At 40.6% G+C, this 133672-nt stretch overlaps 1 protein-coding gene across 7 annotated transcripts; it reads left to right on the top strand.

Annotated features, from left to right (window-relative positions):
• Positions 1-18597: 18597 nt before the first annotated feature.
• Positions 18598-128621, top strand: LOC140312418 (epidermal growth factor receptor substrate 15-like 1). Of its 7 annotated transcripts, none has more exons than XM_072390250.1 (26): positions 18598-18662; positions 19263-19304; positions 19382-19471; positions 21954-22001; positions 22341-22436; positions 22619-22684; positions 28031-28156; positions 39142-39201; positions 62638-62880; positions 63613-63770; positions 65084-65240; positions 68367-68432; positions 79096-79181; positions 81102-81134; positions 82082-82154; positions 83541-83702; positions 85636-85833; positions 88106-88285; positions 97243-97348; positions 100546-100682; positions 102309-102372; positions 103191-103339; positions 105323-105416; positions 110157-110318; positions 122891-122907; positions 123613-128621. In XM_072390250.1, exons 1-26 carry the CDS (start codon positions 18636-18638, stop codon positions 123757-123759), a joined length of 2787 nt encoding a protein of 928 aa, XP_072246351.1. In that variant the 5' UTR covers positions 18598-18635; the 3' UTR covers positions 123760-128621. The 7 variants fall into 7 exon arrangements, with proteins under 7 accessions (XP_072246351.1, XP_072246350.1, XP_072246349.1 ...); XM_072390249.1 differs by having other exon boundaries at positions 22616-22684; positions 68370-68432; XM_072390248.1 differs by having other exon boundaries at positions 22616-22684.
• The last annotated feature ends 5051 nt before the right edge of the window (positions 128622-133672 follow it).

Here is a 133672-nt window from a genome sequence, read left to right as displayed (position 1 = left end):
TCAGGTTTTTCTTTTGTCAGTTACGTTTTTTTGTATTCTTTGCCGCGCTTTATGTTACAGCTCTGTGGAATAAATCAAGTTTTATATAGCTGCATAGGGGTTCTCTCTTCATCACCACCACACCTTGTCTGACAGAAGGATCTGAACAGAACAGGGACCCGGCGGATATTAATTTGCCTCTGGGAATTGGTAGGGGCCCTTTGTGACTGCTTGGGACGGGGAGCTGGCCCTTGGGAGAAACTGGGGGTGACTGATGAGCTTTTGGACTTTTTTCTGCAGAAGCCTGTCCATATGTTGCTTGGATTGGCGGAGAAATGGGAGGCAAAAAGGGTCCATCATGCAGCGGTGGTGGACATTTTTGGACTGGAGCCTGCACAGGTAGCTGCCATGTACACTTCCTCCCTCGTCCCTCCATTTGCCTCTCCAACCTTGGTTCCAGGTTCCTCGTTGCTGGACATCTGGCCGTCCACTAGATCGGCTCCAGCTCCCTCGTCGCTGGTCATCTGGTCATCCGCCTGACCAGCTCCTGCGCCTGGTTTCACATCGCCGGATGTCTGGCCTCCTGCCAGATCATTGCTGATTCCAGGTTGCCCACCAAAGTACTCAGCAATTTTAGACCCGGGCCCTCACTCCCCTTGTGATGAAAGCTATGGAGAGAATTGTTAAACAGCATGTAATCCGAGAAACAAATTCTCTGATCAGTCCTCTCCAATTTGCATATTGCACAAGTAGAGGCGTTGACGATGCCAAAATATTCATCCTGAACACTATACACAGACACCTGGAACAACCTAACTCCTTAGCAGTGAAGGCCCTATTGTATCTGAAGACGTTATTCTTTTTCTTTTTAGGGTACGAGCTGCAAGGCAGCGAAGCCATATTGTATCTGAAGGAGATATTATTCTTATTCTTTGCGCTAGTTGCTCGAAAACTCACGAAACTCACCAGTTGTGGGGGGAAGCGGTGCAATTTGGTGTTCGCGAGCATTTGCGTCGCAAAATGGCTCTGTAGCGCCACCTAGAACATTGCAAAAACGCCTAACAAATGGGATAATTTTGCCATACCCTGACAAAAGTCGGTACACACTTTTGTCATGCCCAGATGCACAAAAAAGCCTACAGACACCATGGTGTCAGCTCCACAGGAAGTTGGCCATTTTGAGTGGAAGATGCGTTTCGGCACCATTTTTGCCTGTTTCCACACCTCAGATGATGGAATTCCTCCTCCAGATTTAATTGTAACAACTTTAAACTTGGCCAGGTTACTTTTCAGCCATGGGGAACTAAAAGTTAGGAGAATCTTTTCCAAAGTCTGAAGTCTGGCCGTGGCAGACCCTCAAATTCGCTACCGCTCACCACAAAACACAAAGTCACTTAAAACTTGTGCATACATTGTCCGATCTTCACCAAACTTCATAGGGTTGCTCACGACTCTGCCCTGACTGTGTACATATGCGCATACTGACACTCAGCGCCATCTGCTGGTGCTCGGAAACGTCACTTTATTTCCACACCTTGCATGTGATCGAACTCCTCTTACAGATTTTATGGTGCCATTTTCAAACTTGGTCAGGTTACTCTTCAGCCATGGGGGATGAAAAGTTAGGAGAATCCTTTCCAAAGTCTGAAGGGTGTGGCCGTGGCGGGTCGTCCAAGGTTGTGTGATGGCGTTTGAGGGTTGAAAGCCATATTATCATTGCAAGGTCATGAAACTTGTCACACATGTCCACGCTGACGACCTCATACGTATGTTAGGAATATCATGTGTGGCCGGATCAAAATGGCTCTGTAGCGCACCCCTACAATTTTTCAAAATACCCCTGCCATTGGATTTACTTTTGCGTAGGAGGACAAAATTCGGTACACGCCTTCGTCATGCCCAGTCACACAAAAAAGCCTGGGACGTCATGGTGCCAGGTCCACAGGAAGTCGCCCATTTTAAGTGGAAGATGCAAATTGGTGCCGTTTTGCCTATTTCCACACCTCGCATATGATCGAACTCCTCCTACAGATTTAATGTTACCGGCTTCAAACTTCTTGATCTTACTGTTCAGCCATGGGCGATTAAACGTTAGGAGAATCTTTTTCAAAGTCTGAAGGTTGTGTCTGTGGCAGACCCTCAAACTTTGATGACTCGCTACTGCTCACTAGAAAACACAGTCGTTCATAACTTCTGGATACATTGTCCGATCTTCACCAAACTTCATAGGCTTGCTCAGGACTCTGCCCTGACTGCGTACATATGCGCATACTGACACGTACCTATAGCGCCACCTGCTGGTGGTTGCAAACCATATCATCATCGCAAGGTCATGCCACTTGGCACACAAGTCCACGCTGACAAGCTTGTACGTATGTAAAGAATATCGTCTATGGCTGGAGATAAATGGCTCAGGTTACGCATTTTCAAGAACCCTGCTGATGATTTCTTATGAGATTCTCACTGCCTGCTCTACACTTGAGGGGCAGCTGTGCTGTGTGATGCGCATCGGCCAGCGTCCAAAACATCTACCCCAACGTGTGAACGTGCTCGGGCCCGATAAACACTGCTTGCAGCTTTAATGTTTATATTTATGCATTTAGCAGATGCTTTTATCCAAAGCGACTTACAAATGAGGATATAATATTACAGCTAACATCAAAGATTACAATAAGCTACATAGAAGGAAAACCACTACAGTGTAGAAACAGAGTTCAGGCATAGAGAGAAGTACAAAAAGAGAAAGTTCGGTAGGGGGGTAGGGAAGTAGAGGGTAAGTGCAAGGGGAGGAGATGCTCTCTGAAGAGCTGGATTCTTGAAGATAGGTAGTGTTATCGAGGAACGACAAGAAGAGGATTAAAAATAATAAGGAATTACAGTAGTCCAATCTTGAAGGAACAGATGCACGGAGTAGTTTCTCTGCATCACCCTGAGACAGGATGTTCCTGATTTTAGCAATATTACGAAGGTGAAAGAAGGCAGTCCTAGAAACCAGTTTTATATGTGCGTCAAATGATAAATTCTGGTCAAAAAAACTCCAAGGTTCCTCACTGTAGAACTAGAAGCCAAGGAAATACCATCTAGAGAAACTATATAACTAGACAATTTCTCCCTGAAGCGCTCAGGTCCAAAGAGAACAACTTCAGTTTTGTCTGAATTTAAAAGCAGACAGTTCTGAGTCATCCAGGTCTTTATGTCTTTAAGACAGGCTTGTAGTCTGACCAACCTATTGGTTTCATCTGGTTTCATAGATAAGTACAGCTGAGTATCATCAGCATAACAATGGAAATTTATGCCATGCTGTCTAATAATGTTACCTAATGGAAGCATGTATAGAGTAAAAAGAATTGGTCCAAGGACAGAACCCTGAGGAACTCCATGACTTACTCTGGTGTGTGAGGACGATTCTTCATTTACAAGAACAAACTGAAATCTATCAGATAGATATGACTTAAACCAGCCTAATGCAGTTCCTTTAATCCCAATAACATGTTCAAGTCTCTGTAACAGAATGCTGTGATCGATCATATCAAATGCAGCACTGAGATCCAACAGGACAAGCACAGAAACAAGTCCGCTCCTTGAACAGTCTGGTTGGGATTGGGTCTAAAATACAAGTTGATGGTTTAGAAGAAACTATTGCTGTTGTTAGCTGTGATGGTAAAATTTCTGTCTCAGGACTGACAGACTCTCCAATCCACACTAACCATTTGTATCACCCAGACACGCTAATTGTTTTGAACTATTTACTTCTTAATTAACACTCAGACAAGATAATTGTTTTATCATCAAGACTGCATCCTACCCCCCCTGGAGGTGTGGTTACACACCTCAAGAACAAAGCCCACCTCCCCAGGTATAAATCCTTTGTGTTCCTTTTGTCTGTATCTTTTCATACCATTGCTGCTGAATGGTGTGGACTGATCTTTTTCCTTGCAACGAAGAATAAAAACTTAGCCGGCCGGCAGAAAAAGTAAGTTTCTCTATTTCATTGCTCATCAGAAGTATTAGGAAGGAAGCGATTAAAAACTTCCACAACAGTTATTGTGATGGTAAAATTTCTGTCTCAGGACTGACAGACTCTCCAATCCACACTAACCATTTGTATCACCCAGACACGCTAATTGTTTTGAACTATTTACTTCTTAATTAACACTCAGACAAGATAATTGTTTTATCATCAAGACTGCATCCTACCCCCCCTGGAGGTGTGGTTACACACCTCAAGAACAAAGCCCACCTCCCCAGGTATAAATCCTTTGTGTTCCTTTTGTCTGTATCTTTTCATACCATTGCTGCTGAATGGTGTGGACTGATCTTTTTCCTTGCAACGAAGAATAAAAACTTAGCCGGCCGGCAGAAAAAGTAAGTTTCTCTATTTCATTGCTCATCAGAAGTATTAGGAAGGAAGCGATTAAAAACTTCCACAACAGTTTGGCGTTGTTGGCAGGACCCCGTGAGCAGCCGTTCAGGACGAGGCACGGAAAGCGACAGGCCATCCTGGAGAAAAAGATCATTTCCAGCCTCCGAACCTCGATTAATTTGTGAGACGGGAGGGCTAACCGGTAACACGTCCTGAGTCGCTGCCACCGGGGTTCCAAGAACAGAGTTCAGTGAAACTCGTCTGGTGAGTGTTGAAATATTGACTTATTGCATTTTCTTTCAAATTTGGATTTTAATTAGACAACAATTTCATTTCTCATAGTCTTCACAGTTGGCCAGCTATTTATCTGTTTTTAGCAATCAAAACAGTTAGCTTTATTCGCCATTTGAAGCTGAAATCGAAATGTCGCTATTTATCTGTTTATAGCAATGGAAACAGTTAGCTTTATTCGCCATTTGAAGCTGAAATCGAAATGTCGCTATTTATCTGTTTATAGCAATGGAAACAGTTAGCTTTATTCGCCATTTGAAGCTGAAATCGAAATGTCGCTATTTATCTGTTTTTAGCAATCAAAACAGTTAGCTTTGTTTGTCATTTGAAGCAGAAATCGAAATGTCGCTATTTATCTGTTTTTAGCAATCAAAACAGTTAGCTTTATTCGCCATTTGAAGCTGAAATCGAAATGTCGCTATTTATCTGTTTATAGCAATGGAAACAGTTAGCTTTATTTGTCATTTGAAGCTGAAATCGAAATGTCGCTTTTGCCAGTTGTAGCATAACTAATTGGCTCTCGTCGTACGACCTCTTCATTCAGAATGGGGAGTAAATTTTCCGTAGAAGCGGTCCAGTCTGCGGAGGGGCCAATTGTGGAAATTATGAAAAAGAGATTTGGGGATAAAAGGTTAAAATATTAAAATTTATGGACAAATGAGCTCAGATTCCCAATAGGGGGGTCCCTTAGTTTAAAAGAGAAAAAAAAAAAAAACAAAGAAAAACGGAAAAACTAGAAGAGAAACTGATTTTTAAAAAAAATAATAAAAATGTTGCTTTCTAAAATCTGTCCCAGTAACCTGACAGACAGGAACTGGATGTGTAAATGATAATCCCAACACCAGTTGTCCTCCACACCTCGAACATGACATATGCATCTGCAACCACTAACAACCTTCCCTGAGTTTGTTTCAGCAAAAAACATCATTTCAACAGACTTCATGACCAAAGAGGACCTGCAGTGTACCTCCCATCTGTCACCAGAATCTGACGAATCGTACGAGGAAAGCTGGTTAAGGGAGAGGTTTGACAAACTAACACTGACACACATTTCTTTGGACAGAACATAAATGCACTGTGTCAGTCTCTCTCACACCAGCTCAACGTAACATGTACACCATGGACTACTCAGTCCCACACATCCCACTAGAAAAACACACATCGGATAGCTGGGAAGATTTGAGCCCAGTTATGAAATTGTGTAAGCCTACAGCCGAAAGGCAACAAACATCTGATAGATCTATTATTTTTTCACCTTCACTGACATCTTTTGTGCACACACAAAGAACAGTCAACAGAAAGTATGTTAACCTTGTCAAAAATTGTGAAAATGTTGTCATCATTCTAAAATCAGACTTTAAACCTTGCAAGGCTCAATACTCACTTAAACAAAAAGCCATTGATAATATACCACCATTCTTTGAGTCTCTTAAGGCAGCAGGAGTAATTGTTCCACGTAACGATTCTCCAATACACACGCCTTTGTTTAAAATCAGAGGCAAAGATCAACCAACAGACTGGCGCTATATTCAGGATCTGCAAGCAGGTGATGCAACCAACTAATGCAAAATTCTTTTCAGTGGTCAACCTTTCAGACACCTCCAGTGTTCCAGGTCACCCAGGAAGCTAATTCTGGTTTGCTTTCAAATTCAATAGGAGGAGCTACACATTCACACGTCTGTGCCAAGGATACTGTGAAAGTCCCACCATTTGCATTGAAGCTCTCAGACAGTCTTGAACCCTTTGTTCTTTCCCCAGACACTGCTTTGTTACAGTATGTGGATGACCTCATGATCTGCAGTCCGACTAAAGAGCAGTGTGAAGCCAACACAGTCACACTCTTGAAACATCTGGCACAAACTGGTCACAAAGCCAGCTTGACAAAACTCCAATTTGTCCAGGAAAGGGTTGTCTTCTTAGGTCATGTCATCACTTCTGAAGGTAAAACTCTTTCACCAAAAAGAGTGGATGCAATTCAGAACCTTCCAAAACCCATCACAAAGAAGCAGATGATGTCATTTCTTGGTATGTACTCTTACTGTCGACAATTCATTTCTAACTATGCCATTCTTGAAGCTCCACTCGCCTCCCTCATTCATGGCAAGGGCCTGCAAGCAAAACATGAGATCAAATGGACTCCTGAAGCAGAACAATCTTTCACAGAACTAAAACTTGCTTTACAAAGCACTCCAACTTTGGGCCTGCCTGACCCTACCAGACCGTTCATTCAAACAGTAGATGAAAAAGATGGATGTATGACTTCTGTTTTGTTGCAGGATCATGGAAATAAGCTGCGGCCTGTAGCTTATTTTTCTTCAAAACTGGACCCCGTGGCTGCAGGTCTCCCAAGATATATTCAGATATGTGGCGGCAGCTGAAAAGGCAGTTATGGCCTCCAGTGATATTGTGGCCTATTCTGATGTAGCTCTCCTGGTCCCACATGCTGTGTCCATGATTTTACTTGAACAAAAGACTTCTCACCTCTCCACAGCACGCTGGCTACGATACAACACAGTACTTTTAGAAATGTCTAACATTACTGTCGAACGCTGTAATGTGTTAAACCCTGCCACTCTGCTCCCCACACCAGACGATGGAGAACAGCATAACTGTGTTGCTGTCCTCCAACAGGCTTGCTCACCAAGGCCTGATCTACAAGAAACACCATTAACAAATCCTGATTTGGTTCTCTTTGCAGATGGATCAGCTTCACGTGACCCACAAACGGGTCACAACAGAGTTGGTTTTACTGTTGTCACTAACCATGAAACTCTTCTCCCCAGCTCACTCCCTCCTCACCATTCTGCACAGGTGGCAGAACTGATAGCAATGACAGAGGCATGCAGACTAGCTAACAACAAAGCAGTAACCATCTAATCTGATTCCAGACACATGTTTGGGTTGTCCAAGATTTTGACACTCTGTGGAAACACAGACAATTCCTAAAATCTAACGGCAAACCCATTCTCCATCATGACAAAGTCACAGCTACTCCAAAAAGTCAATCTCTGTTTGTAAATGCTTTACTCACACTAACAACACAGGTCCTGTCTCTCAAGGAAATGCAAGAGTGGATGCTGCTGAAAAAGAAGCTACACTCCTACCCACTATAATTGATCCCTGTCACTATTTCCACCTCTTTCACAACGGTGCAGTCTTTTGCCACACCACAGGAAGATGTGTGGCGAGGAACCGATAATAAGCCTTGTCTACCTAAACATTTTTTCCCTCATTTCGCGAAATTGACACATGGTTTGGACCATGTGTCAAAAGGGGGGATGATGGATGCCATAACCCAGCACTGATTCACCAAAGAATTTTCAGTTCATGCAGCAGAAGATCAGTCACCCGCGTATGGTTTGTGCAACGCATAACAGGTAAAACCAAAGCAGTCACACACATCGCTCACCCATCACCAGACAGACCATTCGAACACTTAATGATGGATTTCATAGAACTGTCACCAGCAGAAGGAAAGAAACGCTGCTTAGTAATAGTTGACGTGGTCAAAATAGATTGAAGTATTTCCAGCAAAACACCAGAGTAGCCAAGTGGTAGCAAAGGCTCTGCTAACAGAGAGTACTCCCCATCTGGGAACTACAACTACACCAAAACTGAGCAGCAATAATGGCTCTCACTTTGTCAATTCTGCAATAACCCAAATTAGTAAATTTCTTACCATTAACCTCAGACAACATTGTGTATAACACCCTGCCAGTAGAGACGTTGACAAACGAGAAAATGGCACTCTGAAATCAAAATTTCAATTTTGGCAGACCTCCATCTCTGGGAGTAAAACCTGTAACCAGGCCACTCCCCTCCACTGGCCTATGTGAGGATATATGCTACAATATTGCAAAAAACTTATTCTCTCTCTCTCTCTGCAGACTTCCAACCTGGGTGGTGAGAAACGACTTCAGAAAGGAGCACTGGAATTCCAAACGGTGACCAGATCCATTCTGACAACGCGGAGATAGCTGAGAGGGCAACGTGGGTGCACGCCAGCCACTGCAGGAAGATCCCCGAGCAAACGGAGGAGCCCAGCTGCCAACCTGATCGACGCGAGGACGGACGGTGACGGACGACACGAGGACGGACGGTGACGGACGACACGAGGACGAGCAGAGGCCAAAGACGACGGACGGTGCAAGGACGCACAGACGCCAAAGAGGACGACCCGTGGAATTGGCCCTGTGGATTCAACAAACACCAACTACACGTGTTCCACCAAACTCTACCATGCATCACCTGATTCTGATGCTGTCATGTTTGGCACAGCTGATGGAGGCTTACACCTACAAACCTGCCAGGACTGTCACTTTGACAGAAGGTCAAAGTGCAACATTCACCTGCCTCGTTTACCCTGAAATTTGGCGATCAGGACGGGTTCAGGCATATTATGCCAAGTATGACAAATACCTATGCAGAGACCCCTGCGGCCCACACGATTGGCACTTGATCGTTGCCACCACTGACAAAACCTTTGCTCCAAACAGAAATCCCCGCTTCACAATAACAAAACTTCCAAATTCCAACGGAGCCCAGATTACCATTTCTGATGTCAAACCCACTGATGCAGGCACGTATTGGTGTGGAATTGAATATCCAAGCTCGGATATGTACAGACAACTCACAGTCATAGTCAATGGGCCACCAGACCCACATGACGCCCTACTTAACATGCTGTCAGATGTTAACACGGTCATGTTGACCTCTGGAATTGAAGACAACCACTCCGACGATTATGAGAACATTACCAACATTATCAAACACATGAAAGATGCCATTCAACTCCCTCCTGTAATAAATGACTCAGGGTTCCCTTGGCTGGAATCTTTGGGCCAAGGATGGCCAGCATGGTTTTTAACAATGATAATCCCTTATGTAGTGATTTTCTTTTTGCTCTGCACCCTCATTCCATGCATATGGAAATGCCTGTCTAATGTGCTCATGAAAGGAATGACTCCTTCCTCCACATATGTTCATGCCGATGCCAATTATGCTGATCAAAATTCAACCTCTCTTCATATTCCTGACCCTGATCATTACCCCAGCTCAGACTCTGACTCTGATGTTGACATTCTGTAAATTTTATTTTATTTTGGTTGCTTTGTTTGTTTTGTTTTGATCTCCTCTAAACAACTGCCATGATGATACATTTTGAAATCTGCGTGAATTAGCGTATCGGATACTAAGTTGTGACTATTTCTTTTATTTTATTTTATTTGTTTATTTATTTTATTTTATTTTTTATTTTATTTTATTTATTTTTTTTTACTCCCATTTCATTTAGCTTTCTTCATTTATTTTATTTTTCTTCAGTTTGCTTTCTGATAATGATTAATTAATAATCAAAAGGGAGAATTGTGATGGTAAAATTTCTGTCTCAGGACTGACAGACTCTCCAATCCACACTAACCATTTGTATCACCCAGACACGCTAATTGTTTTGAACTATTTACTTCTTAATTAACACTCAGACAAGATAATTGTTTTATCATCAAGACTGCATCCTACCCCCCCTGGAGGTGTGGTTACACACCTCAAGAACAAAGCCCACCTCCCCAGGTATAAATCCTTTGTGTTCCTTTTGTCTGTATCTTTTCATACCATTGCTGCTGAATGGTGTGGACTGATCTTTTTCCTTGCAACGAAGAATAAAAACTTAGCCGGCCGGCAGAAAAAGTAAGTTTCTCTATTTCATTGCTCATCAGAAGTATTAGGAAGGAAGCGATTAAAAACTTCCACAACATAGCTCAGAGAGCTTTATACACACGTGGACAAAATTTGTTGGTACCCCTCAGTTAAAGAAGGAAAAACCCACAATTCTCACTAAAAGCACTTGAAACCTACAAAAGTAACAATAAATAAAAATTAATTGAAAATGAAATAATCAAAATTATCCATTACTTTTGAAATGTTGATTAACATAATTATTTAAAAAAAAACCCGAATGAAATAGGGCTGGACAAAAATGATGGTACCTCTATAAAAGATTGAAAACTATTTGACCAGAGTGACATGATTAACTCAGGTGTGTCCTTTAATTGACATCACAGGTGTTTTCAAACTCATAATCAGTCAGTCTGCCTATTTAAAGGGAGACAAGTAGTCACTCTGCTGTTTGGTGAAAAGGTGTGTACCACACTGAACATGGACAACAGAAAGCGGAGGAGAGAATTGTCCCAGGACATCCGAAAAAAAATTATAGACAAACATCTTAAAGGTTATAGGCTATAAGACCATCTCTAAACAGCTTGAAGTTCCTGTGACAACAGTGGCTCATATTATTCAGAAGTTCAAGACCCACGGGACAGTAGCCAACCTCCCTGGACGTGGCCGCAAGAGGAAAATTGATGACAGATTGAAGAGACAGATCGTTTAAATTGTATCCAAAGAGCCCAGGACAACCTCCAAAGAAATGAAAGGTGAACTCCAAGGCCAAGGAACATCGGTGTCAGATCGCACCATTCGTCGTTGTTTGGGCCAAAGTGGACTTCATGGGAGACGACCAAGGAGGACACCACTGCTGAAAAAAAATCATAAAAAAGCGAGACTGGAATTTGCAAAAATGCATGTTGACAAGTCACAAAGCTTCTGGGAGAATGTCCTTTGGACAGATGAGACCAAACTGGAGCTTTTTGGTAAGGCACATCAACTCTATGTTCATAGACTCAAAAACCAAGCATACGAAGAAAAGAAAACTGTCCCTACGGTGAAACATGGAGGCTCAGCAATGTTTTGAGGCTGCTTTGCTGCATCTGGCACAGGGTGTCTTGAATGTGTGCAAGGTAAAATGAAATCTGACGACTATCAAGGCATTCTGGAGAGAAATGTGCTGCCTAGTGTCAGAAAGCTTGGTCTCAGTCGCAGGTCATGGGTCTTCCAACAGGACAACGATCCAAAACATACAACCAAAAACACCCAAGAATGGCTGAGAGAAAAGCGTTGGACTATTCTAAAGTGGCCTTCCATGAGCCCAGATCTGAATCCCATTAAACATCTGTGGAAGGAGCTGAAACATGCCATTTGGAGAAGACACCCATCAAACCTGAGACAACTGGAGCAGTTTGCTCATGAGGAGTGGGCCAAAATACCTGTTGACTGCTGCAGAACGCTCACTGACAAATACAGAAATCGTTTAATTGCAGTGATTGCCTCAAAAGGTTGTGCAACAAAATATTAAGTTATGGGTACCATCATTTTTGTCCAGCCCTATTTCATTAGTTTTTTAAAAAAAAAAAAAAATTATGTTAATCAACATTTCAAAAGTAATGGCTGATTTTGATTATTTCATTTTCAATGAATTTTTATTTATTGTTACTTTTGTAGGTTTCAAGTGCTTTCAGTGAGAATTGTGGTTTTTTTCCTTCTTTAACTGAGGGGTACCAACAATTTTGTCCACGTGTGTAAATGTAAAGCTCCCCTTGATGCCCATCAACTGCCCATTTATAGAAACCTGGGATTATTCTTATTCTCTTCTATCAATGATGAATAATAAGCAGTTCTAGCTTTACGAAGGGCTTTCTTATACGTTATTAAACTATCTTTCCAGACTAATTGAGACTCTTCTAAATTAGAGGAACGCCACTGTTCACTTCAAAGAAAAGTGTTATATAATTCAGTACACCAGTGGAGGGAATTTAGAGAGAAAAAAACAAAACAAAACATAGCGGACCGGACCGGCCCACTTTGGGTCAACTGCCCATCGGGACAATGCAGGTGTAGGTTTTCTAACAAACCTATCGGTTTCCACCGGAGTTTATGGCTGACGCGTGTTGTCCAAAGCGAAACCAAGGAAGAAGTGTGTCCTCCACGATGATTGATTTTACAGGTTTATTCGCCAAAGTACAAAAAATAAAAAGCACAAGTTTTCCACGGACACTGTAACCAATTATATATACACACTTCAAAACACGTCTTCTACGTTTTCTAGCACGATATCAACTAAAGTATCAACACGGTCAGAAAAAACGTGTGCTCCTGTCACTCTCTTGTGGTCCACACAGCCCAGTGCCTAATCACGATGCCTTGAACTGCTACCTTCTTAAAGATACAGGTGCTTACTGTCATCTGCTTCACTGAAATGATGAGAGTTTATGTACAAATGATAAGTAAATAATAATCATGACTTCAATTAACTTATCTTTAAATTCAGTTAAATCATTAAACTGCCATGAAATCCAAATACATTCTCCATAATGAACTAAAATGTACTATGATTTATATCAATCATATGGCACCTACAGCCGGTATGCCAGATGGCCAGTCCACCCCTTGTGATGTTCTACATATCTGCTTAAAAGGTTAACAATTAAGTACAGGTTGAAATAGTACTGTGACACAGTGAAGAATCAGACATGAACACTGTCAGTTTACTGGCTGCTGTGTACACTTTGAAGCTGATCTATAATCAAGATCACATCTTCTGAGTCTTTGTTGTTGGGAGCCTGAACGTTATTGTGTTTTTAACTCACAGCAGATAAAACAGCACCAGGAGCGTTTTGTGCAGATGTTGAATGAGCCACACAGGAGGTGAGGGGGTGGAAGCCCTGGGGTCACAGCACCTGCATCCAGGTCATGCCACAGGAGAAGGCCACCGAGAGGGTCAGTGTCCAACCTGCAGTGCTTTCCCAATAACCACAAAAGCTGCACTAAAAGACGCACTCATTGGCTGTGAGCCACAGTACACAGACCCATCATGTTATATTTATTTTTCTTTTCAGTGTGATGTAGACTGAACCAAAGTATTCTGAGAACAAGCTGATGTAGCAGAAGGAAGCATTAACAGCAAAAAGATCATGTTGGCTTAGTCCCTCAAAATATTAACTGACTTTTCCTGTTCATCCAGTCTTATAGTAACATAGAAAGACAAATATTCAAAGCATAGACAGACTGGAGTGGAACACAGCTGTGGTCTGTCTTGCACTGATCCCTGTGTCTGTTAACCCTAGTTTATAGGCTACGTTGTCAATGTGGACCCCTATGCGGTAGCCTGACGTACACCTCCAAAAAATCCTAACGATGCGTCAAGTTGTCACGGAACGCAAGGGCTGTGATTGGTCCACTCAGAATGTCATTTCTGGCAAAGAAGCTCGACAAATCGGCCCGTTGACATTTGAAAGTATTAAAAGTGCATTTGTTCATCCAGGTCCCTCAGTAGGTGAACCAGTGTTGTAAATTCACCCGTTCCCAGCCTCGACTGGTCGTACAGACCACCCCTGCAAATGTCTTCTCTGTTGCCTGCATTTCAACATTTGCAATATAAGCATTTGTTCTTCAATATTGATGAGCTCCAACTGCAAATACAGCTGCTCCACCTTGGTTGCCATTGGTTACTGTTGTTAACTGTGACCAGAAGAAGAAGCAAAGATTCGGCTGTAACCCCTGAAACTACACAAACATACAGCCACACCTCCCTACCTGGTGAATTGCAGAGCAATGTGTTCCCTCGATGCAGAACTTCAAATGCTCAATGACGGCGTCACGACCTACGCCATGACGTGATGCAGAAGCCTAAACTAGGGAAGATGTTTGTAAGAGCTGTTGTGATTGTGTGTATGTAATGCAAACATGTTGATTGTCTTTCAGTTAAAAGCACTGGATTTCCCTGAAGGCTTAGAATAGAATAGAATAGAATAGAATAGAATAGAAAAATACTAAATTCAAAATTAGTTAAGTAGCTCAAAATTTTTTCTTATTAGAATTTTTTTTTTTACCATGATTGTATATCAAAACAATAACAATAATAATAAATGATAGATAATGTTAAGATGACCGATAGCAGCTGGTTCACAGAGGAGGCAGAGAGTCAGTGCAGACCAACCGGGTTTTTATTCACCAACAGACATTGAAATGACACGAGCCCGTGCATTACCACCCTCTGCAGGGCATGTAGCCCAGGATCATGGCAGCCTAATCCTCCTGATCTTAACTGACTGCCTTTTAAAGCCTCCCACTAATTCATGTCCAGGCTCTACCATCTAAAAACAACAGTCCATTTGTTACAAAGACAAGAAAACACACCAAATCATAGCAAACAAATATCTTAGAAAAAAACATTTGACAATCAAAAAGGTTTTAACACAACTGCATAATATGCTTTGCACTCTAAAATCTTACTAACTTTATCTCAAACATGTTATCCCCCCTACTGCACATGAGGTGCATTCCCACTGTAGGAACCGTTTGCAGTTCCTATAACCTGTCATGTCATGTTCTGAGTTTTGTTTTTGTCATGTCTTCTTTTCAGGTTTTAGGTTTAATTCTTCTCATGTTTTTTCCCTCGTCACATTAGGTTCACTCAAGCCACCTCTCATTGTCATCGACTGACAGACTCCCCAATCCACATTAATCATTTGTATCACCCAGACACGCTAATTGTTTTAAATTATTTACCTCGTAATTAACACTCAGACAAGGTAATTGTTTTTAACCTCCTGTCTATCATCAAGACTGCATCCTGCCCCCCCGGAGGTGTGGTTACACATCCCAAGAACGAAGCCCCCTCCTCAGGTATAAATGCTCTGGGTTCCTTTTGTCTGCATCTTTTTCATACCATTGCCGCTGAATGGTGTGGACTGATCTTATTCCTTCCAACGAAGAATAAAAACTTAGCCGGCCAGCAGAAAAAGTAAGTTTCTCTATTTCATTGCTCAGAGGTATTATAGGAAGGAAGCGATTGAAAACTTCCATAACAACAGCTGCACCCCATCACCAATCACCTCCCCACAGTATTTAGTTTTGTCACGGCCTCAGTACACAGGACACAAATGCAGGGTCAGTTCAGATTCAAAGAGGTTTATTTTCAACACAGCAAGGCAGGTTGAGGATCTCCCAGCAGAACAAAAGAACAGGGCTGTGAAAAACCTAAGCGCTCTCCTCAATAATTAAGGCTGAGGACGAGCGCAGCTATGAAAACAGAAAAGTTATGAACGTTAACAAAATAAACTTTAATGCTCTGCTAATGAGGCGGACTTAAACGAAATACGCACTCTTAAAAAACAGAGGCACTATGAAACTTTAACTGTAATCTTAAACAAACCTTTAACGGTGGTGAACAGGATCTCAAGAACAAAAACACAAAATCGCTCCTAAACGGAGGAACAAAACCAGCTATGAAACTTACTGTTGTAAACTAGTGCTAGAGAATAAATGATTAAACACAAAGGATATGCTCTGCGGGAGGAACACTCACTGCAGGCTCGTGGAATCAAGGGACGTGGAAGACAGAGGAATTAAAAGGCTGGTAATGAAGGTCATAACAGAAACAACATACTGGCACAAGACAAGGGAGACGCAGACTATCTGAACACATGAGGGACCAAGGGGAACAGGTGGAAACACTTTGGAATCAGGGAAGACAATGAGACGCCTGACAAGGGAGGAAGGGCAAGATACCTGAAACGAGAGGAGAAGGTCAGTGCTTTTTCAAAGTAAAACAGGAAATGACGAGACAAGATTTGAAACAGAACGTAAATGGTGACAAATTTCCAGGTTTCCCTGAGTTCAATGCAAAATGCTCACCTCCCTTCATGCATCAAGTTCACGTTTTTTCAGGTTTGGTCAGGTCAGGTTTTTGCTGTGCACAGACACACTTTTTGTTCTTGCCTCTGTTTAAATAAATCAAGTTTTTCTTTTTGAAATTCTGCATCTGGGTCCTCCCTCCACACCACGTTCTGACATAACCTTTTCAGGAATAGAAACGTTTTTTCGCACATTTGGACATACAGGAACTGAGGACCACGGCCCTCAGTTACTGGAACCATTTTAGCTCCTTCTCTGAGGTGTTTTCTGGGTTCCACAGGAACATGACGTAGGTGTTTGGTGGCTGTAGCTCCGCCCCTTGTCTGAAATGTTTCCTCATACGACACGGACACAACCGGCGCCTGTTTAATAAGTTAAACTTGGACGTCGTCTCCTTTGTCTGCGGCGCTCTGTTCTCCTTCTTTCCTCCATGAAACGAAGAAGTATCGCCTGCTGCTGGATTCTTCGTCTCCTGACTCTCGCTGTGCGCTCTTCCAGCCTCCATCTTAGACGCCTGATGTGATCGTCCATGATTAATATCACCGTCATGCAGACCATGAACACGGTGGCCTCCTCGCTCTCCATGGTAGCTTCTCGGTGGTGTTGTTTTCTTCTCTCCTTACTTTTCCCGGGTTTTGTTTTGTTGTTGAGTGGCGCTAAAGTAACACGTCTGTCGCCATGATGATTAAAGCCCCTGACCGTTTGGTCAAATCTATCTGCTGTAGGCAAGGAGTAACGAGTGACAACAGTGAAACAGTCCCATGCTTTACTCACTAGTTCTGAACATTACATGTGCACCTCCTTTGCAGAAAAAGGGGATGGACTCACCCAGAGGCAGCACTTGGATGGGGTTTGAATCATCATCAGGTCTTTCTCTGCACTTGCTTTGTTATGTCACAAATGAAACATTTTGAGCTTTGTGAGCTACACGTTTGACTGATGAATCAAATCTCGTTTTTCTTGCAGACAATCTCTTTGTCCCGTCTCACCACATCGTCTATGCATCTTGCGACTGAGAGAGGTTGAGTCCTTTTAAGCCTTATGGTGAAAGACCTGAACATGTTACATGCATAATTCACTGTAGGGTATCTCAGGATTGGTAATGATGATTACATGTTGATACACAATTCTTTTTCTCAAAGGGAATTAGAACAAATGCTAAAGTGAGAACAGGGAATCAGTTTCAGGATGTGCTTTGCATTTTCTGTGTTTGAAATGGAACTGACTGACTGTTTTGAATTATCATGTAAAAAGGAGATTACAGACTGAGGGGAGATGGTAGCCTACTTTATTGTGACTGTTACTGCGGTTGAGTTGTGAGGACTTGTCTGTTGCATGAGATTATCATTTGGAGCATGGCAGTTTCTGAGAGAAAGGAGAGACTGTCCATGTGTCTTTCAGTCATCCCTTCTGTCCTGTTTGGGTTGATTTAAGAATGACTAACAACCTCAAATAAACGCATTTAGTTGTGAAAACATTTTATTCAACCAATGTGTAAACTAAACAGCTTTTACAAAATGAGTGAGATTAGCTGAGTGATTTTCCTTCACACATTCTTCAGCTTTAAGTGATTTGAGTCGTCAGCTAGGCCGTCTGGGTTTTTCTAGTTCCAACAATATATAGCTAGCTAAAACCAGTGGTGTAAAAAGATATTTTTACAAGGTTTGTAAAGCGCATCATGCAGAAGCAGAAGACAGACGGATCACGTCAGGAGCTTTTCTGCCACAGAGTTGATTCTCAAGTCAAGCGCGTGCTCAATGAAGAATGCAAAATAAAAGTTCAAAAAAGCTGTCAGGTGTCCAGTTCAGGAAAAGAAGGAAATAAGAAGAAAAGGACAAAAGATAAAGGTATGCACTATGCCAGTGTCATGTCAGTGTCTCTGAGTATTATGCATACAATGAAACAGATAGCAACAGCCTAATGTGAATTAGTGTGTTTATTAGCCTCTTGCTAATAATAGCTACAAGTAGCAACATTAGCTATGTTATGCTACTACATTAATACATTAATGTAATTGTTAAGCCATAATAAAGGCAGTGTGTGGTCAAAAACTATTGGCTTTATTCCATTAGTTCCACTATGAGCTAACTGTTTACATTAAAACTTTAAAACTATTGAAATTTTAAATGTAATCGATAAAAAGAGTGCCCCTGTTTCTACCTTGCTCTCAGAATTGGTCTGACCCTTCCTGTAAGTGTAGCTGAGGCAAAAAGGAGTTTTTCGAAGCTGAAGCTAATTAAAACTTAGCTGCGGTACCATGTCATGAGAACCTCTGACTGGCCTTAACATCATCAGCATCCCAGGGCCCACATCAAGCCAGGACCGCCACTGAGTTACTGCCCCACTTCCACGCGCCTGCGCCGGACACGAGGACTGGTACCGTTGGACTGACGAGCTCACTGTAACGCCGCGTGATGTCCACCAAGGGGCGTGTATCCTGGAGAGGGTGGAGCGCGTTCCCGCAGCAACAGGGAAGATGGCAGCCATCGCATCTCTCACCCAGGTAAAGAGACAGCATTTATCTCTATCCACCTCCGTGAGAGGCGACGATCAACACCGGTGTGATCCGGCATGGTTCGCTGATGAGGTTCTTGCTGAGCTGAACTCGAACCCTCACAGGAGCTCCCTGTGAGGGACAGGTGGTCCTTCGAGGCCTGTTACAGTACCGTTCGCTGGCGGTTAGCATCAGCTGGTTGTAGTTAGTAGTGTAGCTGCTGCCTCCCGTCATATCAAACAACGAAGCTGCTAATTTAACAGAAAAACCCGCGACGAGTGGTGGACAGCACACTGAGGCGGAGGCGGGTTGGTGGAGGACGGCGGTACCTCAGAAGCTAGCAGTACTCAGTTAGCCTAGCATTGTGCTCTGTACCGTGAGGATGGAGAGGAGGAGGAGGAGGTTGGATGCGATGAATGATGGTGATGAGAGCGTGCGCTCAGCGGTGATAGTGCAGTTCCAGTCATCGTGGTGGCTGCTGTAGTTAACGGTGAAGTTGACTTTGTGAGGAGAGCTCTTTGTGTTCTCTGACTTCAGCTGTTAGGAACGCATGCTGCCACTGCTTTCTGAACATCATAAATACACATCACATTTCTGTCTCTGCCGCAGTTGTCAAGCGGAAACCCCGTTTATGAGAACTTCTACAGACAGGTAAGGTGATGGACGGCTCCATGTTTGTGTCACAGCTCAGGGGGAAGTGGAGTGTGAGACTGTGTGTTTGCTTCCAGGTGGATCCCGGGAGCACAGGGAGAGTGGGACCAACGGAAGCTGCCCTGTTTTTGAAGAAGTCTGGACTGCCTGACATCACACTTGGAAAGGTGGGAAGTGGAAAGATGTTAGTGGTTCCAACTGTACTTATGCCCAGAGGAAACAGTTGGGATGTCTTTGCAGACTGCATATAAGCAGGAATGCTACTCAGAGGATTGTGTTGAAATCATCAGAGCAATCATAAGACTTGAGTCTTTTTTTATGAAATACTTAAAAAGACAATATGATCTGATCAGTGTTGTTACCACCAACTCTGCTGTTCCCCTCAGCCATGACTATGAGACCATGTCAGTAATGATGTTCTGTAACAGGAGTGCATTTATTCAGCTTGTCCTCTGAATGTGTTTGACACCATCAGTGGTGCTGTGAGAAATTGTTGTAATCCATATTATGACAACAGCATACCTCCAGGCTCTGTAAGGCCTATTTAACCAAGAAGGAGCCTGGCATCACATGACATGACCTTGAGTCACCTGACTTAAAGCAATCTCACATGGTTTTGGATGAGTTGGATTTCAGAGGGAATCTTCTCACATGTCATGCTTTTAGGTATTGCTCAAAATGGTAAAATCTCTAATTCTCAGTATTGATATCAATCAAATCCAAATTCCATTCCTATCCCTACTGAGCACTGGAGCTGGGAGTCACTAAGATTCTAGTGCTTATTCCTCCTGTACTTTCAAGCTGCAGTAGGTGAAGATCTTGGAAAGCAGAAGAAGCTTCCGTCTCCTGCCCCCCCCCCCCTACTCTCCACTACTTAATATTGGGAGTGGAACTAAATAAAATAAAAAATATATATATCCTAAAGGGAAATTATAAGGATGCAGTTAATGTTCTGATATTTCTTTTATTTAAATGAAAAGATATGTCCCCGTGCACATGCTCATGCCTGCGTGCACGTCCACATTGTTAGAACACAGCGCTGGAGGCTGACCTGTCCAGGAGAAGCTCACGGCAGCTCAGAATCCAGAATCAGTCCAGTGGTTCCCTCCATCATTTAAAGGATGTGTTAATGTTGACATGCATTTTATCCCTGCCTGTTAATTTGTTGTCAGACTCTCTTTTTAAAAAAACAATTCCGTCTGTCTTTTTTACAATGTGAGAGGTTGTTGCCGATGTTGGGATTGGGACTTTCCATATAGGTAATCCCATCATTATGCCTGGCTCCTTCAACTGGAAACACCTGCACACATACTGGCCTGCATAGAGCAACCAATATTAGTGCCTCTGGCTGATAAGATATGTGATTGGGCAAACACACTGATTTTTGTGTGACAGAGGTTCCAGGTTCAACTCCCGGCTGGTTCTGTCTGTGTGGAGTCTGCATGTTCTCCCCGTGTATGTGTGGCTTCTCCGGCTTCCTCCCACCGTTTAAAAACATGCTGTCAGGTTAACTCAGTGTTTCTCAATTCCGGTCCTCATGACCCACTGCCCTGCATGTTTTCAATGTTTCCCTCCTCCACCACACCTGATTCAAATGAATGGCTCCTTATCAGGCCACTGCAGAGCTTGATGATGAGCTGATCATTTGAATCAGGTGTGGTGGAGGAGGGAAACATTGAAAACATGCAGGACAGTGGGTCATGAGGACCGGAATTGAGAAACACTGGGTTAACTGGTGACTGTCCTCAGGAGTGAGTGTGAGTGTGTGTGGTTGTTTGTCCCGTGTGTCTCTGTGTGGCCCTGAGATGGACTGGCGACATGTCCAGGGTGTACCTCGACTCTCACCCAATGACCGCTGAGATAGACTCCAGCCTACCGACGGATTAAGTGGGTATAGAAAATGGATGGATGGATAGAGAGAGACAGTGTGTACCGGTAGCCCCTCTGATCGCTGAATGATAGTTGAGATGGAATCTCTTATTATATGGGGCTAATTATCTGACCCCTGTCTGATCTGCCAACAGAAGCGCTCTCCTGCTGATATCTGATCTAACAGATTAGAACATTCATCAGTCTGGGCCTATATATCAGAGAATGTTCAGTCATTAAAATTTCACTTTGATTTCATAGATTGCTGATTTGATTTCCACCTTATTATGGGCCAGTGTCAGAGCTAAATCATCAGGTTCAAAGTTTCAGAGCTTTATGTGCAGATGTCATGACATAAACGAAAGGGAAGTGTTCATTTACTAATTTGTCCAACTACCAATTTTATGGCAGCAGTCCTCTGTTGCCTGAACTGCAGCAGCTGTGTTCCTCATTTGTACAACTTGCTCTTTTTATTAATGAAGAGTCAGCTGATCGTCATCTTTTGGAACAAATACCAGATGGTGTGTAAAACGCCCATTTTATCAGTGTGCACAGAGCCTGAAGTGGAAAGTCTTTGTTAAGAAAGAAACACCTGTTGCTTCTGAGAGGAGATTTACGTTTGGTAAAGCAGTGAACACGAGGAAAACTACTCGTACTGACCGTAGAACACCCCTCTGAGCTCAACTCTACCGTGCTTGTTGAGCTTGGATGGAGAGACTGCAGTGAGCAGCCGTGGTTGTTCAATATTTCTTTAAAGTATGTTTGTGTTTGATGCTTCAGATCTGGGATTTGGCTGATCCCGATGGCAAAGGCTACCTCGACAAACAGGTAAGGAAAGGTCATTTGTGGATAAACAAGTCTATGTTTTTACACATGCATACATTTTTTTCATGTTAATCTGCAACTAGAAAACAAAGAAAAGGCAAGTTGTCACAGTGCCCCAACTTTAGCTTGCACTGTGTTTAGCTGAATGAAACAAAAAGTTTAAGCAGCAAACAATAACTTGTAAAGGCAGAGGTTGAGATTGTATGAATATGTTTCTGAATTGTGTCTTTGGAGTTTTTCTTGCTTGTATGTCGTTGTAATGAAAATGTCCAGTGTCTTCAGAGTGCTTCATCATTGATTGTGATCTCAGGGGTAACGAGGACTGTGTTTTCTCTTCTTCAGGGGTTTTATGTTGCTCTGCGACTGGTGGCCTGTGCTCAGAGCGGTCAGGAAGTCAGTCTGTCCAGCCTCAACCTCACAGTCCCCCATCCCAAGTTTGTGAGTGTAAAATCATCAAGAAAAACTGTTAAAACTAGCTACACCATACTTTTACTCATCTTTTATTGAGTTGAATATAATTTGACATTACATCACTATGTCATGAAAGCTTGTAGTAAAATTCAACCAATGGATGGTGTGACAGGGCTATGAAACCCATGTTATTTGTTTGATTTCAGAAGGACACCAGCAGTCCATCTCTGAGTAACACAACTTCTGCTTCTGCTGAATCCCATTGGGCTGTCAGGGTGTGTTCAAACACACACAGACACACACAGACACACACACACACACACAACCACAGAACACAATAAAGCTCTTATTCTAGATGTAATGAAGTTTTAGATAAGAGAAATATTGCAAAAAGTCCCAGTGATATACACTTTTCTCACAGATACAACCCCAATCTCAAAAAAAGGAAGTACAATATTTTAATATATCCAGAGGAAATATAATTCAGAATGTTCTAGAATGCCCCGCACCACAGTGGCAGTAAATTGCTGTAGCTCCGATTGTATTGAGTGTGTTTTGTAACTGTTGAGCTTTCTATTGAACTGTTTTTTTTTTTCAGCAAATGATTGACTTTTGAGAGATTTTTCTGCACTGGTTATAAACAGGAGCAGCTGATTCAGTTTTCCAAATGCCAACTAAAGCCCAAAAAAAAAGACTACACATCCCAGCTGACTTGATGAGAAAACCATTTCAGGATGTCAGGCATGAGCAAAACGGAGAAACAGATGGAGGAAGTTTAAACCCAGTGTCCTCTCCTTCCTGATAGGGAATGCCAGATCGCTGGCAAGTAAAGTTGACAAGCTTGGAGCGCTCAGGAGGATATTGAAAGTATATTGAGAAAAGTATTATGTGTTGGAGGAGCACAAAATTCCCAATGTCTGTCTACTCGGCCTGAAGACGACATGAACCAAAAGAGACATTTGGAGCAGTGGCAGAAGCAAAGGTGGAGGTATCACAGTACTCGTTAACAACAAATGGTGTTGTCCTGGACATGTCACTGTGAAGGCGAGGGCCTGTACCCAAGACATTGGTCTATTAGCTGTGAGTTTACGCCCATAACAGTATTTGTGACATAATCTCAGTAATTGACTATCTACAAATACAACATCCCAACACACTCATGACAATTTCAACCAAGTCTCCCCATCTCTATTACACTTCCAACTTTCTCTTTGTCATCTACTTCACCAGAGAAAGCAAAAAGTTGGATTTATTCTATGCACATTTAAAAGATGCATGCAGTTCCTCTGCCTGTCCTCCAGTAGAATTTCAAAAAAAGAAACTCTGAAGGGGTGCTTTCAGTGTGTAACTGATTATATTACATTCTGGGTGGAATGTGTTATTCCCACAAGGACGCTGTCACCTTAAAAAGTAAAGTCAGTAACACTTCTCATCTTGATGCAATACAGTGTTCTGCTGGAAAAAAACCTGCATCTTGGGGCTCAGATGGGTTACACTTTGACACCTACAAACACATTTCTGCAGACCAATCACCCCCGCAGCCATACAGCATGGGACCACAGAGGGGCAGCACTGAGCCTTGCAAAAGCAAATTATGAAGGGCTAAAAAGCATTTCAAAAAGCCTGAGGTGTTCCCTCTGACATCTTAAAACTCTTCAGATACCAATCTGATGGGATCTGATAGCATCTGCGGGAAGCAAACCCAACACATGAAGACCCTCCCCACAATCTATAGGGCCCATAGGATCCTTTGCTGAGGTCCTGAAGCAAGCCACTTGAGGACACTTTCAGATGTTCTTTGATCACACCTTGACTTGTCAGAGCTCTTTTGGCAGGATGAGGAGAGCACACTCTATAATAGGCTCACTCAAATTTGAATATTAATGAATTTGATTGTATTGGATTATATCGGATTACAATTAATGGGATTATAGTTATCCTGACTTTGACTATCTTTGAAGTACCTTGAATTGACATTTGTTGTGATTGGGTGCTATTTAAAAAAAAAAAAACTGATTTGAGGCTCTTCCCCAAAAACACCAATAGCCTTAAAAAGTCGCTGAAAATGAAGAGGGAAGCCTTCAGTGTGTGAGGTGGGTTTTTTTTTTTGAGGAGTTTTCAAAAACAGTTCAGAAGGAAGATAATAGAGAGCACGGAGGTGTACGAACACAAAAGCTTGAAAGCAAGCTCCAAAAGAACAATGTGAGAGATGTGTGGGCGGGGATGAAAAAGATCATAGTCTTCAAGGTGAAAGAGGATCAGACTGATGGAAGCCTGGACAGAGCCAATGAGATGAACATGTAATTCAGTAGGTTCAGCTCAGATAAACACTCAGCATGCTCCTTTACTTCATTCAGCAACTCAGACCTTACACAGCATGCTCCTCACCAGCATGCTGGAGCACCTTAAATGGAATAATGCTGCAGGTCCATATGGTGTCAGCCCTAGGGTCCTGAAGAGCTGTGTGGAAGAGCTATGTGGGATCCTGTAGAACCTCTTCAGCCTTAAGCCTGAATTAGGAAAAGGGTCCATTACTGTAAAAGACAACCTGGCTTGTTCTAATACCTTAAACTCTCATCCATCTGCCCTTAGTGATTATAGGTCAATTGATCGAATATCCCTTATCAGAAAAGTACTGATGAGACCACTATTGGCTCACCTCAGTAATCAAGTGAAAACCTTTTAGGACCCACTACAGTTTGCTTATCGTTCTAAGGTTTGTGTTGAAGATGCAATCATCTACCAGCTTCAGTAAGCCCACACTCATCTAGACAAAGCAGGGAGCACTGTGAGGGTCATGTCCTTTGGTTTCTTCAGTGCTTTTAGTACTATTTAGCCTGCACTGTAATGTAAGAGGCTACAGAAAATACAGGTAAATCCCTCAACAACCATCTGGATTATTGACTACTTGACAAATGGATCATAGTTTGTAAGACTGAAGGGTTGTGTGTCTGAGAAGTTGGTCAGCAGCACAGGAGCACTACAGGGGACTTTACTCTCACGGTTTTCTTCACTGTCAGACTTCCAGTACATCTCAGAGTCAACTCTAAAGTTAAAGAACATCCAAAACATTGCATTGAAACAATGGATTGTGTTAAGCAGAGGCTTCTTCAGGTCTGCTGCAACACCAAATGTTACAGGAAGCCATGTTGCTGTAATAGATGCAGTATGTGGTTTAGCATTGTCTTGCTGAACACTGAACAAAGCGTTCCGTGAGACTTCATCTGGAGGAGAGCACGTGTTACTCTAAAACTTGTATACTTTTCATCACTCATAGCAAGTTTCCAGGAGGGTTGTAACATTACTTAAAATTTCAAACTTAATACCAGTACCAAGGAAAATATTCAATACTCAATATCATAGTCGGTACTGCATAGGAAAAAAATGAAAAATTGCAGCATGGGTTCTCCCAACTAAAATTAGAAGCTAAAAGGAGCTTCTAAATAAAATGTAATTCATAATTTATGATCATCATGATATTATCTTTTCTTTTATCTCATCTTTTACAGTTTGCCAGTTACCAAACTTTTGTTTTAATCCAAAGCAAAAAAAAGAATAAATAAAAATCACAAAGTAGTAGTTAATAATAAAAATAGTACTAATTTTTTTTTTTTAAACAGCCAAAAAAAAACCTAAATGTTATTCCAATTTTTGAAATAAAAGAGCAGTTTGTTATTTATGTAGGTTAAGCTGTATGTTAAAAAATGTATCAGTATTGATGTTAAGATGGAATTGAATTGAATAAATAGTATTCTGTGGAGCTTCATGTTGACTGAAATTGATTGGTTGAAACATTTGTCAGAAATTTGTCATTTTCAGGGGCAGAGTCACTTTAAATCATTTTCTGCTGCTTATCTGGGTCCGGGTGAAGGGGGCAATAGGCTAAATGGAGATCCCCAGACCTCCCTCTCCTGAGCACCTCCTCAAGCTCTTCTGGGGGGACACAGAGTCGTTCCCAAGCCACCTGGAAGATGTAGTCTCTCCAGTGGGTCATAGATCTGCCGCAATGCCTCCTTGTGGTAGGACATGTGTGAAACACCTCACCAGGTAGGCATCCAAAAGGCATTCTTACCAGATCCAGAATCCCCTCAACTAGCTCCTCTCAATGCGGAGGCGGGGGGCTTAAGGGGGCCTCAATCTGTCTGTCAATATTCAGCTCCTTTCTATCCCCACTCATGACCAAGACCTCGAGGTACTTAAGCTCCTACACTTCAGGCAGTGAGTCAACCTCAACCTTGAGTGGGCAATCCACCTTTTCTGACTGAGGACCGTGACTTAGATGTGCTAATTCTCATCCCAGCTACTTCACACTTGGCTACTGATTGCCCCAATGTCGGTTAGAGGTCTTCGCTCTATGAAGCCAACAGGACCACATCATCTGAAAAAAAGCGAGGTTTCAACTTTAAGCCAACTGAACAGGAAACTCTCTGACCACCAAAAATGCGTCCTGCTTGCATTGCGAACCAAGTTCTCACTCCGATTGTATAGGGAATGAAAATACATGCAATATACGAATATACATACCATATTTTCCAGAGTATAAGTCACATTTGTTTTCATAGTTTGACTGGTTCCAAATTCCAAATTATATATATTTTAACATGTTCTTAAATGTAAAATTCATACTGACTGACATGAACCAAGGAGTAAACATTGCCATCTACACCCGCGAGAGGAAACTCTAGGCTTGTGACAACTGTATGCTAACAAAGAAAGCTAATCGCGGGCTGAAAGCAAGATGGCCAGAGCTGGAGGAACGAGTCCACAGGTGCTTATGGTACTTATGGACACCGCTATGCTCGGACATGGTGTTTGCTATGGATAAACCGTGACAAGCAAGTCCAAAAACAATACACCAATCAGGTTCAGATCGGGCAGGCTGTTCCTCCCAATTACACCCTTTCAGGTTTCATTGTCGTTGACCATGTGAGCATTGAAGTCCCCATTGAAGTCCCCCAGTAAGACGTTGTCTTACTTTCTAGCACCAAACCCAGAGACTTCAAGAAGACTGGTTACTCTGAACTGTCATTCGGCGCATAAGCAAAAAATACTTTTTACCACTTGTCCACTTGGGAATACGCCAACATTTGAGGGCACAAATTGAGAAAGTACACTATACTATGAGTAATGCTATATTATACTGTTGAGTCAGCAAACTAGTTATCCCTGCAAATATTTGGCCAAAGCGATTGTGGTACATGAAACACAGCATTTCGCTTTCATATCTTTATGATATGGCTTTTGTTCGTGTCTCCAGATGCTCTGAATCTTTTGATATCATGTTCTGTAGATGATGGAATATGCAAAGACTTCACAATTTTACATTTAGGAACATTATTCTGAAATTGCTCCACACAGTGTCCAATTTTTTTGGAATTGGGGTTGTACTTCAAAGAGACCTGAAAATATCATACTTTGAGATCTATATATATATATATATATATATATATATCAGCTGTTTCAAACGTCCAAATTTAGGTTTTTGAAATGTACCTCAGAAATGAGAGTTGTATTTTTCAGTTTAAGAAATGATTGTGATTAGGAATGATCAGAAGCCAGGCCTCAATCGAATGTTTGTGTCTATGTTGCGTCATTAAACTCAAGTGTTTTTCCATTTGCAGCCTGAGGAGAAGAATAAATTTGATGGCATTTTTGAAAGTCTTTCTCCAGTCAATGGCCTGTTATCAGGAGAGAAGGTCAAACCTGTCCTCATCAACTCCAAGCTGCCTTTGGATGTGCTCGGAAAGGTATTCAGTATAATTTTGCTTGCTGTAAGGCCTCGTCCACATGGAAACAGGTTATTTTATAAAGTGAATTTTTCCATGTGCAACGTCTACACAAAAATTTTTTAGTCCTGAAAAAGATATTGTGAAAAATCTTTTCAGATATTTAAAACGGTTGGTGTCACTGATGTTATGCTGACAGGGTACTCAGAGTTTTTGCCTCGTCACATTACACAGTTGAATTAAGCTACAGTTACTGTGCGACTCTACCATTTAAATGGACCACTACTGTTGTCCCGGTTCACATGCACAATAGTGGAATCAAGTTATTGCCTGAAGTATGTCCAGCATTTCTACGATGTGGACAGTTTTGGAAAACATTTCAGACATTCTGCTCCTTCTAACTTCCTCTATTGGAGATCATGTTACATGTCAGTAAAGCGGAATTCACTGCATAGATGTTGTTTTTAAGTTACTTGAATGGTGATTTTGTTAGATGAGGCTGCAGTTAATATCAGGATTTTATAACAGCAGAGCAGCAGTCTGGCAATGATTTAACCCCTTAAAGGGGAAGTTAGTTTTTTTTAAACCTGGACCTGGTATAAAATGTGGTCATCTACTCACCGATAACAGTTTGATAAAAGTCGGTGTCCACTGGAAGATATTTAGATTACTATATAATGAGAGAGAATGGGGCATAAATATGGCATTATTTGTCTTTATTGAAAACATATCAAGTAAGATTTTGGATAGTTTATCTGCAAACTTCTTAAAGAACTCTTTCGGGTACCCATCGGGGCCGGGTGTCTTTCCTTTTTGCAACGCCATTATTGCATTGATGATTTCAGTATGTTTTAATGGCAATTCAGTCCTATGCATTGTGCTTATTAAAGGGGTCTGGAGATTGTGAAAAAAAAGTGTTCCATGTCAGTACTGTCATGCGTTGTTTCTGACTTATATATAATTGAGTAGAACGAGGTAAATGTTTCATTAATTTCTTGAGTTGATAGTTAATTCTCCATTACTGTTCTTTATTTGTGGGATTTGTTGAGCAACTGAGCGGGCTTTAAGCTGCTGTGCTAAGAGACAGCCCGCTTTATCGCTGTGTTTATAGATGTATCCTCGTGATTTTAACAGTAGTTCTTCCGTCTTCTTGGTTGATAACAAATTGTACTGCATTTGTAGATCCAGTTTCTTTTCATATAGTTCAGAGGAGGAAGAGAGAATATAGACCATCCACCGCATTCATTAATTTCAGAAGTTCCTTTTGTTTAGTTCTATTTTTCTTTTTTTTTTTGCAGAGTACTAGATAATCTCTCCCCGATCATCACTTTTGGGTTTCCCAAAGAAGGCAAGGGGAAATACCATCTTTTTTGTTGAATCCTATAAAGTCAGATTTTTTTTGGGATATTAGCTGACAAAATGCCCCATCAACCAGTAAATTTCGATCCAATTTTCAAGATCGGAGTTCCATTTTATAAAGAGGACATGCAATATCTAGTGATATAGGGCCGTGATCAGATACAGCTATAGTTGAATATTCAACCTTTGTGACAAAGGGAAGGAGATACCTTCAATGAAAAAAATATTCTGTCCATGAAAGCTGACAGTAGCCTAGCCAGTTTACAAAAGATTTGTGGGATCAGAATTAGAACAATCCAGTACAGGGTTAATTACACAGTTTAGATCTCCTCTGAAAATTAATAGTGAATTCAAGTCCAGGATTGATGAAAAAAACTTTTCCTATGATCATCCCAGCTTGGGGTGTAAATATTAATCAAGATGACAGGTCTACGGAAGAGGAGACCATAACAAATTGACTTTGCGTATCAGAAATAATTGTCGTTGGACTGAATTGAATTTGTTTATGTATCAAAATGGTGGTTTCACATGCTCTGGAGTTAAAAGTGGAGTGGAACATATGACCGACCCAGCCTTTTTTAGTCTGACTTGATCTTTAACCAGAAGGTGGGTTTCCTGAAGAAAAGCTGTATCACATTTTGAATACTTTAGATGGCTGAATATTGTGGCTCTTTTTAAAGGCCTGTTTAAGCCTTTTACATTCCAACTAATAAATCTCACAGCAACCTTCCCTGTATTGTCACTGCCCTCCATTTACACATGGCTTGTAATAGAGTGCACATCTTCACCAGCTTCCTCTCTGAGGACGACAAGAGAAAACAAGGGTTGGAAAAACGTGTTCCTTCCCTTAACCCTATCCCAAATCATTGACAAAAATAGAACTAGAACTAGGCCTATACTTATCCCTCCGAGGTAAGCTGCAGGCTAAACATTTTCCACAAAACTTCTGGAAAAATGGTTCCTTGTAGGATGTCATGATACCAGACATTTAGTAGTCGATACCAATACCAGTGAAATTCCACAATTCGATACCACGGTAAAAAAAAACAACTAAACAATAAATTCCATATACCTCAACATACTCATTAAAAACATTTGAACATTACAAAAAACAACAGTGACACTGGCATGTAGGCTTCCAGTAATAGATAAAAAGAATATACTATTAACATTACAAAAATAGAACAGTGGCATGTAGGCTTCCAGTAATAAATAAAAAGAATACACTATTAACATTTGAATTGGGATCAGGCAATATCAGAACTATGATAGTACCTATCGTGCATGTGCACTGTAGCTTTAGCTTACTGGCGCACAGGTGATCTGTGCACGTCTTTTGTCTTTGCAATGTCAATGTCGAGTCAAGGCGGAGCGGTCGCATCAGCTGCCATCTTCCGTCTTCCTTTGGCATTTAACGGCACACTAGAACACTTGTAGATGTATATGGTGCCCACGTTATGTCCGGGGGAATTTCATCCTCGGTACCAACGATGCCTACGGTACTGTAGGCAGTAAAGTAGGACCCAGACGCAGAACTTCAAAACTTAACAAAAGTTTATTCCAAAAATCTAAATCGCAGCAAAGCTGGAAAAAACTAGAAAATGCACAAGAAAACTAAGGAAACTAAACTATGCAAAAAAAATGGGAAGAATCAACGAGAGAACAACAAGGAGTATATGGTGAGCATGACAGTGAGGATCTGACAAAGAATCAGAGGAAACCAGGAGATTAAATGCCGTGGAGGGTGTGATTACAGAGCAAAGACACCTGAGGATAATTAACACTGGAGACGGGTGTGGGACTGGAGACTAACAGGGAACTGAGGGAAACAGGAAATGACAAAGAAACTCATGGAAACTAAACAGATTAGAAACAAGAATACAAAACTAAACTAGAAAAACACAAACACACTCACAGATCCTGACAACTTGGATAAGCGAGAAAAAATAATTAGATACAGAAAAAAAATACAACAGGCAAAGCAAGTTTATTTGTATAGCACAATTCAACAACAAGGTGATTCAAAGTGCTTCACAGAGACATTAAAACAGAAGAAATAAAAAGCATGATTTAAAATTTAAACAAAAGAAAGAAATAAGAACAATAGATAAAAGCAGAAAAATTATATATATGAAAGATAAAATCAGGAGTTAAAACACGATTCCGTTTTGAAACTCAAGCTTATTCAAATGCAGCTGAAAATAGATGTGTCTTCAACCTGGACTTAAATACACTGAGTGTTTCAGTTGATCTGAGGCTTTCTGAGAGTTTGTTCCAGACATGTGGAGCATAGAAGCTGAATGCAGCTTCTCCATGTCTGGTTCTGACTCTGGGAACTGATAAAAAACCGGATCCAGATGACCTGAGGGATCTGGAAGGTTCATAGTGGGTCAGGAGGTCACTGATGTATTTTGGAGCTTTATAGACCAGCATCAGAACTTTAAAGTCTATCCTCTGATGGACAGGCAGCCAGTGTAAAGACTTCAGAGCTGGACTGATGTGCTCCACTTTTTTGGTCTTAGTGAGGACTCGAGCAGCTGAGTTCTGGATGAGCTGCAGTTGTCTAACTGACTTTTTAGGCAGACCTGTAAAGATGCTGTTACAATAATCAAGCCTACTAAAGATGAATGCATGGACTAGTTTTTCCAGGTCCTGCTGAGACATCAGATCTTTTAACCTTGATATATTCTTAAGGTGATAGTAGGCTGACTTTGTTATTGCCTTAATTTGTTTGTCCAAATTTAGGTCTGAGTCCATCACTACACCCAGATTTCTGGCCTGGTTGGTCGTTTTTAGATTTATAGATTGAAGCTCTGTGGTGACTTTCAATCGTTTATCTTTGGCTCCAAAGACAATTACCTCAGTTTTGTTTTTGTTTAGCTGGAGGAAGTTGTGGCACATCCAGTCATTAATCTCCTCAATGCATTTTCCAAGGGCCTGTACAGGCCCTCGGTCTCCTGGTGACATTCTTTATATACATCTGTGTGTCATCTGCATAGCTATGGTAGTTGATTTTGTTGTTTTTTATAATCTGTGCCAGTGGGAGCATGTAGATGTTAAACAGAAGAGGTCCCAGGATGGAACCTTGGGGAACTCCACATGTGATTCTTGTCTGCTCAGATGTAAAGTATGTTTTAAACCAGTTTAGTACAGTTCCGGAAAGACCCACCCAGTTCTCCAGCCGTTTGAGTAATATATTGTGGTCAACTGTATCAAAGGCAGCACTGAGATCCAGTAAAACTAAGACTGACATTTTTCCACCGTCTGTATTCAGACATACGTCATTAAACACTTTGGTCAGAGCAGTCTCAGTGCTGTGGTGCTGTCTAAAACCTGACTGGAAGGTATCATAGCAGTTATTTTGTGTTTAAAAAGTAACTAAGCTGTTGAAAAAACGCTTTTTCAATGATCTTACTTAAAAATGGGAGATTTGAGATGGGCCTGTAGTTGTTCATTTGCGTCTTGTCAAGATTGTCCTTTTTCAGCAGAGGTTTAATTACAGCTGTTTTTAGTGGCTCTGGAAACACACCTGATGTTAAGGACAAGTTCACAATCAGTAACAGGTCTGACTCCAAAGTCTTTGAGACCCCTTTCAAAAAACCTGTTGGTGGGATGTCTAGACAGCAAGAGGAGGACTTCAGGTGACGTAAGATGTCCTCCAGGTCTTTACTGTTAATGGGTTGAAATAGTGTCATGGTGCTTAAACCGATTTTCGGTGGACACGGTACATATGCTGAACCTGCTGCTGATGTACCAACTGCTTGTCTAATATTTTGGACTTTGTCTATGAAGAATTTGGCAAAGTCATTGCAGGCCATGGTGGAATGGAGTTCATTTGCCACTGACACCGGAGGGTTTGTTAGCCTGTCAACTGTAGCAAATAAGGCCCGAGCATTATGACTGTTTTTGGTGATGATGTCAGTAGGAAGTAGGATTTCCTTGCATTCCTCAGTTGTAAATTATAAGAGTGAAGTTTCTCTTTATAGATGTCATAATGAACCTGGAGATTTGTTTTTCTCCATCTGTGCTCAGCTTTCCGACACTTCCCATTTTTCACAAGTGTGGAATTTCGCCATGGAGACTTCTTCCTTCCAGAGATAACCTTCACCTTAATGGGAGCAATAGTATCCATAACATTTAAGATTTTAGTATTGAAGCTACTGACAAGCTCACTGACTGAACCTCGGACAGGGCAGGTGTTAAAGAGAAGACCTGGTTAAAGGTCTCACTACTGTTTTCAGTTATACACCGTTTTGAGATCACTGCTGTTGAGACATTTGTGTGCACTGGAATCATACTCTCAAAGAAAACAGAGGAATGGTCAGACAGGCCCACATCAGACACAGTAATCTTTGAAATGCTCAGACCCTTAGAGATCACTAAGTCTAGAGTGTGACCCCTATTGTGCGTGGGCTCTGTTACATGCTGAGTCAGCCCAAAGTGTTACTCAGGTCTTTAGTCCCTCTGTCCTGAGGGTTGTCCATATGGATGTTAAAATCACTAACAATAATTATACAGTCAAAATCAGATCATAGACAGCAGTTCACTGAGGAAAAATCTGCACAGTATTTACAGTATTTAGGGGACCTGCAAACATTCAGAAACAGGACTCAGCTGTATAGCCGTATATTCAAAGGACTGAAAACTTCCAGGAGATAACTGCTTACATTGAAATGATTCATTGAATAAGACTGCGACCCCTCCTCCTCTCCTGCTCACTCTTGCCTCGCTGGCCTCGCTGATAAAACTGAGCTGTAGCTCAGGAGGAAGAGCAGTCGCCCACCAATCAGAATGTCAGTGGTTCGACTCTGACTTCCCCGGGCTACATGTCAAAGCGTCCTTGGGGCAAGACACTGAACCCCACGTTGCCTCCCAGTGTATCATTGGGGTATGAGTGTGTGTATGAATGAATAGAAAAGCACGTAGTTAAGTATCTTAAGACGTGCTGTATGAGTGGGGTGAATGCAGCATGTAGTGCTTTGAGTGGTCAGTCAGACTAGAAAAGCGCTATACAAATACAGTCCATTTACCATTTAACCAGGAGGGGTCGACTCAATGAGAACAGCAGCGCTGTTATTTTGGTTTCAGTTAAAAACATAAAATCCAGGGTGTGCTCAGTGATAAAATCATTAATTAAGAATGTTTTCCCAGCTAAAGACCTAACATTTAATAAAGCCAACTTAAGTGTTTTAGAGGTATTATTTGGTGGCAGCGTGGAGGGACAGGAGGGGGTGGGGCTGGGCTCCGTCACTTCGGCTGCTCTAGTAGGGGCGGGGCTCGGCGGGGAACCTTTGGCCGCTTTGGTGGGGGGTTTATGGGGGATAAAAAGGGATTGGGGGGGGGGGTAGATCTAAGCCCAGCATTGACCCGCTCCATCATCTCCTCAGTGAATTTCAGGTGAGGGGAGGAGGGGAAAGGGATGGTGAGGAGCGATGACCTTGGGGGGCTGGGGAAGGTCCTGGTCCTGGTCATTAGTGCTGTTGAGAGGGTTGGGGGCAAATAAGGACCCCTCTTCTTGCCTCTGCTGTCTCTCCTTTCCGAAGCTCTTCTCGGGTGGGGGCAGATGGAGTTCCTCCTCAAGGTTTCTGCTGGGATTTGTTTGTTCCTCTCTATGAGATAACTCCTTGTTTATCTCAGCCTTGGCCCCGAGCACAGATGGATGACGTAGGAAATAAAACATGTTGGAGGTGAACAGTTTCACCCCTGACTTGTTAAAATTAAATCCATTTGCCTTAAAAAGATGCCTGCGTTCCCAAAAAATGTTAAAATTATTAATAAAATGCACTGAGTGGTCAGCACATGCCAATAAAAGCCATTTATTCAGTGCCAGCAACCTGCTGAATCTTTCCTCTCCTCCTCGGACTGGTGGTACAGGTCCACTGATGAATACAGCTGCATTCAGCGAGCTCACTGTGTTTAATAATCCAATGAAGTCCCGTTTCAGAACCTCGGATAGTTGCTTGGACACATCGTTTGACCCTGTATGTAGAACGATGTTTGTCACAGTTGGATATTCATGTGCAATTCCAAGAATTCTCTCCTTTAGATCGTTAACCATATCCCAAGGAAAGCAGAGGACTTTAGTGTTCTTACCGCACATCCTTTGAACATCATTTACGGCAGAGTCACCCACAATCAGAGTTTGAGGCCCAGCCTTTAGCTTTCCCTGTGGCCTTTTACTTTCCATCTGGTTTTCAGTCCTTGCCTTGATGCTTTGGGATGGATGGTCATCCAATAGAGATCCAGAGTCCTTCGATAGTGGATCAAATCTGTTCTGCAGTTTCACACTCGGTTGTTTTGGAGGTTTGTTGTTAACCTTCTGATTCACAGATGTCTAGTCCTATTTCCTCCCATGTACAGGGGTAGAAGAGCTCCTCTGTCTCGTAGGAAGTGAAGGCCAGTCGGTTTCTCCTCCTCCCACTTTCAGGAGACATGATTTACTTTTTGGTTTTGCACCGAGACAGTTCCAGGGAGGATTATTATTAGCTGATTTATTATAATGCACAGAGTCTACTTTCTTGGTCCTGTTATCTGTGCTCCTTAGCTGTGTGTTAGCTTGCTCATCTCCGCTGCTTTGAATCAATGGCAAGGTTGTTTCATTTCCACACAGTTAATTTACCTCCACATTTACTTCTAAGCGATGAATTATCGTCTCCAGTACTGCAATCTTCTGCAGGAGGCTGTAGTAGTCATCTGTGGAGAAGGGAGGCATCTTGTTGCTAGTTAGCCTAACAGTTAGTACCTTTCCAGGCTATCTAGCTTTAGCTGAGTGCTAGGTGCCCGGACACTGTAAATCAGGCTTCAGCTGTGTGTAGGCCACGCACACGGAGTTGCTGGCTCGTCAGATAAGTTGTAAAAAGAATTAAAAATTATTAAAAATTATTTAAAAAGTCTTGGTTCACTTAAAAGAAAAAGAATAGAATTATATCCAAGACTTGTGGAAAGAAATAGAATGATTTAAAAGCAAATTAAGCAGTAAGCAGCAGGAGGAAGCGGAGACGCGTCTGCACTCTTTAGAAGCAGGAAGTAGAAGCTGGAATTTAGATTAAGATTAAAGGGGAACTCCGGTATTTTTAAACCTAGACCTTATTTCTGGCATGAAATATGTTCATCTACTCACCGAGAACAGTTTGGCGAAAGTTGGCGTCCTTCGGAAGCTATTTAGATAACTCGCAATCCATATAACGGAGTGAACGGGCTTAGAGGATGCAGCCTCTAAATAAGGCATTATCTGTCTTTATTTCACAAATACGAATGAATGAACGAACATGTGCTATAGCTCTGTTAGCTCATAGCTGCTGTTATGTGGCTACTTGCAGCTAAAGGAGAGCTAACGGAGGGATTTCTACACAGGCACTCTACTGGGACCACTTCATCCACACGCCCCCCTGGAGCACAGTTGCTCCTCAAGGATGCATTCTCCAGTGTTGTTTTTGACAATCATCTTAGATTTAGTCTCAGTCTTAGTCTTTTGGAATAAAATGCTAAAAGTCCTGCTAAAAATGCAAAAAATTTGTTTTAGTCAAATTTTAGTCACTTTTAAATGTGATAGTTTTAGTCCAGTTTTATTCGACGAAAAGTCAAATAGGTTTTAGTCTAGTTTTAGTCAAAAAAAGAAATAGTCTTTTAACAAATTAATTTAGGTCAATAAGTAGTGAAAATTGCTGTTGGGCAGTGTCAGTCATAAGTTGTGAAAAAAAAGATCTATAAATTCAACACATTGTGAACTTGCAGATCGGCTATTTTCACCAATAATTACAATAATAAAGGAATGGTTTTAGACATATAACGTTTCCACCCACCGGCAAATACTTTCTGATCTAAGGATTGTGCATTACACACAGATAAAGTGGGAACAGTGGAATCAATGTTTATTACTCCAAAAAAGCCAAAAACAAAAACATTTTACTTCTGCAATTGTGGCTTTTTTTCTCAGAATTTGCTAAAGTACAATGAACATACACACACATAAGCTAATGAACTGACGTTAGCATAACAAAGCTAATTTTAGCCTGAAGTTAGCAGCCCATTTCCGACAGGAGTATGTGGAAAACTTATTAATTTATAAGCTTACTATGAAATTAATCACAAGCTGATTGTCGAGTAACGTATGTCTATGTTACGTTCACAGCACTTGTAACTTACCTTCAAAAAAATATCTTTGTGGCGCCTTCAGGTGCCGCTTAAGGTTGCCGCCTACTTTGTAGGCCACCCATTTGCCACCGTGTCCCGTCACAATACACTCTGTTTTATTATCTGCCGGGTTCTATTTAAAATACACCCACATGTCATCTCTACGTTTACGACCACCAAGCCCCTGTGTTGAAACTTTCACCCTCATGGTCCGGTGTCTGTGATGAGCGACAACATCCAAACAAGGAAAGGATGCAGCAGCAGATACTATTTAGGTTTTAATTGACAGATTACACGCACAATAAGCAGAAATGTCATGAATTTTAAACGTCTAACAGACCACCCACCAACATTTACGTCCATTCTCGCCTCGTCAACGAAAACTCACAAGTCTCGTCATGCTTTAGTCATCAAGGAGCCATGTTTATCTTATCACCATCTCGTTATCGTCATGAAAAAAAGTTGTGTCAACAAAATGATTCCGTCATCGTCATCGATGACACTGGTGTCCTCTCCTCACTGCTCTTCTTGCTCTACTCAAAGGACTGCACCGCCATGGCCCAAACTGTTAAACTCCTGAAGTTTGCAGACGACGCCACTGCCATTGGACTCATTCGAGATGGTGACGAAACTTTGTATCGGCAGGAGGTGGAGAGGCTGAAGCTCTGGTGCAGTCAGAACAACCTGGAGCTGAGCGACTATGGAAATGACATTTGACTTTTGGAAACTTCCCTCATCACTTCCCCTACTCACCACGTTTGAGAGCCCTGTATCAACCGTGGAACCTTCAAGTTCTTGGGTACCACAGTTTTGCACGACTTGAAGTTGAGACAGCAACATCTCCTCCATCTTGAAAAAAAACCCAGCAAATGTGATGTACTCTCTGAGACAACTGAAGAAGTACAGTCTTCCACAGGAGCTGCTGACACAGTTCTACACTCCTGTCACTGAATTTGTCCTGTGCTCCTAAAGGGTTTTATTATGTTATTAAACTGTCTTTGCAGACTAATTGGAATGGTTGTTTCTCTGTGAATAAAGTTATTTTCAAACAGTGCTGAGTTAAAAGGGGTCTTTTTTAGAACAATGAAGGCAAAATGTCTGTTTTTAAGATATCCTTGCTATCCTTGCTTGATATCCTACATTTAGACCTGATGGTTTTTGGTTGAAATTGCACCTCTCCAGCATAAACTTGGTTGAAATTAAGTAAATCAAAAGAAATTGAAATAATGAAATAAAAAAATCCTTATGTATCCCAAAGGGAAATTATATTGTTGCATAATTTCTTTCTCTTAAAAATGATAAGCTCTCATTATTATCTATTGTTTTTGAGAATAGCTGGAATGACCTCCTATATCTCTTTGTGTTTTAAAAACCCTTATACTGCTCACACTCCATTGTTTCAATACAGCGTAATAGATATATTTATTGAAAAAGTGAAACTGCATAAATGCATTTCTGCTGTTAAGCAACAGATTGTCAAAAAGAACATGTTTGTGTTTATTTTATGCTGCTAGGTTTGGGACCTGAGTGACATAGACAAAGATGGTCACCTGGACAAAGATGAGTTTGCAGTGGTGAGTTTGATTAATCTTCACAGTTAATACATATACACTCGTGTTGTTTCTTTACAACATTACAAATTCAAGCTATATTGAAGCTCTCAGTTGCAAGTGAAGAGGAACATATAGTTAAACAAACTTTAGGAGCGCCACTTACACTGACCAACCATCCATCCTTTTATCCATCCATCCATCTTGATCCACTGTTTTACTATTATACTGCCCTCTTAAGCCTCCCTCTCTCCAGCCACCTTCTTTAGCTCTTCGTGCTTGACAGCAAGACGTTCCTAAGCTAGACAAGGGATAATCTTTTCAGCAAGTCCTTGGTCTGCGCTGAGTCAAGCTGCCGTGGTCACGTCTCCCTTTATAAAAAGGGGGACCACCACCCTGGTATACCAGACTAGAGGCACTGTCACCAATCTTCATGTTATGTAGGACAGGCATGTCAACCATGAGTCCAACTACAACCAGGGTGGATCTCATCCACTGCAAAGGCCCAACCACCATGAAATGAGTTAACTACATACTTCATACATCCCTGGTGATAATCGAGTCCCCCCAAACTCCCTGGCCTCTGCTTTTGGTATAGAAGGCATATCAGTTGGGCTGAGAATAAACTCAAAGTAATCCTAGACCAGCCTCTATCCCCAGTCAAGATCAACTGCAAGATCATCTACCCCAGTTCTGATAAAATTGGTTTTATTTATTTTATTGCACCAATGTACAACGTTTGCCATCACAAGACACCTGAACAATGAAGTCCAATTCAATTCAATCCTATTCAATCCAATTATAATGCAAATCCCTGTAATCCATCCACTTGTTTTCTATACCTTAATCTAATTCAGGGTCGCGGGGATGCTGGAGAATATTCCAGCTGTCATTGGGCGAGAGGCATGGTACATTCTGGACAGGTCACCAGTCCATGACAGCACTGTAATGCTCAAATTAAACCAAATTATTTAAAATCCAAAAGAGTCCAATTCGTAGAATGCCAATTTGTTCAAAAAGTTTCCTTTCTATGGAGATCAGCAGATTGTGTTGAAACTTCTAATCGATTCAATCCCTCGTCCTGAGCGTTCACGAGGCGACCTTGGAGATAAAAACTCCCTTTTAACAGGAAGAAACCTCCATCAGAACCAGAACCAGGAAGGACGGCCATCCAACTCGATCAACTGGGGGTTGAGAGGACAGGAAAGAGGGGACAACAAGCACCATAACACCAGGCCAGGGATACCTGCTGAGAGAGACTAACACAATATGACAATGATGTCATATGTACATGGAGAGTAAAGAGAGTAGAGGGAGGAGAGGTGCATCATGGGAGCTCCTCCAGCAGGCTGGGTCTATAGCAGCATAACTATGGGATGTTTCAGGATTACCTGAGCCATCCCTAACTATAAGCTTTATCAAAAAGGAAAGTTTTAAGCCTAATCTTAAAAGTGGAAAGGGTGTCTGCTTCCCGGACATTTACTGGCAGCTTATTCCACAAGAGAGGGGCCTGATAACTGAAGGCTCTACCTCCCATTCTACTTTTAGAAACTCTGGGAACAACAAGGAAACCTGCAGTTTGGGAGCGAAGTGCTCTGTTAGGAAAACATCTTACAATGAGATCTTTAAGATATGATGGAGCTCGGTCAAGGAACTAGCTGAAGCACTAAATGAGCCATTTACCTGAGCCATCCCTAACTATGATAATTAATAAAATAGGAAAGTTTTTGGTATTCTTTTTTTTTTTTTTATAAAAAAGTTCTCAGATCTTACAACAACGTAGTAACTCCTAACACTTTTGCTTTTCCTATTTTGAACTGTAAATCAAAATAACAGTTTAACTATGGGGGCGTGGGGAAGCCTACCATTTACAACTTCAGTGTCCACAGAAGCGTAGCATATCACATCACAATATTTTTTTTGTCAAAAGTTATTAAATGAAGTCAGATCGTATAGGCTCAACATATTCCATCCATTTGGACCATAATCTATAAAAAACATCCCTCTGCACCTGGATTGAAAATTACTTTCCATAATGTATATTCGGTGATTAATGTTTATCCAGTCCTCAATGGTTGATTGCTCCGGTGTGAGCCATCTCCTCATAATGGCCCTTTTACTTGCTGCCAGCAGAATGTAGAACAGTGTCTTGTCCTTAGTGCGCCAGTCCCTCAGTAAAATATTACTCAGGTACAGTCCTTCATATTGGAACAGGATTTCAGCTGAAAGCACATTTTGTATATGTTCATGGATCTTTACCCAATATTGATGAATCATTTGACATTCCCAGAAAACATGGAAGTGATTGGCCCCATCTGTCCCAGATCTCCAGCATGATTTACTTCTGTTTCTGTATGTCTTGTGATTGGATATAATACAAAAAAACTCATTATGGTCTTCCAACAGAATTCACACCAAATGGCTGACCCAGCTGAAAGCCACTGCATTTGACATATGTGTTCCCACCTTTCCTCAGTAATCGTTAGCCTTCCTTCTCTTTACTATCTCTTTAACATAATTTGTATTCTCCGTCCTTCACCCCAGGATGCTGTTGTACACTCTGGGATTTATGTTTTTGTGTTTTTGTTTGAGTTATGATATGAATGTTTGTATGAACCCAGAATCATCCAAATTAATTTAAATGTTCTGATTAAAGTAGTGTCTGACCTGCAGGTATCTAAAAATAAAGTCATCATTGCCTAATTCATATTTTTGTTTTAAGGTTTCAAAACTTTGAAAAGTCCCTTCATGGACAAATGAGAAATTAAAGGTTAGGCCTTTTGAATTCCATTTCTTAACCCTGCCAGAGTCGCATGCACACCATTGCACAATTCTGGAATAATATTACTCCAAACCACAGAATTTAATGATGTCATTCCATGCTGTTAGCATGTTATATGTTATGGGTTCTTCTTCAATTTTAAGTTTGCTCTGCAGTCTAATATCTTCTAAAAAAAGCTGTAAGTGGTATCTCTTTTATGGTAGTTTTCTCTATATCTTTCCAGTCTGCTGTGTAGTCCAGAAAACACATACATACCAGTGGCCTCAACGAGGCAGAGTAGTAATAGCCCTGTAAGAATGGAATGCCCCACCTACTTTTTCTTTTTTCACTTGCAAGGTTTTCTACTTCACCCTGGGTCTCTCTCCCATACGTACGTAGATAATACTCTGTCCCACTCCATAAATTATTTCGGCACATGTTTATGTTTATGCTTATGCATTTAACAGACGATTTTATCCAAAGCGACTTACAAATGAAGGATATAACATTACAGCTAACATCAAAGCTAACAATAAACTACATAGAAGGAAACCACTAGTCCATAGGTGTCAAACTCTGGCTCGCGGGCCAAATTTGGCCCGCATTGTAATTATATATGGCCTGGGAGGCAATTTCAAATTAATATTAGAGCTGGCCCGCCAGTATTTTACGGCGGCAGCGCCGTAACACCACATTCACCGCTTATACTTCAAATCCCATAATGCTCTGCTGTTGTTTTGGTGCTTCAATTAGGACAGAGGCAGATACGCCCCCTCCTCTGTGTCAGTAGCGTCTATGCCAGCGGTCTTCTTGCGCACTCCTTCGTCTGAAAGCCCCGTGCACCCCGTATTCCCGCGCCTCTCCCCCAGACCACACTTCGACCTCAGACCACAGCTGTCACTGTTACCCTACCAAAAAATGGCCAAAAGAAAGGCAGAAAATAGAACTTTTCTGGACAGGTGGGAGACAGAATATCTGTTTACATATGTAAAAGACAGACCTGTTTGTCTTGTTTGTGGAGCCAACGCGTCAGTAACTAAGGAGTAACTAAGGAGTAACTAAGGATATAATATTAGACGAGACTATGAAACGAAACACCTGGACACAGCTCAAAGGAGCCAGAAAGTAAAGGAGATGAAAAGAGGTTTATGTTATTTTATTTTCAAATTTATTAGCCTGTGTAAGAAGCTAATTTTGACATTTACCTCAGAAGGCTGCAAACAGAAAGGAGGCATTACATTTTTATTTAAATTTTATTTAATATACCATTGATATGTTTTTATTATTATTATTATTATTATTAGCAACTCAATTTTGCACGCCTTGACTTTAAAGTTATATAAAGCCTTGTTGTTCAGTATTCATTGTTAAATCAAAACTTGTTGGGTTCCATATTAAAAGGTTCAATTCAATTTTATTTTTTTAGTTCATTTGTTCAACCTTGGCTTTGTTCAATTTAAAATTTTGGCCCACTGTGTATTTGAGTTTGACACCCCTGCACTAGTCAGACACTGTCAGAGGTGACAGTGTAGAGATAGAGTGCAGGCATAGAGGAAAGTACAGAAAGATAAAGTGCTGAGATAGAGGGGGTAGGGAAGTACAAGGTAAGTGCTAGGATAGGAGATGCTCTCTGAAGAGCTGGGTCTTCAAGAGTTTCTTGAAGATAGACAGGGACGCCCCTGTTCTGGTAGCGCTCGGTAGGTCATTCCACCATTGTGGAACGACACATGAGAAGAGTCTGGATTGTCTTGAACGTGGTGTAGGCACTGCTAGACTACAATCCTTTGATGGAGTGACCAATTTGCTTTTGCAAGAGCATTCAAGTAGATGGAGCCGTTCCATTAAGCACTTTGTAGCTAACATCAGGGACTTGAATGTGATGCGGGCGGCTAAGGGCAGCCAGTGGAGTTTAATGAACAGAGGGGTGACGTGTTCTTTTAGGCTGATTGAAGACCAGATGCGCCGCCGCGTTCTGGATCATCTGCAGAGGTTTCACAGCACAGGCTGGGAGACCAGTTAGGAGAGCATTGCAGTAGTCAAGGCGGGAGATGACCATAGCCTGCACCAGGAGTTGGGTGGCATGTTGGGTTAGGTATGGTCTGATCTTTCTTAAGTTTAGCAATGCGAAGCGGCATGAACGAGCAACAGAGGTAACGTGTTCTTTGAAGGTTAGTTGGTCATCAATCATGACACCTAAGTTTCTAGCAACCTTTGATGGAGCAAGAGATAGGGATTCAGTTTGGATGCAGATGCTGTGGTGTATGGTTGGTTTGGCTGGGAAGACGAGCAGTTCAGTTTTTGGGAGGTTAAGTTGGAGATGATGGGCTTTCATCCATGCTGATATGTCAGAGAGACAGTCTGAGATTCGTGCTGAGACCGTGTGGTCATCAGGTGGGAATGACAGATAGAGCTGGGTATCATCAGCATAACATTGGTATGAGAAGCCATGTGATCGGATGATCTGTCCCAGTGAGTTGGATTATATGGCAAAGAGAAGAAGTCCCAGTACTGAACCTTAGGGGACCCCTGTGGCGAGGTGGTGTGCTGCAGAAGTGTGACCAAGCCAGGATACTTTGAATGACCGACCAGTGAGTTATGATTCAAACCAGGAGTGTGCTCTCCCTGTGATGCCCATGCTAGAGAGTATGAACAAAAGGATACTGTGGTTGACAGTGTCAAATGCAGCTGATAAGTCGAGCAGGATAAGTACAGAGGACTTAGCTGTCGCTCTGGCTTCTTTTAAGGCTTCTGTCACAGCTAGCAGAGCCGTTTCGGTGGAGTGTCCACTTTTAAACCCAGATTGGTTTGGATCGAGGAGGTTGTTATGTGAGAGGTAATCGGTGACCTGCTTAAAGACGCCCTTTCAATGATTTTAAACAGAAACGGGAGGAGAGAGACCGGCCGATAATTCTCCACATGAGTTGGAGGGAGGGAAGGTTTCTTGAGCAGCGGTGTAACCTGAGCTTGCTTGAATATGGTAGGAAATGTGCCCGATGTCAGTGAAGCATTAATCACATGCGTGACTGCTTAAGTTACGTTACGGCACATAGATTGGAAAGTATTGAAATGGGTAAAGCATCCTGGGGAGAATATTGATTATATTATATTGATAATAGAATCAGTCATGGAATGTAGGTCCAGGTTGGGAGTAGTGCTCCACCTTTGTATATCTGATTTTATTTTTATGTTTAGAGGGCCATAATTAGCTTCAAACCTCTTGGTAAGGTCATGGTGCTTTACAGTACGTAAATATTTGATGCTATCTGCATCCCATTTCCCTTTGTAGTCTTGTCAGGTGGAATGTCATTTTATGCCATACCTGGATTTCGTTTACTTTAATTTTATAACCTTACATTGAGCCATAATTTTGTTACTTTCAGGACTTTATATTATATTTATATAACTTACTTTCTTAGCAAGTTATCTGCAAATCAGGATAGTTTCTGTTCACTTTAATCCTGGATAAGTTGATTGTACTTAAACCATTTGTGTCAAGTGATTGCCTCAAATGGTTTAAGTTATTGACAGTAGAGAAAATGTAAAAGTTTAAATATAATCAACCTAAATGTACAATAGTCAGAATTTAACATTTTTAAGTTGCATACAATTAAATCATTTAAGTAATCACAATAGAATTTTTTTTAGTGAAGTCTACTTAAAAGTACAATAGTCAAAACTTAATATTTTACTTAATAATTACTTAATAAAGTAAAATACACTTAAAATTCTAGTTTTATTAAAAATATGATAATATTATATTTGAAATAATAAATTCCAATTAAATAATTATTTTGTCAATGACCACACAATGCAGTACATTCCAGTACCATGTAGCAGCATACTGCAAGTGCAAAAGTAAAAACTGTATGCTATGTGTGCCACACAGCAAAGCAGACATTAAGAACAACTATGCAGTGAGGATCACAGTTGGTAAAAAAAGCTGCTACTTTCTAACTGGTGTCCTCGGTAGAATTATTTCAGTAAAACAAGCAACACTAGACACATACAGTGCAAGAAGAATCACATGCAAAATGAGCAACTGCAAGAATATTTGCTCCATTGAGTACAATGTATTTGTGCAACAATCCAGAGATAGACATGGAGAATTGTGGCATGTGCATAAATGTGTTTTAAACTGCAAGTTTAAATAAAAAAAACACTTGTCATGTCGCAGCAGGTACTACAAGTGCAAAAGGAAAAACTGAATGCTGCGTTTCCCAAACTACAAAGCAGGCATAAGGAACAGTAGCATTAAGAACAACTATGGTAAAAAAAAAAACTGCAAGTTTCTAAAATGTGTCCTCTGTGGAATAATTTCAATAAAACTATCAACACTAGACGCATCGAGTACACGAAGAATCACATACAAAATGAGCAACTGCAAGGATATTTGCTCCAGTCAGTGCAATGTATTTGTGCAACAATCCGAACACGGATATGAAGAATTGTGTCATGAGCATAAATATGTCTTACACAGCAAGATCATTCTTCAGCTTTTGAATCTTGGGAGGTAGCTCACTACGACCCAGATTTAGGATTACCTGATGAAAGATCGGGTAAGATTCGGTTACTGCAGCTGGAGTGTGTAGGTAAAGCCAAACAAGAGGCACATTGCCTGAGGTAGGTTGGTGAGTGCTTCTATTAAAAGACTGCCGTCTAGGATGATCCCCACTCTTGAGGGGTTTAGTTGTACTGATGCTGGGCTTGCAGAGGAGTCCCACAGGAATGTCCAAAGAGTCTCCCTCAGTAAGATTCTATAGTACGAGAAACAAGACAAAAGGACCACATTATCAAGTTAAAATCAACTTAAGTTTAATGAAACATCTTCATAAATGCTAATTATCATAACCCATCATCCCAAATAAACAAAACATAGGAGAATGGAAAAACTCATCAAACTGTTCTTAAAGAACATAGACGCATCATCCCCAAGAATGACTGGATGTCCTCTCAGGACAAGGCATCTAATGGCTCAGTGCTCTTCAAAGAGATATAACACAAGAAATATATCTTATACCAGTTTATTTGTTCATATAGATAAGATGGGAGAATTAGTTTTTGTAATATGTATGAACTAATCATCAATATCATTACAAGAAAAAACAGAAATATCAACCCACCGTTGTCTGTTGTACCAGGTCAGCTAACTGCTTGCCTATCCGGCCTGTCTTCCTCTTGTATATTTCCATCAAGCTTGGACACAAACCATCACGAACACCAAAGAACTCTTCTTTAAGATTTCTACCAACAACCCTGTTAATCTCCAAGTACACCTGAAAAATAAGAAATAACTTCAAATTTGATATTCAGGCAGAGGTACTTATAACACTAATAAACCTCCCTGCACATGTTGTCCAATTATGTATGTAACACAAAAAAAGACAATAAATTTAAAGGACACTTTCACAAACCTGGCTTTCAGTGAAATGCACTGGCCAGCGTTGGACCATCTGGCTAATGTCAGGCTCATGCTTTACAACCTCCTTCTTTCTAAGGGCAAATGTGATGTCCATGTTTTTTCTAATAAGAGAGTCATTTGGGTTTTTCTTCTGCATTTCATTGACCTGGTCTCTCGAACAGCTTCAAGCCTAGCAACATCCCCTTTTCTTGGCTTCTTTATGTTTTTGTGAGAAGGCTCACCATCAGCATTGTTTTTTCCACGTTTCCCACCATTAACTGTTACATCAGGCTGTCGCAGCTGGCGCATTTTAGTTCTGTAATTCCCCATTTTGAATTTAAAACTGTTTATCCATTCTTGAAGCCAGATGATGAGCCTTGTTCTTTAAGGCAGGGGTGTTCTGCTACCAAAACTTTTGCGACAACTTCAAACTCTTTCATTGGGTAAGCTTTGTAGCCATAGATTGTCTCCACCAGCTTCTCAAGAATATCATGCTTCATAGCCTTTGTCACTTTCAGGTATGTGCCATCATGAAGATACATGAGATTTCCTTGGCGTAATCTGTATTCCTCGTCTACAGGAAACGTTGGAATGTCAAATACCTCAGGCCACTCTTTGCGACCCTCCAGAGATGAGGTAGACAAGATCTCTGTGTCAGGTTGGCTGCTCACGTCACTGCTTATTTCACTTTGTGGCACTGGGATGTGATCAAGGATAGGAATAATTTGGATGGTAGGTTTCTCAGGGAGGTCAGAAATGTCTGGAAGGTGCATTGTTGAATTCAGGGTCCTCGTACTGTAAAGTGAGGTTGTAATCAGGTTCAACTGATTTCTTGAACCTATCCATCCATCTTCTCCGGGGTCTCCTCCCAGTGGGACGTGCCCGGAACACCTCACCAGGGAGGCGTCCAGGAGGCATCCTAACCAGATGCCCGAGCCACCTCATCTGACTCCTCTCAATGCGGAGGAGCAGTGGTTCTACTCCGAGCCCCTCCCGGATGACTGAGCTTCTCACCCTATCTCTAAGGGAGAGCCCAGACACCCTGCGGAGGAAACCCATTTCGGCCGCTTGTATTCGCGATCTCGTTCTTTCGGTTACTACCCACAACTCGTGAACATAGGTGAGGGTAGGAACGTAGATTGACTGGTAAATTGAGTAAATGGCCTTTTGGCTCAGCTCCTTCTTCACAACGATGGGTCGGTGCAGAGCCCGCAACACTGTGGACGCCGCACAGATCCAACCGTCAATCTTCCATTCGTCCCTCACTCGTGAACAAGACCCTGAGATACTTGAACTCCTCCACTTGGGGAAGGATCTCATTAAATCATTAACTGTATTTGGACCAGGAGTCATTGTCATTTTTTTGGATGTCCCCCTCACAAAAAATATCACTCATCGTCAGCTTCTGTTGTGTAGCCATCTGAGGAAAAAAATATACATTGACAGTTTTAGCAAATAACAAATCGCTTGAGAGTTACCATAAGCTTCCCTTGTACTTTGTGTCCTGACAGTGGAAAGACATCATTTAAATCAGACAGCTTAACCACACATAGAAGGGCCATCAGTGTAGCATAGCTTGTAGGACCATAGCACATGGTACCATGGTGTCATTTTTTTTTGCAGATGAACAAAATGTCTGTGTTAGCTGCAACAATCTGTATAATCTGACCAAATTCAGGGAGGCCTGAACAGGAACCAATACAGAGGATCATACCTATACTTGATTCCGTCGATGCAGACAGATGATGCAACAAGCACTGACCCAGTGGTTATGTTATGAGGGAGTACGGTCTGAACATCTCTGGGAAAAGATGTAACCAAGACCATTGCAACCTTGGCCATATCAACTGCTGGCCTGAAAAATGAGCTACAGTCCAAATAATAGCTGAGTGCTTTCTGGTGTTTAGTAGCAAGAGTCAGGGCCACATTTTTAAAATTCTGGGACTCTCTGACTACTTTTTTTAAGTATTTATGCTTACCCTTAAAGCGCATAGTCCAAAGTTCAGTCAAAGGACCAAATTTCTTTATCAGGTGAGGGTAATGTTCCACAGAGCGATGTGATGTGAAGGGTGACTGCAGCAGCTCTCTGTCCTCTACCAACCTGCATTCCAGAAAATGCATCGGTATGCTTAGGTGCCACAACAAGCAACAAGCTCCACAATATCTTTTAGGATTTAGCATCCTAAAATACTTTTTTCAGAAACGATGACGTATAAGCCCCGTCTCTCTAACCATTAACCTCAGCCTCCGTTGCTAGACGTGTCATAACCATCGACATATAAAGAATACAACTTTAACAAGTCCATTGTACTTGTACTTTTCCAAACTTTATAATGTCTATGGTCATAACAACAACAATGGCAGACTACAGGCTTGTACTACCTTTATACATAGACATTATAAAGATTCTTTATATGTCTATGCCTTTACACGCATGCCCCATGGCTTTTCTTCTGGTTTTAGTATATTTGTGTGGCAGCGTCACAGCGCCACATACAGGCCTGGTATATGTAGTCCAGCGTTTTGGATCGTCGTGTTTATGGAGACTTTTTTCAAAACAACAGCATATTGGGTGAGGCTGCATACACGTCTGGACGGGCCCTGAGGCTTATCAGTCTTGTCTATAAACGTGTAATTAAAGGATCTGATGGCCTGATTTAGCATATCTAAAGTAAAATACTTTGTCAGACACAGAGACACCTCAATGGGGACAATTCCTTCCAAGACATCATATAAAATTTCCAGAGTGTAACCCATGACCGCATGGGAGTGTTTCAGACTTTTAGTAAGATGACATTGCCCTTTCACCCCAGAGTTTTGACTTAAGCTTGAGTCTTTCTTTACCTCTTGCACATGCCTGTCATGACACTCTTATCTCGGAGATGAAACAAACCAGATCTCTTGTTGCTGAATGTCAACTCTGGATGCCATGCAGACTGCAAAATTTTACTGTGAAGCTCTCATAGAAACCTGCTATTGAATGGGCAGCAAGGTTATCAGCTGCTACAAACAAAACGGTTCCCTTCACACTTGTGCCTAGTTGCTCTACATAAACACAATGCTGTTCTAAGGAGACAAGATCATGGATAAGAGGTTGCAGAACTTTGTCATAACCACACTGTTTGATTGTGGAGGTGTTGCAGAGCAGAGCTAGCTGAATAGAGTTTAGCGTTGATCTGTATTTGGCCGGTACATTAGCAATAACCCAATACACTGCGCACATTTTGTGTTTCAGCTTTGATGTTCCCAAAGGCTTGGCTACTTCAAAGTCCTCAAGATATAGTATCAGTGCAACTGTTAAGTCATCCACTGAAAGAAGGCAATTTTCCTTAAAGTGCTGTCCATCAGCATATGAACTATATTCATGTGGAACATGCACCTTTTCTGACATTGCTTTATCTAAAATGTCAGTTTTGTTTAATAGTTTCTGTAGCATGTGTTGTATGGGGATATATACAACAGTTTGTGTGCCTTTTTCAACAACATATTCTATAGACATCACCAGGGGAAACTTATTCCTCACATAGGCTGCCCTTCATTTTACAGTTCTAAGAGATCCATGTTTGCCACACAGTGATGCCATCGCATTACTTTCTGAAACAGCACAGACAATTTATTTTATAATTAATTCATCCACATCTGGATAATGGTTCTTAAGTACTGCCTTGACATTACTGTACAGTGATGGTTGTGACAGATCATTTATTTGACAAAGGTGTCGTATCACTTCTTGTACATGACTCTCTGGGATATGAATAATAGTTTGCATTTTCAATAACAGAGATGCTGGATTATGTTCAAGCTGTTTTCCTAAACCACAAAGATCATTGCAGGCTTCTTCCATGACCTCTAGGTCTTCTGTGTCAGAAATTGCCAGTTGTTCTAGCTTACCCTGACTTTCATGGGCTGCTTCATCATAAACATCATTGGTTATACTGACAATTATTTCAGATTTGAAATTCTTCCAAGTATGCTCTCCATGTGTTTTACTTTTGTGTGAATTGAAAATACACTGCTCTGAAATGTACAGTCTTCATAAGGACAATCAATTTTGTGATTTACTTGTGACTTAGTGAATACTCCGCAGATGAGCAAAGTATTCAGTTTCAGTGCAGGGTTCAAGAAATTCACATGACAAACAGTGAAACTTCATTTGAGAGTCTACAGTTTGCGGTTGATCCACACTTCTGGTGTGAAAGCGGGATAAATGGCTATGGCGTGCATTGAGAGACTTGAATGTACACATACATTTCTGATGCAAGCAAGGAAATGTCAGGTACCGCGGACGCAGGGTCTTTTCAGATTCAAAAGGGGTTTTATTTTCAAACAAAGCACACAGAGCACAGCAAGGCAGTGCGATCTCCAGGCAGAGCAAAGAAAAGAGCTGTGAAAAACCTAAGCGCTCTCCTCAGTAACTAAGCAGAGGAGGAGCGTGGCTATGAAAAGTTAACATAAATCTCTCCACACCAGGAGGAAAACAGAAAAGCTATGAACAGATTACAAAACAATGTCACGCTCTCCTAACGAGGCGGAATAAAACAAAAGACGCACTCTTAACAAACAGAGGCACTATGAAACTTTAATGATAAACTTAAAACTCTCCTTTAACGGAGGCCACTATGAATGATTACAACAAAAATTGCTGCTTGAAAACGGAGGAACAAACAAGGCTATGAACTCACCGTTTTATTAAATAAATTAAAGCTAGGACCAAGAATAAATTGCAAATCAAGATAGCTCTGCAGGAAGATCGCTCACTGCAGGCTCGTGGAACTATGACTGTTGAACTATGGATTAACGTGAGGCTGGTAGTGATGCTCATGGGAAGAGAACATACTGGCACAAGACAAGGGAGACGCAGACTATCTGAACACATGAGGGACCAAAGGGAACAGGAGGAAACACTTGGAATCAGGGAAGACAATGAGACACTTGACACGGGAGGAAGGGCAAGATACCTGAAACAAGAGGAGAAGGTCAGTGCTTTCAAAATAAAACAGGAAATGACGAGACAAGATTTGAAACAGAACATAAACCGTGACAGGTTCTTGCATAAATCCCATGTTTTATTCTATAATGTTTAAAAAGCTGTGCTCTCTTATCACAGATGGCAGGGCAGTACTTGCATTTCCAAAGCATTTTAATATGGCTTTAAACAAAAATAGTAGGGCAAATAAGGCTAATGTTAAAAGAAAACTGGATGTAGAAAACACACAAGTCGAGAGCTACTGAAAAATCCCTATTGCAATTGTCCAACGCTCAAAATTGACCTAAGTCGTTCTCAAATTTACACGTATTCAAATGTACACGTTTCAAACTAGAAATGTTCCAGCAGTTCCTAATACTTAAATAGACAAAACAATCACCTCATTCAGGCAGAAATGATATCCTCTTTTCAGCAGGCAAATGTCCTTTAAAAGCATCCAAACTTGCTAAAAACAGAAAAATGCAGGCATGCGCTGTCCAAGGAGCATGCAAAGTGCAGGGACCTTAAATTGCTCTGTGTAAATTAGAAAATGGCGGAAATTTCTCTGTAGCCAACGAACAAGCACAGACTTGTTTTGAGCCAATCACAACAAGGCATTACTGTGGCCTGAGGTAAAACTTGATAGTTTAAGTTTGTTAAACTTACAAAAATGAGTACACCTAATGACTGTCTCATGCACTCTTCATTTACTCATACTGTTTAAGTAATGTAGTAAAACTCATCTTTATGAGTAGTATTTACTGAACAGTTTGCATAGACTGAACTTTCAGGTTAACAGTGTTAATCTATGATCCCGACCCCCATCATATCCTATCTTTGCCTGATCCATTGCCCCAGACGTTCAACAAACAAGGTGAAGAGGCAAACATCCCAGTCTTGTTCCCAGGGGCGTAACCATCATCTCAGAACTGAGGGGGACAAATTTTTCAGAGGTCCATTGAGTGATTTATAATCCTCTCCCCTTAGTGGCGAACCACGTAATCACTAACAGCCACAGTACAGCATCAGGGGACCAACCTTAGTTCTTTAAACTGTATACTAATAAAATCTACAGTTTTAGCTGCCAAACTGTGGTTGAGTGGACCCAATGACCCTTGAACATCTACAGGGTAAGTTGCAAGATCATTAAGTGCCAAATGACAACACTGAATATTTCATGTTCACTGAAACACCATTCCTGTTAGCAAATTATTACTTGGCACACAAAATGGAATGAAAGTGACACGGTAACAGGGTAATAATGGCATGAACAGAGAAAGTGACGCAACACTAAACACATCAGCATTTTAGTCAAATGTGACAGTACAGATGTGCAAAACTAATCAAGATAAAGAAAACTGGCATCACCTATACCTGCTGCCTTTAACAACTCAATATCTGAAAATAAATTATAAACAAAAATATCTAAATATAAACTACATCTTTAAACGTTTGAGGTTTTGCTTTTGAACAAAGGCAATCAATCATCTCTTGATTAACTATTACAAAATAATATGAAGTAACTGTGATGTTAATGTTTGTGTGGGGGCAGACCTATATAAATGAAATATACACATGTATCTGTGATAGACCAGTATCTGTACCTAATCATCTATCATAGGAATAAAGAAGCCTCTCAACATGTACATATATGTAGCAGTACACTGATCTCACCTAAGTGAAGCACCCAAACATGATTTTGCACCTCACATTAGCAGCAATGAATTGCTGAGCAATTTCTGTCCTATTTAGTTTGTCCCATTTATCTTTGTGGATATGACACACAGCAACACTGTTGAGCCAGGTTTTTAACCTCCGAAGACCACTGAAGTTTCTTTCAGCCTCACAGCAGAGGAGGCAGGCAGAGTAAGAAGCAACCACACCAGTTTTTCCACTTGTTGGAAAAGGCCTTGACCTCTGGCAACAGTCCTCGCAGAATGGTAGCAGCTTCACTGCTTGAATTATACTCATATTTGGACTTGAACATTGCTAACTGCATCTGTTCACTTCTGGGTACTGCAGCAAAACATCACCATCTATCACTCCTGTTAGTACTTTTTCAAATTTCCTGATTATAAGCACCCCTTCATTTTCATTCTGCGAGTTGCATACTTACAGTCTCCAGAACTTTGAAAAATTCTGTTCTGAAGTAGTCAACTGAGGAGGGAAGTACATAAGCAGTAGCCTTACCAGCCAGGTGCTTGGGAGGGTTTCAGACCCGAGGCATTTCAATCCATATCAGATCAGAGAATCAGAAGCATTTATTGTCAATCAAGCATTACAACATTACATTGCACGCAGATTGGGGACAAGAGGAGAGGGGGAAAAAAACACAGCCACAGACTATACTCCATAGGGAGTACAATGTGGGGCCGGGAAAAAAACCTCAGCACATCAAGAACAGTAACATAGGTCACCATCCAACATAAAAACTCAAGACATAAACAAACATTTGCTCGTTTCACACATAAAAAACGCTGGACATACGAAGGCGTGGGATGGGGGTAAGCCCAGAGAGTTGCTATGTCTGGCTCTCAACCAATGTTACAGTTCACAAGATGTCATCGTGATACCACAGCAGGTTGCCATGGAGCAGTCCTTGATTGGGTCCCAGTCGGAGTCAACAATCACCAGGTGTCCAAGAAGAAGGGAGAGGGAGAAGTAGTTCAGAGCGTCTCACAGCAGTGATTTCAGGAGAGTTGTTTCAGCAGTGGCCTTGGCCAAGGGCGTTGCCAGGAGAGCAGGAATGCAGATTAGATTATGATTGTTGGTTAGGGCGAGTAGTCGTTTTCAATGGACACGACTCACTCTGTTTGTCCATTCTGGTCACAAAAACGATCCAAACGATCCATATGACTTTGCAAAGCCACCAGCTTCATATTGCGGTTAATGACCACAGTCTGAGCGCCAATAGCTCTGCCCACCGATTCAAAAATGCCGTACAGCTTGGGGCCTGTGACCGCTGTCTCCGACTTCCGAATTTTGCAATACACCAGGGCAATGCCTAATCCAATCAGCAGAAAGCCCGTTGTCATGGTTCCGAATATGTATAGATCCTCCACGTCTTCAACGGAAAGAATTGACAGGCACATGGATCTCCACGTCTCCCAGGAGTCCGTCGGGACAGGCGGGTTCCACTGGACCCGAGCTTCTTGTAGCAATGATTTTGTCAGTTGCGTTTAGAGACCAGCCGATCAATTCCATGTTTTAGTTTGAAAGCAATGCAGAGAGAGGCACTGAAGTTGAGACAGGACCGGACAAGACAAGAGAAGCAGGAGAGATATGGGAGAGGGAAGAATCAGGAGAGAGTAGAAATGGGACCGCCTTCGTTGAGAGCCGGAAGAAGAGTGCAATTGGAGACAGGTTGAGCTTTTCACACATTTGTGATGCTTTGTTATAGATACACTGAAGTTTCTCGTGTGTTCTTTTGTCAGCGATGCTTTCTTTAACACAAGTGACAGCAGCAAGCATACCATCAACTGTCTGTGTACGACTTTGAAGAGAGTTATTGAAGCACTCTAATTCCTCTGTAACTTCCAAGGCAAGCAGGAGACCAAGAACTACATTGCCCTTTTGCAATCTTTCAAGCAAGCCATTTGCCCTGCGGGCTGAATCTGACTTACCAGATGCCATTTCCTCTGAGGCAAGCAATACAGGCTGATATTGGTTCAGTAGCGAATGAATGGTGCCTGTACGTACAGGGACACAAGGACCTGATAGACTGGATTGGCCCGCTCTCTGCTTTTACAATATCCCAGAAAATGGACTTAATTTTCATTGACTGGCCAAACAGAACTCCCAAATCATGAGCCCACTGCAAAGAGTCACGGACAACAGCAGAGGCTGCATGTTGTGTGATCAGATTCACACAATGGGCCCCACAGTGTACATAAGGAGCCAGAGGTGATGCCTCCTGATAATGGCCTGTGCTCCTGAATATATTGCTGCACCATCATATGCTTGCCCTCTCAACCCAGTGATTGACAAATTCAGACGGAGCAGTACATCCATAAAAACCTTTGCAAGCTTTTCTCTTGTGGTCTCAGACACTTTTTACATTCCAGCAAGTTCTTCATGAGCTATCAGATCACGATCAGCGTATCGTACAACTACTGCCTCCTTTCCTGACACGTCTTATGTTCCATCCATAATCACAGAAAAGTGACCTGATGTTATCTACAATTTCACGCACTGCTGAGTGGCTCAGTAAACTCAGGACCTCGTTTTGAACTTTGGGACATCTGTAGTCAACTCGGGAGCTCAGTCATTTCCATAGTTCAGGGTCATCCTCAGATTTATATTCTAATAGTTGTGCAAAAATTTCCTTCACTGTCATCATGCCTCTTAGAGCTCAACCCTGCCTTGCCAAGAACTGCGCAGCATGAATTATAACTGACAGGTTTGTGCCTCCCCTTGCTGTGATGCCCGTACATTGGACAGTTGCACATCCACTGATCTAGTCTCATAGACTTGTGTTGTCAAGGCTATTTTGTGACATTCTGATCTAGTGTGTAATGTGCATATTTCACAGCCCTTCTTCCAGTTTTTAAGACCAGAGGAAATGAATGTCTGTTCTGTGTTTTTTGCAATCTTTGATGTGTTCTTTAAAAAAAAACTTTGTGACAGTAAAAGCATAATACTCCTTCAACCCCTGGGATGAAATGAAGCCAAATGGAAGTCCTCATACTGCTGTCTTTGAAATCTTAGAGTTTTATCAGCCAACTGTCTGCAGGGTCTCTCTGACTGTCAGTGCTGCAGCCTGGTCTCTGCCCTGACACATGGCCTTCTCCCTGTGCTACCTATTACGATACAGAATGTATGTAATGTAATTCTGAAATATCTGTGAAAACCCTGTCATGATACCTGCCTGGTTTCTCCCTGCAATAGATATCTTTTCTCAGCAAGTTATAATCTCTCCTTACCTGTGAAGACCCTGCATCATCGTCCCTGCTGATGGCCTCTGGTCCCTTTCCTGATTCTGCTCTTTCTATTGTTAAACGGTTGAAACGGCTGAAAAAACTGCAGGGGACAGAAGACACATATACAGAAAGTGCAGGGGATATGTCCGGCACATATTACCCAATTAAACGTCTTTAATCACGGGGGCACATTTTCCGCCACAATTTTATACCATTCTGAGCCAAATCTGTGTGCTCCTGCTACATTTTTGGCATGGTGCGTGGTGTTGAAGGAGGACCCAGATGCAGAACTTCAGAAAACTTAGATGAATTATGAAAAGCACAAGGCAAGAACAAAGGACGCAGCTGAGCCGGATTATCAAAAAACTTAACTATGGAAAAACAACCAAAGCAAGACAAGACTAGGACTTATAAATAACAAGAGGCAAAACCTGACAAGATGTGGCCAAACAAGACCTGGAACATGGGACGTGAGGTGAGGTGAGGATTCAGCAATGACATGAGTGAACCTGGAAACTAAATACTGTGGGGAGGTGATTAGTGATGATGTGCAGCTGTGGAACAGAAACAGGAGACACGAGTGAAACCTAACGTGACGGGAAAAAACATGACAGAAATGAACCAAGAACCTGAAAACATGACAAAACAAAACTCAAAACGTGACAATTTTCAACCTTTAGTTTCTTAGCTGAGTGGATTTCCTCTTTGGTTATTGTAGACATTAAGCTTTCATTTTGATCACCTGTGACTGTTGTTAAGTTAAGTTGGGACACGGAAGCATCAACTTGACTAGTATCGCCTTTGTGTGGCTGAGAATATAGATTTTTGTAATAGTTCATAAAGCAGTTATCATTATGGGGTTTCTTTGATTTTGTCTACAGTATTTTCAACTTTTGGTTTAGGGTTAGGGCTAACAAAGCTTATATGACAGCAGCTTCAGTGATTTCCCTCCTGCTTCATAATCTTGTTTTGTATCGAGAAGTTTTTTTTGTATGTCCACAGTATTTAAGTAATCTACTGCTTCCTTTAGTGGTACAGACTTGATCGTGTTGTTCTGATTCAGAAAGTATTCTCGCTATATTCTCGACTATTTTTCCTACAAATCTTTAAGTTTTTCCCTGTCTGTTTTTTTTTCCTCATCATTCAATCATTATTTTCCCTCTTACCATGCCCTTATCCCATAACATTGGGGATGAAAGGTCATTGTGATCCAGATACATTTCTATTTCCATCTGTATTCTTTCTTTCATATCCGGGTCATTTAGAATATTTGTGTTTAACCTCCAAGTGGAGATCTGTTCTTTGCATGAAGGCATATATTGATACGAATAGGGTTATGGTCTGAGATTGCACTGAGGCTACTTTCACAGCTTTTTTTTCTAAACATGTCGTTCTTAACATGAGTGTATTCTCTTTTGTTTGGATTGATAGGGTGGATCAGTTTGTTCTTGATATTTCTCATATCACATTTTCCATTTGAGGAGTCCAGTTTAGCATTTTATTGGATATTAAAATCTCTTCCGCAAACATTTTTATAAAGACCAGTCGCTACCAGGAAGAAACTTTACACACTCAGGAGACTTTCATCTTTGCCTGTAATCATTACATATCTACCTTCCTTGTCTATGTGTTCAGATATGTGTTGAGAATTTAGGGTCCTGGATATCAAGATTGTACCGCCCCCAGAGTAAAAACATGTTTAAATCCCATTCTGTTCAATTTTGCATGTTCATTGTCTGAAAGATGTGTTTGTTGTAACAAAACTATTTTGATGTAGTCTTATTTCAATTTGAATTGGATTATGAAAGCCATTTATATTAAATTATGGTATTTTCACCAATCTATTGGACATCTAAGTTATTGCACCTTTAATTATGTAATATATTTTGGTACGCTTTCCCTCTCCCCCCCCCATCACATATTTAAAAATCAACCATGTGTTGAATTTCAATTGTCTTCACTTTGAATGTGGGGGTCGCAGAATCAGACTCGAAAGAGAGATCCTCTGTCTTGTGAAAGGGGCCCTTGACTAGAGCTTCCCTGTAGTAAAGCCTCTGTCCCCAAAGAATCTTGTAGCATTTCTTGTACCATGTCATTAATACCTATTTTCTAGAGCCCATACCTTATGCTGGTAAATTGTGAGATTTATAGAGGTTGATCAGTTGTGTCAAATGGGTGAACCTGAGATTGCTTGTGCTATGGATGAAGTCCTCCTGAAGGCTCTGAGCTTTTCATTATAGCCATGTTCCCAGTGCTATTAGTGCGTGTTCCCTTGACAACTTTACTCCAGGTCAGCTGTTTCAGTTGCTCCAAAATGGTTCCTGGTGGTTTGATGACCTTTAGTGTAAAGCAAAGAAGAAAGTGTAGAGATCAAAAGGAAGTGCCCAGGATCCAAAGCATAGCAGCTCCTCTGTTAAACATGGTGGTGGGGGTGTTATAGCTTGGGCACGTATGGCTGCCACAGGTTCTGGCACACTTATCTTCATTGATGATGGAACTGCTGATGGCAGCTGCACAATGAATTCTGAGCTGGATAGAAACATCTGATCTGCTCAAGTTCCAGTAAATGCCGGCCCAGTGAGCTGAATGACTTCCGACCGGTGGCACTCACTTCACATCTGATGAAGACGTTTGAGCGGTCCTTCCTCAGTATCCTCAGACCCCATGTGCAACATGCCCAGGACTGTTTGCAGTTCGCGTACTGGGCAGGTGTTGGCGTGGAAGACGCCATCCTCTACCTGCTACACCGAGCCCATTCTCACCTGGATAAGGAAACTGGCACAGTGAGGACCCTCTTCTTTGACTTTTCGAGTGCTTTTAATACCATCCAGCTCCTCATACTTCAGGACAAACTGATCAAGATGCGAGTGGATACCTGCCTGGTCACCTGGATCTCCAGCTACCTGACTGACAGGCCGCAGTACGGCAGGCTGAAAGACATCACATCTGACACTGTGATCAGCAGCACTGGAGCACCCCAGGGCAGGGTGCTGGCCCCTCTTCTCTTCACCCTGTACACCGCGGACTTCTGTTACAACTCGGAACTGTGTCACATTCAGAAGTATGACGACGACACAGCCATCGTGGGGTGTATCAGAGATGATAGAGAGGAGGAGTACAGGAGCCTGGTGAAGGACTTTGCTGTTTGGTGTCACAGGAACAATCTGCAGCTCAACAACACGAAGACCAAGGAGCTGATCATCGACTTGAGGAGGTCCAGACCAAAGTCACGACCAGTTCTTATCGAGGGAGTCGAGTTGGAGGCTGTGGCATCATACAAGTACCTTGGACTGTGGCTGGACAGCAAACTGGACTGGTCCTGCAACACTGACCCCCTGTACAGGAAAGGACAGAGCAGGCTGTACTTTCTGAGGAGGCTGCGGTCCTTTAACATCTGCTGGAAACTCCTGTGGATGTTTTATCAGTGCAATATCTCTGTTACTAGGATTTCTTTATTTTATTATCTATCTTTATCGTACATGTCCTTATATGTTTATATGCATGTATAATTTTTATAGTATTTTTTTAAAAAATTCTGTAATGGTGCTGCTGGAATATTAATTTCCCTGAGGGAACCTCCCAAAGGGATCAGTAAAGTTCTATTTAATCTAATCTAAATGCCTCCAAACTCATTGGATGGAGCTTCATCCTGCAACAAGATAATGATCCCAAACGTCCTGCTGAGCAGCAGCAGAGTTTCTCAGAGCTGAAACATGTAACACTCCTGAATGGCCGAGCCAGTTAGCTGATTTAAATCCAGCTGAGCATGCCCTCTATATGCTGAAGAAGAAACTTAAAGGGACGAGCCCCTGGAACAAGCAGGAGCTGTAGGTGGCTGCAGTAGAGGCTTGGAGAGCATCACCTGAGAAGATACTCAGCACCTGATGATGTGTGTCAGTTAGTGCTGGGCGGTATGACCAAAATTCTATTTCACATTATTTTTCTAAATTATACCGTTTTTTCCATGGTATTTGATGTTTTTTTCCTCCTTGCATTATTGGGTGTTAGCCTCATTTTCCACTAGTTAAAGAAGAATTACTGCGGTCTATATGTGATGTTTTACTTGAGTGTCCATTAGCTTTTTCAGTTTTACCTGAAGATGTGCCCATCTTAGTTTCATACATTCTTGGAGCTCCGAAGCATTTTTGTGGCTAAGATGGTGCAGGAAATTGCTGTTGTTGCTAGCTTTAGCTCGATGGCATTTGCAGTAAATAGCTCTTTAGTCCATGTTCACCCTTTTAAAACCAAAACCTTCAATGTCTGCTACAGCTTCATTCTCACTCTCCACTAACACAGGTGTTCTGTTGCATGCATGTTTAGCGATGCAGCAGTGAAAAAGTTCCGCCTCAAACATTTTCCTGTTGCGCCATGTTACGAATGTTGTTTAGGCTATTTAAACCGGTATTAGACAAATTCATATTGTACCAAAAACAAAAAAAAAAATGTTTTTGGTATGAACCAGCATACTGCCCAGCACTACAATCAATTTCTAACTTCAGTTATTGTGTGTAAAGTATATGCAACAAAGTACTAAACTAAACAGAACTGCTTTAATGTGCCTCCCATTACTTTGTTCCAAACATGATGGAGCCCTGAAATGAGGGGGAGTGTGCATAAAAAGTGTTCAATCACGTTTGAATTGAACGATTCAGAATTTTGCAATGAGGAGCAGAGGGGCAACTAGAAAAAAGTGTCTTTGTCCCAAACATTATGGAGGCCACTGTATCTGAAAACATACAGCAGTATAGTTGAAAGTATAACCTCTCCCCACATCACAGAGCATGATCTTGACATCAACAGTGAAATTGCTTCCTGTCTGAACTCTCCATGCCATACAAACACTGTGGCCACTTTAGCTCTCTGTTACTGGATGCAGCAGGAAACGTTGCAGGGAATGTGATCCTCGCCAGCAGCTATGTCCACTGCATCTCCTGTCCTGGCACACATCACCAACAAAGGGCTGAGAGGGTTTGAAGGAGCCAATGTGTGTCCAGAAAAACATTTTAAAAGTAGTAGCATGGAATGTTAACACAAAACAGGATGGACTCATACTGGATTCATGCTTCCTGGCATTACTCTGCTCACAATTCACACAAGTACAGTTCCAGTTTAAGACTGATCAGATAAAAGTTCTACAGGCAGAAGGTACATATATATATGTATAACTATCATTATTTACATTTCAATTGTGGGCTTAAAAGCCACTTTTCAGGTGTAGTCTTGAGGAAACCAGAAACAAAATGTAAGTGATAAATTGATTATTCGGTTGAAAGGGTTGGTGCTAACTGTTAATGGATGTTAGAACTTGTGTGTGGGTGTTGGGATATGTTTTCCTGGTTTGAGACAAAAGTACTTCTAGAAAGACAGTACATACATGTGTTGATGGCATGCAGTGACAACAAGATGTTCCCCCCAGGCCATGCATTTGGTGTACCGAGCCTTGGAGAAGGAGCCTGTTCCTGCACTCCTCCCTTCTGCCCTCATTCCTCCGTCTAAGAGGAAGAAAAGTCTTTGCTCTGTGACAGGCCCTGTGCCTACATTGCCAGCAAGCCCTCCACCACCGAAAGACTCACTGCGTTCCACCCCGTCCCACGGCAGCATGACCTCACTCAACAGCACCGGCAGCCTGTCACCCAAACACACACTCAAGTCAGGACAGGTAATTCTCACTCAGTGAACACTAGCATATACCAAACATCCTAATCAATAAACATAAGAACAGCAAAGGGAGCTTAAATGTAACCCGTCAAAGGAAAACAAGCAGTGTGGCAGATGTTATTTTAGTATGGAATTCCTATAAAGGTCATATTGAAATTGTATTCTTATTAACTTAAATTGGCCATACTGTGGGCTAAGTATACCTTAAGCAGATGTTGGCTCATACGTTAAACTAATAATTTCCTATATCAGCAGAGGAATGTCCTGAAATGTTCTTTGACTCTCTTGAGCATCTGACAGCTGCCTATCCAGATCTGTGCTGATGTTTTCAGACATATTCTGTGAATATTGTGTCTATATATGTAATAATTGTAGGATCTGGTCTCTGAAGCCTCTGTCTGTTGCACTGGTTGAGGACAGGGAACATTCTTCAACTAGGTGCTGATACATCATATCTAGTACTCTGCTGTATTATTTAATCTCCTCTTATCATAAAATACCTCCATTAAAACTGTCATTTTCAATAGCTATGTGCTCAGGCTGGTAAGATACTGAGTGGTGGTAGCTTTGTTCCTAGCTGTGTGCAGTCTTCATCTGTCAAAGTATCTTGAAAAAATGATCTCCTTAATGGAATAGATTTTAAACAAGTTTAAAAAAAAGTCAAACTGAACATGTGCATCACTTTAATCAAGTCTTTAAACTGTCAGTTAAAAATGAACTAAATTTGTGTCAGCATTCATTGAACTGGGTGGTACCGATGTCTGAACGTGGGCGCTATGATGACATCTTCCTGAAGACGGATGCTGATCTGGATGGGTTTGTCAGCGGGCTGGAAGTGAAGGAGATCTTCATGCAGTCTGGACTTTCGCAGAACCTCCTTGCCCATATATGGTAGGGAGTCAGCAAAGCTCTCACTCATGTTTCTTTAATATCATTTGCAACTAATGTTGATGACCAGTGCTAAGTAAATGATTTACAGATGCTTTGAAAATAAGATCTAAACACATACGAAATCAAAGCAAATTAGTGAAAAAGATGCTGTTGTCAGAGCTACTCTTTATTCAGTCCAGAAAAAAGGGTCATTAAGTTACAGCTGAATGATTCTGTTATAGATTAAGCCTGTCCCATCTGTCTGTGTCAGAGAAGTGCTTCACAGTTAGGGGAGGAAAACTTTTATGCTCAATTTCAATACTCCATTATTTCCTCATATTTTCTGCTGTTATCAATATGATTATTCCATATTGTGTTGTGGGCATTCCGCTTTCCACACCATATATCTTTCTATCCTAAATGTTTGTTCGCTCATCCAGTAACTGCTATGACTGCCTCTTACATGGATTATAAGAGTTAATGATTGTATTCCTTTAAAACAGGTGCACACTCTTGTTCATTCACATGCTTTAATTACAAAATTGAACTCAGGTTGAGCCAGGTTTCTTGGACCCATTTTCTACTCAGCTTTGAGTATTCCACTGTTGAATAACCTTTCAACGGAATGAGCCAAGGATGTCTTTTATGCTTAAAACGTCTCTGCCCTTTCACAGTTCCTATAGTTGACTCTAGTTTTGCTTTTCTGTGTTTGACATCTGTTAACATTGGAGTTGAAAGGAAAATCCAGTTGTTCCGCAGACACCACGGGAAGCCGGCCTTCGTCCCTGTTCTGCCCACACTGCCTCTGCATAGCTGATGTTGTTGACATGTTGCTCTCTTCCAGACTTTACTACCTCCATTTGTGACCCTCTGTTTTCCACCAAAGACACTTTTTATCTGCTCATAATCTTTGTGGTCACCAGCACATCTTCAACCTCTTTCCTGTCCTTCACAGACAAATTCCGTTTTCTGTTCATCCCACCCCCACACCAGTCCTTTGAGCCTTTCCATGTCTTCATCCTCAGTTATTAGCTGTGATGACCCTGCCAAACCTCATCTTTCTCTTCTTCTCTTTTGCACATTGTCAGCAAGCTCCCATCCCTCAGACTGCTAACCATTTGAAGCACTTTGGTTGTGTCAGAATCAGCTTGATTTGCCAAACATGAACACAGCGACAAGTGTGAATGTGCACGGTGTGAAGTACACCTGAGGCATACGCCAGCTGGGTGGTAATTGTGCTCGTTTGTCCTGTTCTACAGCAGTGCGGTCAGTCTGCTCAGCATAAGTGAATGAAATGAACGTGTCTCTGTTGGCTGTGGCGTTCTACCTTTCAGGGCTTTGGCAGACACAAGACAGATAGGCAAACTGACCAGGGAGCAGTTTGCCCTCGCCATGCATCTCATCCAGCAGAAAGTGAGCAAGGGCATCGACCCTCCTCAAGCCCTGACTTCTGACATGATCCCCCCCTCCGAAAGAGGCACTCCTGTACCCGTAGGTTCCACACACACAACACTAAACATTTATCAGAGTTGATCATTATCATGTGCATGTCGCTGCGTTGGCTAATACTGAAGTAGTTTCAAAGTTTATGATCGGGGAATGCACCTGGGTCACTGTTCTATCAAACCATATCTGGAGAGCTTGAATTGATTAACTGACCAAGCCCGCTACTCCCACTCATTGGACTGGGAGTAGAACAAATTGATATCATCTTGGTATTGTCCGTAGGTCTTAACTTGGATCATAGCGACATCCAAAGGATCTGTTGAACACAGACATGAACATCTGAGCAGAGGTCGGGTTTCCTGATGTTTATATGTACCTCATTTGGTGCTGCGAAAGTTCCCAAAAGCTCACAAAGTCTGAAAGCATATAGTATTCTGGATGACTCGCTGTACTTCAAAAAGGGATTAGTACGTTGGATTAAATTAAGTCCAAAATCAACAATCGGGCTGTAAACAGACAGGTTTGTACGATCATCTTTTATTTTCTTTGAATTTTTGTACTGAAAACTATTGAAATTACAATATGAAATGATGGTGTAGAATCCACCATGCAGCCCATGTTATATACGGACACAGTCATGAGACAGTTCAACTTTTTACTACTCTATCGTGGTCTTGTGAGCTTTCACCAGTTTGCATTTTGATTTCTAGCACTGGGAAAACATTTGACCTGTGAACCAGGTAACCAGGATTACAAAGGTCTGAGCATCCATCAAACAACAGCAAATCAAACTTCATTTCAACATATTTGTGACATTACTTGTCACTTTTTGTATAAACTGCACCTGCAGAACAGACCTGTTGTTGTTCATCTAAGGCTGTGTTGCTTTGTAGAATTATGTATAAAGAAAATTTGTGAAAACTTGAATTTTCCAGACAGCTGGCAGTCATTGACCCTGCTGTCAGTGGGTGTAACTTGAGTACAGTCACATCTCTGATGACGTCACATGCATATCATCTATTGACCAAAAGAAAAAATAACAAAAAGCCTAACAAAAATGATGGAATCATTACACTTTCAGGATGTTCAGTTCAATTCAATTCAGTTTTAATTATATAGCGCCAAATCACAACAATTGTCATCTCAAGGCACTTAAATGATATAGTCCAATTCAAGCCAATAGGAATTCAATTAATTTTAATCATAATCCTTGAAATCCAATTAATTAATTTAAAAATAATCCAATTCATTCATATAGAGCCAATTCAAAAATTAATATCCTAGCTAAAGAAACCAACAGATTGCACCGAAACTTGTCTACAGTCCAATCTCCTGATGGTCATTCAGCTGTAAAATATTGTGTAAAGGATTTGACACAAAACTATTTTATTTAAAAGCCGAATGTTCTGACTTCATTAAAATTCAATTTAATTCAAATTAAAACTTGAAATGACAATCATTTTTCCATATTTTCTTTCTCAGATGAAGTAGAGGAGAAAGCGATGGAATCATGGACCGAAACAAATCCCACTCTGTACTCTTCTGTGCTCTTCTGTCTTTTCTGACTTCTGACTGATGGACTGAGAAAAGAGTCCATTATGTCCACCTGTACGCCTGCTGCAGAGGTGATGGCTGCCATCTCCTCTGCTCCATCATCAGCCCGTATCATCAGTGATGGTGGAAACGTGCTGGTTTCATCTTTCTGTTTCATTGGACCAAACTAAAGTTCCAGCATCGTCTCCTTGGTGATTCGTCTCTGAGTCTCACTTCCATCCAACCATCCACAGTCACAGGCTGCTTCTCTTCAGCCACTGTGAGCTGCTTTTCTTCTCTTTAGGTGTTGCTGATGCTTAACTTTGGCTTCTCTGGGTGAAATCCCATTTCCTTCCGCTGCTTTCTTACGGTTCATCGGCTCTTGTTTCTGACCACTTGTTTTTCGGTTCTCTTGTTGAACATTTTCTGTTTTCTGTCCTGATGTCTTCCTTGGTCGACCTGTACGTTTCCCTTTTACAACCTTCCCGTTTTGTTTGTGCTGGCTCCAAATGTTAGACACAGCTGACTGGGAACATCCACCATCTTTTGCCACACTCTGAGCTGAATTATCTTCTTGAATGAGTTTTGGAATCTTTTCTAAGGTTTCTCCTGACGGCTCTCTTTTCAGTGTCATGTTTCCTGTCCATCAGCAACAGCTCCTCATGTTCTGCAAGGACTCTCTTTTATCTGAACACTCATTTTCACGAGTGATTCCTTCATTTTTCCTCTACTTTAAAAAAAGTAGGAGCAAATTACAAAGCAATTTCATGAACATTTTGGGAGGTCTGTCTGACAAAGCCATATAGTGAAAGCTGCTGAATGAAATGTTTTGTGTCATTAATATGTTGTGAACATCCATCACTTTTGCTGTGACTGCTTTGGAGACGGTTATTGCTTTGGGCAGGGTCGGCCTCCTGTTCTGCTCCATATTGCAGGGCAGCTGAATATGAGCACACGCTGGTTGTGCAGTGTTGTCCTTTATGCCGAGTGGCTTCTGCAACATTCCTCTTCCTCCAGAGCTGTCCCCAGCTCAGAGCCGGCCTACTTGGATTGCCCCATGGCTTCTGTTGGTCAGGCTGCCCTCTTGCCTGGCGGCTCTCTGGCAGTGGTGAATGGCTACTTATCTTTTTTTTCTTTACATTCAACAACAAAAGAAAAAAAAAACGATTTCTTTGATATTTTCACATTTCTTCAAAGAGCCTTTTGTTTAGGTTTTATTTTCATAATTTTGCGACGTTTAGCAAAACGTCGCAAAACCTCTCCCACTCCCACCAAATGACTCTGAACCAGCCTGTCCCACCCCCAAACACAGCTCTGTTTGAAGCCTAATATCTACCTAATCATTTTGAACAGAACAAGCAGCACAGTGACCAGAAGTAATTCATGTAGCTAACAACATCAAATCAACTTGTGGTAATAACTGACTGCTTTAGTATTCTCTTTGTGAGGTTGGTGGTGTTTAAATGGTTGTCTCCTGGAGCCAGACCTAACAACTATCAGTGCTTCAAGTGCAGCTGCTATTGGACATGAAGAAATTCTAATTAAGATTTAAGATTTCACGTCCTTTGACATGCAGCAGAGTCACGGCTGTCAGTGTGTCTGTGCTGGCTGGGAGTAATGAAATCTTTTCTCTGCCAGCAGAGTGTATCTGGATACATGACTCCAGTGGGATCAGAGATGGCTGCTCTGTCAGAAATGAGAAGAGTAAGTACAGTTCTTCTCCTTCCCGTCTTTCACCTTTTTCATTCTTTATGCAGATCTGGTCATAAAGATGCACATATTTGTCTGCTCCTTGTCTTGTGCTCTGAGCTGTTTCAATTTGGAAAATGTGCTAACTTTGTGGAAAATTACCCCTGACCCTCCCCAAACCTGCAGTACATAGAAACCATGTGGGAAATTTGAGGAGAGGTAAATGATTTGACATTAAAACTCACTTGCATTCTTGTCTTGTATATGCTGCCGTTTCTACCTGTTCCTCCTCAGGCTTTAATGTTCGGGCTGTGGGGAGGTAATATGGACCTTCAGAGTATTAACCCATGAATGCTTTCAATTGGAAAGCATTTGTAAGAATTTTCAGTGCAGTTACAGTTTACCTTCACATGACTTTAGAGAAAAATGAATAATTGTGTTAGTCTTACCAAATTCAGACTATTTAGATGGATGCACATTTTTTTTAGTTTGATCAAAATTGTATGAATTTGAGCTTCTCAAACTGGACTTACACACTCAGATGCATGCATAGCTTAACTCAAATGTACCTATGCCCTCATTACATGCCCCAAATCTCTATCTTTCTGTTAAAAACGTAAAGTGTACCTTAACAGAGATTTGTTAATGTGGCAAAAGGATGTATACACAGTCTATGAATTATTCATGGTACCAAACGTATGAGCTCTACAGGCTCATGGAGTCCATACATGAGGGAGGTCTGGAAATAGTATGGCTGTAGAGTTGGCAGCCATGGGACCAGTCCTGGCAGCTGGTAAACGGTTGGCGTGTTAGCTTGTGGATACTGTAGCGAGACGGGATGCCAAGCTGATCATAGGTCATATGCCATGGTCTTTCCGTGGCTTTCAATCAATATATTCAGAGTTTCATTCAATATATTCAAGGTTTCATTCAATATATTCAGAGTTTCATTCAATATATTCAAGGTTCATTCAATATATTCAGAATTTCATTCAATATATTCAGTTTCATTCAATATATTCAAGGTTCATTCAATATATTCAGAGTTTCATTCAATACGTTCAGAGTTTCATTCAATATATTCAAGGTTCATTCAATATATTCAGAATTTCATTCAATATATTCAGAGTTTCATTCAATATATTCAGAGTTTCATTCAATATATTCAAGGTTCATTCAATATATTCAGTTCCATTCAATATATTCAAGGTTTCATTCAATATATTCAAGGTTTCATTCAATATATTCAGAGTTTCATTCAATATATTTAGTTTCATTCAATATATTCAGAGTTTCATTCAATATATTCAAGGTTCATTCAATATATTCATAGTTTCATTCAATATATTCAGAGTTTCATTCAATATATTCAGTTTCATTCAATATATTCAAGGTTCATTCAATATATTCAGAGTTTCATTCAATACGTTCAGAGTTTCATTCAATATATTCAAGGTTCATTCAATATATTCAAGGTTTTGGCAGCCATGGGACCAGTCCTGGCAGCTGGTAAACGGTTGGCGTGTTAGCTTGTGGATACTGTAGCGAGACGGGATGCCAAGCTGATCATAGGTCATATGCCATGGTCTTTCCGTGGCTTTCATTCAATATATTCAAGGTTTCATTCAATATATTCAAGGTTTCATTCAATATATTCAGAGTTTCATTCAATATATTCAAGGTTCATTCAATATATTCAGAATTTCATTCAATATATTCAGTTTCATTCAATATATTCAAGGTTCATTCAATATATTCAGAGTTTCATTCAATACGTTCAGAGTTTCATTCAATATATTCAAGGTTCATTCAATATATTCAGAATTTCATTCAATATATTCAGAGTTTCATTCAATATATTCAGAGTTTCATTCAATATATTCAAGGTTCATTCAATATATTCAGTTCCATTCAATATATTCAAGGTTTCATTCAATATATTCAAGGTTTCATTCAATATATTCAGAGTTTCATTCAATATATTTAGTTTCATTCAATATATTCAGAGTTTCATTCAATATATTCAAGGTTCATTCAATATATTCATAGTTTCATTCAATATATTCAGAGTTTCATTCAATATATTCAAGGTTCATTCAATATATTCAGAATTTCATTCAATATATTCAGAGTTTCATTCAATATATTCAGAGTTTCATTCAATATATTCAAGGTTCATTCAATATATTCAGTTCCATTCAATATATTCAAGGTTTCATTCAATATATTCAAGGTTTCATTCAATATATTCAGAGTTTCATTCAATATATTTAGTTTCATTCAATATATTCAGAGTTTCATTCAATATATTCAAGGTTCATTCAATATATTCATAGTTTCATTCAATATATTCAGAGTTTCATTCAATATATTCAGTTTCATTCAATATATTCAAGGTTCATTCAATATATTCAGAGTTTCATTCAATACGTTCAGAGTTTCATTCAATATATTCAAGGTTCATTCAATATATTCAAGGTTTTGGCAGCCATGGGACCAGTCCTGGCAGCTGGTAAACGGTTGGCGTGTTAGCTTGTGGATACTGTAGCGAGACGGGATGCCAAGCTGATCATAGGTCATATGCCATGGTCTTTCCGTGGCTTTCATTCAATATATTCAAGGTTTCATTCAATATATTCAAGGTTTCATTCAATATATTCAGAGTTTCATTCAATATATTCAAGGTTCATTCAATATATTCAGAATTTCATTCAATATATTCAGTTTCATTCAATATATTCAAGGTTCATTCAATATATTCAGAGTTTCATTCAATACGTTCAGAGTTTCATTCAATATATTCAAGGTTCATTCAATATATTCAGAATTTCATTCAATATATTCAGAGTTTCATTCAATATATTCAGAGTTTCATTCAATATATTCAAGGTTCATTCAATATATTCAGTTCCATTCAATATATTCAAGGTTTCATTCAATATATTCAAGGTTTCATTCAATATATTCAGAGTTTCATTCAATATATTTAGTTTCATTCAATATATTCAGAGTTTCATTCAATATATTCAAGGTTCATTCAATATATTCATAGTTTCATTCAATATATTCAGAGTTTCATTCAATATATTCAAGGCTCATTCAATATATTCAGAGTTTCATTCAATATATTCAAAGTTTCATTCAATATATTCAGAGTTTCATTCAATATATTCAAGGTTTCATTCAATATATTCAAGGTTTCATTCAATATATTCAAGGTTTCATTCAATATATTCAGAGTTTCATTCAATATATTCAGAGTTTCATTCAATATATTCAAGGTTTCATTCAATATATTCAGTCTCATTCAATATATTCAAAGTTTAATTCAATATATTCAGAGTTTCATTCAATATATTCAAGGTTCATTCAATATATTCAGAGTTTCATTCAATATATTCAGAGTTTCATTCAATATGTTCAAAATTGAATTCAATATATTCAGAGTTTCATTCCATATATTCAAAGTTTCATTCAATATATTCAAAGTTTCATTCAATATATTCAAGGTTTCATTCAATATTTTCAGAGTTTCATTCAATATATTCAAGGTTCATTCAATATATTCAGTTTCATTCAATATATTCAGAGTTTCATTCAATATATCCAAAGTTTCATTCAATATATTCAGAGTTTCATTCCATATATTCGGAGTTTCATTCAATATATTCCAAGTTTCATTCAATATGTTCAGAGTTTCATTCAATATATTCAAAGTTTCATTCAATATGTTTAAGGTTTCATTCAATATATTCAAAGATTAATTTCCTGAACGGCATGCCCATAATATATATATAGGAAAAAGACAGAATCTTAAATTAATAATCAATTATTAATTAATAACTAATAAATTCCAGTCTCATATAGTCGCTACTTGTGAATTCTCGTTTTGTTGGACTTACCCATATGTAAAGATCACATACAGATAAAAAAAACACAAAAGCCGGTTGATTTTATATATCAATATATATGAACCATTTATTAAAATGATATGACCAAAAACATGAACCTTAAGACAACAGCAGAAATGCTTTGAATATAGGTGATTATATAAGAAACACATTGTGAATTGGAAAGAACAAAGGAGAGGGGATGGATGGATTCTGTAATCATTCAAATAGTCTAGGTTTGTTACTATTTGAATTTACAGGCTAACAACTTGGATTAATTTATCATTTTAACTGCGAATTCTCTCGACACCCACCGCATACCGTCTGAAATGTAAGAACAGGGAAGATCTTACGGTTAGGTCAGCTCTGAACCACAGGTAATCGCCAGCGGGTCCAACTGGGTCTCTCTCGGTTCCGCGTCTCACGGCCTTTGTTGTGGTTGACTTTCAGGGACTGGACCGGTCGCTTTCCTGCGCCGGAGAATAAGCCTTCCTTCTGGTAGCTTGAAGACGAGCGGGGTGGTGAATTCGGAATTCACCGCAAATAATGATAAAACTGTCCAAGGGTGGAGTTGGTTTTGGTTGCTGACCAACTCTGATGAGGTGAACTTAAATTCACCAAAGATTGACCAAAAAGGTTGACAAGCTGAACGCTGGCTCCTTTTGGTGATCAAAAATAGGTGAGGATGCTGCAGCAGCAGAGTTTAAAACGTGCTATAGAGAGGAGGCAGGATGACAGACGAACAAAAATCCAAAACTTTCTACTACATTCTTCTCTTTCTGTCTTTGTTCGGACCTTCTTCTTCCATCTCATCTTCTTCTCCTGCCATTTTCAAAGACTCTCCACAAGACTCTCATTCCATCGATCTTAAAACTCTCTGCTCTTCATCTTCTCTACTTATCTGGATTCTTTTTCTGAACTTTCAATATTCTCTATTCTTCTATTCTCTTTTCTCTATTCTGACTTTTCCTCGTGATTTCCGGAGTTTGATTCGTGGAGGCGGGGCATGACGTAGGCTTACACTACACTTTCAGCCAATGGTATGCCTGAAACTGTTGTGGGTCTGCCTGGGTGTGTTTTGTAAGGCGACCTGCAACGAAGGTGCCTCAAAGCAACTCAACTCCTGCATTCCTCCGTCTCATAAACATTTGTTCAGAGGATTCTAAAAGACCATATATATATATATATATATATATATATAGATATAAAGGGTAAAGATATAGCATAAACTTAGGATATAAAGTGTGACTCTGTGGCGCAATGGTAGTGCGTCTGACTCCAGATCAGAAGGTTGTGAGTTCAAATCAGATTGGTGCCTTGATTATTGTGGACTGGATAGTGTCCTTAGGCAAGACCTACCCTACACGCCTACTTGTAAGTCGCTTTGGATAAAAGTGTCTGTTAAATACATAAACATAAAGACATAAAAAACAGCATAACATAACATGATGGTTCTGAGTCTCAAAATTCAGATGGATATCTGTAAAATTATGGCGTATGAATAACGAACCAACCAATGTTATTTTCCTGTGTTAAACACAGAATACAATAAGAAACAGCTGGAGCATAGGTTAACAGTTGTATTATTTGATATAAATGTCACAGGTCATATGCAAGTTGTTGATTAGTTTGGGTTTAACTATTCAGTACTATGAACCACTCGGGGGCAATGTGGCTCCATAGGCTGATTAGTCATTTTCCAAAATAATAATATCTTCCGTATCGTTCCACGTACGATCATGAAAAATGTATTAAAATGCCGCTTGTGATATCACTGAGAACATGAAAGAACTTGTACAAAGATATAAAGCACATTTAATACAGTTTCAAGATTCAGCTGAATCTTGGTGAGGTTATTTCAAAGGTTCCATGAGGCATCTACTTCTGGTTTGCATCAGAGTCAGGGCAAATGTCACCTTTCATTTACTTTGACCCAGATAGGGTTGGAAGTGTCTTGTTCTGGTTTTCTCCAATACTCTCCTGAGAGGGTCTGTTGTTTGTTTGTTAATTAATGTATTTACCTAAATTTATGGCACAGGTCTGTGGAAAGAGGGGCTGAGAAACTCCCCATGGGTAAAGGTTGGTGTAAATCTGAGGATCTCTGGTCCTTACATACAAACATCTCCACACCAGAACGTGGGAGATTTCCAAAGTCTTAAGTTTGAATTAAATTCCACACTTGAGTTCACTATAGGTGTGAGTGGCTCTTAATTAAGTTCATACTCATCTCCACTGACTTCATCTGATTCACCACTGTTAGGTGGAGACTTATGTGACTTTTTCAATTTCATTTCCTGAGCAGAGTCTGGTTGCGTTTGAAAAGGTAAGTGGTCACAGGGCATTCGTAGGATTCTGTCCTTTACCTCTTTCTGGTCTTACTTCATAGATTGGCATGTCAGGCTGAACTTGTCTCACAACTTTGTAACTGTGTCCTCCCAAATGTTCCGGAGTTTTCCTGGCCCTCCTGTTGGTGTCAGATATTTTTTTATTCACCAGGTTGGAGCGATGAACTGCAGACTTTTGAGTTGTAGTACTTTTCACTCCTTGCAACAGCCTTTTCAGCATTTTTATTAGTGATGAGGTACGTTTCCTGCATTCCTTTTTTCCATCTCTCCACATAATCATGATAGTCACTGGATCTTAACTCTGGTGTAGTCCAAACAGCATATCAACTGGAAGTCTGGGTGACCTGCCATAAAGAAGATAAAATGGCGAGTATCCTGTCACTTCACAACATGTACTGTTATAGGCATACACAAGTTTAGTCAGAGACTTTCTCCCGTTTCATTTTTGTGTTTCAGTCTGTGTTCTCAACATTTGCAACCATGTCCTGTTCAGATGTCCACATGAACGTTCAAACAGAGTTTTTTCAACTGGCTAAACAACTGATTTTCAAAGACTTTGATGTTGTGGTATATGCCTGTGCAAAATGTGTGAAATGATCAACAATGACGAGGATATACTCATATCCACCTCTACGGCAGTCAAGATGGAGGAAATCAATGCATACCATTTCAAATGGCTGTGTTGTCACCATATTTGTCAAGGGGGCTCTTGTGTCATGGCATGGCTTTTTCTGTTTTAAACAAGTGCACACCTTAGTCACATAAGGTGAGAAATAATGTGTTCTGTCCTCCTCTGGCAGGACAAAGGAGCATCTGCAGTGAGACTCACTGCGCTGCAGGACTGAGAGGTTCAGGAGGTCCTTTGTTCCCACAGCCATAAGCCTTTTTTTTTTAATCATTATTTTTATTGCCACATTTGTTTTCCATACATATACATACAAACCACAGAAAATAAAACAAACAACAACAAATAAAAATATAATGCCCTAACCCAACCTGAGCACATACTCACATATACACCCCGGGGGAGAGGGATTAGGCCATGTGTAATTGCAAAACCAAGTAGAGTTCAAGTTCATCTTAAATCTAAATCTAAATCTAAAGTTATTTACTGGTACTTATCATTCCTAAAGAGAAAAAAAACAAAAAAAAAACAAACAAACAGATATGTCAAGATATATATATATATATATATGTGTGTATAAATACAGTCAGACTAGGTCCAGATATTTCCTCAAGGGTCCCCATGTTACATCCCATTTATGTTGGCCTTTCACATTATTAGACCACAGTTTATCAGATGAATGATTGAAACAAATTCATGTAACCTGTTTTTGACACATGGTGAAGTTGGTGCCTTCAATTCTTTAAGGATAGGTCTTTTAGCTAGTACCATGCCCATCAACAACACTGGTTGAATGTGTGAAGGCAAAATTAAGGAGTCCTTTTAACATCCCAAAAAAGCCAAATTCCTATCAGGAGGGACAATCCTGTAGTAAACCCCAGAAAAAAAAGAAAAGATCCTTGTCCAAAACAAATTAATAAGTGGACAGTCCCAAAATAGATGCAACAGCGTGCCATCGGTTAGTTTACATTTATCACACAGAAGAGTAACATTTATGTAACATGACCTTAGAATAATGGGAATGATGAATCACTTTAAACTGAATTAGCCTGTCTGTAATTGATTGAGCAACTATGAATACGAGAAAGTGCAGTCCTCCAAATGTTATAAGGCAACCTAGCCTGAATTTCTCTTCATACAGATTTATTAATCAACTGCTTGCTCTCAAAGTTAGGGATGTTTTCTCTCACAAAGTGCCGAAGTTGCATATATCGAAAAAAATTAGATAAATTATACTTTGAGCTTAGATGACAGCTTAGTTGACCAAAAGATGCAAAGTTATTATTGAAATAGCAGTCCTTTATGCATTTAAGCCCCTTTGTACACCATCTAACAAATGTATTGTCCGGCAAGGCTGGAGTGAAAGCGTGATTATGACAAAATGGTGTATATATTGAGATACCAGGAACTTTGTAGGTGTGTTTAATCTGAGTAAGAATCTTTAACGAGTTTCTGACAACCAGACTATAGCTCACTGATTTTACAGTTGTAGGATTCGTAAAAAGTAAGGAAGACATATGGCTTCTTTAAAGACATGAGCTCCATTTTTAGCCACAGGGGAGCAGAGTTCAGTGTTTCATGGTTTGGGGAACCCCATTGCCAGTATGACAATGCTCTAACATTAGCAGTCCAATAATAATTTCTGAATATTGGAAGACCTAAACCTCCCTCCACGGTTGGCCTATATAAATGCTTTTTTGATAATCTGTGTTTTTTGTAGCCCCAAATAAAATCTAAAACAACTGATTCAAGCTTATTAAGAAATTCAACTGAGATAGATATTGGCAAATTTGGAAAAATATACAAAAACTTTGGCAGGGATACCATCTTAATAGCATTTACTTGGCCAATCATAGATAGGGGCAAAGTCCTCCAGTATTCTGGTTCGTTACGGTTCATAAGCCATAATCAAATCAAATCAAATCAAATTTATATGGCACCTTTCATACTTTAAAAGCAACACAAAGTGCCTCACAGAGGCTAAAAACAATCTGAATGCATGTGAGGCCAGAAGACGTGGTTGCGTATTACAGATAGTGTACGCTCAGTACCCTGGTGTCCCATGTTATTGTGCAGCTCCTCCAACACTTACCTTTTGTAGATTTCCGGCAAGACCAGTTGTTTGTGGGCCACAGTAGTTCTGCATAGAATTCCATCTACAATCAATCTGTCCCACTCCCTAGACACGCACTCTGTTCTTGGACTGAGCTCTCACAGCTCTTTAGCTATTGGCTTTGACCCAGACAGTTTACTCTTCATCACAGGACAGATTACTGGATCAGATTTTTGTGCTTCTTGTAACTGTTGCTTCAGTATTGAGCTTATGGGTGCAGTGACAGGCTCACATGACCAGATTTCATGGGACTACATCAGCATTACTCTTCTCTTTCTCTGGCCGATACTTAATTGTAAAGTGAAAAACTGCCAACTCAGTAACCCACCAAGAAGGGATCGCATTCAGCTTTGCAGTTGACAGAATGGAGGTGAGTGGGTTGTTATCGCTGTACACAGTGAAAGTTGGAGTGTAATACAGATAATCACGAATTTTGTCAGTGATCGCCCATTTTCAAGGATTATTTATTGTCATTTCAACTTGTTAAAAACATACGGTGAAACAAAATTAGTCCCTCAAGCTCAATGATAAATAGAATAAAAAATAAATAGTTAACTAAGGATATGTACAATAAGCATGATAATATAAAATACACAAAATAAGTGAAAATGAACTGCAATGAAGAGACACAGCAGTAATCAACAGTCCTGTACCATTGAGGTAATGTGCAAGTAGAATTAAAGTGACAGTTTGTAGTGTTCAGAGTTGTGCAAGGTTTGGGGGGATCAGCAGGGACCACGGGTCCACCAGAGTTTGACAGTCTCACAGCTTCCAGGTAGAAGCTGTTCCTCAGGCTGGTGGTCCTGCAGCCTCCTGCCTGAGGCGAGGGGGACATACAGTGTGTGTGCAGGGTGAGTGGGTCCTCCATGATGCGGGAGGCCCGCTTCCTGCATCTGGAGGTGTAAATGTCTGTGGTGGTGGACAGGCTGTGTCCCACAGTCCTCTGTGCAGCTTTCACCACCCTCTGCAGCGCCTTCTTCTCTGCTGCAGAGCAGCTGCTGTGCCACACAGTGATGCAGGAGCAGAGGACGCTCTCCACCGCACGTCTGTAGAACGATGTCAGGACTGAGCTCCCAAGTCCGGCGCTGGTGTGGAAGTGTTGTGTCTCCAGGTGAGGTCGTCAGTGATGTGTACGCTCCTATAGCTGGAGACCACTTCCACCGCTGTCTCTCCGATGTGCAGCGGAGGGGGGAGGTGTCTGCCCTTCCTGAAGTCCACGATCATCTCCTTGGTCTTCTTCACACTGATGCAGAGGTTGTTCTCTCTGCACCAATGTTCTCCACCTCCACAGCAGCACATACAGCTTTCTCTTGTACCTGTTTGGTGGCAGGCAAAACATCTCCATGGAGCATAGACTAAGTGGTTAGCATGCTGACCAGTTCCATAGTGAGGCAGCACTTGAGCAGGTGCTTGGGCTTGACTGTGCCTGCTATAGAACTGCTGCGGCGGGTTCGTTGTTAGTGCTAGTGACACTCCCCTACATGTTAATGGATGACCTAGTCCCACCTTCTGAATAAACCTGTGTTCTGCTCCTCTTACTCACCACTCCGATCCTGTTTCTCCCTCTGTCTTTGTCGCTTGGCTCGTTCTGCCACAGCTCATTTGGTGCCGTTTTATCATTCTGTGGTCTTTTAAAAAAAACCAAAACAGGTTCACTTTACCATCCTGCCCTCCCCCCTTCTTGTGCTTTACTCTGTCTCTACAGGACAGCTCAAGTTCAGTGGGTTCAGGAGAGTTCACTGGCATCAAGGAGCTGGATGACATCAGCCAGGAGATAGCCCAGTTGCAGAGGTAACCCAACAATACCAGTAACACCTCAATAACATAAAAGCCCACCTTCATGAATTGATTGGAACATTGCAGCTTTTTCTGTGTCTCATATCGCCAGACCATGTCACTGTGGACCTCATCATTCCCACCGTATCAACACTTTGACCCACCATGTCATGATTAGCAACTTCTTCTTTTACTTTTGAAGAGAAATGGAAAAGTGGCTGTAATAAAAATGTTCCTGTTCTGTGTGCCACTGGTGAGAAATGCCAACACACTTATCCACACCGCTTGAGAGCAGTTTTCAGGTGTTAGTCTGCACCAGATCTTATTTTAAATTAGAAGGTGCAGTTCTGCCATGGACAGTGTTGCTATGTCCTTGTTCTGTCATCAGTGATTGCAGCATGACTGATATGGATATTTATTATTCAGGACCACTCCTGCGTGGCTTTCACGTGATTAGCTTTTCGGTTTGTGATTTTCAGTGTTGGCTGTATATTTACATCTGCTGATTCCTTCAGTCCATCAGCACTGAGCTTTCTCCCTAAGTTGGGGTGGATGTAGGCTCTCTTTTGTGAATGTTTTTCTATATCATGAGGAGATGGCTGTAAAGAATCTTACTTATGAAACTAAAACAGGATTAAGAATTCAGTTTAGGAGAGAAAGGCTCAAAGGATGTTGGTGTGTAAACATGGTAGACACAGCTGCAGAAATCATTAGAGACTCACCCTCGAAAGGATGAAGATTAGTTTCTTAGCTTAGTCTCATCATACTGCTTTCTCCTTCCGTCCGTTCGTCTGTCCACCCATCAACCCATCCATCCACCCACCCATCCACCCAACCAACCCTCCATCCATCCATCCACCTACCCACCCACCCACCCACCCATCTATCCATCCATCCATCCACCCACCTATCCATCCATCCATCCACCCACCTATCCATCCATCCATCCATCCATCCACCCACCCACCCATCTATCCATCCATCCATCCACCCACCTATCCATCCATCCATCCATCCATCCATCCATCCATCCATCCATCCATCCATCCATCCATCCATCCATCCATCCATCCATCCATCCATCCAACCAACCAACCAACCAACCAACCAACCAACCATCCATCCATCCATCCATCCATCCATCCATTTACCCGACAATCAAGCCATCCACCCAACCAACCATCCATCCATCCATCCACCCACCCATCCATCCATCCACCCGACCAACCATTCACCCAACCAACCATCCATCCAGCCATCCATCCGCCCATCCATCCACCCAACCAACCATCCATCCATCCACCCAACCAACCATCCACCCAACCACCCACCCAACCATCCATCCACCCAACCAACCATCCACCCAACCACCCACCCAACCATCCATCCACCCAACCAGCCATCCATCCGCCCATCCATCCACCCGACAATCAATCCATCCATCCACCCAACCAACCATCCACCCAGCCACCCACCCAACCATCCATCCACCCAACCAACCATCCATCCATCCATCCATCCATCCATCCATCCATCCATCCATCCATCCACCCAACCAACCATCCACCCAACCAACCAACCATCCAACCATCCATCCATCCATTTACCCGACAATCAAGCCATCCATCCATCCATCCATCCATCCATCCATCCATCCACCCAACCAACCATCCAACCAACCAACCAACCAACCAACCATCCATCCATCCATCCATCCATCTGCCCATCCATCCACCCGACAATCAATCCATCCATCCACCCAACCAACCATCCACCCAACCACCCACCCAACCATCCATCCATCCATCCATCCATCCATCCATCCATCCATCCATCCATCCATCCATCCATCCATCCATCCATCCATCCATCCTTTGCTGCATGTATCTGATCCACTCTCTGTTTGTTCACCACCTATTCTCCATGCTGCGTCAGCACTCTTGCGTTTACCCAGTGGAATACTCTCAGGTAAACACCTTTGTTAGTCAACATTCATTAACTGGCATCCTGTCAAATTTACTGGGACACACACTAACAGTGTTAGTTTACTCCTGTTCTTAGGTACTGAGTATATATATATATATATATTTATATATATATATACACTCTCTATAACTGGACCCTGTGCACTTCACTTGTTTTTCTGTTGATGTTATGTTTTAATGTTGTTTCTATCTTTCATGCTTTTATCTTTTATCCTCTATTTTATTTTATTTTTTATTGTAAGGTGACCTTGGGTGACTTGAAAGGCACCTCCAAATAAATGTATTATTAAATGTGAGCTTTATGCATTCTACAGCAGGTTGTGTTTGATTCAAATGCACAGAATTGTCCTCAGCAGGAAAGCTGCGATGTTTAGAACATTGGAGCCAGTCCACAGAATATAAATGGGGATTTAGACATGAAAAAGAAAAGTCCTACATCCAGTTTGTCATACCCATGCCACTACTCTACTGACTCTGTATTTGACCAGTTGTTGGCTGTTAATGACATTAACAAGTAACAAAAGATGATAAAACATTTTGCTTCAATGCAAATGAAAAACTTACAATAACTTGAAATAATAACATGAGAAATGTACATCAAAATATATGAATGGCAAATAATATCAAAGATTATAGCTAGACTTCTTAGCAGTGTAAACACTAACCCAAACACTGACGCAGGTAAGACCACAGTTTGGGAAATGTTTGCCATTTTGTGAAAGGAAACATTACAGCCCTTTTCTCTCACACATTGAATTATATCTTTTCCTTTAAAGACTCTCAGTCCAGTGTCTTTTGTTGCTCTGCTTTTTCATATGTGTATGCACCTAGGCTGTTTTTTTCTTTTTTATTCGTGTAACACAACTGTTAATGTGTTTGTGTGGAAACCTTTCTGGTGTGTATGTATGTGTGTGTGTGTGTGTGTTTCAGGGAGAAGTACACTCTTGAGCAGGACATCAGAGAGGCGGAGGAGGCCATCAGACACAAGAGTGCAGACGTTCAGGTAAGGGGCAGTAATTTGATTAAGTCTTCACATCTTAGTCAGTGAGCTTTTAAAATGTTGGACTGCTTATCAGCATACAGGACCACAGCTACTGTTGGTAGAGATGATGTCACTTTTCTGTGAACGTTTCAAAACCTTCATCAATCACTTCTGTGTAATTAATGGAGAGAGCCACAGTGGGAGTAATAATGGACATTCACACAAATGAGACAGTCCATTTATATTGAAATTTTTATTTGAGCTATTTTTCAAAGGAGTCCTGGTCAAGACGGGCCGCTGCTGAGAACAGCAACAATACAGACACATACAGTAAAAGAAAACAGTAAAGCAGTAAAGCCATCCACACGATAAACATCCCATACTCAGAGAAAAGCGTGTTACTGCAACAGTCATCATAAACTGGGGCAGCAATGACCAATCATAACATTTACTGCCAGATGTTCCCACATCTGCAATGTTTAAAATATGTTTAAATTCATTTAATGCGAGCAACTCTTTAAGATCCTGGTAGTTTTGAATCTGATTCCAAGTTTAAGGTTCAGCATATTTAAACACCTTTTTCCTCAACCAAGTTTGGGCTCTACATAGAGATTAAAGGAACAAATCTCGGATGATATCTTCCAGTATTTCTCTGAAGAGCAAGGCTCTGTAGGGTAAAATGGAAGAAAGCCAAGAATAAGTCAATGTTGAGTGTATGTGGAGGGAAGGCATAGCATCCAACCAGAGTTTTACAGTTTATAATGAACCTCGGTGCTCCATGGTAGACTGAATTTAGGGCTTGTTGACATGGTAACAGATATCACCATAATACAGCACAGATTTGTGGTGGCACCAACAAGGTCTCAAAAGAAAAATTTGGTTCTAAAGAAAAAAACAGTTAAACTCTAGTCCAGCTAGATCTATCACTACACTCCTCATAGTGCCGGTTGTGTCGTGGTGGAAATCCCACCTTTTTCCATGTTAAAGCTTATTGAGCTCTTCGAGGTTTTGTTCTACTACAGTAACTGTGTTGTTGTTATTAACTGTGAGAATAACTGTCAGATGAGAAGCTGCAGCACCACAAAACTCTGTCAGTCCTTTTACAGTTACATTTTTGCCAGAAAAATTCATATCAAGCCAACAAACACACAACATTGTGTTAGGCGAAAATATGTGATGGATGGGAATAAACTGGGAAGAGAAGCTGCAGCCAAATAACCCTTGGAAACAGTTTTCCAAAATGACTTGGTGCTACACCCAACTGAAAATGTTGCAGAAAAGCAGCAGGGGGGTTGTAACACGTGACACCAGCACATTAAGTTACTGGCAGCTTCATGGAAAGATTTGAAGGTCTGAAAAGTGCTTATGACACATGACATCTGATGGGTACGCACATGTTTCCATCAGGAGATGCAGAATGATCTGGACAGAGAGACAATCAGCCTGCAGGAGCTGGAGGCTCAGAAACAGGATGCTCAGGAGCGCCTGGAGGAGATGGACCAACAGAAACATAAGCTAGAGGACATGCTGAACGAAGTGCGGATGAAGTGCCAGGAAGAGTCTCAGATGGTGAGGATGGAGGGAAAAACTGTTGGTGATTTCACAGTGTAGGTTGATACTGCTTCTCAGAAGGTTATGCAGACAAAAAGAAACTGAAGAAGAACTCAAGAGGTATTTGGAATAATTCATTTTCAATATTTTATTCACAGAATTATTCCAGCCTCTCGTAATAATGATTCCTTATTTGTATAGAACTTTTCTTAATGTTTCAAAGTGTCCCACAGAAACAGGTGAGTTAGATGTTGAAAACACAATTATTAACTGTATGTGTCAGTTGTTGCCAAAGAGGAAGGTTTTCAGAAGAGATTTGAGGGTAGCTACAGACTTAGCGTGTCTGACTTCAGTAGGCAAAGAGTTACATAAAATGGGGGCCATTATGGAAAAGGCCTGATCCCTTTGTCCCAAACTGTTATCTGGGAATAGTTAGCAGGGTAGAATGTGAGGATCTTAATGTTCAGGGACAACCACAGGGGCGATGTGTGCCTTTTTTCTTGATTCTTAGCAACCTGGGTGATATTATTTGATTCGTCTGTCAAGACCAGAATCAACAGGAGTGAAAGAATTTGGAGACCAAACAGACTGATCTCCATATTTTCATTTAAGGAAAGTTTGGGCCATCCAGGATTGAATGTTAAAGACGAGCTGTAAGCTTAGCAAAGCTGCTGGCATGTGTTTTGGGTTTTATCTGCATACAGAGCACCCACAAAGTATTCACAGTGCTCCACTTTTTTTACAGATTCAATTCATCTTTTAGCTCAAAATTCTACACACAATACCGCATAATGTTTGTTTGAAACTCTTGCAAATTTATTCAAAATAAAAAAGCAAAAATCAAACATTTACAGAAGTATTCACAGCGTTTGCTCAATACTTTGTTGAAGCATCTTTGGCAGCAGTTACAGCCTCAAGTCTTTTTGAGCATGATGCTACAAGCTTGGCCCCTATTTTTGGGCAGTTTCCCACATTCTTCTTAGCAGAACCTCTCAGGTTCCATCAGGTTGGATGGGGAGCGTCAGTGTACAGCCATTTTCAGATCTCTCCAGAGATGTTGAATCGGGTTCAAATCTTGGCTCTGGCTGGGCCTCTCAAGGACATTCACAGAGTTGTCCTGAAGCCACTGCTTTGTTATCTTGGCTGTGTGCTTTGGGTCGTTGTTCTGTTGGAAGATGAACCTTTTCCCCAGTCTGAGGCCCAGAGCACTCAGCAGCAGGTTATCATCAAAGATGTCTCTGTACTTTGCTGCTTTCATCTTTCACTCAACTCTGACTAGTCTCCCAGCTCCTGCTGCTGAAAAACATCCCCACAGCATGATGCTGCCACCACCGTGCTTCACTGTAATACAGAGCATCCGGAAAGTGTGAGCTGAGTGTCATCAGCATAAAATCGTAATGTACATTATTAGCCGCACCGTATTATAAGCCGCGGTGCTCAAAGCCTGGGGAAAAAGTAGCAGCTTATTGTCCAGAATTTACGGTAGTTTTCTTTATACTTCACAATTGTGTTGGTCTTTCACATAAAATTCCAATAAAATATATTTATGTTTATGGTCGTAATGTGACAAAATGTGGAGAAGTTGAATACTTTTGTGAGTGTGAATACTTTTGCAAGCCACTGTAATTGCACCCCCCCCCCCAGTTCTCTTTGCATTTGATCTGAACACAAGGCTGTGTGGGGTGATTGGTCTGCAAAAATGTTTAGGTAGGTGTCAAAGTAAAATCCATGTGAGTCCCAGCATGCAGGCTTTCCCAGCAGAACATTGCATTGGATCAAGATGAGAAGCGTTACTCACTTTACTTGTCAGTGGTCATAATATTATGGCTGACAGGTGCATCTTCATGTGGTGGTAGGAGAGAGGGGCACAAAAGAGTTTCATGGCCAAAGTTGCTTTGCATTTGTTAACTTCAGATCCAACTCTTATTGTATTTTTCTCTTCTCTCTGAAGATCTCAACCCTCCAAAGCCAGATCCACTGCCAAGAGTCGGACCTGCAGAACCAGGAGGAAGAGCTTAGCCGAGCAAAGGCTGACCTGGGCCGCCTGCAGCAGGAGGAGAATCAGCTGGAGCAGAGTCTGGCTGCTGGCAAGATCCAGCTAGAAACCATCATCAAGTCACTGAAATCCACCCAGGATGAGATCAACCAGGTAGGACACAATTTCTGTTCCTGTATGCAGCTGATAGGTGTTGACAGATGGCACCACTGCACTTTATCACTGGTTTCTTTATTACCGCTGGGTTTGATAATTGAATTTCCTACCAGCCACACCCACAGGCACAATCTGTAAAGGGTGTAAGATGTGGTTTACAGTGTCTTTGCCAAAGGATTCAAAAACTGAAAACACACACACAGCAGTGATGGCCGGCCCATAGGAGGCGCTGGGCGCCACCCTCCCTGATAAGAGGAGGGGAAATGTAACTATATATATTTTTACAAATTCAGTTAAAAATGTCGGTTTACACATTAGTGTGTGCCTCCATGCAATATGAATTATATACACTACATTTCCCACCTACTGACATTCATGCACCAGTGAATTTCCACAGACAGACAGTTTCTGTCATGGGGCGCTCTGACCAGCGCCCCAGCAGTGCAGTCAAACAACCAATCATGTACTGTTGCCAGGGCAAATGAATAAATATTTGGCCAATCAGTGTCGTAGAATTTTATGGTCTTGGGGCGCTGAAAATAGCGCCCCAGCAGCAGATTTCAGGTTAAGAAAAAGGCTTGTGCAGCCTGGTAAATCAGTGGGATGATAGCGAGCTTCACGAGCGATGTGCATGTTCCACCGAATTTGGTGAGATCCTTATTTATCTAGTATCATACAACTGAAAATTATGAATTGACTTTATCTGTGAAACTGGTGATTTTGATGAGATTAAATCATTACTGTTAAATTGTAGTCATCCTCTGACTGTTGATTTGAATTCTTATACTGGACGAGGCAGGGAAATGGAATCAGCCCCACCAAGAATTGTTTCACCAGCCGCCACTGACACACACATCATGTTGAGTCCCGAGGGAAGATTCTACTGAGTACCAAACACCTTAAAGAGAAGTGTGTTCATCACTCTCATAAAGTTCACAAGCTGATTGAGACAATATCAAAATACCAGAGCTGATGAATCTAAATGTCAAACATCATTGTGTTTAACCACACGTGTTATTTTGTAGTTTTGGGGTCTCCAGTATTTTACAAAGCTCAACAAAAATTCCCAAAAAGTTAGGACACTTTGTAAAATTTAAACAAAAACAGAATGCAGTGATTTGCAAATCTTACAAACTAATATTTTATGCACAGTAGAACATGGAAAATATCAAATATTGAAAGTGAGACATTTTAGTATTTGATGGAAAACATTAGCTCATCTGGAACTTGGGGCGATGACAGGCAGGGGAAGCTACGCAGTGGGACACATGGACCTGTCCAAAATGTTTCTGATATTTGTCATGAAGTAGTAAAATGTCTCACTCTCAGCAGTTGATATGTTATCTATGTTCTATTGGGAACATGTTGGTTTATGAGATTTGCAAATCAGTTCATAGTTTTTTATTTTTTTTTTTATTTTACACAACATCCCAACTTTTGGGGAATTGGAGTAGTAGAGGATTGTTAAAATAATTTATTTGTACTGAGTTTGGACACAAAAATTGATTAAAATTGGAAAAGAAGAGATTAAAACTCAATTTTGATGCTGTGGTATGTCAGTTAACAGTAAACTCTGCAACTGCAGCATCAATCTGCTACTTAAAAGCTGTTGAAGATTGAATTCTGTAACCTAAATACACCCATCAGAGTTCTGGGCTTTTGAATATATCTCGTATCAGCTACAATTGGTGTAGACCTTTTGTGTTTTCTGAATATAAACGATAAAAGGTTGGACTTATCATCCATTTCCATAACATTTAGAAATATACTGGATTCACAGTAAATAGCTTGCACACGTTATTGTGGTCTGACCACTTTGTGTGTGTTATTCCAATCATATTTCATGGAGTCGAGTTGATTGGTTAATGCCAGTTTTAGCAGTGTTATTTTTCTTTTTAAGTTAGACCTGGTCTGAATGTAGGAATGCAGAAAATGTTGCGAAATTACATTTATTCTTTTCATTAATGAGAAACAGACCTGATAAAGGGTGCGTACAGCAAACTGCAGAATATTTTCTTCTCACGCAGCTGTGTAAGTTTCCTGTCGCTGCTGAAACGAAAGCCAACTTCAGTGTCATGTTTACGTGTTCTTTTTGCATTTTTAGAATCCTGCTAATTCTTTGTGTAAATTGGCCAACTTAGGTGCCTAACTTTAGCAATTTAAGAGCCTTTAAGTTGTCTTAAATGTTTGCAAAGTTGTGTGTGTTTTTGGGAACGTTTGCGCACACAGGAAATAGTACATTTAATTGTTGACTTTTGTGTGTCTGTAGGCCCGCAGCAAGTTGTCCCAGATTCAGGACAGTCAACAGGAAGTGTCTAAAAGCATTGAGCAGTACAACAGCACCTTGAATGGAACCCATGGTGGCAGCATGACCAACCTGGCTGACATGAGCGAGGGCTTCAGTGACAGGGACAACGGAGGATTCTCAGTCATGGGGAGGGCAGTGCAGGTCAGGAAGCTTTTACTTCCCACTGTAGATGACAGCATGTCTTTGTTTGAAGAAGAGTTCCTTATTCATGTTGTTTTCAACAGGCAGTACCCCTTATGAAATATTTGATTGCAAAATCTCTTCTTTTTCGCAGGTTCATACTTTCCCTCCTCATATTTGTCTCGGTCTTTTTCCACTTAGATATGAGCAGTTTGCAAACTATCCCCAGCTTTCATTTCTGTCACTGTATCTGTCTTTTACTTAGACCCGGGTTCTTCTTCCCCCGATCGTCTCCCTGATGTTCCCAGTGGTTTCTCAGGCAGAAACTGTCAGGGCCTCAGGACACAGGGTCGTTTTCAGAGTCAGGGTGTTTATTGGAATTAGCAGCAGGTTGAGGATCTCCACACAGAGCAGAAGAAAGGGCTGTGAAACTCCTGAGCGCTCTCCTCAATAACTGTGGATGAGGAGAGTGCAGCTATGAAAGTTATCAAGCCAAACCTCTCCACTCTAGGAGGAAAACTGAAAGGCTATGAAAGGTAACAAATAAACTCTCATGTTGAGGCGGACATAAACAAAAGATGCTGTCTAGGAAAACAGAGGCACGATAAATCTTAAACAATTAACTAAAGGCACACCTTTAACTAAAGGCACAGCTTTAACAGCGGCGCAGAGATCTTAAAGAACGAAACACAAATCGCTCCACTAACGGAGGTTTCTATGAAACATTAACAAATCAAAATCTGTCCAAACGGGAGGAACAAAACCAGGCTGTGAAACTTACCGTGAAAAAACTAAAGCTATTGCTAAAGAATTAAGTACAACAAAGGATACGCTCTGCAGGAGAGTCTCGACTGCAGGCTCAAGAATCAAAGGCTGTGGAAACTGTGGAATCAAGACGCTAGTAATGAAGCTCGGAACAGAGTACGACACACTGGCACAAGACAAGGGAGACGCAGGTGGAAACACTTTGGAATCAGGGAAGACAATCAGACGCTTGAGGAAGAGCAAGATACCTGAAACGAGAGGAGCAGTTAATATATAAGATAAAACAGGAAATGACGAGACAAGACATGAATCAAAACCTAAATCGTGACAGAAACACAGTTTCCATTTTTTAAAATGTTTTCTTTAATCAAAGCCAGATTTGACTGAAGACCAATTACTTTAAACTTTGAATTGAATTGAATGGAGTACTTTGGTAATAACAAAATGGTCAATTATTTTTGCAGTGTAGAGAATCAAAATGTTTGATGGTCTCTTTGGTGATCCTCGCCAATGTTCAGTCCCTCAGAAGTATATAGATTAATGAGCTTCAGGTTAATGTACAACACCTAAGTGAAATACAGCAATGCCTGTATTATGGCCTTTACTGAGACATGGCTTACACCCACAAACTTTGACAAATTTCACAGTTACCAGCTTCAGAGGACCTGTCAGACTTGGGTGGAGTCTGTGTCTACATCAACAAGTGGCGGTGCAAGAACTTATCAGAGAGGCAAAATGCACAACTGGTGGTGAACTGTTGACTGTCTCTCTTCATCCCTTTTTCCTAGCAAGGGAATTTCATATGCTATTTGTTACTGTGACTGTTGTATACACACACCCCAAAGTGGAAATACAATAGCAAAAGTCAGAATTTATAAAGTGATTCAAAGGCTTCACTCACTCGCCCCTGATGCACCCTTGCATCAAGTAATTTGCATCAATATGTAACTAGTCCAACAAGGAAAGATAAGACCTTGGACCTGTGTTTTTGCTCTATCAAAGAGCATATCAAATCTAAAAATAGGCTTGAGGAAAAATTGAGCAGCAATAATCTTAAAGCAGCATGGGATGGTATGCAAAAATTGGTTGGTGTGGCTAAAACTGAAGATAAGCCAATTGTGATCAAAGATTTTTACACAATTCAATTTAATTCAGTTTTTTTGTTCAGTTATTTATAAAGCAAGATTCAATCCAATTCAAGCCAATTAGAATTCAATTCTTTGTAATCCAATCAAACGCAGTTTATTCAATTCCAAATTAGTCCAATTCATACAGAGCACATTCAAAGAAAGTAGCCAAGCTAAGGAAACCAACAGATTGCAGTGAAACTTGTCTTAACAGGAAGAAACCTCCATCAGAACCAGAACCAGGAAGAAACCTCCATCAGAACCAGAACCAGGAAGAAACCTCCATCAGAACCAGAACCAGGAAGGGCCCATCTGCCTCAACCAGCTGGGGGCTGAGAGGACAGGAAAGAGGGGACAACAAGCAGCGTAACACCAGGCCAGAGACACCTGCTGAGAGAGAGAAACACAAGTTAATGACAGCAATGATGTCATCTGTACATGGAGGGAGGAGAGGTGCATCATGGGAGCTCCCCCAGCAGGCTGGGCCTATAGCAGCAGAACTATGGGATGTTTCAGGCTCACCTGAGCCATCCCTAACTATAAGCTTTATCAGAAAGGAAAGTTTTAAGCCTAATCTTAAAAGTGGAAAGGGTGTCTGCTTCCCGGACATTTACTGGCAGCTTATTCCACAAGAGAGGGGCCTGATAACTGAAGGCTCTACCTCTCATTCTACTTTTAGAAACTCTGGGAACAACAAGTAAACCTGCAGTTTGGGAGCGAAGTGCTCTGTTAGGAAAATATCTTACAATGAGATCTTTAAGATATGATGGAGCTCGGTCAAGGAACTAGCTGAAGCACTAAATGGGTTTTATTTAAGGTGTGCCACTCTTGAGAGTCATAGGGAAATGCCAAATTGAAATATCTATTTTTTTTTGCCACACTTTTTTCATTGAAATTTTTATCAAGACACAACTTTGCATTCCACTTTGTGTTAAACATATACTTTGTAGTTACATCATTAATCAGAATTATCTTACATAGTGTCTACACTTGATCACACACACAAACCTTTATTTCAACAAACCCCTACTTGTATCCAGTAATCTGTCTTCCATGTCAGTGTACGTAACCACCCTCCCCCCAAAAAAAACAAAGAACAAGAGTGCCTCTCCCAATACATTAATAAGTGGTAATCTGTGAGAAAAATTACTTCCAGTATATACATAAGTTATTATGAAAATAAAAAAACAATCTGTAATCCTTTAAAATAGAAGTCATCCTTTCTAAAGGGACACCTGACAACATCTGTTGTAACCACTGGGTTGTGCTTGGGCTGTATGTATTTTTCCAACGTAGTGCAATACATTTCTTGGCATGAAGCAAGCTGAGATCTATAAATGCTCGTTCCCCTTTATAATAATTATGTCTTTCCGGATATATGCCCAACAAAAAGAACTTTGAAAAAAAACTGTTTTAAAATAATCTTCTCAATTGTAACTCTCACCCCTTCCCAAATTGTTTGTATATGTTTAGATTGCCAGGTACAGTGAAAGAATGTTCCTTTAGCCTCCAAACATTTTGAGCATATATGTGGTGTATTTTTGTTGCACTGATTTAAATCTGCTGGTGTCACGTATGTTCGCATTAACCATTTATATTGTATTAATTTTAGTCGTGAATTAATTGACACTTTTTGGGCTGCAGCACATGCCTCTTCCCACTGCCCTTCTGTAATTTCTATTTGAAAATTTTCTTTCCAGGCATTTAGTTTGTACTGTGAGTTTTCATTTGAATTTGATAACAACATGTTATAAAGCTCAGAAATAACGCCTTTTTTGGAACTGTCTCTTACCATAGTTTTTTCGAGAGCTGACTATTTTGGTTTGGTGAGGGTATTCTGCTTTGCTTTAGCAAAGTTTCTGACCTGCAGAAACTTGAAAAAAGTGTTTTTTATTCAGGTCAAACTTGGATCTCAGCTCCTCAAATGACATTATAACATCTGAATCTGCCGAATATAAGTCTCGACTAGCGCTAAGACCTTTTGTTGCCCATAATTTAAAGGAAGCATCAGCTCCACCTGGGGTTAAAAAATGTGTTCCCCCAAATTGGGCTGTGTTGGGACAGTGCTTGAGACACTTTCATATATTTCAAGACCTTGAACCATATCCTTATCATATCTTTTACAATCGGGTTCTTTGTTTCTTTATGTAGCTTTTTTGGCACGTTTGAATGGAGAAATATGGGAAGAGGCAAATGCAAATCCTGGGATTCCATTTCGATCCAGTGGGGAGTGTCTTTTGTCGAGAAATTAAACACTATAGATCTCATTTGTGCAGCCCAGCAGTACCATTTGATGTTTGGACATTTTAGTCCCCCACGATCAAAAGGAAGATACAATAAAGTTAAACGGAGTGTTGCCCTTCTATTGTTCCGTATGAAACCTATAAAGAGTTAACTTATTTTTGAAAATAAGTCTAGATGTAGTGGCAGGGGTATGTGTTGAAACAAATAAAACCGTTTTGGAAGTACATTCATCTTTAGAATATTTATTCTCCCCATAACAGATAGAGGTAGTGTCACCCACCTCTCGATGGAGCTATTTATCTCTGTCATTAGAGGTTCATATATATATATTCCCAGATATATATCCATATGTTCCAATTATTTCTAATAGAATTGGGATTGATTTTTGGGACAAAAACAAAACACGTCATCTGCATATCGCTATTGCAAGTGGTTCGATTGCCAATGTGAACAGTAAGAGTGACAATGGATTGACCTTACATGCAGCCTTTTGCGATGTTTATTGGTTGTGAGATATTCCTGTTTGTCAAAATTTCTGCTTTAGAGTTTTTGTATATGACCCGAACCCAATTATTTCCACACCTAAATTTATCCAAAACCTTGAACAGATGAGGCCTATGGACCTTATCAAAGGCCTTTTCAGCATCCAGTGCCAGTAAAGCTGTGTCTGATTTATCTTTGTTACTGTGAATAATATTCAATATTCTTCTCACATTGTGAAAACCTTGCCTTCCAGATATAAAAGCATTTTGGTCTCTATCAATAATATTTGGTAACAAATTCTGTAGACGTTTTGCTAGGAGTTTACAGATTATCTTGAGGTCCGAATTTAGTAAGCTTAAAATTAAAATTAAAATTTTCACGTCTGTTTGCGAGTCTACCTGGTTTAGGTGAAATATCTATTCTACAGTTAAAACTTGAGGTATATCATGTCCTGTCAGTGTTTAAAAGAAATAAAGGTAAATATTGCATCACAGAAAGACTGGTAAAAGTACTGTGCAGAACAGCTAGGTCATGTGTTTTTTAACCTATTGAGCATGTCCTTGGAGCAGATGTGAGTCCCCAAGCTGTGGAAGGAATCTATTGTTGTACCTTTAGCTAAATGCAGTTCTCCCAAAGAGATGAATAGACCTGTAGCCCTGACTTCACTGGTGATGAAGTCCTTCGAGAGGCTGGTGAAAGCTGATCTGTTAAATCCAGTACAAGCCTTCTTAGATCCCATGCAGTTTGCTTATAGACCAGGGAGGGGAGAAGAGGATGGTTGCATCACCTAACTTTACCTCCTGATGAGGCATCTTGAAAGCCCTCGGATTCATGCCAGACTTCTCATCTGTTTTTGGTACTCCTCAGCCAACTATTTTTGCAGAAAAAGCTGAATGATTTAAAAATTGATATTAACTTGATGCATTGGATTTTAGATTTTTTAACATGCAGGCCTCAGAGGGTGAAAGTGAATGGCATAATGTTGGAGTCACCTCAAGGATGTGTCCTGTCACCTCTGCTGTTCATTCTATACACCAGCAACAGTAGGAGTCAGCGTGAGAACAGGCACGTCCTTAAATTTGCACACAACAGTTATTCTTTGTCTTTGGCTGCCCATCTACGGCGGCTGTAGCTCAGGAGGAAGAGCAGTCACCCACCAATCGGAAGGTCGGTGGTTCGACTCTGGCTTCCCCAGAATACATGTCGAAGCGTCCTTGGGCAAGACACTGAACCCCACGTTGCCCCCCCAGTGTATCATTGGGGGTATGAATGTGTGTATGAATGATTAGAAAAGCACGTAGTTATGAATCCTAAGACGTGCTGTATGAATGTGTGTGAGTGGGGTGAATGCGGCATGTAGTGAAGCGCTTTGAGTGGTCAGCTAGACTAGAAAAGCGCTATACAAGTACAAGTCCATTTACCATTTACCATTTTACACCTGAACACTGACAAAAAACAGGGACATTCCGGAAAAAAGAAAACAAAGAGGCATGGCCAGCACTAGTGGGGGCTGGTCTCTGGTCTGGACGGCTGGGCTAACAGAGTCTAACAACGGAGTAATGTTCCGTTAGTTAGACTAATTTACATTGCAGCGCACATTGAGAGGGCAGCGTTTGTAGGCTGCGACTAATGGTGCGTTCAAGTTGTACACGAATGTCGGAATTTCTGAGCTACAAGTCAGAACTTGAATTTTACCATTTGAAAGTTGTGTGTTGTAACTGTTAACTTGAAAGAAAAGTGTTATATAATTCAGTACACCAGTGATACTGGTATGTTTACAGTTTTTGCTGACAAGCAAAATAAAGAGAGAATTTTGGGAGAATTTTTTTTTTCTTTTTACGCACAAAACACGTACTGAAACTGAAGCGAAACTGTGGCCCAAAAACCGAGGTACGGACCATACCATTGCTTACCTATACCATTGCATCCATAGAGCCTATCCCATCTGTCACTGGGCAAGAGGCAGGATACACCCTGGACATGCCGCCAGTTCATCACAGGACCACACAGACACAAACACGACACTCAACCACACACACTCACACTCACTTCTAGGGACAATTTAGAGTCAAACAGGGATATGTTGATTGATTTTAAGAAGTCTTCTCACCCACCATCAGAGATAAACATTAATGACACAGACATTGAGATGGCGGAACAGCATAAGTACCTCGGAAAAGTTATAAACAATAATATGAAATTCGATGCCAACGTGGAAGCAGTCATTAAGAAGAATCATCAATGTCTGTACTTCCTTAGGTAGTTGTAAATAATTATGTAGTTCTTGCTGTGGGCAGGAGTGACCTCCAGTTCTTCGTTGTAGTTCAGCTTAAGAATCCTCTGACTGAACACACTCTGCTGTTTCAACACTGTGGTATGTAGAAGGTGGGCATTATTAACATTGTTCAGCATTCTTTTTTGCACAATCAGCTCGAGGGACTCAAGAGCAGTTTATCAGTTTATTCATTTTCTTTGAGTCAGATGCTGCAAAACATTGTACTCTCCACAACAGACATAGACGATATGCAACATTATGGTGTAGACATTGGAGGACCTAAGCTTCCTTAAGAAGTATAGTCTGTTCTGTCCTTTCTTGAACAAAGCCTCAGTGTTATATTTCCAGTCCAGTCTGCTGTCCAGGAAAAGCTCCAAGTATCTGTATTCCTAATTCATAATAATCAGGTGGTTGTAGAGGCATCCACCTGTATTTTGTGCAGTGTCTTACATAGTAGTGCAGGCTGAGTTGTATGAAAAGCACTGGATAAATTAAAGAATATGATCCTCGCAGTGCTGCCTGCTTTGTCCAGATGATGACATCTTCAACACCAACCCAAAGATGGTAAGCAAACTGTACAAACTTATTTAGGTGACACAATAGCATTTCATGATATAGGATCTTAGAGCTACTGGTCTCTATTCTCCTGACTTGGACTAAGGTTGAAGAGGTTCTGTAGAATCTGGTCTGCCTTTCTGGAGCTTTCTTTTTGGCTTTTTTCTGAACACTTCCTTACTCTCGGTTATATTCTTTTTTGTTTTTCGTTTTTGAACAGTCCTCAAAATCTCCATGTCTCCCTCCCTGAAGGCTTTCTTTTTTCATGTTTTATGTTCAGCTTTTTAAGGTCTTTGGTGATCCAGAGTTTGTTATTGAGGAAGCACCTCACTGTCCTTGTCTGAATAATACTCTCCATACAGAAGTTAACCTAATCTGTGAGTTTTGATATCATCTCCATGTGGCTCACAAAGTGCATTCCAGTCTGTAGACCCAAAGCCTCCCACCAAGCATCTTTTTCAGCCTCCGGAGACTACTTTTTAAAAATACATATGGTCACAGGTTGCTGATTAGTGGATGGATTTGTTGTTGGAGGTGATGAGAATCAGATGGGCAGAGGAATGGTATCCATTTTTTACATTTGCATAGAATAAATCATATTTTTGATTTTCTCTGTTGGATCAATTGATATGTTTTTGTAGCCTTGCAACAACTGAGCTGATGACGTCGGAAAGTATGTCAGCAGCAATGTCAGGTAAAATATAAACTGCTACCAGAATAACACAGGTGAACTGTCATGATAGATATTATGGACATAAACTCACAGCTAGCAGTTCATTGTCCTAGGTGCACATCCTTCACAGTGACATGTCCAGAATTAGCTCCAGAATCTGTTGTCAACAAGCACTACGATACCTCCACCTTTGCTTTTGCCGCTGCTCCTGTTCTGTCTGTCAGCTTTTATCATCTTAAAACCAGGTAGAAAGATGTTGGGGTCGGGTACATGTTCCTGCAGCCATGTCTCAGTGAAACGTATAATACTGCATCCTCAGTATTCTTTCTGTGTCCTCCTGAGAGCTCCAAGCTTGTTCATTTTTTTTCTAACCTGAACTTTTTCCACCTGTTTCTCTATCTAGCTCCTGCCTGACATGGATGGATGGATGGATGTATTGGTTTTAGTTGCAGACATACACATATCCACCAGGTTTCCACAGCAATAATCTCCATTAAATGATAAAATAAAGTTAAAAAAACACTATTTATCTCAAAGAGAACTTGAAACGATTATATCAAATTCTAAAAAAAATATATGAAGGGTCTGATATTACATTTTTGTCAACACTGTGTATTTATCTGCTCTTCCAAAGCAGACAGAAAAAAAAGGCATTTGACTGACTGATATCTTATTACAGTAATCAAACCCTGAGAATATGCACTCTCATTATTTCCATGACTGAGGAGCCAAGCTGTAGTGCATCTATACTTGATGTATAGTACAGGAAAGGAAATAAGCTGTCAGTGTTTGTTGGACTGTTTGGAAGAGTGCTTCCCAAAGTCATACAGTTAATAACAAAGTGTCCATTCCACAGGAAGATCCATTCAAAGTGAAGCCGTCTGTGTTCAACAGCCAGCCTCAGGAGCTTCACACGGACCCTTTCCACTCTGAAGACCCCTTCAAATCTGACCCATTTAAAGGTTGTAACCCTGTTTACCTTCTCTGTGTACCACCCACAGTCTCTCCTGTCACTCCACTCCTTTCTCTGTAGCTTTACTTTTCTTTCCTTCCAAATGACCCTTTTGCAAAGCAGCCATCAACATCTTCAGGCATTTGCCTGGGAAAGTGAGCTCAGTTACAGCATGCACTGAGCCCTGTTCAATGTTTAATATGTTGTTTATACGCTGATGAACACTTTTTATATTGATCAATAACTAATTCAACAAAACAAACTCCAGTGCAAATTCCAAACACCACGGGCCTCATGTACAAAGACTTGTGTGGATTTCCAACTGAAACATGGCGTACGCTCAAACCAAAATGCCCTCCAACATACAAAAATATCTGGATGTATCAATGTGTGTGCACGCATGAATCCAAGCACATTTCTTTTGTACATCCCAATCAACGTGGAACTGAGCGCACATGTCGGAGTACCCGACTCCTCCCTGTCCACGCCCCTACTTAAATATGCAAATCATATTTAAATGAGCCCTCCACCTGCGATTCCCCTCTCTGCAGGATCAGAAAATAAAGAAAAAAGAATGAGTAAGACGGGAAAAAAGAAGAACTTAACGGAGAGCGAGATGGAGGTGCTACTTTCTGAAGTGGAGGCCCGCAATAATGTGCTCTTTGGCACGCTGTCCTACGATATAAGCAGCAAACGTAAGAGCAGTGGCTGGGAGAGCGTGAGCGAGGCCTTTAATGCTGTGGGGTCTGAGAAGCAGACACAAACAGAGGAGAAAAAGAAGTGGTCCGATATTAAGGTGGATGTAAAGCGGAGACTGGCTGCCCACCGCCGAAGTGTGGCCAAAACAGGCGTGGGAGGCTGTTTGAACAGAGAGTCGGCACAACTATGGCTGATACTGCTCTTTCAGGGGTGGTGGGTGTGGGAGTGTGGGTGACTCTGATTACCCCCAAGATAAATACTTATGTATGTGTAAATCACAACAAACGTGTTCATACAGTAACCTATAGTGCAGAAGTGCGCCGGGGAAAAGGTGAGGCTGATAAAGACATTTCACACAGAGATGATCAGAGGCTTGTTAGAAAGATCTTAAGCTGTTGTTTAACCAGCAAAAAACAGCAAGTTACTAACTTTAACCACCAATTATGATGCTGTGAAGACGGGATAGAAATTGGGGGCGCACATGCTCAATGCATCCCACGGGGAATAATATTAGGACAATTACACGAATAAAGTTACTCACCAAGAAGCCACCCATCGCGCACAGTGCCAGCTTGTAGTCTGTTCCCAACAATTCTGTTACTGAATGTATGAATCGTGCGTTGAACCAGGCCACCCCCACAAAGCATTTGCGCATCACATACGATCTGTACATTGATGGAATGAAAATGTTTCCTGTTGACATACAAATTCATCATGTGATGGGCTTTTATAGCACTGTGTGTGCAGTCGATAGCTCCGATTACATTAGGAAAACCAACTCTCGCTTCAAATTGCACTTCAATGTTGGCCTGTTCAACTACATTGTGGGAATTTGATATACCTGCTGAAATGCAGATAATTCTGTCCCATTCGGCTGGCATGGCTCGGCTCAGGGTCAACTGGCACAGTCCCAATCGGTTGGCCAGCTCCCTCTGGAAGGCCCTGGTTGCTTAAACCCCAGCGTGCACATCACTGTGGCACAAGCAGCGCATGGCTCCTCGCTGTGTTGCGCTCCAACGCCGGCCGCAGCTCTGCACACAGTTCCAGGAGGATTACCCTCAAAACGGCTGATGAGCCAGTTGTCATCATATGCCAGCAAATCCTCTCAGTCTCTGAACACACGCTCTCTTCCACTTCCACTTGCACCATTTACAATGTCTTCCAATACAGCTAAAGCAGCCATTGTTTTTAAAGGTATGCACTGCAACACTTTGCGCATGCTTTTATATCCACTCGTGTAATTGCAGACACGTTTGTGTTAATTGTTCATGTGTCTCAGATGTGCACATCAGTCAGTCTGACGACAAATTGTTTTCACATTTATTTATCATAACAGTTTCCCAACATCACTTCCCAAAGTGCGTACGACAGCCCTGAAGTTGGCGTGAGGCACCGCACATTTCCACAGTCATTTTGCTCTTGATACAGCTGATCGTTGATGTGAAAAAGTGGGTATGCCACTTTTTTTGTGCGTACGCACCCCTTGTACATGAGGCCCCTGGTCTTTTAAAGAGAACTCCCCATTGAATATGTGTCCAACATCCTCTGCGGGGGTTCTCTCAGTCATGTCTCACACGTGATGTTGTTGTGTTCTTTATGTTTATGTTTATGCATTTGGCTTTTATCTAAAGCGATTTACACTGGTAGGCAGATAGGGTAATGGGGTCTTGCCTAAGGACCCCTACTGGAGGTAGTACCTTTCATGCAGGATTTGAACACAGGTCACCCACATGAAAGGTGGCAATCTTACCACTACACTTTACTCTCCATGTGCATCATATGGTTTTATGATGAGCTATATGGCACAAGAGTAAACGTTGTCAGAGGTGTCAGATCCCAGAGGGACCTTTGTTTGTGATGGCAGCTTTGACTTTGGTTGACACATGTGTGAACTGTGACTTTTGTTGCACATCCTTCTTCACTGATATTGTGTAGTTTCAGTTCTCAGCTCAGTAGATGTAAATCAAGCTTTTCACACAGCAGTAAACCTCACGCCTCGACATACTCTGTGATCACACTGACTCAGTATGCCACAGTAAGCAAACCCATTTCTGCTTGTTTAGACCTTTGGAGTTGCATCAAATGCGTGTGGTAATCCAAAGCAAACAGCACAACCTTCGTATCAGACCTTATTGGAAACTCTGGTTGGGTGTGACAAATCATCAGCTGATACACTATCTGCCTCCTGTTAGTCCGGGTGAAGAGAACAGGCTGACTGCAGATGAAGTCATTATTGGACTAGACACTCACAATCACAGCGTGATATTAGCTTCTGCTGAACTTTAGAAAACAAAATGTGTAATTCTGAAACCCATTCACAACACCATACTGCATTTTGCACTTTTTTTGCTCTGATGTGGATACACTCCTGCAGATTCACAAGGTTCACCACAGAGTTTTGCTTGAGGATCTCATCTGTTACTGAGCTTTTCCTGGTGCTGCTTGGTTAGTGAAAAGCTGAAGAAACACTACAGTGAGTTTCAGTAACTGAAGTTGTTTGTGCTACAGATCCGTTTGGAGGAGACCCGTTCAAAGAGGCAGATCCATTCAAGGCTTCCACTGAAGATTTCTTCAAGAAGACCACAAAGATGGATCCTTTCTCCCCACAGGACCCCTTCAATAAAAGTGCCACTTTACCGTCCAAGGTACTTGTATATAAATTAATGCTTTGGTCTCAGTAATGATAGGAATTAATAACTTTTTATTGATTCTAATGCCATGATCAATGCTGTGTATTGATTCAGTCCTTTATTGATTCTTGGTCCAGTTTAGTATGAAGAAGAAACAGGTTCACTGCACTGGTTTTTCAGAATCAATACAACTGCTATCTGAAATCCCACAGAATAAACCTGGGCTTTAATGTCTCTGTTAGCTCCATATACTGAATTGAAAGAGAAATGTCAAACTTTACAGTTCAAAATGATTTTAGCCCTCCAGCTCAGAAAACTTCAATAAAATCTTACCTAATCTACCTGAAATGTGAGGAGGAGAAGGAGGAGTTAAAGCCTTTTTTCAACTAAATCTGAAAAAAAAAATCACTGAACGACAAAAAATTTAATTCAGCAGCTTTCACTATATGGCTTTGTGAGAAAGACCTCCAAAAATGTTCATGAAATTGCTTTGTAATTTGCTCCTACTTTTTTTAAAGTAGAGGAAAAATGAAGGAATCACTCGTGAAAATGAGTGTTCAGATAAAAGAGAGTCCTTGCAGAGCATGAGGAGCTGTTGCTGATGGACAGGAAACATGACACTGAAAAGAGAGCCGTCAGGAGAAACCTTAGAAAAGATTCCAAAACTCATTCAAGAAGATAATTCAGCTCAGAGTGTGGCAAAAGATGGTGGATGTTCCCAGTCAGCTGTGTCTAACATTTGGAGCCAGCACAAACAAAACGGGAAGGTTGTAAAAGGGAAACGTACAGGTCGACCAAGGAAGACATCAGGACAGAAAACAGAAAATGTTCAACAAGAGAACCGAAAAACAAGTGGTCAGAAACAAGAGCCGATGAACCGTAAGAAAGCAGCGGAAGGAAATGGGATTTCACCCAGAGAAGCCAAAGTTAAGCATCAGCAACACCTAAAGAGAAGAAAAGCAGCTCACAGTGGCTGAAGAGAAGCAGCCTGTGACTGTGGATGGTTGGATGGAAGTGAGACTCAGAGATGAATCACCAAGGAGACGGTGGCAGCCATCACCTCTGCAGCAGGCGTACAGGTGGACTCTGACACAAACGGAAAGACATATCAGCTCAGTGACATGACCAGCAAAAAGTCTCAATCTGAGTTCAACTTTATGGTGGAATAAAACTGAATAAAAAAAAAGCTCCATTACGAGACTCCATCCTGCAGAGTCGATCCATCAGCTGCCGAACAAGAAAGATGGAACCTGACTGATGAAGAATTGTTTTATTAGTGAAGTCGAAACGACAGAGGAGCTGAAAGTGAGGACTTCTTCTTTTGGTTCATGATGCCTCAGTATCTTTTATATGTCTTTTCTCCCAGGGTTGTTTCCCAGCTTGTTTTTTCATGCTGCAACTCACTCGTACTCGTACTGTAAATGAGCAGAATTGAGTATAGGAGACTACAGAGTGTTTTGCATTCCTGCCACAGCCTCAGTCACCTCCAAACTGCATGAAGAAGGACGAACATCTGCACAGCAACAGTCACACTACACAGAGCTATGGAACTTTCGGGTCACCGTATTTTCACTTGCAGTAGGTTTCATGTTTCGGTTAGGAAAAAGACTTTAGTGATTGTTTGTTGTATGTTTTCTGCAGCAAACCGGTCACTTTACAGGCACTGACCCATTTTCATCGAGCCAGCCAAAACCCAGAGGAACAGGTATGATGTCTTTTTTGCTCCATCACTGTACCTGTGGACATGATGTAGCTCTTTACCGTCCAACATGGAAGAACTGCAGTCACATTCTAAGGCTTTGTTTCACAGTGGTAGAACAGTTTTCAGTTGAGCTTAGATTGAAGTCATATTTTTTTGTTTCTGAGAGCTTTGAACTCTTTCAGTGAACAGTTTCTTCCTTGCAGCACAGGCAAAGCTGTTTGATTTTCTCCAGCATATTAACTTGTCCCTCTAAACACATTCACACTGCAGGTCAGCTTTAACGAGTGGGCCAAGTGGCACATCTTCGGACACCGTTAAAGCCATGGCCTACTTTAGCTTACACTCTGCTCCAGGTGTCAGGGCTCCAGTCCAGCTCCTGAAGAGTCTCACTGGATTAGTAACTGTTTACTTGTGCTGAGATCAAAGTTTTGAAGGCATCATGTCAGTTTGTGTCTTGCAGCTGCGCACAAACCCAGCAGAATTCACTGATTGTATCATTTCTTTTTTTAGAACTAACAAAAAAAGCAGTTTGTGTTAAAACAGCAGCTAAGCAGACTAAGGTGCGATTACACTGCTGGCTTGCTGATATATATTAAGTTCAGCTCATAGAAAAGCCCTGAGTTTGGTAGAATTTGATCATCATTCATGAATACAAAATGTGAAGATCTGTGCTGGCAACAGCAGCTTGATGATGTTTGTATTACAGTTTAAGAAAATGCTGCTTGAAATTTGAGAAGTGCTCTCAGTGATGTTGAACATAGTCAGTAAGCTAATAATTCAAGCTTGCAGATGGAAATGAACTGTGACTTTGTTATTTTCAGACCTGTTTGGCTCATTAGACCCATTTGGGAGCAGTTCGTTCAGCAGCAGCAGCACAAACAGCTCCACTGGATTTGCAGACTTCAGCCACATGTCCAAGCCCAGAGACTCTTTTGAAGGAAGGGCCAGCTGGCTGCCAGACTATCAGAAGGTACTGGCACAAGTAGAAAGTGAAACTATAAAATGTGATACAAAGGCGCCAGTTTTCATAGTTTCTGAACACACTTCCATGTTGTCAGTTGTCCAGCAAAGTCCATTCCTTCAATTATTCCCCTTTAGGAGTGTGTCACTTCACGGCCCCTTGTGAAGTTATAAGGCAATAAGCTGTGCCCTCAGCTGGGAACCCATTTTTTAAAATCCAAATGAGCAGCTGCCTCACATTTGTTATGTCCTCTCTCAAAGCTCTTCTGCTGACTTAACCTGGGGCCTGTTGTTCGAAACCTAGATAAGGGATTAAGCCGGGATATATTGGTTATCCTGGCTGAATTTAGCCTGCAGTCGGTTGTTCAAAAGCTGGACAAGTTTATCCTGGTCAAGTTACCATGGTGATTTATTCTCTGCAGCTAGCCCGCTCCAGACCAGGCTAAATACCAGGCTCAGTTGATTCTGTTGTCTTATCTTTGGAGTCAGCGGCTGTGCTGATCAGAAATGAACGTGTTTTATAGTCATTCCATGTTCTGATGAAGGCTACGCATTGGCCTCGGTTTTAAACAAACAACAGTAGGCTAAATTATTATCTTAAAAAAAGAATTTATTAGAGTTAGAAGTTATTAGAGTAATTAGAAATGGCTGCACTTGCAAAGGTTCTTGCAATTGAGTCAGTGATTAGAGTAATAGCCTACACTATGTTACGTCCCATGAACATGAGTCCTTTCCTTCATGGTGTGTCCTATTTTGGAGGACATTGTGGATGATGAGGTAGCAGTTGTTCTGCTACCTGTGTGGGTCTGAAATCCAGCGGCGCACAGCCCGGAGTCGCGCGATGACGGTTCCACAGATGGTCTGTGTTGCGCTCCGTTTTTCTTTTTGCAAGCGGCTCGTTTCTCTACTCCATCGGGGATGCTGAGAATCTTAATAAAGGAGCCGTGTGCTGGGCCATCCGCCACGTGTATTTGGCACTTAAATCAGTCGTGCACATTTTTGTAACATTCCCCGGCCACAGACGACTGCGTTACATGAAGGAGCGTTTTTAAAAAATCGCAGGTAATATGAAATCCACAAAGAAAATGTGTAGGTAAAATGGGATGGGCTGCACGTCCACAAGCGTTCATTTCTATAATAGCTTTCCTTAATGTCACTGGTGCACTGGACTGCACTCATGTGAGGAGAAAGCGGCCCTTGGGGGTTAACGTTCAGGTAAGAATGACTTATGGTTACTGTTAATAGATAAATGAATCAATCATGTGCTTCAGATTGTCTTTATAGCTTCCATCTTATTCTTTCAGATGACCTGTGATGCTGACTGCATTATCAGAAAATTATTCAAGCACCAACAATGATCTTATATTCACCACTTAGTATCAATTTCCACTGCTTATCATTAGGGCAACACTTTAATTTGTGAAAGGAACTTCAATTGTGATTAAAGGCTTTAGTTTTGGATTACTTACCTGCTCATTTAATCAGTCTGTCTCCAACCTTCAGGACAGCAGCGGTGCTTCGTTTTATGAGCTGCGTCACCTTACGTCAGCGTTTAGATCCGCTGTTCATTGGAGGAAAGTGTCCACACCTCTCATCAGTCTCTGTGGTCTACTGAAGAAAGCAGTGGCCGTGCACTTACTCCAATTAGTTATACCTGGCTTGACAAAGCCGCCCCTCCTCCAACAACCAACTAAGCCTGGATGAACTTATGAGACTTTGTCCAACCTGCTTTCCCACTTATCCTGGATGTCTTTATCCTACTTTCGAACAGCAGGCCCCGGCACTCTAAATGTTGTGGACCACATCAGTGAGTGGTGTTAGTCTGCTTGCTTCAGTCCTGCTCTCTATGCTCACAGATGCAAGGTTTGGGCTGTACTGATGATATAAGTGTAACTATGATATATCAGCAGCTGGACCTAACTGTACATTTGAAAACCGGGCAGCTGTGAAGCATTGTGCTGGCCCCACTAACAATCTCTGTTTATTATTCCAGCCAGGGTTTGTGGATGACCCGTTCAGCAGGAAGAGTGACACACCAGCTCTGCCTCCGAAGAAGAGCGTCCCTCCCAGACCCAAACCACCCAGTGGTGAGAAGTTCACTACACAGTCAGTCATATTAGTCAAAGGTCCTATTTCTATCTGTCTTCGTTATTAATAATTAGGTGCCTGACTGTGTCGCTCAGGAAAAGTATGAGTGACTGAAAAGGTGCATAGTTAGCATTAAAACTAAAGAGCACATGACAAGTTCTGTTTAGTGTCATTGCCACCTCTGCAGCATCCTTGTAATCCCTCACTGCTGGGTGGGACAGGCAAGCAGAGAAATAGAAAGAGAAGGTGATCTGTGGATGTAGAGAGATCAGTAGAAACTGTGATCAGAGAGGAAGGAAGATAGAATTAGACAAGACACGATTAAGCCAAAAAAGCACCGCTCATCAGTAGGTAAATTGCCCAGAAGTAAGAAAACGTTTGGATGGTGAGTTGGGCTGATCGCCTTTAGCCCACTGATGAAAAAATGCCTAGCTTTGAGCGATAGATCAGCCCTCAGTCCCACAGTGTTGGTGCACATGCATTAGAGTAAGATAATCTGAGTATTGTTTGCTCATTTCATTATCAAAACTAAACTTGATGCTCTTTAAAATGAGTTGAGTCTACTTCTTAACTTCAGTATACTGCATTATTTAACCTTTCAGAGGGATTTATCAGGCGGGCAGAGGGATGGAAGAGAGATGCAGAGGCTTAGTGAGCTATGTTGAGTTTTCAGAGTCATGAAGTTGGTTCTGTGAAGAGATCAACACAGGTAAAAGTTATCCTCCTGACCAATCACTTCTCTTGGAAAATGAAAAGATAAACCAGTGAGTGTCTGTTTGACTTTGACTCAGAAGCATATTTATTAGAGTTAGCATGTTCTCCCCGTGTATGTGTGGGTTCTCTCTGGGTTCTCTCTGGGTTCTCTCTGGGTTCTCTCTGGGTTCTCTCTGGGTTCTCCGGCTTCCTCCCACCGTTTAAAAACATGCTGTCAGGTTAACTGGTGACTGTCCTCAGGAGTGAGTGTGAGTGTGTGTGGTTGTTTGTCTTGTTTGTCTCTGTGTGGCCCTGAGATGGACTGGCGACCTGTCCAGGGTGTACCTCACCCCCCCGCAACCCAAGCGACAGATTAAGCAGGTATAGAAAATGGGTTGATGGATGTTCCTCTATTTCTTGTCCCTGTTGACTTTGAAAGATGTTATTTTTCAGCTTTATTGTAAGAGTGCGCTGTGTGCTAAAATGACATCAGACTCAGGTTAGGGTTAGGGTTAAGTGTGCTGTGTGAAGAAGCATGGAATTTTGTTTAAAATGCTCCTTTTAATGTGAGTTCTCTGAAAGAAAGCTTTGAAGTACATCCCTCTGAACTAAGGCTGGCTCTCTGTAACCATAGCAACAAGGCTGCTGTCATTCTCATTTTATTGATTGATTGAACGGATTATTGTCTGTGATAAATACCACAGATCCAGCATCAGTGGTGTAGTGCAGATATCAGCAAATAAGATCAAATATTGGCACATATTCCCATGAACTAGCGACCTGTCCCCACCTCTCACCCAATGCCAGCTGGGGTAGGCTCCAACCCCCCCAGCAGAGATAACCTCCAGGTCATCTGAGATTAATAAAGAAACTAAATAGAATCTGAGGCTCATTATCTGTTTTTTCTCCATGATCTGAAAATGGAGAACAGTTCTATATCCCATTTTTCATTTTGGTTTAGGAAATAAAAGCTGGTGTTTATTATTAACTATTGATTCCTGGATGACTTTCTGTACCTGGGAACTCGTTACTTTGTGGCTGTTTGAGGCAGTGCTCAGTCAGTCGTGGTGCCCCTGGGCAGAGGATGGAGTTTGCCTCGTGGAATGTCACCTCACCACACCGATGATGTTACAGCCACAGCCAGCTGTCAACCTGCTACTGCTGCCCACCTTCTTAAAGCCTTCTGATTGTGTCACTTTACCTTTCAAGTCTGGAGCAACACACACCTCACACTTCCATTACACAGAAACCATTATCAGTTAAGAAACATACTGATAAGCAAGTGCCTCTCTCAGGGTGTTTAAAGTTTCTTCAGAGGCTGAGATGTTTTAGAATTAGTCTGTTTGGGTCAGAATGTGTCACTGCTTGTGCATTTTGTTCAGTACATTATGACAGTGTCATGTGTTGTTAGAGGTTGGATTGACCTCATTTTAAGAGCTGGTAAGGACCCAATGATTTTGTTATGTTGTGATACATAAAACCTTAGAACCTTATACCAGAACCTATGTGAAAGCCCCATTAAACAAAAGCTTTTGTGTACAGTGACTGTCACAGCGGGAGAGGCATGGCTAAGATTAAGCAATGAGCTTATCATCTTTACTTTGAAGAGGTCATAATCTCAGCTGTTACATGGATGCCCTTTGACAGCTGGTACTGGCACTGACTACCATCATGGGGCTTTCACATAGGTTCTGGTATAAGTGGTGCCTGCCGCGGGGTTAGAGCCGAGCAGAGAAGAAGGATGTTCATCCACAAATCCCATCCAAGTTTGGTGCCAGATGTGGGCAAAGACAAAAAGGTATCCAGGAAGTTGGATGAGGATGTATCTGCCAAGCCTTCAGAGGAAAGCCCTGGCGTTGCTTTCACTGAGGAGGAGGTGAGCAGAGGCTTAGAGGGTGTAGGTTCATAACATCATCAGGGCAGGACAAGAGTTTGGAGGGTTTAGGCTCATCCAGGAGTTGCTCCTGTACAATTCTAGGTCTGCCTCAGGCTGAATAGGGAGTAATTTGACAGCCTGTTGGGGAGAGTCACATAAAGGACGAGCAGCTTTAGGCAGCCAGCACTTTAAACATGTATGGAATGTGACTGAGGTGGGGTTATTTGTTGTCACAAAATGCTGTGCCTCAGTTGGGATTATTTCACCTTAACTCGGAGCGCACAGATGGCCCGCCTGACCATATGCAGTGCCCAGCAGATTTACTGTGGTGTCATTTGACACAGACATGGCTGGCTTTGAAAGTGCAGTAATCTATATGAAACTAACATATGGGCTTTGTTGCCCTTAATGCTTCACTTTGTGCTACTTGTAAAAGCTTGGAAGTGTTTGGGACAGCACAGCGCATTATGTTTCAGTGTAGCTTTTAGCTGACTGTCCCACATGCTTGCTGCCTCAGAGGTTGCTGAAGAGAGCAGGTTAGAAGTCAGTTAGGGTTCTGATGCCAGTCTCTTCCATGTTGCGGGACCGAAACGAGACTCTGTATAACCCTGTGATTAGTTTAACACTAGTGTCTTTTCTAAAAATGTCATCTTTGTTCACTGCTGCTCTGTTGTTTGTGTACATGCACTTGTGGAGGTGATGAGGTGTGGTTTGCCTGGCCTGTTGTTTTCAGGCACACCCTGACTTCCTTCCTCTCCCTCTCCTTCGTGTATGTGTGTGTTTATGAGGATTCAGAGCAGGTCATTGTGCAGACAGTGCACAGTAGCTAAAAGTCAGATGCCCCACTGAGTTTAGTTCACTCTTCTGGTTCTTCCTTGCTTGATTGAACTGACGGCTTTCAGTACAAACTGTGTGTGATTGTGTGGTTCAGATTAGTTGGCACTAAAGTCCCACTTCATTGTAAAGCAGGGTGGAGTTCATGATTGTGGTTTCTCAAGTTGGTGTGTGTGTGTGCTCCCATCTTTACTCTGTGTACTAAAAGAGGAAAAAAGTGATTGGCAGGCACACAGTTTTGCACAGCATGGAGTGTGAAGTGAACTGCTAACCCTATCTGGTAATAGGATGACGTTGTATTTGATGGTCTTGTGGTTTAACACCTACACAGGCAACATTATATAGCCAACGTTCCCACGACCCTCTGCCAGGCCCAGCCTCAGCTCCCTGTCCATAACAGAAACTGCTCGACCTATGATTAACGGTGTGTTCCATTTTTTGCTCATGCGTGGATAACTGAGCCTAACTGAGCAGGCTTTTTTAGAGCAGCTGTTTTCAGGCAGCTGCTGGGCTGTTTTGGGCCTCAGGTTGCAGCACTTGCTGCTTCTCTCAGGTGTATGTCTTCGCACAACATGTTTGATTTAGGTTGTGAATGAACAGGTGACTTCCCCTTCACTTGTCTGCCTGTTGTTAAATGACATTATTAGTAAAATGAGTTTTAAATGTCCGTGAACTGTTGGCACAGATATGAACATGAATCCTCTGTAAATGTGAACAGGATGGTTACTAAATTGGTTCAGCAGCTTTTGGTGATGTGGGCAGAGAGCCAACCAAGAGATTTACCAGGAAACTGTTGAGAATGGCTCTGTGGGTTCTGGGTCATCCCTTTTGGTTTTGATCCTTTGGGTGTTGTCTTTCTTTGCATGTTCATCTTTTATCAGCTGTTTATCTACATGTCCTTTCTTTGGGGGATGTAACCCTGAAGACAGTTTCATACAGATCTGCGTTGGAGCTTGAGTAGAATGGGCTGCATTTCCATGTGAAACTTGTGTGGCTTTTGAAAGCTGGTTGGTATCTTCGAGCTGAATATAAGGGAGCAGAGCTATGAGAAACATGGAAATGAGTGTTTTTCTATTTTGATCAAATGTGATCCAGTGTTACTAATACAAGGTGAGAAGAGAGATATGAGGAAGGAAATCTATGCTGAGGTCATTTTTATTTCCTAACTTTGCTTTGCTGCACAGCTGCTTTTCCAGTCCGTGTAAAGATGTCCAACCATATCCAACTGTGGGGGTACCAACAGCACGTTTGTTTGTTTCTGCGTGTTTTGAAGTAGTCTGATGGGAAAAGTAAAAAATCAGCTGATGATGTTCACCTCCATCTTTTGTGTCTTCAGGTAAAACAACACCAGTGGGTTTAACTGGCACAGAAGATTCTTCCAAACCATGTGACCCCTTCCAGCCTTTCAGCTCTGATGTCACTGATCCATTTCAGAGTAAAAAGGGCCCAGGAGACCCATTCAGCGGAAAGGACCCCTTCGCCCCATCCTCTGCATCAAGTAAACTTCCTAAAAACTCTGCCTTGGGTTTTACAGACTTCAGTGCTGTAAGTTGAGATTGGTGATACTGTCAGTGTACAAAAGGCCACACGGCTCTACAGCAATACCAGCAGTCACTGACACCACTGAAGACTGCTGAGTCCCCAAATGCTGTGACGGAGCTCTGTAAAGATGTTAGAGAAGCTTGATACTTAGATGTAAGCCGTGCATCTTCATCATTACTGTGTCTTCAAACGGAGTATGGCCGTATGTGACAATTGGACAAACATACTCACATCAAGGTCTGATTACTTGTTGGGACAAAAAGAGAATGAGGAGTTCAATTCAATTCAGTTTTATTTATATAGCACCAAATTACAACAATTGTCATCTCAAGGCACTTAAATAATATAGTCCAATTCAAGCCAATTGGAATTCAATTCATTGTGATCATAATCCAATTCATTCATATAGAGCCAATTCAAAAACAACAACCGAGCTAAGGAAACCAACAGATTGCACCGAAACTTGTCTTCAGTCCAATCTCCCGTCCTGAGCCTGAGGGACTGTGGAAAGGAACGACTCCCTTTAACAGGAAGAAACCTCTGGCAGAACCAGACTCAGGAAGGGTGGCCATCCACCTCGACCAGGCAGGAGTGTTTTGTAAAACCAGATTTGAATGTAAAGGTTCATGAGAATTTTCCAGATATTTTTTCATCGAGTCAGCTTTTATCATTGCCTGATTGTTGAGGTTGGAAAACAGATCATAGGGGCGTGCAGTTTTGTTTGACCAATAGCCCAAAGCTAAGTCTGTATGTGATGATGGACAGCTAAAGGTGTCAGCATGCTTTCGTGGCTGCTCTGCACTGGTGATTTGCAAATAAAGGTCTACATCTTATAGGCTGTTCCTACCACCTGAGGGTAGCCTCGTAAATCTGTGGAATAATGTCAGCTGTAGGCTGTTTTTGGTGGTGTTGCTGCTGTTGTTGGTCCTTTAGCTTTCGACCTGTTATGATAATAACTAAGCTTTTCAAATGTGCTTCTTTATTATTGATTGTTTTTCACGTCTCTTCTTCACGAGGATATCTGGTGTTGTCGGCCACCTTCATTTTCAAGCCAACTTTCAACCAGTCAATGTTTGACCTGCATGTAGCATCTTCTTGTACTGTTAGACATTTGGAGGACTGCGCTTGATGAAGCCTGTCTTGAATCAGAAAACAAATAAGACAATCTAAAGGTTCACAGAGAGAGTGGAAATAGTGCTGTGAAAATAACTTAATTGAACTGTTTGACAGTCTGCCCACTGACTGTTTCAGTTCAATTCAATTCAATTCAATTCAATTTTATTTATATAGCGCCAGATTACAACAATTGTCATCTCAAGGCACTTAAATAATATAGTCCAATTCAAGCCAATTGGAATTCAATTCATTGTAATCATGATCCAATTAATTCATATAGAGCCAATTCAAAAAATTAATATCCTAGCTAAGGAAACCAACAGATTGCACCGAAACTTGTCTTCAGTCCAATCTCCCGTCCTGAGCCTGAGGGACTGTGGAAATGAACGACTCCCTTTTAACAGGAAGAAACCTCTGGCAGAACCAGAACCAGGAAGAAACCTCTGGCAGAACCAGAACCAGGAAGAAACCTCTGGCAGAACCAGAACCAGGAAGAAACCTCTGGCAGAACCAGAACCAGGAAGAAACCTCTGGCAGAACCAGACTCAGGAAGAAACCTCTGGCAGAACCAGAACCAGGAAGGGTGGCCATCCGCCTCGACCAGCTGGGGTTTGAGAAGACAGAAAAGAGGGAAAAGAGGGGGGAAAAACACCATAACGCCATTCAAAGGATACCTGTTGGAACAGGGAAACACAAGTTAATAACCACAATAATGTCACATGTACATAAAATCATTTTAGAAATTAAACAGGGGGAAAAAGAGAGCAAAGTGAGGAAAGGTGTGACAGATGAGGTCCCCCAGCAGTCTAAGCCTATAGCAGCTTAACTATGGGATGTTTCAGGATTACCTGAGCCATCCCTAACTATAAGCTTTATCAAAAAGGAAAGTTTTAAGCCTAATCTTAAAAGTGGAAAGGGTGTCTGCTTCCCGGACATTTACTGGCAGCTTATTCCACAAGAGAGGGGCCTGATAACTGAAGGCTCTGCCTCCCATTCTACTTTTAGAAACTCTGGGAACAACAAGTAAACCTGCAGTTTGGGAGTGAAGTGCTCTGTTAGGAAAATATCTTACAATGAGATCTTTAAGATATGATGGAGCTCGATCATTAAGAGCTTTATATGTGAGGAGAAGAATCTTAAATTCTATTCTGAATTTAACAGGGAGCCAATGAAGAGAAGCTAAAACTGGAGAAACATGATCTCTGCTGTTAGTTCTCATCAGAACTCTGGCTGCAGCATTTTGGATCAGCTGGAGGCTTTTCAGAGAATATGTGGGACAGCCCAATAATAAGTAATTACAGTAGTCCAATCTTGAAGTAACAAATGCATGAACTAGTTTCTCTGCATCACCTTGAGACAGGATGTTCCTGATTTTAGCAATATTACGAAGGTGAAAGAAGGCAGTCCTAGAAATCAGTTTTATATGTGCGTCAAATGATAAATTCTGGTCAAAAATAACTCCAAGGTTCCTCACTGTAGAACTGGAAGCCAAGGAAATACCATCTAGAGTAACTATATAACTAGACAATTTCTCCCTGAAGCGCTCAGGTCCAAAGAGAACAACTTCAGTTTTGTCTCAATTTAAAAGCAGACAGTTCTGAGTCATCCAGGTCTTTATGTCTTTAAGACAGGCTTGTAGTCTGACCAACCTATTGGTTTCATCTGGTTTCATAGATAAGTACAGCTGAGTATCAACACCATAACAATGGAAATTTATGCCATGCTGTCTGATAATGTTACCTAATGGAAGCATGTATAAAGTAAAAAGAATCGGTCCAAGCACAGAACCCTGAGGAACTCCATGACTTACTCCAACGTGTGAGGAAGATTCTTCATTTACAAGAACAAACTGGAATCTATCAGATAAATATGACTTAAACCAGCCTAATGCAGTTCCTTTAATCCCAATAACATGTTCAAGTCTCTGTAACAGAATGCTGTGATCGATCGTATCAAATGCAGCACTGAGATCCAACAGGACAAGCACAGAAACAAGTCCGCTATCAGAGGCTAAGAGGAGATCATTGGTAACTTTCACCAGTGCTGTTTCTGTGCTATGATGCACTCTGAATCCTGACTGAAACTCTTCAAACTGATTATTTCTATGTAAATGATCACAAAGTTGAACTGCAACTATTTTTTCAAGAACTTTAGACAAAAAAGGGAGATTGGATATAGGTCGATAATTAGCCAACACTTCTGAATCAAGAGTAGGTTTTTTAAGTAAAGGTTTAATTACAGCAACCTTAAAAGTCTGAGGTACATATCCTGTCAACAAAGACCGATTGATCAAATCCAATATGGAAGTGTCAATTAAGGGGAAAACCTCCTTGAACAGTCTGGTTGGGATTGGGTCTAACATACAAGTTGATGGTTTAGAAGAGACTATTGCTGTTGTTAGCTCAGAAAGATCAACTGGGCAGAAGCTGTCTAAATACAAATCAGGTTCTAAAGATACTTCTAAAGCTGCTCTACTTGATGATACATCAGTGATAATAGTGGGAAGGATTCCATTAATCTTCTCTCTGATAGAAACAATTTTATTGATTCCATTCCGGATGGTGGATCTTGTGCAGTTTGTGTGTTGGTAGCACATGGTGTATGTGCAACAGGCAGATGAGTGAAGGCGTGTTTAGATGGTAGCACAAGAGTATTGTTTCTGTCTCAGAATACAGTACTCAATACTGGCTGTTTGTCTTCACTCATCAAGTTAACTATTTGAAAAATCATACAACTCCTGGGTATTACCACCCCTTGTTGTCAAAACTCACAGATTCCACCAAAGGTTGGAAACATCTGCTGTGTGTCAGCATGATTGCTGCTTCATTCCTGCTCTGCTGTATCCCAAAGACTCTCCACATAACTCAGTGTTGTGTTCATACACCCAATTTGGATAATATTTGACTTGTGACCAGGAGCCATGAGATGAACTTAATCCATGGACTAAAAACCTTGTATTTTTGCTGCTTTTAAAAACCTGGTTAAGATCCAGGTACACAGAGGATTGTTGTACACTGAGGGCTGATTTTTATAGAACTCAGAGTTTTTGGTGAGACAGTTGACAGTGAATCAGATGGATGTTGCTGCAGACAAAAAGCATTACTGCTTAATAGGGATGTCATGATACCAGACATTTAGTAGTCGATACCAATACCACTGAAATTATACCACGGTAAAAAAATAAAAACTAAACAATAAATTCCATATACCTCAACATACTCATTTATTAAAAACATTTGAACATTACAAAAAACAACAGTGGCACTGGCATGTAGGCTTCCAGTAATAAATAAAAAGAATATACTATTAACATTACAAAAATAGAACAGTGGCATGTAGGCTTCAAGTAATAAATAAAAAGAATATACTATTAACATTACAAATATAGAACAGTGGCATGTAGGCTTCAAGTAATAAATAAAAAGAATATACTATTAACATTACAAAAATAGAACAGTGGCATGTAGGCTTCAAGTAATAAATAAAAAGAATACACTATTAACATTACAAATATAGAACAGTGGCATGTAGGCTTCAAGTAATAAATAAAAAGAATACACTATTAACATTACAAATATAGAACAGTGGCATGTAGGCTTCAAGTAATAAATAAAAAGAATATACTATTAACATTACAAAAATAGAACAGTGGCATGTAGGCTTCAAGTAATAAATAAAAAGAATACACTATTAACATTACAAATATAGAACAGTGGCATGTAGGCTTCAAGTAATAAATAAAAAGAATATACTATTAACATTACAAATATAGAACAGTGGCATGTAGGCTTCAAATAATAAATAAAAATAATATACTATTAACATTACAAATATAGAACAGTGGCATGTAGGCTTCAAGTAATAAATAAAAAGAATATACTATTAACATTACAAATATAGAACAGTGGCATGTAGGCTTCAAATAATAAATAAAAATAATATACTATTAACATTACAAATATAGAACAGTGGCATGTAGACTTCAAATAATAAATAAAAATAATATACTATTAACATTACAAATATAGAACAGTGACATGTAGGCTTCCAGTAATAAATAAAAAGAATATACTATTAACATTACAAATATAGAACAGTGGCATGTAGGCTTCAAATAATAAATAAAAATAATATACTATTAACATTACAAATATAGAACAGTGGCATGTAGACTTCAAATAATAAATAAAAATAATATACTATTAACATTACAAATATAGAACAGTGGCATGTAGGCTTCAAGTAATAAATAAAAAGAATATACTATTAACATTACAAATATAGAACAGTGACATGTAGGCTTCCAGTAATAGATAAAAAGAATACACTATTAACATTACAAATATAGAACAGTGGCATGTAGGCTTCCAGTAATAAATAAAAAGAATATACTATTAACATTACAAATATAGAACAGTGACATGTAGGCTTCAAATAATAAATAAAAATAATATACTATTAACATTACAAATATAGAACAGTGACATGTAGGCTTCCAGTAATAGATAAAAAGAATACACTATTAACATTACAAATATAGAACAGTGGCATGTAGGCTTCAAGTAATAAATAAAAAGAATATACTATTAACATTACAAATATAGAACAGTGACATGTAGGCTTCCAGTAATAGATAAAAAGAATACACTATTAACATTACAAATATAGAACAGTGGCATGTAGGCTTCCAGTAATAAATAAAAAGAATATACTATTAACATTACAAATATAGAACAGTGACATGTAGGCTTCCAGTAATAAATAAAAAGAATACACTATTAACATTACAAATATAGAACAGTGGCATGTAGGCTTCCAGTAATAAATAAAAAGAATACACTATTAACATTACAAATATAGAACAGTGGCATGTAGGCTTCAAGTAATAAATAAAAAGAATATACTATTAACATTACAAATATAGAACAGTGGCATGTAGGCTTCAAGTAATAAATAAAAAGAATATACTATTAACATTACAAATATAGAACAGTGGCATGTAGGCTTCAAGTAATAAATAAAAATAATACACTATTAACATTACAAATATAGAACAGTGGCATGTAGGCTTCAAGTAATAAATAAAAAGAATACACTATTAACATTACAAATATAGAGCAGTGACATGTAGGCTTCCAGTAATAGATAAAAAGAATACACTATTAACATTACAAATATAGAACAGTGGCATGTAGGCTTCCAGTAATAAATAAAAAGAATATACTATTAACATTACAAATATAGAACAGTGGCATGTAGGCTTCCAGTAATAAATAAAAAGAATATACTATTAAAATTACAAATATAGAACAGTGACATGTAGGCTTCCAGTAATAAATAAAAAGAATACACTATTAACATTACAAATATAGAACAGTGGCATGTAGGCTTCAAATAATAAATAAAAAGAATACACTATTAACATTACAAATATAGAACAGTGGCATGTAGGCTTCAAATAATAAATAAAAAGAATACACTATTAACATTACAAATATAGAACAGTGACATGTAGGCTTCCAGTAATAAATAAAAAGAATACACTATTAACATTACAAATATAGAACAGTGGCATGTAGGCTTCCAGTAATAAATAAAAAGAATATACTATTAACATTACAAATATAGAACAGTGGCATGTAGGCTTCAAATAATAAATAAAAATAATATACTATTAACATTACAAATATAGAACAGTGGCATGTAGGCTTCAAGTAATAAATAAAAAGAATATACTATTAACATTACAAATATAGAACAGTGGCATGTAGGCTTCAAATAATAAATAAAAATAATATACTATTAACATTACAAATATAGAACAGTGGCATGTAGGCTTCCAGTAATAAATAAAAAGAATACACTATTAACATTACAAATATAGAACAGTGGCATGTAGGCTTCAAGTAATAAATAAAAAGAATACACTATTAACATTACAAATATAGAACAGTGGCATGTAGGCTTCAAGTAATAAATAAAAAGAATACACTATTAACATTACAAATATAGAACAGTGGCATGTAGGCTTCAAGTAATAAATAAAAAGAATACACTATTAACATTACAAATATAGAACAGTGGCATGTAGGCTTCCAGTAATAAATAAAAAGAATATACTATTAACATTACAAATATAGAACAGTGACATGTAGGCTTCAAATAATAAATAAAAAGAATACACTATTAACATTACAAATATAGAACAGTGACATGTAGGCTTCCAGTAATAAATAAAAAGAATACACTATTAACATTACAAATATAGAACAGTGGCATGTAGGCTTCAAATAATAAATAAAAAGAATACACTATTAACATTACAAATATAGAACAGTGGCATGTAGGCTTCAAGTAATAAATAAAAAGAATATACTATTAACATTACAAATATAGAACAGTGACATGTAGGCTTCAAATAATAAATAAAAAGAATACACTATTAACATTACAAATATAGAACAGTGGCATGTAGGCTTCCAGTAATAAATAAAAAGAATACACTATTAACATTACAAATATAGAACAGTGGCATGTAGGCTTCAAGTAATAAATAAAAAGAATATACTATTAACATTACAAATATAGAACAGTGGCATGTAGGCTTCAAGTAATAAATAAAAAGAATATACTATTAACATTACAAATATAGAACAGTGACATGTAGGCTTCCAGTAATAAATAAAAAGAATACACTATTAACATTACAAATATAGAACAGTGACATGTAGGCTTCCAGTAATAAATAAAAAGAATATACTATTAACATTACAAATATAGAACAGTGGCATGTAGGCTTCAAATAATAAATAAAAAGAATACACTATTAACATTACAAATATAGAACAGTGGCATGTAGGCTTCAAGTAATAAATAAAAAGAATATACTATTAACATTACAAATATAGAACAGTGGCATGTAGGCTTCAAGTAATAAATAAAAAGAATACACTATTAACATTACAAATATAGAACAGTGGCATGTAGGCTTCAAGTAATAAATAAAAAGAATATACTATTAACATTACAAATATAGAACAGTGGCATGTAGGCTTCAAGTAATAAATAAAAAGAATACACTATTAACATTACAAATATAGAACAGTGACATGTAGGCTTCCAGTAATAAATAAAAAGAATACACTATTAACATTACAAATATAGAACAGTGACATGTAGGCTTCCAGTAATAAATAAAAAGAATACACTATTAACATTACAAATATAGAACAGTGGCATGTAGGCTTCCAGTAATAAATAAAAAGAATACACTATTAACATTACAAATATAGAACAGTGGCATGTAGGCTTCAAATAATAAATAAAAAGAATACACTATTAACATTACAAATATAGAACAGTGGCATGTAGGCTTCCAGTAATAAATAAAAAGAATACACTATTAACATTACATATATAGAACAGTGGCATGTAGGCTTCAAATAATAAATAAAAAGAATACACTATTAACATTACAAATATAGAACAGTGACATGTAGGCTTCAAATAATAAATAAAAAGAATACACTATTAAAATTACAAATATAGAACAGTGACATGTAGGCTTCAAATAATAAATAAAAAGAATACACTATTAACATTACAAATATAGAACAGTGACATGTAGGCTTCAAGTAATAAATAAAAAGAATACACTATTAACATTACAAATATAGAACAGTGACATGTAGGCTTCCAGTAATAAATAAAAAGAATACACTATTAACATTACAAATATAGAACAGTGACATGTAGGCTTCCAGTAATAAATAAAAAGAATACACTATTAACATTACAAATATAGAACAGTGGCATGTAGGCTTCAAATAATAAATAAAAAGAATACACTATTAACATTACAAATATAGAACAGTGGCATGTAGGCTTCCAGTAATAAATAAAAAGAATACACTATTAACATTACAAATATAGAACAGTGGCATGTAGGCTTCAAGTAATAAATAAAAAGAATACACTATTAACATTACAAATATAGAACAGTGACATGTAGGCTTCAAATAATAAATAAAAAGAATACACTATTAACATTACAAATATAGAACAGTGACATGTAGGCTTCAAATAATAAATAAAAAGAATACACTATTAAAATTACAAATATAGAACAGTGACATGTAGGCTTCAAATAATAAATAAAAAGAATACACTATTAACATTACAAATATAGAACAGTGACATGTAGGCTTCAAATAATAAATAAAAAGAATACACTATTAACATTACAAATATAGAACAGTGACATGTAGGCTTCAAGTAATAAATAAAAAGAATATACTATTAACATTACAAATATAGAACAGTGGCATGTAGGCTTCAAGTAATAAATAAAAAGAATACACTATTAACATTACAAATATATAACAGTGGCATGTAGGCTTCCAGTAATAAATAAAAAGAATACACTATTAACATTACAAATATATAACAGTGGCATGTAGGCTTCCAGTAATAAATAAAAAGAATACACTATTAACATTACAAATATAGAACAGTGGCATGTAGGCTTCAAGTAATAAATAAAAAGAATACACTATTAACATTACAAATATAGAACAGTGACGTGTAGGCTTCAAGTAATAAATAAAAAGAATACACTATTAACATTACAAATATAGAACAGTGGCATGTAGGCTTCCAGTAATAAATAAAAAGAATACACTATTAACATTACAAATATAGAACAGTGGCATGTAGGCTTCAAGTAATAAATAAAAAGAATACACTATTAACATTACAAATATAGAACAGTGACATGTAGGCTTCCAGTAATAAATAAAAAGAATATACTATTAACATTACAAATATAGAACAGTGGCATGTAGGCTTCAAATAATAAATAAAAAGAATACACTATTAACATTACAAATATAGAACAGTGGCATGTAGGCTTCAAGTAATAAATAAAAAGAATACACTATTAACATTACAAATATAGAACAGTGGCATGTAGGCTTCAAGTAATAAATAAAAAGAATACACTATTAAAATTACAAATATAGAACAGTGGCATGTAGGCTTCCAGTAATAAATAAAAAGAATATACTATTAACATTACAAATATAGAACAGTGGCATGTAGGCTTCCAGTAATAAATAAAAAGAATACACTATTAACATTACAAATATATAACAGTGGCATGTAGGCTTCCAGTAATAAATAAAAAGAATACACTATTAACATTACAAATATAGAACAGTGACATGTAGGCTTCAAATAATAAATAAAAAGAATACACTATTAACATTACAAATATAGAACAGTGGCATGTAGGCTTCAAGTAATAAATAAAAAGAATACACTATTAACATTACAAATATAGAACAGTGGCATGTAGGCTTCAAGTAATAAATAAAAAGAATACACTATTAAAATTACAAATATAGAACAGTGACATGTAGGCTTCAAATAATAAATAAAAAGAATACACTATTAACATTACAAATATAGAACAGTGGCATGTAGGCTTCCAGTAATAAATAAAAAGAATACACTATTAACATTACATATATAGAACAGTGGCATGTAGGCTTCAAATAATAAATAAAAAGAATACACTATTAACATTACAAATATAGAACAGTGGCATGTAGGCTTCCAGTAATAAATAAAAAGAATATACTATTAAAATTACAAATATAGAACAGTGGCATGTAGGCTTCAAGTAATAAATAAAAAGAATACACTATTAACATTACAAATATAGAACAGTGGCATGTAGGCTTCAAGTAATAAATAAAAAGAATACACTATTAAAATTACAAATATAGAACAGTGGCATGTAGGCTTCAAGTAATAAATAAAAAGAATACACTATTAACATTTGAATTGGGATCAGGCAATATCAGAACTATGATAGTACCTATCGTGCATGTGCACTGTAGCTTTAGCTTACTGGCGCACAGGTGATCTGTGCACGTCTTTTGTCTTTGCAATGTCAATGTCGAGTCAAGGCGGAGCGGTCGCATCAGCTGCCATCTTCCGTCTTCCTTTGGCATTTAACGGCACACTAGAACACTTGTAGATGTATATGGTGCCCACGTTATGTCCGGGGGAATTTCATCCTCGGTACCAACGATGCCTACGGTACTGTAGAAAAACGATTACTGTCACGTTTTTAGAATTGTGGCATCGACTTGGTAAAGTATCGGTTCTCGTGACATCCCTACTGCTTAATGCACACGGAGTGGGTGGAGTCAGTACACCAACAGTCAAGGAGATATCCTCTTCCTCTGCGGTGACCTTTGACTGCGGTGTGCTGCTGAATCAGAGTTGACCATCACCTTCTGCTGGGTTTGTTCTGGCAGCAAAACGTTTAAGGTTGATAACCTGACGAGGCCGTGTGCTGGCAGGATGCTCCCAGTCTGCACACCAGTCCAGTACTCCCATTTCCAACAGCCAATACATCGACACTAACTAGGTATTTGTGCATTTCACATTTCAGTACGGTGTGCTTTTGCCTGGTAAAAATACCTGAATGGAGCTACCAAACACTAGAAAGAGCAGTATCACCACTCAGCCGTCAGCTCTTGAGTCAGTTGGCCCTGCATGGCCTTGCCGTGTGCGTCTGCTGCTGTCTTCCCTTTTATATCTGCTCTTTGTTCTTGGTGTGTTTGTGCTTGTCTTTCTGGGGCTTTTTTTCCCACCACTCTCCATCCCCTCCTGCTTTCTACACTCTGACAGCAGCTCCTGTAAGCTCTCTGTGTCACCGTCTGCTTTGAAACAACCTGCTTAACTGACATCAAATCCCAGCATTTGTTCCATTCACCTCACATTTGATGTTGTTACTTTAGATTGGGTAAAGTCACTATTAGTTGCAATGTGCTTCAAACCAGCAAATAGCATTATCATCATATCCTGCTTGTTGTAGCCACTGCTACTCGACTTAAATAACTTAAAATACCTGGGGGGGAACATGTTATTCATCAGTCCTGTGGTATGAGCACTATCACTGGTCAGAAAAACAAGGCAACTGAGCAGATTTTCTAAGATTTTTTATTGATGCGTACCACAGTTTAAACCACTGAACACAATAGAGTTATCCATCTGCATGTCACATGTGTAACAGTCACGTGTTTCTACTTGAAGGGGTTCCCTGACAGCTCTGTTTCACCACAGTCTCCCACTGGTGTCTGCCTCCCCCTCAGCTCCTGCTACAATTACAAGAATTCTCGCTTTTGTTGTCACATTTATTAGTTTGTAATTTGAAGCAAGTAGAATCACTTGCTCTCTATGTGAAGCGAGTACAGCTTGATTGACAAGGCAATGTCCAGAGGACTGCACTGAAAGTCTGCAGGTTTCCCTTTAAAGTGTGTCCTGTGCTGTAAGCTAGCCTAGATCCACCGAGTGTTTTCTGGTGTTTAACTTCTCTATTTTATAATCCATCTCTCACAGGACCTGATAAAGTCAAGGTAAGAGATCGATCACACAAAATAACATTTTGGAAATCTTAACTAAATTGTTGTTTATTAATGTTTGTGCTTCAGATGTTGAGAACCTTACAGAGGCCTGCTGCTAGTTTAAAAAAAAAGAAAAAAACAACTAAAATGCTGAGAGGTCCTTTTTGATCATTTATCTTTCATAAAGTGAAGTAAACAGAAACTAAGCTCTGAGAACCACTTTTCCAGTCATTTTACTGAAGATGCCACCTTGATAAAGCAGAAGGGCACTTCGGGGCCCGGCTTCTTCATGCACACACACGACAAGAAGATATTATACCTCTGAAAAGCATTGCAGTCGTCATAATACTGCTTACATTTTTACCAGCACAGTGCAGCGCTGACAACTGCTCAGAGAAATCTGTAATATCCATTTTCATCACATAATTCCCTGTGTGTTGGTCACAGTTGAGGTGGTTTCAGAAGACTGAACACTTGAGTGATTGTCGCAAATTGCAACAGAAGTTTGTGAAGGTTCTGGAAAGATCAGAGGCAACCTGATGCAGTAGCTTTGGACCTAGTATTTCTTTATATCTTCTTACAATTATATGGAGAAATAGTAGGTTTCTGTGCTCCATCTGACACAAAGTCAGTGCAGGCATTCCAAGAAAAAAGCTTTAAAGATCCAGAAAGACTCTGTCTACTACAGCCTTGTGTCTCCCTCCTGTGTTTCCGCAGTTCGGGAACGAGGCTCAGCAGTTGGAGTGGGCCAAGCGGGAGAGTGAGCGAGCAGAGCGGGAGCGACTGAAGAGGCTCAGACAGCAGGAGCAGGAAGACCTGGAGCTGGCCATCGCCCTCAGCAAGGCAGAGATGTCCAACGCATGACCTGGAAGCCACCACACGCACACCTGCTCACAGCTAACTGACATCCAGATATTCTGACATGAAGCCCATCACTGAAGTTACCCCAAATGTACATACAAACAGCACACAGACTCACACACACACACACACACACACAAGACCTGCACATTTATGCAAAACTCATCACTGTAAAACTCCACTGACATGAAGAGACAAGTATGAAGAAGATGCAGAAGAGGAGTGCAGAGGGGCTGCTGGAGCACCTCAGCAGTTTTCCAGCTGCTGTCATGATGTGAGATAACAGCTCGCCATCAGCAGCACAAATCCAGATGTTTTTATTTCACAGTATTAAGCAAACACGAAAATGACACGGAGGTCATCAGGATGGAATTCCTCCGCAGTCACTAACCTTTTCAGAAGCTTTGCCCCGCTCTGAGCCCCGCTCTGAGCTCAGAAAGGCTCAACTCTGCACTGAATGTTCAGGAGGGAAGTTATTCTTCACGTTCTCATCTAACTCAAATCACATTACAGTCCACCATGAAATTCGACACCCCTCATCCGCAGTCCCATTAGGGCCCATGTCCCAGACATTACATGACATGCTCATGGCGATGCACTGCTGGAGCACAGTAGAAACTGAGAGCAGAAGGACAAGGCTGAGGCTCCTGACACCTGTGCTGGGGTGTGGCCCAGCTGAAATGGTCACATGTGTAGTGTATGCCACCTACAGAGCTTTGGTATCTCAGTGTGACCGCCCCAAGTGCTTCATTTTAAAAATCTGAAATCTTCAGAGAGCTGCTGGGTTCTCAGGCAGCCAATCATATAGGCTGAAACTATCACCATGGTAACCAAATGAATGGAGCAGAAGCAGTTGTGTGTCCTGAGCTGGAGCTACATGGTCTGTTAGAAGGAACCGGTGCCAACAGCTGAGCGCTGGGCCTGCAGTCTTGTTCTGAGAGCGATTCTCAGCACTGACATGGGTTAGCTTTTGTTTTTTTCCTCTTTCACCATGTGGGCACATGGCCTCAGGGCCAGCCGCTGACCACACGAAAGAAGCTTCCAGTTTCACTGTTCTGTCCCAGTGGTTCTGAGCAGAACATTTGTAAAATCATTTGTTCACGCTGTTTCCATGGTGTGCTTGATCATCTGGAGGAGTTGTTCGGTGCCTTCCTCGGTCTCACAGACGGTCACACTCCTTTGCTGCTGTAGATTGGCCCCCTGTGATGACGGGACAGGGACAGATGTGGACAGATGTGCAGTGACGCGGCCCCTGCATGTCACACCGCATCAAATGAAAGGCAGATGAGAGAAGTCATTTTTTCACCAGTTTGTTTTAAAGTGAGTCACTTTTTTATGTATCTTAAGCTGGATATTGTGATATTTATTGTGAGTTGTTGTAGCTGAGTTTTAGTCAGTCCAGCAACAGCTGCAGGGTTTGGAAAAGTTTCACTGGCTGGAAACTGAAACAATGTGAAGGAAGGAAAATGTCTAATGTGTCATGGTTTTCTGTTTGAACACGAATGAAGCACTTTCTGTTTTTCTGTTTGTCTTCATAGTTGCTCCTTTAACTTGAAGTGGTGACGGGTGCTTAGGGGTGCTAGGGTTAGACTGAAATAAAAGGACACATTCTGCTGAGCTCATTTTCTGAGGGAGCTTCTCTTTGATCCAGATGTGACGTGCAAATCTATGTGTGACCATGTGTCATATCCATGTGCTGGAAGTCATCTGATTGAACTTGGATAGTTTCAGTCTCCGTGAAACAAATTATCATCACTAGCTTTGTTACAGGATGAATTTTGAAGGTGCAACTCACTGAACTGACTTTTAAAGCAAATAAACAGACACAGAGGAGAAAACAAGATCATAAAATCTCCTTCTCTTTGCCAACAGGAGTCTCCTCACCAGACTCGTGCTTAGTAGCATTTGTATTCAGGCTGAGGGGATGAAGATGAAAGGATTTGACATTGTGTGTTCTAAGCTCAAAGGAAATAAGCTGGCTGTGTTTCTGTGACGATGCTGGAGTTAGATAAAGTGATTGACCACAGGGATTTCAAACATTCCGGTAACGGAGACGCCACACTCAGGTGTTCAGTTTCTGTCTGAAGGCCTTCCAGCACTGAGAAGGTGGGGATGTGAACACACATATTGAGCACGTGTGAGGGACAAATGTTAAAAGTGTTCATCGTGTGAGGGCAGCCATGTCAAACAGAAACACTCAATGAGCTGGATGCTACATGGAAATGTGAACTGCCTCTGTGAAGCTGTCTGTTGGGGCTGAAGCAGCTGGATACTGTACTTCTTAATGTTGATACTATTGTTTTCAGATTTATGTCATAATATGCTGCTAGCCAGCTAATAAGCTAGCTTGTTGCCAGCAGTGAACTAATATAACATCTATGTTTTGCACTTGAATGTTGGATGATCGTGTTTGTTTTCATGTTTATCCTGAATCTGCATCGTGTGAATCAAATCAACCAGCGGGCGGCCATCACCAGGGGGTGTGCAGGTGAGCTGGGATGAACACTGCTCTGCCTTCTCTGCTGGTATATAACAGTTTATCCTCTCAGCTCCAGGTCTGAGCTTTCAGACACATCCACCACAGCTTGTTGCTGCAGAGGATTACGTGTCTGTGTTGGGAATCATAAAGCTGTTCTTTGCGATAGAAGATACAAGAAGCTGACCACATGGGGCTGAGTTTTAATCAGTGATGCTGTTTACGTGGTAACCCCGTGGTAAAACATCCATTTAGTAGCTGAAACAGTGCATTTCTGTCAAATATGCAAATTCTTGCATTCTTTATGTAACATTGACTGTGAGGTTTCTGGACCAATCACATTGCTGGTTCCATTAGTTTTAAAAAACGTATTTCTTGTGTCCAAACATTGTGTTCGCTGTCAGCAAACAGTAATGTGCTCTCCAGGACGTCACACTCTCTGAACTAAAAGGAAGACTTGGTTCATTTTTCATGGAATCTCAGCTCAGCATCACGATTTTAAATCTCAATTCGTCTGTAGTGAAAAAAGTATTCAAAGTTTACTGGAGCCAAAGTACTAATCCATCACTACAAATACTCCCTCACATGTTGTGCAGTGAAACTGTAATCATGATGTCATGACTGTAATGACTTCACTGTTGGAACTGATGGAGGTGGAGCTCCACATGTCATTCCTTTTCTCAGAGATGAAAGAGTTCACGCATTTCTAGAACTGTGAAATCCCATTTACATTTCTGAGAAGTGATTTATTAGGTGAAATGAAACCGAGTCATTCAGCTCTTACTTATTAGATGTGATCTCCAACAAGCTGCACTGTAATTCATAAGCTCCATATGTTTTTTTCTCAAACATTATCATGAAAAGTAACTAACTACAGCTGTTAGGTGAATAAAGTAAGGTGAAGAGAACAATGGATTAGAGGGAAGGATAGGAAGGGATGGTAACACGGTTCTGTAGTTTCTGGAAGTGATTAGTAACAGGGTAACTGTGATCTGTTTTCAACAAGTTCTTCAGAAATGCACGGGCTCATTTTTTAACATTTTAAAATGTTGCTTCAGGCAGCCACCACCGCTCGTCTTCATTTTGGACCTGCATGTGCTTTTGTGCCTGAACCAGTTTGTACAGATCATCACTTTGATATAGCTAACAAAGACAACTCGGACGATGTGAGAGGTTTCTTTAGCAGCTTGATTAAAAAGCTCATATTGAAAATGCCCTCAGGTTTCAATTCAATTCAATTCAATTTTATTTATATAGCGCCAGATTACAACAATTGTCATCTCTAGGCACTTAAGTAATATAGTCCAGGTTTGCTCCCAGTGTGGCTGTGGTGATTCAGCTTGATGGTTGACATGCATTCTGAGGGCAAACACTGAATGCTGTGCTCATGCCAACACACCACCTTTGAAGAGAGGTGAGTATCTTGTGGAACCATTTGTTTTAGTGCTCTTTAGGGTTCTCCAGAAAAATCCAAAATCTTCAGATTGAGTGGAGTTCCTCAACTATGGGATCAAAGAGAAGGTTCCAATATTCTCCACACGTTGTTCCAACAGATCTGCTTCTCTACATGTACTCCATCGTTGTGTGTTTGAACTCAGCCTTGCTGCTGCTCTGTTTCGAGTGCTGTATCCTCCTGTACCACCATTTCTGCTGTATAGCGCATGTAAAGCTTCCACTGTGCAAAAGATCGGTTTCCTTTTTGTTGTTGTTTAGTGGAACATTCAAAGCAGTCTCATGTTGATAGTTTGATATGTAGAATATGAAGATTATTTATGTACTCCTGTCCCCGTGTTTCATTTTGTTCAATTAGCTGCAGGTTCTACAAACTTCCTTTGAACAAGCTCTCTGGGGACTGACACAACCTTCCTTACTCAGTATTATTAAATGTCGACAGTTCTATCAGTTGAAAAAGAAATATTTATAGTTGGATTAGAAATGGAAATATATTTACAGCTTAACAGTGTTTTAGTTTAAATGGAGAAAATTTCATTTTGATATGAAACCTTTGAATTCTGTCTTTTCTTACACACTGATGCTTAAGATTAGGCTTTTTTTCCAACATATTTTGGAGGCTTTGTTCTCTCAGCTAACTTTTCTTTGCTTTCTGAGACCTTGGTGGATTTATTTCTTCCTTCAACTGCATTTCCTCCCCGGTAGCAAAATAATCAAAACATTCTCAATCCTGAAACATCCGATGTGTGTACAGTCTATATAGAATTCCGTTTGTATGATTTTTCCCATAATAAGTGAGGATTAATAGATAGGAAAAAGTCAATTTGTGGGGAAACATGTTCAGGCTACATTGAACATCTAAGGAGAGTTGGTTTACATTGGACTGTGATCCTCTCTTCGTGATCTTTACTGTTTACTAGAATAAACCTTTCAGTTAAATGAGACATGACTGCTGTTTGATTTGTTCCTGTAATGGTTTGAGCAGTAGAGCAGAGCTCTACAGTCCTCTGAAGAACATTTGAAATTTAAAAGAGAAGTTCAAATCAGCTTTCAATGGTAACAACATGATTTTCTATAGCGTCTAACCTTTGGTTGATTAGATTCAATTAAATTTTATTGTCACTGAAAAACAATGGCAATGAAACGCAGTTTGGCAGACTTCCGGTGGGCACGTAGACAAGATGGCAGGCTGACCTAACGCTCTGGGTCGGCAGGGGAAGGAGGTTCCGTGAAGTCAGGCTGGGCTCTAGAGCAAGCATAGGTTACACACTCAAGAGATAATCATCTGGCACTGGCACACAGGAAGGAGCAGGCTTTAACCGGCGCTTGATTGATGATGAGCCACATGTGCGAAAGGTATGAGAGTGCTCCTCCAAGCCGCTACACCCAGCCTGAAACAAACAGAAAGAAAACCAGCCGGCAAACCAGGGACCAACAGAAATGCTAATATATAAATTTAAAACACATAATCACCACAGTTATATTTAACTGACCAAACACAGAGATACTAAAAGTAATGTCATTTAGTTTTACAGAAAATGTGGAAACTGAGAGTAGCATCATGGGCAGGTGTTGGAAACGGACGAGGTCAGCATCTCCGCTGCGGCTGCACAACGGTAGGCATACGGATTTGAGGCAATTCGGACCGCGGCTGCTGAGGGACGCCATTCTGGCTGCGTACTGACCAAAATGCTGTGCTGAAATCCTAGAGAGATATTGTGAATACAATGAGGGATATATGCAATGAGTTAAGACAAAACAAGACTTAGTGAAATAAGCAACATGTTAAAAAGACTTGCAGAAAAATAGAAATGTATTGTCGTGAACCCCCCCCCCCACAGACACACACACACACTTTATGGCTCTCTCTCTCTCTCTCTCTCTCTCTCTCTCTCCCTCTCTCGATGTGAACAATAGAATATGAAACAGCCTTTATTTTATTAAAAACTAAATAAAAACAACGAAAATAGGACCTCTATTCCTGACCAGTGCGTCAAAAGAGTGCAGGCCAGGGAGACGAAACAAACAACCCCATGAATCTCTTTAAAGGGGAATATCCTTTTTTTTAAACCTGGACCTTCTTTCTGGCATAAACTACGTTCATCTACTCATCAATGACAGTATGGTGAAAGTCGGCGTCCTTCGGGTGGTACTTAGATCACTCAAGATCCACGTATGAATGGGGCTTAGACGATGCAGCCTCTAAATAAGGCATTATCTGTCTTTATTTCACCAATACTTTAAGAAGAATGAATGAATGAAAGCGTACTATTGCTCTGTTAGTTCAGAGCTCCCTTGTTGTTGTTATCGGGGGCTTTCTACACAGCCTACTGGGATGTCATCGCCGTGCCCCGCTGCAACACCTGCTGCAACACAGCTTATTTACTCTTTGTGACTCTTTTGTTACTGCTTTGTGACAGTCGGCTATCTTCACACAGAGTTTACTTCTGCTACTTTTGTACAACATGACAGTTCTGGCAATTGATAATGTTACATTTAACAATTTGGGGGTGTGGAAAAGTGCAAATGCATCATGTTGCTGCACCACTAAGACTATGAATTCACACACACTCTGCTATTAGATCCTCCACTTTGAAAAAAAAAAACAACCTTAGGACTACGATGTCAACTCTATAAACATGTACACAGATCACTCGGTAAAAGAAGTGTCAGAAAACCTCTGCTGCTACACTTCCTTGCTCTCTGTTGTCTCTGTGACAGTACAGCTACAAGTGGAAGCCCACCTGCTTCCTCCCACTCACTTCACCACTTGGCACACACACAGCAAAAAAGAGCTGGCCCTCGCGAGGGAACATTGGCAACTCTCGTCTATGAAATAGCCAAAATTTGTCCTGAAAGTCTCTAGTTTTGTTGCTAGTCGCTTATGGAGCCTATCCCAGTGGTCATCGGGCATGAGGCGGGGTACACCCTGGACAGGTCCTTCATGTATTTCACTTTTGTAATTAATATATCTTTCCTTTTTAAATTACAAACTTTGATGATAAAGTAATATTCTATATTATCTCTATCATATGAGGTAATCTTTGTGTAAAAGTATCTAAATTACAGCCGAGTGCATATGGCCTTTCGTTAGAGCATGTAGCTGCTGTGTCAATTGGAAGTAAGAGTAAGCAGTTCTTTATACTTTGAGAGATAACATTTATGGGAAAATATTAGTAGCCTACAGTAACAGGACTGAGACAGAGTAGGACATTATGGCATTCTGGTTCAACCACAACTACAGAAATAACTGAAACAACAACCCTGCATATTAGCCTGAGCTTATGTAGTTGCAGGCAGTGACTTATTTTACCACTGGCGGGAGGGCATTAAGGATTAGGAAACAGAGGCACACTCTCCTGCAAGTGGCTTTATAAGATAACATACCCTAAGCATACCGCATCCTGGGGGTGAAACTACATGGACATCAAATGGGAGGAGATCTGTTGTCTCAATTTGTCTGGCTTACACCATGAAAATAAATTGCCCCTCACCAAAGAAGCCTGGAGCATAGCTCCAGTCTGATGAATCTCCACCCCAAGGACCCAAGCCAAGAAGTGAGCATTCACATGCTTGTGCGCAAATTTGAGTAATCTACTGTTTTCAACAGTGGGGTCAGAGACAGTCAATTGCTTTTACATCATCACAATGATACTCACTCTGATGTCTGTCCTCCACTTGAACAGTCTGTCATTAAGATCTTGGGTCTTGTGTAAACAGCGATCTCCCTGTACTTAGGTAATGCCCATTTTCCTGTACAGATCAACATCAGGTGAGCATGCATTTCCTGGTTGTAGACATTACAGGCGACAAGGTTCTTCTTGGGCAACTATTCCATGTCCAAAAGTGTCCCCACTGTTCCCCGGCACCTGCAGGAGCTCTATGCTCAGAGCTCAGCTGTGCTTAACAGGGAAGAACAACTTCAGCTGGCACAGCTTGTCGTGCACTTGAAGCACTATATTTTCCACTGGGCCCAGTGACCTTGGCCACATCACAGTTTAGAGCCCAGACCCAGAACCAGATGACCAGTCCCTCGCCCTGATCCCTCTACCCAAGGAAACGAGGGTGTGGGAAGACTTCCCTCTTGTCACTCCTGCTCCTCACTGGTGGGTGTGTGTGAGGGTGTGTATGATGCTGTGTAATTTGATTATTTGATAGCCAAAGTGCAGGTAAAATGGGGAAGAGGGGGGAATGCAGCAGAGCCATCCTAATTTAGGTAGCTAAAAGTAGAATGGGAGGCAGAGCCTTCAGTTATCAGGCCCCTCTCTTGTGGAATAAGCTGCCAGTAAATGTCCAGGAAGCAGACACCCTTTCCACTTTTAAGATTAGGCTTAAAACTTTCCTTTTTGATAAAGCTTATAGTTAGGGATGGCTCAGGTGATCCTGAAACATCCCATAGTTAAGCTGCTATAGGCTTAGACTGCTGGTGGAGCTCATCTGTCACACCTTTCCTCACTTTGCTCTCTTTTTCCCCCTGTTTAATTTCTCAATTGATTTTATGTCCATGTGACATTATTGTGGTTATCAACCCATGTTTCCCTGTTCTAACAGGTATCCTTTGAATGGTGTTATGGTGTTTTTCCCCCCTCTTTTCCCTCTTTTCTGTCTTCTCAAACCCCCGCTGGTCGAGGCGGATGGCCACCCTTCCTGAGTCTGGTTCTACCAGAGGTTTCTTCCTGGTTCTGGTTCTACCAGAGGTTTCTTCCTGGTTCTGGTTCTGCCAGAGGTTTCTTCCTGGTTCTGGTTCTGCCAGAGGTTTCTTCCTGGTTCTGGTTCTGCCAGAGGTTTCTTCCTGTTAAAAGGGAGTCGTTCCTTTCCACAGTCCCTCAGGCTCAGGACGGGAGATTGGACTGAAGACAAGTTTCGGTGCAATCTGTTGGTTTTCTTAGCTAGGATATTATTTTTGAATTGGCTCTATATGAATTAATTGGATTATGATTACAATGAATTGAATTCCAATTGGCTTGAATTGGACTATATTATTTAAGTGCCTTGAGATGACAATTGTTGTAATCTGGCGCTATATAAATAAAATTGAATTGAATTGAATTGAATCCCCACTGCTCGTAGATAGCAGAGACTTGATGGCATTTCCCCCTTCCCGGGGCTCAATGTTTAATGGTATGCTGTTAAAAATGAGAGGCAGGTAATGGGAGCTAAGTGCTCTGTTAGGAAAATATCTTACAATGAGATCTTTAAGATATGATGGAGCTCGTTCATTAAGAACTTTATATGTGAGGAGAAGAATCTTAAATTCTATTCTGAATTTAACAGGGAGCCAATGAAGAGAAGCTAAAGCTGGAGAAAGATGATCTCTCCTGTTATATCTCATCAGAACTCTGGCTGCAGCATTTTGGATCAGCTGGAGGCTTTTCAGAGAATATGTGGGACAGCCCAATAATAAGGAATTACAGTAGTCCAATCTTGAAGTAACAAATGCATGAACTAGTTTCTCTGCATCACCCTGAGACAGGATGTTCCTGATTTTAACAATATTACGAAGGTGAAAGAAGGCAGTCCTAGAAACCAGTTTTATATGTGCGTCAAATGATAAATTCTGGTCAAAAATAACTCCAAGGTTCCTCACTGTAGAACTAGAAGCCAAGGAAATACCATCTAGAGTAACTATATAACTAAACAATTTCTCCCTGAAGCGCTCAGGTCCAAAGAGAACAACTTCAGTTTTGTCTGAATTTAAAAGCAGACAGTTCTGAGTCATCCAGGTCTTTATGTCTTTAAGACAGGCTTGTAGTCTGACCAACCTATTGGTTTAATCTGGTTTCATAGATAAGTACAGCTGAGTATCATCAGCATAACAGTGAAAATTTATGCCATGCTGTCTAATAATGTTACCTAATGGAAGCATGTACAAAGTAAAAGAACTGGTCCAAGTACAGAACCCTGAGGAACTCCATGACTTACTCCAATGTGTGACGAAGATTCTTCATTTACAAGAACAAACTGGAATCTGTCAGATAAATATGACTT

The sequence above is a fragment of the Leuresthes tenuis genome, unplaced genomic scaffold, assembly GCF_036924035.1.
Source record: "Leuresthes tenuis unplaced genomic scaffold, fLeuTen1.0.hap1 SCAF_7, whole genome shotgun sequence".
Taxonomy (NCBI): Eukaryota; Metazoa; Chordata; class Actinopteri; order Atheriniformes; family Atherinopsidae; genus Leuresthes; species Leuresthes tenuis.
This window is presented reverse-complemented; position numbering and strand designations above follow the sequence as displayed.

Coding starts and splice junctions, on each gene's coding strand:
- LOC140312418 (XM_072390248.1), top strand. CDS start 18,636: ATGGCAGCCATCGCATCTCTCACCCAG. Junction 18,663..19,262: donor CCATCGCATCTCTCACCCAG/GTAAAGAGACAG, acceptor TCTCTGCCGCAG/TTGTCAAGCGGAAACCCCGT. Junction 22,437..22,615: donor CAGTCCCCCATCCCAAGTTT/GTGAGTGTAAAA, acceptor GTTTGATTTCAG/AAGGACACCAGCAGTCCATC.